We start from the raw sequence: 121,896 nt of genomic DNA, 5'->3' as shown, positions 1-121,896 counted from the left end.
TTTTCATCAGAGTCTTCGCTGTCTTCTTCCATATTAATTTTAAGAGGTTCAATTGTGGTTTCGATGATGGGATCTTTTTCCCAATACTCAAGCATTACATTCTCGACGTGCTCTATTGCCTTACGCCAATTCTCTGGTGTCACACGTTCAATGGCCCTCAATGTTGCATCTTTGACTGTCGAGAGTTAGAAACCAGGATTCTGCTTCGCAACGTCGCACTTGTGCCCATATTAGTTCAATCGGGTTAAACTGGTGGAATCATCACTACCGTGTGACCTCTACTTTTAGCAACCTCGTCAATTTTGTACTTCAGGGTTCAGGACTTGTGACGCTTTATTATTTCATTAAGTTCACGTCGAGAATATAATGCATGAGTATTGGGAAAATGATTCCATCATCGAAACCACAATTGAACCTCTTAAAATTAATATGCAAGAAGACAGCGAAGACTCTGATGAAGACGTGGACTGAAGACGCTTTGATGCTGAACTACTTAGACTTATGGACAAGTACTTTAACTTATGTCATTAAAATATATTGCAATACTAGTTCAACAAAGATAAAACTGGTGTCTTGTCGTTAATTTTGTTTTATGTTCTTTAATACTCGATGATCGTAAAAAATAATGAAACATATACATATTAAATATATATTGCAAAATGTATTGGTTCTATTGCGATTAAGCCTATCTGTTTATAGCAGACTATATTACAGACGACTATTGACAAAACAAAACAAGTTGATAAAGTACAATGGGGTCGATGGTGGCGACATCAATTTGGACAAATTTCTCAGGGCTCTTCTTTCGTTTGACAGACTTAAGGGTTACGAGAAACGTCTAGCCTCCCAATGGCGGGGTCTTCCTCCAAAGGTTCACGCATTGCGCTGTTCTTACCTGTGGCTGCGATTCGAAACCTTTATACAGTATACAACCATGAGTTAATATAATTATAAGTTACTCAGGCAATTCATTTTCATACTCCAGCGTTTTCTCTCGCGCCGCCTGTTTCCCAATTATACGCGACGCTCTGCGGCCGCCAGGTGAACGAAAATCTTATTTACTCTTCTTTCCGGTTTTTCCCCGGAAGCGCGTGTAGTGGAAGCTAGCCAATGATATCGCTCATTAGCCTCGGTTAAGAAAACAGTTAAGCGATCAGTGGATTCGATTTAGCTCCGTTGTGTAATTTCCTGGTTTCAAGTCACAATAACAACTCTTATCTTTAGCATTCTTTATCAATATAGGGAAATTTCATTGAGTTCCTGCATTTTTTTGTCTCATTACTGACACAAGCGCCATAATTTAATGTTAAATTGTTAAAATATAAACATTCACGACTAAAACACTCCCTCGGTGAAAAAGCAGCCGACGACTCGAGGTCGAGGTGCCGTACGAGCGGGATTTTATTTTCGACAAGAGAGAGCGCAACATTCGCTTTTTCCCGCGCGTGCCAAATTTGAAGAAATCGTTGGATACATTACGCCAATGGAGCCTGAGTAACTTATAGGGAGCTAACCTATTATTAACTCATGATACTACCTATTTGTGTAAGGCGAAGCAACAGGGGTATGCTTCATTTCAAACGTAAATATTAGTCAAGTCTCTCAAGAATGATTAATTGTTCTTTTTTAAAACGATGTAACGCTCAATAAGACGAATAACTAACGAAGAAAATGTTTAAAATTAATAATATTTATTTAAGTATTTAAGATAATATTTTTTTTTTCAACTCAAAATTAATACGAAAAGGGTTAAGAAGCAGTTTATGTGATTTTCTGTGTGGGTCCGTCCGTTGTTACACTCGTGCGCCCCGTTAGCAGTTCGCCTTGTGTTGTTGTGTAAAGAAATCCTACAGAACCTTAATATTCCCTTTATCCTTAATATAAAGTGAATATGTGGAAATATTTTTCGTAATTACGATGCCTTTAGTAGTTTCGTAGCTTTAAAGCTCTGTTTCATTTTGATATTCCAAGGACATTTTATAATAATATTATTTGAAATGGCTGTTTATATATTAATTAAGCTATACTACATCTGTATATAGAGTAATCCTTTCTACAGTTATTAGGGACCGTCCATAAACTACGTCACGCGAAAAAAAGCATTTTCTGACCCCCCCGTCCCCCCAGATCACGCTTCGTCACGCTTTTCTCAGACCCCTCCCCTAAAAACCACGTCACATTTCTTTAACCCCCCTCCGCACTATGATTTGTCTTAATTTACAAATTTAATTTGATTAATTTCTTGAGTGATATGCCGCCCTCAGAAATATTTTGCTCGGCTGAAAGTTCAAGTTCTCTTCCGTTTTAAGGTTTTCCCTCTGATTGACCTTTAGAATTTTAATGTCTGGATGTGCTTTTTATAAGATTCAAAAAAGTTCCATAAAGTTTAGTTAAAGGGGCACTTTTTTTAGGTTTCGACACTGTCACCGAAAACAGACTAATCAAGCTTGAGATTTAGAAAATTTGCCAAAGAATCGAAACCATTTCAATCGGTAGGGGGATTTGATTCATCCTCACAAATAATAGGGGCGAATAAACAGAGACATAAGAGAGTTTACGCTGTTTATTTTAAATGCGCTATTTAAATTGGCTATATTAAGGTGTAAATAGTAGATAATTGCTTAAATTTTCTACTATTTATGTGATGATGGAATAACAATTTTGGTAAATTATTGTAACGGTGGACTATGGAATGTTGTCTTTCTTCTTGTATAACATAACGATTAAATTTTTTTGATTAAGTTGTCTTGCATTAGAGTAAGTAAGGGGTTAGTAATAAAATAAGAAAAATATAATACAGTAAGAACTTGTCCTATTAGTAGATATGGGTCTTCGACGGGGGAGGCTCCAATTCAAGTTAACAACAAAATCAATGCTAAATGTGACGTCACGCATCGAAGAACCCCTCCCTCCCCCTTGTCACGGACCGTCACAAATTTAGAAACCCCCTCCCCCACATAAGAGTGTGACGTAGTTTATGGACGGTCCCTAATACAAGCCTTGTAATACAAGGAGAAATCGAAGGCCTAGTCTCCGGCGGGTGAATCAAATATTATCCGTAATAGGCTTAGTGAACCAAAGAGGAAATAATTGAGACCCGAGATTTAATAAATTATGGGTATTGATTTTCTTGTCTGTAATGAAGAGACATTAACGGTTCAGAGTGAGCCGAAAGTTGAGTACACGTTTAAATAATAAGGTCTAGATTTTATAAAAGACTAGCCGTTACCCGCGGCGTCGCTCGCGTGTAATAAGAACTTCCATCAAAATGATGCAAAGAATGGGTAGATTTTACTGATGACTAATATTTTTGTAGCACCCTAGAAGCGAAGGCACTCGGCGTTGCCCGTCAGCCCGTCTGGACATTTTTTATTACTTTTCACGCGGGCATTATTCCATAAAGAAGGGATTTTAGTTTTTGGCCGCCATTTAAAAAGATGGCAGCAAATCGAACCCAAAAGACCATTCAGCCCGTCAATAGGTTAAAGGAAACCCGTGTACTAAATATCTGTGAAATCGGTTGAAACGCGCGAACTTAGTTGCATAGAGAAGAGTTTTTACATTTCTGGGCGCCATTTTTAAGATGGCCGCGTATTGGAAAAATCTTTCTTAGAACGCACCTACTACTTATGAGTAACGTTCCTGCAAATTTTCAGCCTTCTAGGGCAAGCGGTTTGGGCAGGGCGTTGATTATCAGTCAGTCTGTCAGTCAGTCAGTCAGTCAGGACTTTGATTTATATAGATGTAGATGTAAGCACCATAGTGGCAATTAGATCAGTGGAAATTAGATAATGGAAAACGGGTAGTAGCTACGGAGTTTTCATTCTTTTTATGATGCGCATTGACTATCAGTGCGTCTAGGCACAAGTCAGCTTTGGTGATATATAACGTTAACACTCATGTTGGCAAACTAAGAATATCGTTGAGGTGAAACGAGACAATAGTGTTTATACTGCAAACCAGTTGTGGATGTAGCTATGAGAATAGAGGGTTAACAGTTGAGGCGTAGACAATTGGGCCTTTTCAAACACATAAAGGTTATATCTCTCTCCTAAAGTTATACGCTTCATTTCCTGTTGTTTTTCCAATTGACTATTTTCCATGTGTCCAAGACATATCTTTATTGGGTGTAAAATGTGTTCTGCTCTACTGTATATTCGCTATACTTGGAATACTGCTTTAATAATTCGTCAATTTTACTTCATAAAAAGAGAAATAATTCTACATCAAGGTTAATAAGTTTGTGGTAGTAGTCCTCCTCTGGACTCGGAGAGGTAATATTTTGGTTTTCCAACTTGTGATTTTAGTAAAAGGATTAAGTGTTATCCTACTATTACACTAACCTACATACATTAACATTAATAAATTGACTTAACTCTTATCACTTATCCATGTGAAACCAAAAGAAATAATTAATAGATATTAAATTTTAGTTCAATATTGAAACCGTGCAATTTTCATAACCAAACAAATGATGATGGGGGAGGATGCGTAATCTGAGGGAAACTGTGGAACGACTCAGGTCCGATGGGACGCTAGAAATAGGTGAGGAATATTCGGAAAAATGGCCGCCGGTCTTCGTCAGACGAATCAGGAAGACTGCCCGCCAATTTGCCTTGTATTCGTCCCCCATTTTCTAGAGTCCCACCGGACCTGAGCTGTTCCACAGTTAGCAGGCCAATTTCTCTGATATTACGACTCATCCTAGCAGGGCCATCATCAACCTTGCTTATATGATTGCAATTTCCGTGATCTACTACTAGAGCAGTAGAAATCCCTTAATGACTTCATAGCTTAAAACTAACACCGCCGGAATAAGACTGACTGAAAATATGATTACTAAGAGACGCGTTTGGTCGTCACTGTCGTTGAATTCTTCATCTTCAAAGTTTGTTTCCGAAGTGACGCATCTAGAGTCCGCCCACCAATAATGTAGTTCTAAAGCTTTATCGCACAAGCAAGCTGACGCCGCAAATCGAATTCTGCAAAAGTTATTTAATTTTTCATCATTCTGAATTTGTTCTGCTTCAGGTTCAGCAGCATATTTGATTAATATTTGGGAAATCAAGAATTTCTTTTTTATAAGATAATTGAAACTTACACATAATTGTGCCACAATGAAGACTAATTTTCGAATTAATTTTTATATTCGAAACTATGCAAACAGCACCTTTTACTCTCAATCAAAGTAATTATTAGAGTGTTTTTATGACATTCACAAAAGTTTATAAAACATCATACTTTTATAAGATATGTTCCATAGTTATAACACTACCTAAACTTACTGAGAGCTAATTCGAGAACGATGAATGAATTGAGTACACTCGGCTTTGCAGTCCATCTTTCTATTTAGTCTGTATAAAGCCTTTGACAGCGCCTCACCAGACGTCGCTTTGCGAGAATGTATGACGTTTCACCTACGTCACTTCATGACAAGCTGTGAGTAACCAGTGACAAACTTGTGGATCATATCTTATGAACTTATGGACTTATGGTAAATGGTAATGCAAGGAAGATATGTTCCCTTAAAACTAGACTGTTCGCATAGCCTTTGATTTGTGTTAATTTAAATTTAGTTTGGGGACGAATTTTTAACACCATACGCCTCTTCCACCTACTACATCATCCTTTTCAGATATAATTAAAAGCAAATCTCTAATTACAGATCAAATATGGCTGAGAAATAAGGCAATGGCCTTGAACAAATGTCCACTTTAAAAATTAGTTGAGCCTGCTTAAAAATTAAATGTTTGGGGATCTACAGGCCTTCTGGCCAGGCTTGTGTTCAGTACATTTATTTAAAGTGTTTGGGCTCTACTGGTCACATGTCCAGTTTAGAACAAATCCTTATCTCTCAACCTGTTACTCAATATTTATGGCACCGACTAAAGGGCTGCATGTTAGGGAAAAGAAGAATACAATTTTGCGAGCTCTTACATTCTATTAATGTTCTCCAACATGTCCTTGTTGATGGAATTATTTCTCTTGATTTGAAACGCCGCAGAAACCGTTGTTAAGGGAAATGGCGACTTGTAAAACAATGGCCGGGCATCTTCTTTCGTGAGAGTTTCCTTGCAGTAGTCTTCCACATCATCGATTTCATCGTTCCAGACCACATAAACTCTCTTTCCTGTCGACACATTAGCCATAAAATCTCTCATATCGGGTTTTTCGTCTATACGTCTACTGTCAATTTCCTTGCCTTCAGTTCCAGGTATTGACTTTATTGAAAAAGATGTCAAAGATATATTTTTGACCATCCGCAGATTGCAAAATTTAAAAAAAGGGTAGAAAGTGAAGTAACTGATCACTGATCACTGAGAACTTGCCATGAAGTGACGTAGATGAAACGTCATAGATTTAATCCTCTAGAGGCTCACTGAGTGCAGGGATAGATTTAATTTTAGAAGTAGGAAAGGAGAACGGTTATACTTCAGTCCGACTCATAACCCAGTCGAGCCCCTCCTTCCAACACGCAACGAAAAGTTTAAATTATCTTACTGGCTCACTTAAACTACGTTTTGATGACGTTGCTGACGGGAACGGCGAAAAATACGTAATTCATTTTTACCTCTGTCGTTATGACCCGCCTCTTTTTTTTACCCCCCCCCTCCCGTGGAAGGGAGTCCGGGACTTTGACGCGCGACCAGATTACTCTGTTCTCAATTCCTACTTCAAAAATCAAAGCTATCCCTGCTGAAAACTTCTTCTACAACGACGCGAGGATTGACTACAATCGGTTTTTAGTCCATCTTGCTATTTAGATTGTACTAAGCCTTTGACAGCGCCTCATCAGGCGTCGCTTTACGAGAATCTATGACCTACGTCACTTCATGACAAGCTCTCAGTAACCAGTGACAAACTTATGGAACATATCTAATCAACTTATGATATACGGGATTTACGAGAGGTATTACTGTGGACGCTGCCCTTTACTGTAGTCCAACGCGCTCCCTAGCCTTGACAGTACCTCTCCGAAAAGGGGGCGGTAACCTCATAAGTTTCGTGTAGATGATGACACTGGCATTATTTCAAACTGACTCGATGTACAAAACATTGGCTCTGGGCACAATTGCTCAAAAACATTTCTTACTTTTAAGAAGTCAAGCATAGGATCGGAATAGACAGATGCGTAGAATTTAAGGTCTTTTACTCGCAATATGTCTTTCAAATTGTTAATGATAGTTTTCTGGCCGATTAAAACGTCAGCGGTGATGAATGACAACAGAGCACTGTTCGTCACGATTAAAGTAACAAACCAAACATTCAGTAAATGCTTGGATATTCCACGATTCAGTTTTACAACCCAACCTGCGGAAGTTAAGAAAACAGTTGGAAGAGGGAATTGAAGCGAATTCTTTGTTTAAAACTTGCTTGTTTGTAACAGAGGAGCGAAGTACATCCAAAGGAATGATCCAAATTGATTCGACTTTTCAAACCATTTCGTCAAAGCGGCGAGAATCAAAATCGTCATGAATAACAATCCAAGAAACTGAAAAACAATGTATGAAATTAGAGGTTTTTAGTCACCAATATTCGATCTTGAACAGCTTCACTAGACAATTTAACGAAAATATCATTTATCACCGCTAATCATTATAGTTAAGTAATGTAAAGAACACAGAGATGTGGAAAATTTAAGTTATTGCTGTATGGGAATTCGAGTTGAATTGTTATCTCTCAGAGTGACGATGACGTGATGGAGAGATATAGCACTGGACGTGTCTGTGTGTCTATCACCGCATTTGTCTGTGTGCATATCACCGCATTTGTCTGTGTGTCTATTACCGCATTCGCAGTTAGCAAATCGGAGCAAAGGTGTTCGCAGTTCAGAGAAAGCAATATTGACCTCTACTCCATTATCATCGTTAGGGTTAAGATGTACGCCGCGATCGGCTAGGGTTACGAGAAACGTTTAGTCCCCAAAGGCAGGGTTTACACCAAAGGTTCACGCAATTGCGGCTTTGTTATCATTGACTGTTAATCAATCGTCTTATGCATATATCGGAGCCTCCTAAATGAACTAGGCCCATGCATGTCAAATTTTATGTGGGGAAATATCCAGTTTGTTAAGGAAAATATTTTCACCATAGATGGCGCTAATTTTACCGTTGTGACAGGGGTCTTCCTTAAATTATCGTTGATATTTTAGGGGTCAGTCATAAAATTTTTATGATAGAGCAAAGTTTCATTCTAAAATTAACGTAATTGTTTTTGGAGCTATTCACTTTTTATTGAATCTTTCGGTTAGATTGTATTGATGACAACAAAATAAATTATTTCAATTAAAATAATTCAGTAAGAGTAATAAAAACGTATACTTACAATCCGCGACCTTGGCCCAAATACTTAAGCACTCGACAGGTTCACGGGTTGAACTTTGTTTATTTTACGGCCGTGTAAGCGCCCCCAAGCGGGAAAACACGGCGAACTAAATAAGTTAATAAAATATTCTCGCTTCGCCACACGCATGGGCCTAGTTCATTTCGGAGGCTCCGCATATATATACCCTAACTTTACAAAAATTGTGAAAAAGGTGTACGCTAGAAGTCAAACTTTAACAATAGCTATGTTTAAAATGATTTTAGGAATACCGTTTTTTAAAACTACTGACGATTACAAGTTGGGAAAACCAAAATATTACCTCTCCGAGTCAAGAGGTCTACTACTACAAACTTATTTACCCAGATATGGAGTTATTTCACTTTTTTGAAGTAAAAATTTACGAAATATTGAAGTAGTATTCCAAACATAGCAAACAGTAAAGTAGACGACATTTTACATCCAATAAGGATAAATCTTGGACACATGGAAATCAGTCAATGGGGAAAAGAACAGGAAATGAAGTCTACGCTTCAGCTGTTTACCCTATATTCTGGTAGCTACATTCACAACTGGTTTTCAGTGTAAACACAATCGTCTCGTCTCACCTCAACAATATTCTTAGTTTGCCAACACGAATGTTAACGTTAAATAACACCAAAGCTAAATTATACCCAGACGCACTAATAGTCATAGCGCACCGTAAAGAGAATAAAAAGTCTGTAGCTACTCGTTTACCACTAGCCCTTTTACTAATCTAATTGCCACCATGATCTTTTCTTCTATTATAAAATCTTTACCTGATTATTTAAGAGTGTATTTAACTTTCGGCTCACTCTGAACCGTTAATGTCTCTTCATTTCAGACACGAAAATCAAAGCCAAAAGTTTACTTCACTTCAGGCCTCAATAATTTACACTTTGTTTCACTAAGCCTATTGCGGATAATACTTGTTTTACCCGCCGGAGTCTAGGTCTTAGGTTTCTTCATGAAGTCACTAAACCAAGGATTATTCTATATACAGATGTCGTATAGCTTAAGTAATATATAAACAGCCATTTCAAATAACAATATTAAAAAAAATCTTTGGAATATCAAAATGAAACAGAGCTTTAAAGCTACAAAACTACTAAATGCATCATAATTACGAAAAATACTTCCACATATTCACTTTATATTATGTAAAAAGGGAATATTAAGGTTCTGTATGATTTCTTAACACATCAACACAAGGCTAACTGCTAACGCGACGCACTAGTGTAACAACGGACGGACACACACAGACAAAAAAATAAGCTGCTTTTTAACTCTTTCCGTATTAATTTTGAGATGAGAAACAAGATTATCTTAAATATTAAAATAAATATAATTAATATTAAATATTTTCTTCGTCAGTTGTTTGCCTTATTGAACGTTACATCGTTTTGATATAGAACAATTAAACATTCTAGAGAGACTTGACTAATATTGGCGTTTGAAATGAAGCATACGCCGGTTGCTTCGACTTACTCAAATAGGTAGTATATAAGGGATTCGAATCGCGGCTGTAGATAAGAACATCGCAATTGCGTGAACCTTGGAGGAAGACCCCTCCATTGGAAGGCTAGACGTTTCTCGTAACCCTAGCCGATCGCCGCGTATGTCTTAACCTTAAGGATGTTGGTGGTGTTAGAAGCCAGGTGTACAGACTGGTGTCCATGTGGGATGGACAAAAACAAAGACCAGAAGATGGTTGTGTTAGAAACCAGGTGTACAGACTGGTGTCCATGTGGGATGGACAAAAACAAAGACCAGAAGATAGTGGTGTTAGAAGCCAGGTGTACAGACTGGTGTCCATGTGGAATGGGCGAAAGACTAGAAGATGGTGGTGTTTAGAAGCTAGAAAGTTCAGACTGGTGTCCATGTGGGGTGGACAAATGAACAGTTGTTAGACAGACAATGGAGTTATAGCCTGTAAGTGGAATACAATTTCCGGGACTGTAAATGCGGTCTGGAAATTGAATACACGTTTGCTCCGATCTGCAAACTGCGAACGCGGTCACGTGGGTATAACAACGGACAGACAGACAGACAGACAGACAGACAGACAGACAGACAGACAGACAGACAGACAGACAGACAGACAGACAGACAGACAGACACGTCGAATTTAGAACCTCTCCGTGACATACGTCACTCGGAGAGGTAAAAATCATTAATATCAAGTACAAAAAACCTCTTAATTGGGTTGCTAGCCCTCGTCTCGACTCGGAGAGGTTTAGTTTGGTTTCCAAACTTGATGTCTTTAGTTTTGGAGTTTGGCCTAGTTTAAAAGAAGTAAATTGAATGTTTTCTCACCCATGAAGGTATGATGAAAATATTTGTGAGGAAACTTCCTCGCTTCGTGGGAGATAGTTGAGAATACATTATGGCTTTGGTGTAATACAGCTCTGCCGTAGATTCATATGTCTTTGACCGGTCGTACGATATAACGTTGGGGAATGCATTCAATTCCCACAACTTATGGGACTGTAATTTTTTACAACCACATAAAATTATTAATATGGAACAAATGAAACTAAAAATAGAAGAGCACTAATGCGCTATCAGTAAGTGAAAGGTTCATTTTAGCAACGACTGGCTTGGAAAGGTAACAAATTCATTCCGTTTAAGTATCTTTGTTGAATTCAGGTTGTTACACGAATAATATTTATCTGTGGCGGTTTTCTACTCGTTCTACAAGATGATATCGTTTAAAAAGATATGCTATCCAGAGCTGTGCTAATTAATTAGTTAGTTTAATTGTCATTCTAATCAATTGGCATCTTTTACTAATTGAAAATGGTAATTAAATTTTAAATACCTTACTGCTTATTGGAAAGTAATTCTAATTAATTTGTATGCATCGGAAAGGCACTTATCTAATTAAATTTATCAGCCACTCAAAACGAGAGATAATACTAGTACTCTCTCTTCAGAAATGAAATTCCCCATCAGTGAAATCAAAAGTCAAAGACTCTTTTCTCAATCGTAAATGCCCCATTTCGAAATTTCGACTATTTTTCCCTTCTCAAGTTAAAAGCAGTGCCCATGGATTTACTACTCAGGAGTCCATTATAGGAACAGTGGCAAGAAAATGAAGAAATAAGGCAAAACTAGTTTAACATGATGGAACTTAATTAGACAAGTAACTAGTTTCAAAAATAAATGTCTAATTTTTTATTGAATTTAATTAGTTTCTATGTTTAATTGCTAATTGGCTAATTAATTATTCATAAATATTTATCTAATTGGTTATTGGCTAATTAATTATTCATAAATATTTATCTAATTGGTAATTGGCTAATTAATTATTCATAAATATTTATCTTATTGCTAATTGGCTAATTAATTATTCATAAATATTTATCTAATTGCTAATTATAATTTAATTAGTTGCCACCTAATTAGAACAGCTCTGATTCTATCGCTCAAACGTTACGTTTTGCTTATATTGATTCTGTGAAATGGGTTAATTAAAGGGATAAATTACTTACATTTTCAAATGTAACACTGCAAAAATGTTTTCAAAGAGTACACAATTAGAAAACCCACTTTTGAAAACTACTTGGTTGGCTTATCAGCAAGTTTCTATAGAAGATAATTGAATTTCAAAGAAAATAGCCTCATCTTAAAACGTTACATCATAAGTTTTACCCACGAGGAAAAACCAAAACCTCTCTTGAATTTTTGGCACTAGATCTCTCGGAATGGTGCTGACGTAAATGAAAGGGGAAGAGACCTTTCACCAAATAGCCACAGATGGTATACTTAAAGAGAATGATTGGCTTATGGTACAACTCGCGAAAGTTTTAGTGGGAAACCAATATAATTCAAAAATAGTTTTCGAACCCAATTAGGATGAAAGATACGATTGTAACACGACATGTTTTTGAAAATCAGGCCTATTTAGTTTATTCAAGTTTGATGTAAGTGCAAATTGTTAATCGTAAATGTTAAAAATTTGATCTATGATAAAATATTTTATTGAAACCTTGTTTATAAAAAAGAACTGCTACTTCTAATTAGATACAGTAACGGCAGAGGAAGGACCACGGTCCAAAAGCTTCCGACATATTAAATTAACTTTAAAATATCTAGAGTAAAATATAAAATCCATGAAGTAGCGAATTTTTAATTTAAAGTTATCCTGACACAAAAATTAGAACATCTTTCAGGAATAGAGCAAGCTATTTCAAAAATATAGATTTTGCATGTGATTAATAAGTAGGAAAACTTATAACGCGAGTTTGGAAAACCTCTGCCAAAACTCTGCGGAAACTGTGTTTGTGCTTAATAGTGAAGTTATTAATATTAAGATTAAGATTCTTCAGCGTCATATTAACAGGAAAATATTTCTTCACAGAATGTTTAAGTAAGTCATACTTACTTTAAATGCTTTTCGATAGACTTAAGTATATCCGCGATAGAACCATCGAAGTCGCCAAGACGATCCCTATCTCCATTCGGTTTCAGGTAGAATAATGGAAAGAACTGAGAATTGATATCAAACAAATAGGTAGTTTATTTTTAGAGAACGTTTAACAACCTATATTTTTTATTAAAAAAAGACTCAAATAAATATGCCACCGTTAATGGAAACATCTGAAACATTTAAACTGATATTACGCCAATCTCCTCGTAAAACCAGAAGTTTATGACTTCTTATCCTGGGAAGTATTGGACTCTAACCATATCAGGAACCATCTTTGTTAGCCAACTTCTTATTTGGTCCGATCACCGCGCCACCAACGGCGCTTCACTCATTTTGAGCTGGCAGGCTGATTTGCGCGAAATTCCGGTCAAACTAGTGTGGGGTCCTAGGCCCACGGATTGTAATGGATTTTCATAGAGTTCTAGACAGACGGCTTTTCAACGATTGACGCTGAGGAAGCTTTGAACACGCCCCGCAGTTTGAGTGCCACAGCCTCTCGGCGTGGGATTTTTTTTCTGTAGATTATATCGTTTTCCTAGTGGGGAGGAAACTTTCGACCCTCTTTTACGATTGCCATAGGCAATTTTGACTAGCAGGGATGGATACTATATAAAGCCTTAGTGTCCAATACTTCCCAGGATAAGAAGTCATTAACTTCTGGTAAAACCAGGGGTGGAGGTGGGATTTTGTTAGAAATTGAAGATAACAACATGACCCAAGGGCTGGGCTATAATGTCACATCGTTATCTTCTTAATTTGCACATACATAAAAAGAAAATAAATTCTTAACAAAATGCGTTTCGTACTTTTTCATACTAACTTCCGACCCCGCAAATTAAAGGGGCTGTTCAAACCGTGGGACAAACGACGATCTTCCTAATAGAGCTTAGCATTGCGGGTGGGTAGAAAAGGAGTGGGGGTCGGTCAGCCCCTTTAAGGACTCGACCCCACAAAAACAGAAGTATCCGAACCCTTAGATATGTAGTACAAGATAAATAGTAGTTTCATCCCTTGTTAGCTTTTCATAAGCCCTAATACTGGCAGAGGCAGGCTATATTTGTATCTTAGGGGCCGGATTCTTCTGTATTTATATCTGTGGGGTAATAGTATACTTCTATATTTGTAACTGTGGGGTAATAGGATACTTCTATATTTGTAGCTGTGGGGTAATAGGATACTTCTGTATTTGTAACTGTGGGGTAATAGGATACTTCTGTATTTGTAACTCTGGGGTAATCGGATACTTCTGTATTTGTAACTGTGGGGTAATCGGATACTTCTGTATTTGTAACTGTGCGGTTATAGGATACTTCTGTATTTGTAACTGTGCGGTAATAGGATACTTCTGTATTTGTAACTGTGGGATCATGGGACACTTCTGTATTTGTAACTGTGGAGTAATCGGATACTTCTGTATTTGTAACTGTGGGGTAATAGAATACTTCTTTATTTGCGCGGCGGTGCATCTATCTTGGCAAGGAGGATGTGTAAGAGAGGAGACTCGATCTGGAAAGTTGGGGGGAGGTAAAAAAACCAGGCGCGCAACTTCAACGCGCAAGCCGTTGGTGAAGGCGCGCTTCACGTGATAGTTGTTGTAAACGAGGGATATTCAAAATTATAAACATGCTCATGAGACTAGAGCTGCAAGGAGACTTAAACGCATGCGCGAGAATGGAAGCTCTCACCGTGAGGGGGCACCGGTGACCATGATAACAGCATTTTGCCTGACTCCGAGTCTCCCTTCATATACAATCTCCTTTATCTTAGCTTTAGGAAAGTCTTTGCTCCCAAATTGGGACTAAATGTACTTATCGCATTTTGTTAAATATTTCTTTCCTTTTCATGCATGTGCTAATTAAGTAAATAAAGATGTGGCCCAGCCCTTGCCCATCTTGTTGGTTCGTTCCCTTGAAGTTGGTAATCTGGGCTTCAAATTTTCTTATTTAGAATTCAGTATGGTTGTACTTATACTCACATCCTGATACAAGAATATCCGAATTACCGTATTCTTATGCATTTTATATAATTTATTTTCTGGGTTAAAAAGAGAAAGAAAATAAATATTTAGTATTAATACAAATTTTCTACATTTTATATCTAAATCAATCCATAAAGGAAAAGATCAGGTAACGTAACATTACACCTTAAAATAACGGCCTTTTCTAAATATAAAAGGAAAAATATTATATTAGTCTTAAAAACGAGGACTACTGCGCCGCCATTGGTTTAGTGGAGTTAGAGATGTGAAATTACCGTAATTTTTAAAAACGGTATTTTACCGGGTAAATTACCGATAAATTACCGGGTAAATTACCGATAAATTACCGGGTAAATTACCGATAAATTACCGGGTAAATTACCGATAAATTACCGGTAAATTACCGATTGAAATTTTTGGAAAACCAAAATTACCGTTCAGTCTGTAATTTTTGGTAATTTATATTTTCCTCTGCTTACAATCCATTGCTTAAAACAACGTTTAATTGTGAGCACTATTTGACTGCTTTACGCGTATTTGTGGCTTTTTCTACCAAGACGGCAACTGTGGCCTTTCTAATCTGATTTATAATTAAAGATTTATTAAAAGGCTAATTTCTAGCGCAACTTTGTAAGTACTGGTTTGCAAATAGCGTCTGGTGAGTCATTTTGGAAGTAAACAAAGGAATAATTGATCATTTAAGTGTAAAATGAACATTTAATGCGTAATAAAAATGTTTGGTAATTTACCGCAGTAATTTACTGGTAAATTACCATTGTAAAATTACAGTAAATTATAAAACGATAATTTACGCGGTATTTCGTAAATTACCGGTAATTTACGGACGGTAAATTACCGACTCACATCTCTAAGTGGAGTATACTAAATCGAGCCACTTACCCCTAACGAGATTGGTTGAATCCTCACAAGCTATGAGAGGTAAGGGTTCGATTTAGCAGACGCCAATAAGCCAATGGCAGCGCAGTACCCCTCATTTTTTAAGACTAATTATATGTTAATTATTTTGCAATAATAGATATTTTTTTTATATTTTTCCTTTTATAATTGGAAAAAGGCCGTTCTTTTAAGGTATAATCAAGAAGTGATATCTAGTTTACTAGGAAGAAGTTATAAATTCGCCACATTTCTAACTTATCTCCAGTCCAAATGTAGGTCCACCTCTAAATTACAACCAACATCTCATTGGTTTTTGAAAACTGACGTCAGCGCGACGCGAATGACCAAAATTACGTATTTTCGGACTGAGGAGAGGCGAAATAGCCCGGTCTCCTTTTACGTTCCCCTTGTATTTTGAAAGGGAGACTGAGACTGTGGCGCGCGAATATCATATACCTTCTCCCTAGTTAACAAGATGTCGCTTCTTGGTATAATATTATGTTACCTGAACTTTTTCTAGTAATGTAATTTGCTTCTAATTAAAAATGAAGTTGGCCTCTATATTTTTTTTCATACGTTAATCATTTCAATGGACTATTTTGTACACTCAGGGATATATTTCATTTTAGAAGTAGGAATGGAGAACAGAGTAATGTGGGCTCGCGTCAAAGTCCCAGACCCCCTTCCCTTGGACCGAGGGGGGGGGGGGTGGTATGAAAGAAGAGGCGGGTCATAGCGACAGAGCGTATTTTTCGACGTCCCCGTAACGTAGTTTAAGTGGGCCAATAAGATAATTTAAACTTATCGTTACGTGTTGGAGGGAGAGGCTCTATACTGGACTATAAGTCGGACTGAAGCAAATACTAACCGTTCTCCATTCCTACTTCTAAAATTAAATCCATCCCTTGTACACTCTATTAGGTTCTGTGCATACATCTTGTACTGCAAACCTAATTTTAACTCTTTCTTCTGTTAAAATTTACATTTATCATTAAAATTGTTTGTTATGTTGAACTTACGTATGTTATAGAGATTGAGTGGTTTTTCTTTGTTGAATAAAGCGGTGTTTCGCGTCACCGATCAATCTTACGCTGCATATTAAATCACGGAGATTTAAAAAAAATAAAGAACCAGAAGCTAATTTTCTTACTTTTTCTATATTTTACAAATTATTCGTTATTATACATTAAAACGAAAGTATTCATTATTTCATATAACTATTTTAGGAATAAGGTTTGAGTTTGAATTCTTGTTTTCATAAACATACGTCTTCCTTCGCTATGGCTAAGTGTATGGAAACGGGTTTTAGTTGTAGCACTTAATGTATCTTTTCTTCTACCTAAGACCATTAAACACATGGACTGAAATAATAAGATAAAAGCCCGGGTTCTTCTAGCTGCTTCGCCTGGCAGCACCTCTAGCGGGAGAGTCCCGAAACTTTGCAACTCATAGATATGGCTAGGGCTTGAACCGAAAAACTTTCAATATTGGTCACAGCGTGGCGCTAGAGAGACGCTGCCTTAAATGAACCACGTGCCGTATACAGGGTGGGAAATAAGGATTTTTTTAAATTGGACATTTAGCCAGCAACCCCCCTGGCCTGGAATATATAAACTGGTCCATGACCATTGACCCGGGGCGCATCGTCTGTTAAACTAGAGAAGAGGATAGTTATAATATTTGAGATAATATCTGGACTCTGGTTACCTATGAATTTTCTTAGTGGTCCCATGAACCACGGACCCATCTCCGATTTAATTTTTAAACTGGTCATTTGCCCTGTGCCACCGCTTTATTTCCCACGCTGGCCGTATCCCCATTCCAGTCCATTTGTGCTTAATGGTCTTCTTCTAAACAAATGCATTGCAATAACGATTGTTTTAGAAACACAATTTCGCAAAATATTAACCCGTTTGTTTAATGCATGATTGTATCAAGAAAGCGAACAATAGGATATATTTCTCGCCCCCTCCCACCCTCACACACAAGACTAGTTTTGTTTCTCGAGCAAAGCTATATAAACTCCAATTTCTCCAATATTTTATAGGCGTAACTCTCAATTCATTTTTTCAAATATTTTCATAAAACAAACTGGGCTACTTTTAGTGACGTACATATTCCACTCAGGGGTACCGATCATTATTTTTCATAAGGGGGGGGGGGAGGAGCTACCGCCCAAGGCAGCACGCAAAGAAGGGAGAGTCATGGGCAATGACGAACAATTTGGCGTGGACTCCTAGCTTTTTGATAGGTCTCAAAATTCAATTTTCTATTTTCCACCCCAATATTCAAGTTCAGTTTTGTTTTTACCAAAATGCATTTATAGCCAGGCCATCAGCCCTTACCCTTATTATTCCATCCCCTCATTTTCTCTTTTATTGTTCTTAACTTTTAAACAGTGCACGTGCATGTCATATAATACCCTGAATCTTTGAAAGTCCTATCCAAGCTAACAAATTTTATTACATTTTTTTCAAGCGAACCGATCCCATCCTTCGGTCAAAGATTCTATTTCAAGCAGTTAAACTTATTTTTCTTACACAAAATATCCGACTAATATACTGTTTTTTCTAGGAACAATAATAATCCAAAGTTTACAAAAATATATAAATCACAAATGAATACAAAACAAAAAACTTGAATATTTTTGAGCGCGCCTGAGTTAGGCCTAATTCTTAATTAAAAAACACTCATACAAAAATACACATTGATTCAAATCCGATACACTTATTTTCAGCATAGGATACGTGCGTATTCCACTCAGGGGTACCGATCATTGTTTTTCATAGGGGGTAGGGCTAGGCTAGGGCCCAAGGCAACACGTACAAAGTACGTTGTTTTCTCCAGAAAAATTTGGTCCCTCCGAGAATCATTTTTGTAGTCACTGATTGGCTTTTCTAAACGATTCCAAGTGGTTTCCAACTTCAAGAAATTGGTATCCCAGAACCAGTCTGAAAACATTGAGCACCTCCGTTCTGAAAATAGTCGCGCTAGTTCCAAGTAGAAAATGTTTATTGGGATATAAGAGCATAAATTTATGACTATGTCGATGTAAATACAGAGCGTGAATAATGAATGTAATTAACTCAATTATTACAAAGGGAAAAGGCCATTATTATTTTCTTTAGCGTCAAAAGAAGGAGTGTGGGGGCGGAGCCTCCGAAATGAACTAGGCCCATGCGTGTGGCGAAGCGAGAATATTTTTTTAACTAATTTAGTTCGCTGTGTTTTCTCGCTTGGGGACGCTGACACGACCGTACAATAAACAAAGTTCAACCCCGTGACCCTGTCGACTGCTTAAGTATTTGGGCCAAGGTCGCGGATTGTAAGTATACGGTTTTATTACTCTTACTGAATTATTTTAATTGAAATAATTTAACATCTAATTTTATTTAAAGAATCTAACCAAATGATTCAATAAAAAGTGAAGAGATCCAAAAACATTTACGTTAATTTTAGGATGAAACTTTTCTCTATCATAAAATTTTATGAGTGACCCCTAAAATATCAACGATAATTTAAGGAAGACCCCTGTCACAACGGTAATGTGAGCGCCATCTCGTACACATATATGGTGAAAATATTTTCCTTAACAAACTGGATATTTCCCCACATAAAATTTGACATGCATGGGCCTAGTTCATTTCGGAGGCTCCGGTGGGGGCCCTGGACCAGTTCCGGGAGACTCACAGTGGTCCCCAAATAAAAATTCGGCCTCCTCACACCCCCTCTGATTTTCCCCGGATTGGGCCCAGGCCCCTACTTCCCTCACATGATCAACGTCCCTGATACAACCGATAACGTTTTAAAAAGTATAATTTGTATTTGCATTTAAAAGTCTGGGCTGTGTTTTATTCCTAAGATTAGAAGTTTATAAGAAATGTTCCATAACTATGACACTGCCTATACTTCGTAATGCTGGAGACTTCCTGAGAGCTGGTTCGAGAAAGACAAGCGAGAATTGATTAGCTACACTCGGTTTTGAGGGTCCTATTTAGTTTGTACATGTACTTAGCCTTTACAGCGCCTCACCAGGCGTCGCTTTACAAGAACTATGTCGCTTCACCTAAGTTACTTCATGGCAAGCTCTCAGTAACCAATGACAAACTTATGGAACATATTTTATGAACCTGTGATATGATTTTTCAAAACTTCAATATGAACTGACAGTCGTCTTTGTTTGTTCTGAAAGGACGCTTTCAGGCCTATAGTTTGACATCCTTGTTTCACAATGAACTGCTTGTACATGTAGTTTCACGGGGACTAGGAGGCAAACTTCTTTTTGTATAATTGTATTTAGTATGTAATGCAGGAAAACATCATTATCGGGTTTCGAATCAATTATTTATTCATGGGATTTTGAGGGAAAAAATACATCTGACCACGTTTTTTTTCCATTTCACGCTATTCAGAGGTAAGCCAATTGTTAATTTTAATTTGAGTACTTTTTTTCTTGCCTTTTAGTTTTTGGACTTGCTTACTCCAATATCATTTCACGTTACTGTATACATTTTAAGAACAAAGGAAAGCCACAGGTGTGTATGGAATTGGTTGAAAATTATTAATAGGGCTCTGAAGGTAAGGAACATTAATGCTAAACAAATTTCAACGGAACTAACTAGATTAACCGGAAATATATATAAATGCCTGTCCATTCATAATAAACTGAAATGAGCTTCAACTAATTTTAACTTGAAAAGACACTCATTTTAGCTAGTCGATCGCTTTTCGATTTTTCAAGCGGGAAGCCATTTAGAGGAATTGTAAATTCAGTACACCCCGAGGGGCTAGTCATTCGCCAAAATTTTGTACACCTGATTACTGGTTTCTGAATTTTTATGTGAATTACGATGATTACTGAACGAATTCCTTGATTTCTGTGATTACGATTATTTTCGGTGAATTGCATAATCTTTACATTGATTTCCCGTTATTTCCGCAAATTACTTGTGATTTCTGTTTGAATTTAAATAAATTCCGGTGATTTTTATGGTGAATGCCGTAATTACCACTGGATTCTTCGTAAATTTCGATGAATGCAGTGATTATTTCTATTTCAACTGACCATCATTTTCATTTTGGATTTTCGAATTTCTCGATTGATTACGTGTGATTATTTCACGAAAGGTGTGATTACCGAGGTGATTACAAAAGATTATGTTCGATTTCCTCAAGATTTCATGTGATTTGCTACGGTTATCGGAGATTTCTGATTACTGATGATTTTCTAAGAATGATTTTGATTACTGATGATTTTCTAAGAATGATTTTGATTACTGATGATTTTCTAAGAATGATTTTGATTACTGATGATTTTCTAAGAATGATTTTGATTGCTGATGATTTTCTAAGAATGATTTTGATTACTGATGATTTTCTAAGAATGATTTTGATTACTGATGATTTTCTAAGAATGATTTTGATTACTGATGATTTTCTAAGAATGGTTTTGATTACTGAAGATTTTCTAAGAATGATTTTGATTACTGATGATTTTCTAAGAATGATTTTGATTACTGATGATTTTCTAAGAATGATTTTGATTACTGATGATTTTCTAAGAATGATTTTGATTACTGATGATTTTCTAAGAATGATTTTGATTACTGATGATTTTCTAAGAATGATTTTGATTACTGATGATTTTCTAAGAATGATTTTGATCACTGATGATATTCTAAGAATGGTTTTGATCATTGATGATATTCTAAGAATGGTTTTGATCATTGATGATTTTCTAAGAATGATTTTAATTACTGATAAGTAATCGATTTCTGCGGTTTTGTACACCTGATTATTCAAGTGACTAACCCCTCGGTACAGCCTGATTCTTCAAGGGGAACTGTGTATACAAAAGAAGCACGCAACTTCGTGTTGGGCGTGAAGCTTTGACGAGCGTGTTTAAGAAGTTTAAACTAACCGATCCGAGTTTATTGATTTGAAGACAGCAGTAGGCAATAGGACTTCGCTAAGAAATGAATAAAACTATTACATATAATGACACCGTCAGTGACGTATGTACCAAAACCAGACGTGTACAATGATGGCACGGTTATAAATGTGCACATTTGGGGAGTTTCAAGACTAGGTCTTACGAATCAATTTTTCTTTTCTTCATTCTTTTTTTATCCAAGGCCAGAAATTTCGTGAATCCAATGACTTATCTTATTTTATCGAGGCTAAGACTCAGAGTTAACCTACATATGTTTGAAAACATTACCTCCTTTATAGCCACCAAAGGTAAGCTCCGGACTTGAATTTTTTATTTTAATCTTTTTTTAATTCGAAATACCGTGTAAATAGTGATGGGTACTATAAATTTAAAACGTGTGTCCATCTATAGAATTATAGAAGAAAAGAGAAATAAAGTTGACCTCTACAAGTTAGGCTTCTCCCCAAAGAGAACGCCAGACAATCCCTATTGGAAGTCAGACGTCTAGTACTTACTGACAGTTTCCCCCAAGTCGGTTGAGCTATCGCTGTGGACGACCCCACAGGCGTGCGCACGGGTCGGGCAGGGTGGGCCCTGGCCCGACATGAAATGTTTCAAGGGGGCGCAAAAGTCGGAAAAATAAGGGCGCAAAATTTGGGTATTAGATCTGCAGACTGCAGGAACATCAGCGAAACGCCGAAAGGGAACGGAAATGTGAATAACAGAGCCACTATGAGAAATGCGATGGTCAGACGGGGGACGGGAAAATTTTGTTCTCTCTCGTATAGTCTCGGGTGTTGTTGATACCAAAGAAGAGGGAAATTGGTGACGTAGTAGCCCGAAAGAGGAGAACCAATAACGTCAACTGTGCGCGAATAAGTTGCGCGTTAAGAGCCGCCGCGTATCACACATTTTCCTCTCTTCTCAACCGTAGGGGTTTAGTCTGCTTTTGAGTAATAAAATTGTGATTCTACTGATAAGCTGAATAATATTAAAATTGAAAATGTCGAAACGTAAGTCTGGAGCCGAGTATAGAAAGGAACGATTGAAAAAGCTTCATGAGGAAAATAAACTACTGGATCAAACGCATAAGTTGGATTCTTGGCTAAAGAAGTCAAAAAATGAAGGTTGGGCCTAGTCAAACATGTTTAATTAATCATTATAATTATTAAGGAAAAATGTCCATTATGTTGTACTTTTGTTGATAAAATTCTTAGTTTAATGATTTTTTTAAACGAAATTTGTACCTAATATTGTTTTTGAAAAGTGAAAACAGTTTTATGGAAGTATAACGATTAACGTTCACAAACACAGGAAACGAAAATTGTTTAAGAGAGAATAAATGCATTGAAGAAACTGATCATACTGTCACTAGAGAAGCGCCAGGGCTGAACTTAAACTTGAATGAAACCATCGAAATAGGACTAGGAGAAGGAGATAACTTGCGTCAATCTACAGATGACAATTTGCAAAAATTGCTTGAATATAGGCCTAGTAGTGCATCTATAGTGACCGTGAACGCTGAATCCAGTACTCAAGAACCACGTGGTGATTTAGACATTGAAAATTTTAGGAAAAATCTGGCATCAACCTCAAATGACGACGTTTCAAATGAGAAGTTTGAACTGTCTGACTCTGACCATTGTCAGGAAACATGTAAGAGTACCTCAGCAAACTCGTCGGTTGCAAATGACCCATCCAATCCATTACCAACATTACTTCTCGAACGTGAAATTATACTAAAAAATGGGCCATATCAACCTAGACTAATTGAATTCCCAAGGAAACAAATCGGATCTCATACACGAAACTTTCAGTCTTCGTGGTATGGGCGCTTTCCTTGGCTAGAGTACAGCCCATCTAAAGATGCTGCTTTCTGTTTCGTCTGCCGCTGTTTTCCATCAGCCCATTCAGACTCAATTCATGTGACTTTCACAAAAACTGGGTTCAAAAACTGGAAGAACGCTGTATGTTCTTTTGTTTCACACCAAACCAGTGCGCACCATATTCATAGCAACAATTCCCATATAACATACAAAAAGGGCAATCCTTTGGAATCTCAACTAAATGATCAGAATGCAAAGGCACTCAGTATTAGGGAGGCAAAAAGGGTTCGAAATCGTGAATTAATGTGTCGCCTAATTGATATAACACTTTTATTGGCTAAAAGTGGTAAACCCTTTAGAGGACACTTGGAATCCAAACAAAGCCCAGATCGCGGTCTCTTCGTAGAGATAGTTGAATTGTTAGGTAAATATGATCCTCTGCTGAAGTCACATTTGCAAAATGGTCCGAAGAACAGTACGTACACAAGCAATCGCATCCAAAATGACTTAATTTCATCTCTTCACAAAGTGATGCTAGACAATATCAAAGAATCTCTCGTAGGGAAAAAAGTCTCAATTATGTGTGACGAAACTAGCGACTGTGGACACCATGAGCAAATGGCTTTTGTGGTTCGTTATTATAATAATCGTGATAACAGACCTGTAGAAATCTTTGTCGCAATGGAAAGGCTTTTGTCTACGAACGCGGAATCCATCTTCGGTGTAATTGATGAGCTAGTCCAAAAATTGGGAATAATCTGGGAAAATGTTATGTCTGTTTGTTTTGACGGAGCTTCAACAATGGCTGGAGAAATAAGTGGCGTTCAGGCGCGGTGTAAGGAGAAGAACTCAAAAATTATTTATGTACATTGCTACGCGCATTGCCTTAATTTAGTTTTAGTGTCTGCATGTATATCTCGAACGGAGAACAGCGTTCTTTTCGATTTTTTTGGGACGCTGCAAATGCTTCATAACTTCATTGAATCTAGCCCTCTACGCCATGGTGTTTTAGAAGCGATTAGAAATGAAATGGAAATGAAGATGAAAAGCATTAAATCCTTATCTACAACAAGATGGGCATATCGCGCTGAAGCTGTCGCCGTGGCTAGAGAACAATACCCAGCAATCGTGAAAGCTGTGGAAGAGATTCTGTCGTCCACTAAAGACCCCGAAACAAAAGCTAAAGGGAAAGGAATACTGTCTCAAATAAAGAGTTTTAATTTCGTTTGCTGCTTAGAAGTGGTTCATCCTGTTCTACAGTTAATAGTTAAAGTGAGCAGAACTTTACAAGATCCAGCGATTAATATTCAGTTTGCTTGGAATGAAGTACAAAATCTAAAGTTGGCCCTCGAAACAATGAGAAGTGAGCCTAAAGGTTTTAGTGATTCCTTTAAGAAAGTGTCTGAAAAATGTCAAGCCCATGGTATTGAAATACCAGAGCCTAGGAAAAGAAAAGTTTCAAGACGGCTGGATGATAAATACAAAAACCAATATCATGCTCAATCGAAAGAAGAAGAATTGAGATGTAACTTATACTATCCGATGTTGGACAGTATGGTTGCGGGTATCACAGAAAGATTTGACCAAGAAAGCTGCCAGGTTATTAATGCCACTTCTGCTTTGTTCTCATTACAACCAACGACACTGGACATTCAATATTTAGCAGACTATTTTTCTATATCGGCGGATGGGCTTGAAGCCGAAAATAAGTTGTTAAGGGCTAGGCTTGGTACTGAATTTCTAAAAGAGGTTGGAAAAATGGGCTGTTACACATGGCTAGACTGGCTCCGTGAAAACAACTTAGATTGCATTTATAGCGAGTTCCACAAAGCAACTTCTTTATTTTCCGTAATACCTGTTACCAGCTGTTCCTGTGAAAGGGCGTTTTCAAAACTAACGCATGTAAAATCAAAGCTTAGAGTCACCATGAAACAAGAAAGACTTAACAATTTGATGTTGCCATACATAGAACAGGAACTGGCGGTAAAAGTGGACTTTGATAAAGTCATTGATAACTTTAAGAGTAATGTTCCACACGCACGTAGATTTGAGTTGTAACATATTAAATAAAGCATCTTTGTGATAGTACTTTTAAGTTTCATATTGACACACAATAAAGGGAGATGGGGGGGCACGGGGTAGGGGCGCAAAATTAACTAGGCGGCCCGACCTTACTGAAAACCCTGCGCACGCCTGTGGACGACCCTGTTAAAATCGCTCGCGCAGGGTATTTCACCAATAGCCAACACCAAAACCTTACACTATCACAATTAACAATTATCCGGTTAATACGCATGTAATGGGACCTTTAAAATAAGTTGCTCACTGCGGAAAGGCATTTTGAATTGTGGTAGTCAAGTCGAAGATTTCTATAAGGCTAATATACGAATTCTAGGAAAATGTCCGCAATGGCTGGGGTAAAGCGAACGAGAGGGTTTAATAGGTCGTGGACATCTTGTTTCCGTGTTCCTAGTTGTAAATTCGAATGCTTAAGGTCCTGTAATTAACAGTGTTTCTTTTTAACGCTGTTTTTGCACGATTTAGATTACCTTACTTTCATTTCCATAATGTTTATCGATCTATCCTGGATAGGTTTAGAATATACATGGCTGTTTACCTCGCTGCTTAATGTTTCGTTATCGTATAAAGCAGAAGTCCATTAAATTAGCCTAGGAAGTAACCAAAAGCGGGGTTTGGGACTCCCCTCTCTTGTGTAGCAATACTGAAGAAGGGCGACACATTCGCCACCTCGCGATAACTTTTCTCAAATCTCCGGTTTAGGTGCGACTCGTACGCCAAAATTTGCCCTATCGAGAGAGAAAAAACTATTGGCTGAAAATGAAGGCTGGATCTCTAAAGGGACCGGAAAACGCCCCCTTCCACTGTTAAACCGAGCCCTCTTTAGCATTGAATCAGTGGAAGGGATGGGGCGGGGTGTGAATTTTGGAACACTCAAGGTCACTCAGTTTTTTATGACTCTTCATAAACCTATTGATAAAAAACTATTTAACGACCGTGGCCGTTAAATTTTTTTTTATAAAGCAAACAATCCACCCATTAGAGATCCAGCGTTGATGGGCTGAAAAAGTCACGCCCCGCTCACGTCAGAAAGACTTCCTAGAGAGGAACTCGAGATTTCTAACAGGGTTAGAAAAGGGGGAAAAAATTAACCCCCATCCATGGAGATAAAAGGAGTTTTTGCCCCAGCAGAGACGTATGCTATACCAGCTATTGTAATTGTTTACTTCCTAGGCTAATTTAATGGACTTCTGTATAAAGTTATTAATAAAACAATGGCAAAGACTATTAAGTTGTACCGAAACCATATTTTCACCCAAAATGTGTACTAGATGGCGCTCTTATTACAGTTGCGTAGGGGGTCTTCCATAAATTTTAGCTGATATTTTAGGGGCCAATTATAAAAATTTTATGAAAGAGAAAGGTTTCACCCTTAAATTAACGTGAACTTATTTTTATTTTACGATTCTAAAAGCGCCCTCAAGCGAGGAAACACGGCGAACTAAATTAGTTAAAAAAATATTCTCGCTTCGCGATAAGCACGGGCCTAGATATCTCGGAGGCTCCGGTTGGACGAAGACTAGAAGCGAACTATAAAATGTTTAGTTTCTCATCAAGAACTGCACGTGAAACTTGTATCTATAATAGCCAATAACCTTTCAAAATGAAACTGCTAAAAAATATAATAAGATCAGTTTGAAAATACGTGTACAATTATAGAACATATTCCAAATGCTAAATAATTGCATGCCTCTTTGGGGTAAATTCACATCGGGATGGATAAGTTTTGATTCTTCTCGACTGAAAATTGTTTAACCTATTATAACAAACTTTTTGTCCTGTTACGCTAGAAATTAGAGATACATTTATGTGGAGATTAAGATCAAGAGAATTAGATTTTATTAACTTTCTCTCAATGAAGATTTCTATATAATTAACTGTCATCCACGCGTGTAACTAAATGTTCTTTGGTTAACTGTTATGTTTCCTTATTCAGGTACGACAAATTAACAGAAACCTCGAAAAGAACCAATCTGGATTTTAATAATTAAACGAATTTACAAGGAAACTTGTGCATAAAATTTATTTTTGTAGCGACATAGCGTTCAAAAGGTTTTCGGGAAAAATAAGCTTTGTTCTCCTACCGAGGCTTAAGAAGATGGAAGAATCTAAGACGGTTTGGCTATACATGGAAAATACTGTAAGTAATCTTTTAAGAATCTTTTAATAATCGAACATGAAGTCAAAAATGTTAAAATGGTGAACGAATGAAAAACTATATTTTTGGTTAAACATTGAGGGAGGAAAATAAAACTTCCGAATATTTAATCAAGTCAAATCCCTGATTTATGTATGCCTAGTACATTAACACCTTGAAATGCCAACAAGTAGAGACTATGTATACAAAATCTTGGAGTTTAGGGTAAATTAATTAAATCGATGTTGACGGATATACGACATTTTGTCTGGACTGTTTGTCGAGTATGACATGTTATCGTATACTACATTGTCGAAGCATCTGTTAGTCGTATAGTTTCAGGTGTCTTACGTTAGCAGCACCAAAGTTATTGAAAGATTTGTAAAAAGTATTCACAGTTACCAGTACCAATCTCTAGATTTTATCAATTTAAAAGTCACTAAAATAAGTTATATAACATTCAAATGTTAATTTGATTTCATATTATTTTTATGTGTGCCAAGTATTATCCCTTAATTGGTCTTAAAAAAGGAAAGGCTTGGTTAAATTCTGTTATTGATGACTACGAAGGAATTATAGCTCATATCATGATCGCTGCGCGGAAAAATATGAAGTGAGTATTTACTTAATTATTAATTAATTAATTAAAAATAAAATGTTTAATTTAATTGGATGACCTATGAATAAAAAGGAATTTCAGGGCTGATAATCACTCATACGCTCAATTTTAGTTGAATAAGTAACTAATTATTAGTAAGTAAAAAGTGGCTCAATAGCTGCAAAAAGAGCCACTAGAAATGAAATGTTCTATATCTATATTTGGGTTCGATTTGTTGCCATCTTTTTAAATGGCAGCCGTAAACGTAAAAACCCTCCTTTATGAAATAATGTCCGCGTGAAAAGTAATAAAAAATGTCCCGACGGGCTGACGGGCAACGCCGAGTGCCTTCGCTCCTAGGGTGCTACAAAAATATTAGTCATCAGTAAAATCTACCCATTCTTTATATCATTTTGATGGAGATTCTTATTACACGCGTGCGACGCCGCGGGTAAGAAAAGTGTTTTCTTAATTATTTTCTATAATTAAAGAAATTTTAAATTTCGGTGTCGTAATTAAGCCCAATCTATGGGCTTAGATAGTTTCAATCAAAGGAAAGGTCACTCCATAAAAAGTCTACGGCGAAATTATATTAAACCATTTTGGAGCACAGCTCAGAATGCAAAGTAATCGATGTCGTTTTAAATCAATACCAAAAACCTTCATTTGAATTGGATTGATTTTAAATATTAAGTTACACATTTGCTAAGCTCTACGATTTTGGGGTTTGATCAACTGTCATCTCGCTATTGTTGCGTTAAATCCGTCATACAGCTAGACGATTGAAATATATTACTATTAAGTATCCATGAATTGTTAAACGTTGTGGTCAAGATAAATAACACCGAAAGACTCAAAAATCCAAAAAAAAAGTGACATATAGTAACTAATTTTTGGAAAAGTAACTTTTAGCCACCGAATCTGAAAAAAGGGGCTTTTAGTGAAAAAAGTATCAGCCCTGGAATTTGGTTCCACTAAAATTTTAGTAAATGATAATAATGGAGAATTTCATCACACGATTTGATTTTAGGAATATTTCTTAAAAATTTTTTTTCTTTGTTATAGCCTCACGTTTAAATATTCCTATTCGGTAAGTTAAGATTCACAAAATAAGCCTTGTCAAAACCTTTTCAATACATCTGCACGTAATAATAGCAGATAGTTTTGCTTGGCTTATGCCTGGGTTTTTGTAAAGTATATTGTAATGCGGTTGCTTTCATTTTAAAATAAAGTAATTAACAAACGGTTAGATTTGTATTGATTTGGTTAAATATAATTCTGATTATTTTTTTATTGAAAAAAAAAACGTCAATAAAAGCAAGTTGAAAATATAGGAATCGAACGTTAAATGTTTACAGTTTATTTGAAAAAGGCAATTACTAAAATTTGACTTAGAAATTATTGCTAAGTGATAAGGTCGTAGACCAAATGTTTTTTATATAAATTAATAGACTTTCATAACTGTAATACTTTTTTATGACATGGTACATATACGTACCCGAGTGTAAATATCGCCAGACGTTGCGCGGACGCGCATGATAAAACTCAATAAAGATTTACCCCATTATTAACTTGAGTCTCGTGTTTGCTTATTGCTAGGCCTTAACATTGGCGACGGAACGAGGCGAGATCTCACGCGGGCATAGCAGATAACAACAATATTAATAAAAAAAAAACACTACAGTCACTGTCATCAACATTGGACAATCACAGACTTCTACCGACCAGCATGGCTCGCTCTTCCTTTGGGCAATTACCGCCTTTTGACGCTAATTCCGATAAATGGACGATATATACTGAACGATTGGATTTGTTCTTCACCGCCAACGGGATTCAAGAAAACCCCGAGGAAACTGCTGCAGCCAACCTGGCAGTGGCCGATCAAAAACGCGCCATCTTATTAACCGTCTTGGGCACCTCAACCTATACGTTACTGCGTACCCTCATCGCTCCTGTCAAGCCATGCCAAAAAACCTACAGCGAGATTATAGACATCCTAACCAAGCACTTCGAACCAGTACCGACGGAAATAGTAGAGAGGTGCAAATTCTATAAGCGAGACCGAAAATTCGGAGAATCCGTTGCCACTTACGTCGCGGCCTTGAGAAAAGGAGCTGAATTCTGCAACTTTGGCGCTACCCTAGACGTAATGCTGCGTGATAGACTGATTTGCGGAATCAACAACGATCATGTCCAGAAACAGTTGTTAGCCGTCAAGAACATAGACCTCCAACTCGCCATCAGCACTGCCCAAGCTCACGAAACAGCAGAACAGGACGCTAGAGAGCTGAAAAACCACAATCATACTGACGATGTGATCAACAGAATATCCACCAATCAGTACCAATCAAGCAGAAACAACAGGGGACGTACGGTCAATACACAACGACAGCAGCCCTACACCAGATATGTCGACACAGCAAGGAAACCATGCATCCGTTGCACATCCACAACTCATCCAGAATGGGAGTGCCCATATTCAGCTTATGCATGTCGAGGCTGCGGAACAAAAGGTCACCTGGAAAAAGCCTGTCGTCGGCGAGCAAGAACAGAGAGTCGAAACTGGCGACAACCACGACCGTCCGGGCAAGACACACAAACTGACCCGAACCACATTCAAGATAGTGACAACGACCAGGAATCCAACGCACAACAGGATCCATACGAACCTAACGCGCCCCAGTACCTACCGGAATATGACATATTCAACATAGAAGATCAGCATCAATCACAACGTCACCAGACAACCCGTCGGGTGAAACCCTCCCCACCGTTGATCGTATCACTTCTAATCAACGATACACCGATGTCATTTCAAATCGACACGGGCTCAGGATACACCATTATATCAGAAACACGTTATTCCGAATTACAAATATCAGAGCCTCTCCACCAAGGGCCCAAGCATCTATCAGCCTACACCGGACATCCTCTAGACATCAAGGGTGAAGTTACCGTTGACGTAAAGTACAAACAACTTACGCTTAAATTACCGCTAGTCGTAGTAGCCGGGAACGCCAAAAGCATCATGGGACGAGACTGGATTTTTTCCGACCTGCAAATGCTTCCATTGCCAGATCAAATGGTCAACCACGTCGAGGTACCACCGCATGAATTGACGAACTTGCTCGACAAATATGAAGCCATCTTCTCACCGGGAATGGGCTGTCTCAAGAACGTGAAAGTGACGCTACACATCCGGGAGGACGCACCAACACCGAAATTTCACAAAGCCAGATCTATACCATACCATTTAAAAGAGAAAGTGGAGGATGAAATACGGAGACTAGAAACGGAAGGAATCATAACACCTGTGCCATATGCGGAATTCGCCACACCGGTGGTCCCAATCTCGAAGAAAAACAACACCATAAGAATCTGCGGAGATTACAAAATCACGACCAACAGGATCATCGACACGGAAAGATACCCTCTACCGAAAGTCGACGACATATTCGCGCAGTTAGCGGGCAGCACGTTGTTCGCGCGGATCGATTTGCGTAATGCCTATAATCAATTGGAATTAGACGAGAAATCCAGGAACTACGTCGTTATAAACACTTCTAAGGGACTATACCGGTACAATCGACTTCCATTTGGCGTTTCATCATCGGCAGCAATATTCCAAAGGCACATGGAAACGCTTCTTCAGGATCACCATGGCACAGCACCATTCCAAGATGACGTTATCATTGGAGGCAAAAATGCAAAGGATCTGTTACGCAAATTAGACCGGCTGTTCGCAACGTTCACCAATGCCGGACTCAAATTGAACAGAGAAAAATGTCAATTCTTGAAAACATCAGTTGATTTTCTTGGGTATCGCCTCGATTCGCAAGGACTGCATCCGCAAGTGCAAAAATTATCAGCCATTCGAGATGCTCCAGAACCACAAAACATAGATGAGCTGCGTTCCTTTCTCGGGTTAATAAACTATTACACCCGTTTTATTAAGGACTCGGCGACTTTGCTGTCACCGCTATACGACCTTTTGAAGAAGTCAACACCATGGAAATGGACCGAAGCTCATCAAGAAGCCTTCAACGCAGCCAAGAATGCAATACAATCCTCGGACATGCTGGTGCTCTTCGATCCCAAGAAGGAAGTCATCCTAGCATGTGATGCCTCTCCCGTGGGCGTGGGGGCCATAATTTCACACATCGTCGAGGGAATAGAAAGACCAATAGCCTTTGCTTCACGCACCTTAACCACCGCCGAAAGAAATTACGCACAAATCGAACGTGAAGCGTTATCACTAATATTTGGAATTACGCGATTCAGAGATTACCTTCTTGGGAAACAATTCACACTCATTACTGATCACAAACCTCTAATAGCCATCTTCGCTGAAAATAGACCAGTACCGCCGACAGCCGCAGCAAGACTTCAAAGATGGGCATTGATGTTATCGGCTTATAATTATAAGATAGTCCACAAGAAAGGATCTCTACACTGCAACGCAGACGCTCTCAGCCGCTTACCACTAAAAATGCCGGACACGGAACCACCAATTCCTACGGAAATAGTACTATTAATCGGAACTAAATCGAACACACCAATAAACGTGCCAGAGATGTCTCGACATACACTAAAGGATCCCATCCTATCGGAAGTCCTTAAATATATCAAGTCTGGTTGGCCTAGAAATCAACACTTGCTTCCATCTCACCTGAGGACATATCACCGACGATCTTTGGAACTTTCCACGGCTAAAGACGTACTTCTAATCGGAAACAAAGTAGTAGTTCCCGAATCATTACGCCACAAGATCATGCAAGAGCTACACGCCACGCATCAGGGTCTTCGTTCAATGAAGGAACTAGCTAGATCAAAAGTATGGTGGCCTGGTATCGATAACGACCTTCAAACGCTCTCTCAGTCCTGCACGACATGTCGCATGCACGCTTCAATGCCAGCACAACGGTTCTCATCATGGCCGCAAGAGACCACTCCATGGACAAGGGTGCACGTCGATTTTGCCGGGCCGATCGAGAATCAATACTTACTTGTGACGGTAGACGCCTTTTCAAAATGGATGGAAGTTGACATCACTAAATCCACTTCATCAGCATCCGTGATACGATGCCTAAATCAACACATCGCCCGTTTCGGAATCATGTCGACATTAGTTTCAGACAACGCAACATGCTTTACGAGCGAAGAGTTCAAAGCATTTACCCGTGAAAACGATATTGAACATTTAACGTCGGCACCTTATCATCCATCCTCAAACGGCCAAGCAGAGAGATCAGTTCGAACAATTAAAACATCTTTAAGGAAGCTCTCAGGCGATTCCACACCGCATATCGACGTTATTGGAACGGGTCTCGACGATCATCGCGAAGGCTCTCTGGAGACACGAATAACAAAAATTCTGATGAATTATAGAAGAACACCGGTAAATGGCGGACATTCACCAGCAGAAAGCATGCTGAACAGACCAATAATCACTCGATTGGACGTCTGCAACCCGAAGAGAAAACCAGCAACAACCCACCCTACCATCGAAACAAACGACCACGAGGAACCAATGGTATATGCAAAAAATTTCGGACGAGGAGAACCATGGATCTTGGGTCGTGTAACACAAAAACTTGGACAAATGATGTACAAAATCGACACATCTCTAGGCTTGGTGCGGCGACACAGAAATCAAATCCGTTTCATCAAAAACCACAGTGAAACAAAAGCCATGACATCACCTCAAAGCCAACGGAAACCAACTCATTACGCATCACAGTTCCCTCTGGATTTGCAAAGTCACTTCGAGAAAAAACCACGCGCCCCATTAAACTCAGCCAATCAACCAACACATGAATCACCGCCGCACAGCAGAACGTATCATCAAAACAAAAACAGCGTGCCAAACCACCCCAACTTGGAGATAACACCGCAGGAGGAAAATGTTAATGCCCAAACCAGACGCTCAACACGCCACAGAAGACCAACCGAGTTCTTCGGATGTTAAAAAAAAAAAAAAAAAAAAAAAAAAAAAAGGGGAAATGTAATGATAAGGTCGTAGACCAAATGTTTTTTATATAAATTAATAGACTTTCATAACTGTAATACTTTTTTATGACATGGTACATATACGTACCCGAGTGTAAATATCGCCAGACGTTGCGCGGACGCGCATGATAAAACTCAATAAAGATTTACCCCATTATTAACTTGAGTCTCGTGTTTGCTTATTGCTAGGCCTTAACACTAAGTATTAGATATAAAATTATAATGACACCATAATTTAAATTTTCAGAGTAATGACAAGTGGGACATAGAAACCTACCCTCATTCCATTACGTACGATATTTTGCAAAAACATAAAGTTTCAGCTGAATTATACTACTCCAAGATAGTCATGTTTTCTCAACTAACATCGACTCAACGTGGGAGCTTTTTAATCAACCTTATAAATATACCGTTATGGGTATGAATTTTCCAGACAAAAGATCAACTATTTTGTAATTTTCTATTAACCAAAACTATGTTTTTGTGACATTATAGTTCTTGGGACTGCTGTTTGTGACTATATTCGTTCTATCAGCTCTGTCAAAGGGTTTTGAAAAATCAAGCATATTCGGATCTTTAGTATGGATGTACTTCGCTCCAATATTGCAAAAAAGTAATGTAGCGATACGTTTATAGATGAGTTTAATTTCGTGAGAGTAAAAGTTGTCACTGGTTATTGAGAGCTTTTCATGAAGTGACGTAGGTGAAACGTCATAGATTTCTCGCCTGAAAGATTTGGCCCGTGCAGGTCTCTGTTGAACTCAACCCTACCTCTGTTTATTGTTCTTGGCCAGATCTTTCTGTCTTAAGAACTTTCTTGACAATTAACCCGATGCATGGTCATATTAGTCTGAGATAACTGTAACCTTATTTACATAATGCAGTGAGCGGCATGGCTATTTTCCACTCTGCAGGCAGAGCTTTCGTAATAGTTTTGAGACTAGCGCAAACAACTTGACTCGTTTCAGGTTTCCCTTTACGAATCGTACACTCCGTTCCGGCTCACTTGTTAAACATATGGGTCTTGACATCAATAGTACTGAATATCGTCGTCACATGTTACATCACGGCTGACGTTTTCATTGGACAAAGGACAATTATAAATCATCTAGAAGACATTCTTAAAGTTAAAAATCTAAGATACCATGCCCCTGATCATATTTTTAACGTAAGTTTCTACTTATTTAGATAGGTCTGTAAAATTAAAATTTTGCATAGAAGAATATTTGCTTTTTGTTTGTTTCAAAGTGTCGATAAGATTCCCAAAGGTGAGGGTTTATGGTGGGTTGTTGCATGGCTGCTAATCACAGCTAGTTGACAACGTTCTACAAACTTTAATGAACTTGAATCCCTATTGAACATTACTTTCGCAACAAATAGGTGGTTTGAAGAATTAAATGTAGTTGATGATATGAAAGGAGGGCTGGTTTTGCATGAAATGATGTAGCTGGCTTTTAATATGTCACAATAAATTTACACCCCGAGAGGAGATTTCTACTCTTTTAATCGTTTGACACAAACCACAGTTACGGAGCTTAATAGGAAATAGCTTTTGTGTGTAAATATAAATAGCCTATGGAAAATCTAATGTACGTTGGAACTAAATGTCTGAGTAATATTTACAGGCATATCCTTAGATTTTTTGGTGTTACAATGTTTGGTTAGCAACGGCATTAGAATATCTTGGAGTTTGGAATCAGTCTTATTAATAAAGACATTTTAACTTTAGAGCATATTAATTCTTTCTCACTCTAACACAGTACATAATGTGCTCAGAACCAGATATAAAATTCTCTTATCTATGTAAAGGGATACCCTGGGAAAATTGGTGAAAGAATACGAAGCCGATATTTCGATTGGTCTGGAGTGTCTTGGGACAATTATTTGTCAAGAGTGCTCTCTGGCGAAATGGTGTTTATCACATGGTATGAAGAAATCAAAAATATCGATGACTATTGTAAAAGAGTGCCGAGCAGTACTATTCGACCACGGTTTTACATGTCGCCTTTCATCGTTAAGTCTGATCTTATTGGATTTTATGTCAACAAAAATCACTCCTTTGATAATGACGTCATGGCTGGATTTAACAGATTGTAAGCCATGTTTTACCTTATTCCAAGAAACGAAATTTTAAATTATGGTCTTCTAATTTACTAATAAGGCTATTATAGAGAATGTATTGTCAATTTTGGCACGGAATTCGTGAACTATCTGCACTCAAATTCCAAAATGGCGGTCTCTCATACTGTCAATAATCGTATCCCTGTTAACCAACGTTCTCTCAGCAGCTAGATATTACAATTTCTGTTTTCAAGTTATGTAATGCTGCACTTTTTCCCGAAACAGCGGTTGTCCAAACAACGGTTTAGCAGTACAATGTTTCATAATCATTAGTCATACCTGGTTTGAGCAGCAGTTCTCGAAACATCTAATTTGAAAAAGAAAAAGCTGTCCCTAGACAACTTTTTCTAAATCGCGCATTTCCAATGAACACGCGTTACATTGTAAAAATTTCTAATTTATAAACCTTTTCTTGTTGATTTTAGGACCCGGTACGCTGCTTCTTCTTGTCTTGGTGAAGAGGCAATAAACAGAGCTACCTGGAAGGTGGGATGCGTCACGTCAGAAAATGTGAAAGACAGGCATATAGACGACGAAGAAGAATGTAGAATCATGATGACCTTTTTCGTTACGATCCAAATTCCATCAATCGCGATTTTAACCTACGAGATAATCCGCAAACTATGCTGTCATAAGAAATGAGTTGAGAAAATTACTAGAGTAACCTTTGCACTAACCTGCCTATTGGGGTACGTGGGACACTTTTGAAAACACCGGGACGGACGGACAGCTACCAAGTTTATCACTCGATGGCGTCGCCATCTCGAAGCCTTGATAAGAAATGTACAAATACATGTATTCTTGAAATCAGTCAAATTTCTCGCCTTTTTTTAGTTCCCTTGGTTGCACCGGGATGGCGCTAAAAGCGCTTGATAAAGTTAATTAGGTCTTATATCCTATAGCGGATGAAAGGCCACTCTAGTGGTACTTTTCTCAACTCAATGGTTATAAGTGAGTAGTTTGACGGGAAGGAATATGTTTTATGCTTTCCTTTCACTAAATGGAACTTGCTGTTACCTTAGGTAGCACCTTGTCAATTTTAAAGACACTTCGAATAAAGGCCACGTAGCTGTTGTTTGATAGACTCCATACCTTAAACTCGTTGTTTGAATATTTATGTGTTCAATAGTTTAGCAGGGATTAAGCGGCTTTATTTTTATGTACTTTATACATTAACATATATGTTTTCTTTAAAATCGTGTAATCTTATAATCAATTTCACTACAATTACATATGAGAGCTGGTGTTCTTTTAGTGACATTGTTTACAATAATTTATTTCTGAAATATCTTTAACGAATGTTGATCGCATCATTTTCTTCGTAATTCTAAAACCATTTTATTATAGCATTCATGGAGTTTAAAGGGTATGGGAATTTACAGTTTCATATCATATTTTACCACGAAAGTGGTATTATATTACACTTTTAAGTCTCTAAATATCAAGTTTTTAATATAATTGAATAAAATTTTCTATTTTTAAAATCCATTGGAAAATCACGAAAACTCAGCTTCGATATATAAACAATGTTGTCTTGTCGAGCTTGTTCCCCAGTTTTATGACATCACTATGGCGTGAGGAAAAAAAACGCGGGAATCCTTTACGCGCGAGGTATACGCGTCTCGAGCTTTTTCCATGTTTCTCCCCTGTCTAAACTCTGAGTCTGATGATAGCGCAGCGCGTGGCACCATCTCGCGTGTGTGACGTCAAAAACAGAAAAACGTTTTAGCCTTTCTTAAAAAGTGGATTTCAAATAATTTCATATGAACCATTTTCAAATGCATATTGCCAAATAACCAGAAATCGGAGAATTAAGAGCTTGATATTTTTGAATTCACAGTAATTAATTCTGTCTTTTGTTATATAAATCGGAGGTTTTCCAAACGAAGCATCTCATACCCTTTAAATATGAATTTTTTAGTTCTAATATACTACGGATAAAAATTACTCAATTTTTAATTTGATAAAATAAATATTGTGACATTATTGATAAAGTTGTGCGTGATTGGGAGACATCCAAATAGTGAACGGTAAACAACTTATTCTGTGACCACTGTCTCCTCTAATATACATATAATTATATCATAAAAATATGATATGTAAAGAATATGGTGTGGAGAAAGTTCACAGATGACCAGTTTGAACATTTGATCGCACATACAACGTATAGGATATGGATTTATAATGTTATCGTAGTAAAAATAATGAATTCTTGATAAAACAATATTTTAGTAATTTTTTTCAATTCAAATAAATTGATTAAAATAGCGTAAAAATTCTACGTGTATAATCGAAACTTATAGACGCAAAACGTTAGATATTTAGAAGTACTAATGGATCTGAACCTAATCCTATTAAAAGATAGATCTAAGCAACGTTCAAAATTTGATTTTGACCAATTTTAGATAAAATTTCCATTGAAATTTATCAACTAGAATAATTTAAGAGCATTTAAAAGGAATAGTAACTGCTATATTTCTCTTTTATCATCTATAAAATCTCATGCAAATTGTGATCAAATATTTCCGTACCTATTTGATATCAGTCATGCAACAACTTCGCAGCTGACAGAACTACTTCCAAGATGAAAGCCAATGCAGCCACAATAATTCCGACAATCCAGACTAGAAATACGGTAGAGAGATAGAACAAGCTCAATGGTTCCTCCGATATGAAACTGTCAGTATCGACCATATATTCTCGACTAACAAAATTTGTTCGAATCCAGTGTGTAGAAAGAACACTAGTTTCAAATATTCTTAAGCACCTTTAGAAAGAACAGATGCAAACTTTAACGAATCTTAAATAGTGCTAATAATGACTTTGTGCATGTGCCTGTTTTTATCCTCCAGTTTTTTCGATCAAATCAATTGCCTGATTTAGTTTCAGAAAATTGATTTTAATCCTAATTTTATCTTCGAGCAAATTACCGGCTTTTACTTCTGTAATATTTCTGACACTGTTTTTAGTTTAAGGGAAAGGTCAAATAGAACGGCCTTTTTCTAAATACAAAAGCAAAAATATTTTAATGATCTCTTATTGCTAAATAATTAGCTTTAAATTAATCTTAAAAACGAGGGCTACTGTGCCAGCATTGGTTAAGTGGCGTCTGCTAGCCCGAACCTCTTACGTGCTGAAACGGAATTAAGCTTCACAAAACAACAATTTCTAACATTTATAATCAAAGGGAATTTTCTGACTATTTTTTCTAAATTAAAATTGAATGGCCCTCTCTTATTTTTATCGTTTTGATCTCGACAAGATTAATTTTCTCAAATACTGGTTCTAGTGAAGCTCTAATTTAATATCGAGATTGGAAAATTGATGTAATTTTTCTAGCATCTTATCTGAAAGTTCTTTCATACACGTTTTTGTACGCGGTTTCTGCATGGTCAATTTACTTACTAGGAAAACGATAATAGTTTAGTATTTTCAGGTATGAAAATTGCTTACAAGTAGTCGACATTTTCCAAGATTGTTCGAGGAATTCTTTTGTTGAAAAACGTATGTAAAAAACTAGGTTCGTATTTTTTCTTTCCAACATAAATCCGCCTTTTGTTCTCCCACAAATGGTTCCAAAGATTAATCAAATGATCGTTTTGCGGATCCCAAAACTCTCGTGTCTGATGTATGATAACTGATTTGCCATTCGCCAACAGTTCCGTTACATTTGGATCATTAAGGCGGACAAACAGCCTTCCTCTTACTTTCCACAAATCTGAATAAGTAACATCCCCGTTCTGAATATGAAAAACAGAACCGCAATTATTCTGAGAGCGGGCTAAACTGTCTTCTTTTCTCCTAAGGCTCAAAACACTATTTTTTTTAAATTAATTTATATTAAGAATGAAGTTATATATATTTATAAATCCTGCCTTTGTAGACAAAGACAAGAAAAATAAAAGACAAGTGTACAAAATTAATTGCCTGGAGTGACCGATATTCAAAATTTTCAGTTTTAAAGTCATGATTAAAAATCATCATTTCTTTGAAAAAATTCTTATCTTATTTTTTTTTCACCAAAAGTCCATTTGCTGAAAATATTTTTGATCATTATTTTCACAAGTATTGTGCTCTCAATAGCAATTCTAGGTAAAAACGGCATCTTTAGGAATATTTTAAGGGATAATAGCAAGAGAAAATAAAAGAGAATATAATTATTGGGTCAAAATTTTACTTTGACCCTGGTTTCTACCCCCCTAGAAAATCAAAATTTAACTATGCCGTCGATAAAAAAAATTAAATAACAGAGCAACTTTTTTTGAAAGCTTAGCAAAAGATATAAAGGAACATTATGGTCGAACCGAAAATATTTGGGCTGACACTACCACAATCGGTGTGAAATAATTTAAATGCATTTGAGGGCCACAATTTTAAGAATGCCAAAGCCAAGGACTTTGGCCTTGTAGCTCACTTTTAACTCCATTTTGCGGGTACTATTTTTTCTCTCTAAAAGGTGTGAGGAGGCTATCCCGGGTAGAAATCTAACCCCTCAAACATGGCCCAGCGCGGAGGGGGGCAGAAGTATTACACTCCTCTTTTTTCTCTTCGTATAATTTATCGTTAGAGTCACGAATTACTACGCGATTTTCCAACCACTTAAAAAAACTTTCACATACCCTCATTAATTCGAATATTTTACCATTATGGTACATCTGAGGCAAAACTTTTGGATTTGCAACCAAATCTTCGATGGTATCAATTGTCGATGAATGTGAAGTTATAAGTTTGCCAGTCAAATTTCCCGACCACGCCCACGACAACACCATCGTCCCAAAAATCCAAAAGGATCGCTGCCATTTCTTCACTCCACGTTTCTCCAAAGTAGTTACCGCTAAATAGCATTGAATAGAAGTCATTAAATTAATATAAAATAGTGATTTCTCAAACTAATTATCTTGGCACACGGAGTGGTTAGACACTTATATTATCGTCCTATCTAATTATTTCCCAAACCACGCACTTGTCATCATCAGCTAAATTTGTATCAGTTAAAATAGATAAATAACTTAGCGTTTTCTAGGAGAGCGATCGCTCTCTTAGACAAGACTTGATACTGCCTCTAATCTACTGATGGCTTAATTGATATTATTTGCTCGCCAAATTATAAGCCCTAGAGACGGGTCATAATTATTTGATACTCAAAAAGGAACCTTAAAAAATTTTCTATTGCTTTTCATTCTATTGAAAAGTGTACTTTGTTAAACCAGGGATAGGTGTAGTTTTAGAAGCAGGAATGGAGAACGGTTACTAACCACCGTCGGTTAGTATTTACTTCAGTCCGACTCATAGCCCAGTATAAAGACCCTCCCTCCAACACGCAACGAAACGTTTAAATTAACTTTTTGGCTCACTAAAAATACGTTTTTATGACGTTGCTGATGTGGACGGCGAAAAATACGTCATTCCTTCTTACCTCTGTTGCTATGACCCGCCTCTTCTTTCATAAGGGGGATTACTCTGTTCTCCATTCCTGCTTCTAAAATTACATCTATCCCTGGTAAAACTTCAGAAATGAAAATTATAATTAAGAATATAAAGTAATTTAAGTTGAAAATTTAAAATCAAGTATGGTTGAAGTTATCTGGGTAACTAAATAATCTAAGGTCAGATTTAGTTAGGTTAGGTTTGATTTGGGATATATTAACTTTGATTGTGTGATTTTAAATTAACCCAATCTAACTTAAAACTAAATGAAGGAAGCCCTAACCTAACCTAAACCAAACTAACCTTTTGCTACTCCAATTTTAAAATGTTCCCTAACAGACTGTACATTTCAATTTAACGTTGGGAAGATACGTTGCATGCATCTTGAACGTGTAATCGTAAAACCAACCCACTTAATATTAAAAGAATTGGAGTTTTGATAGCGCTGACATTTCTTGCGGAAGTAGTGCTTATTAAACTATTCATTTTCCCCCTCCGAAAATCCTCATTAACAAATTTTGAAGTTTGCGAACTATCTTTCGCAAACTTTGGCAAGGCATTACATAGATTTCAGCGGTTATTTAAGGAAAGGTTCAGGTAATATAATATAATACCTTAAACAAACGGCCTATATTTCCAAATATTTAAAAAAAAAAAATGATCTCTTATTACAAAATAATTAGCATTTAACTTGTCTTATAAACGAGGACTACTGCGAAGCCATTGCCTTAGTGGCGTCTGCTAAATCGAACCTCTCACGCGTGTGATGAAGTGGTATGCCTAACTTACCCTTACGTCTCTCAGCCTGTGAGAATTCAACCAATCCCTTTAAGGGCAAGAGATTCGGGCTAGCAGACGCCACGAAACCAATGGTGGCGCAGTAGTCCTCGTCATGTTTAAGATAAATTTAATGCTAAATGTTATGATATTTGACCTTTCCCTTAAATAAAATAAAACTTAAAAACAGTTAATGGTTCGTACGATTTCGTAGAAAATCTGCAATGTAGATCCAGATGAACTCCGTAAAAACTCCTAAATTGGACTTCCACATTCTCATTCCTTTACCAGCTGCCACCAAAGATACTAAAGAAACTATTAGCAGAGAGAAGAGGTTGAAGATCCAAACTGTGTCCTCGAGTCCCTTGATGTAAAGACTCTCTTGTGCACGCTCGTTCTTCATGGGCATGCTCGAAAATATTGAATGCGTATCGTAGGAACTCATTGGAGCTACATGATGTATCACTGCATCGTTGGGAAATGGGTAGTAGTGGACGATAACTGTATCTAGAATCTTAACAAGTTGGGGAAACCAGAATATTACCTCTCCGAGTCATGAGGAGGACTACTTACAAACTTATTTACCTAGATATGGAATTATTTCTCTTTTTTTATGAACAATTACAGAAGTTAAAATTTATGAAATTTTAAAGCAGTATTCAAAGCATAGCGAATATACAGTAAAGCAGACGAAATTTTATATCCAATAAGGATATGTCTTATATACATGAAAATATCCAATGGGGGAAAAACAGGAAATAAAGAGTATAGATTTTGGAGAGATATTACCTTTATGTGTTTGTTAAGGCCCAATTGTCTAGGCATCAACTGTATTCCCTCTATGACTAAAGCTAAATTCACAACTGGGATACCGTGTACGGAACAGGACATTTGGGCCCCGACACTTAGGTACCGCGACAATTTGGCACCAAGACATTTAGGCGCCACGACAATTAGGCGCCGCGACATTGCAGTATAATTTTCGTGAATGATTTGAGATATTTAATAAAGGAACAGAAAAAGTACTTTTATGCTTATATTCTTTTTATTCAACTGACATCAGAATTCAACCATATTGTTGTTTATCTTCATTGACTTCCAATTATAATATTCCTTTTCCAAAATAATGTTGTTTATCTTCATTGACTTCCCAAAATAATATGCCTTTTCCAAAATATTGTTGTTTATCTTCGTTGACTTCCCAAAATAATATGCCTTTTTCCAAATTATTGTTGTTTATCTTCTTTGACTTCTCAAAATAATATGCCTTTTCCAGAATATTGTTGTTTATCTTCACTGACTACCCAAAATAATATGCCCTTTCCAAAATATTGTTGTTTATCTTCATTGAATTCCCAAAATAATATGCCTTTTCAAAATATTGTTGTTTATCTTCATTGACTTCCCAAAGTAATATGCCTTTTCAAAATATTGTTGTTAATCTTCAGTGACTTCCCAAAATAATATGCCTTTTCCAAAATATTGTTGTTTATCTTCATTGACTTCCAATTATAATATTCCTTTTCCAAAATAATGTTGTTTATCTTCATTGACTTCCCAAAATAATATGCCTTTTCCAAAATATTGTTGTTTATCTTCGTTGACTTCCCAAAATAATATGCCTTTTCCAAAATATTGTTTTTTATTTTTATTGACTTCCCAAAATAATATGCCTTTTCCAAAATATTGTTGTTTATCTTCATTGACTTCCCAAAATAATATGCCTTTTCCAAAATATTGTCGTTCATGTTCGTTGACTTCCCAAAATAATATGCCTTTTCCAAAATATTGTCGTTCATGTTCGTTGACTTCCCAAAATATTAATAATATGCCTTTTCCTAGAGCTCGGCATTATCTATCGATTATCCACGTCATTTTATCTATTTAGCTATTGTCTTCAAGGGGACAAATATGAATCCCGCAATTTATTTGCACCTAAATCGCCCTCCAAATCTTCTCTTTAAAGCGGCTATAATGATTTCTTCAAAAATGATGCAAAAATAATATATACCAGGGTTGTTTGATTTAAATCACTGATTTAAATCAAGCGATTTTTTAAAATAAATCATTTGATTAAAATCAAGTAATTATTTTAATTTTTTAAAAAGATGTTTTCTATGATTCCAAGAAATAATTTAAGAAACTTAACTAAAAAAGGCCTATAATTAAAAGTAATCTTAGTTTTGGCATATTTCAGTGTAAGTTTTTCCCAGAACCCCAGTTTGTCTTGCCACTCGTGGTCAATTTTAACTGGAGTAAGATTCGAAATAGGCCTGGAAATGAAATAGTGGTCAAGCTTGTCTTTTTGTACTAGCATTTCAATGTTACAATAAGAATAACTTTGTAGAAAATATCCAATAGCTGCTTAAATGTCATGATTATTTTGCATTTGGTTTATTTTGACTCAAAAGTTTTCATGTTGGTAATTTACTAAAAATCAAAAAAATTAAATAAATCAATAAAAATAAAGAAAAATCCGATTTGAATAAAAAAAATCAACAACTCTGATATATACTAGGGCTAATGTGTCTCAATTTCGTGATATGTAATGTATATTTTGAATAATTAACGACAACGTTTTATTTTGATGTTAATTAATTATAAGAATTCGTTATTTAAATGAGAGTATTCAACTGGCATTTCATCATACACTTACACCATTTTTAATAGCGAGGCTATGTTTTGCGGAATTTGACCTCCACCTCGTAATATTAATCTCCCTCAAACGATTTTCCACGTCTTTATTGCTCATAAATACAAGTCTGAAAAATAGAAGCGAAATGTTCAAAATGAACAAGAAAATATCAAAATGCATGCGTACTTCACATTTTTTAGGCTCAAAAGTACGTAACGAGAGTATTCTAAAGGAATGTTATTGAACGGATGATAAGGCAACGTGAAGAAGGAATTGGCATATTGATCCAGCTCCTAAATAACATATTTGCAAACGTTAAACTCTCGTTCTCTGAAGTATCGAATGATCTAGATATGTGCAACACTTTTGTGTGTTGTCAACATTCAACGTGAAATTTAAGCTTTCTTGTAGTAAACTTAAGATTTGACCTGTTAAATCTAAACCATCTTATTATTAAGAAGATATTACCATTTGGCGTTGAGCACTCTTTCTGAGATAAACATAATATTTTCAGTCGCAATTATTCTGATCTTTTACATTTTAAGAATTTTTAATGAAACGAAGTAAAGCTTCGTAGTCATGTTTCTAAATTTTGTTAATAATTTGAGAATAATTGGAAACGCGATGGTTAGTTTTAGGAACGCTTATACACAAATTTTAACAATTTTTGTTAAAGATATGTTCTTTATGGTCCGTTTTGAAAGCGGAAGGAGAACACATTTTCTTAAAAACACCTGTAGTAACGTTGAAAGCTGGTCTTTTAGACGAATACAAGAGGGATCGGACGTTTTTCAAAATTCCTTAGAAATCTCTTTAATTTCACGAGATCACAAAATCTCACTTCAAAATCTAAAAATCCCGAAATCTATCCTCAAGATCTATAACTCAGAAAATTTCATTCAAAATCTAAAAATGCCGAAATCTCACCTCAAAATCTAAAAATGCCGAGATCTCACTTCAGAATGTAGAAATACTAAAATCTCACCTCAAAATATAAGAATCCCGAAATCTCACCTCAAAATCTAAAAATGCCGAAATATCACCTCAAAATCTAAAAATGCCGAAATATCACCTCAAAATCTAAAAATGCCGAAATATCACCTCAAAATCTAAAAATGCCGAAATATCACCTCAAAATCTAAAAATGCCGAAATCTCACATCAAAATCTAAAAATGCCGAAATCTCACCTCTAAATGTAAGAATCCAGAAATATCACATCATAATGTAAAAATCCCGAAATATCTCCTCAAAAATTTAAAAATCCCGAAATGTCTCCTCAAAATTAAAAAATCCCAAATGTCTCCTCAAATTTTAAAAATCAACAAATCTCTCCTCAAATTTTAAAAATCAACAAATCTCTCCTCAAATTTTAGAAATCCCCAAATCTCTCTTCAAATTTTAGAAATCCCCAAATCTCTCCTCAAATTTTAAAAATCCCCAAACCTCTCCTCAAATTTTAAAAATTCCCAAATCTCACCTCAAAATCTAAGAATTCAGAAATCTGACCTCAAAATGTCAAAATCCCGAAATATCTCCTCAAAATTTAAAGGTCCCGAAATATCTCCTCAAAAATTTAAAAATTCCGAAATATCTCCTCAAAAATTTAAAAATTCCGAAATTTCTCCTCAAAAATTTAAAAATTCCGAAATTTCTCCTCAAAAATTTAAAAATTCCGAAATTTCTCCTCAAATTTTAAAAATCCCCAAATCTCACCTCTATTGTTAAAAAACGCCAAATCTCTCTTCAAATTTTTATAATTCCCAAATCTCTCCTCAAATTTTAAAAATCCCCAAACCTCTCCTCAAATTTTAAAAAACCCAAATCTCACCTCAAAATCTAAGAATCCAGAAATCTCACCTCAAAATGTAAAAATCCCGAAATATCTCCTCAAAACTTAAAAATCCCGAAATTTCTCCTCAAAATTTAAAAATCCCCAAATGTCTCCTCAAATTTTAAAAATCAACAAATCTCTTCAAATTTGAAAAATTCCCAAATCTCTCCTCTAATTTTAAAAATCCCTAAATCTCACCTCAAAATTTAAAAATCCCCAAATGTCTCCTCAAATTTTAAAAAGCGCCAAATCTCTCCTCAAAATTTAAGAAATCCCAAATCTCTCCTCAAATTTTAAACATCATAAAATCTCAACCTTAAAATATGAAAAATCCCGAACGTCCTACCCCTCGGAGGCATGTTATTTTTTAAGTTACCTTATCAAAAAATATATATGTTAAATGGGGGTGCAAAAATTTTCAAGTGACGATGTAAATTATATCCAAAAATAAATGCAGAAAATGGGACAGTTTAATAGTGATTATTGTTATAATAAATATATGAAATAATGAGACTTAATCATAAATATTAAATAAATTTGAAGGGTTGATAAATACAATTGGTTGGGGGGGGGTTTAATCTTAAAAAATAGGGGACGTATCACTGTCTATATATAAAAAACATGTATGTAAAAAAACCGAAGAAGTAGCAGATCTCATTTTAATTTTAATTTATAAATAAATGAGGCTTAATGTAATGGGAAAAAATTAGAAAACAAAACATCGGAGAAAAAACACCTAAAAGATGATCGCAAATATATAGTGCAATAATATACAGTTTGGAAACTGGTAAAAGTAAATTTTGAACTGAACGCTATTTTTTAATAAAGATAAAGAATTTTTACCTGCTCTGCATGTGCGACAGTTAAGATGTAAGGCATGCTGGAATTGTACAGTTCTTCCATCTTCTGGTTTAGGAAACTCGAAACTGATTCCTGTAGAAAACGTACCCTCGAGACAAAACCGTTTGAAATGTATCAATATAGCCGAAACAGATAAATTACTATCACCAAGTATCTTTGATGTGAAATCAAATGCAGCGCTCAAACACTTCACCGCTTCAGAATCACAAAGCTTCTTTTGAACTAGAAAACTGTCAAGTGTTACTTTTCGCAGCGACTCAATGCGGGAACAATTTCGGTTTCATAACATTCATATTTGGTTCATGGAAATGAGTTGAAAAATACGGTGATATATCAGATTCAAAAGTGGGGTTTTTAGCATGCTAACCAATCTTCTACACACCAAGTTTACGATGAGAAAAGCAGGAACCAATCAGAAAAAAGGGTACGGGGGAAGTAATTTTCGCAGGAACACCAAGGGAGCCGCCCTTTGAGATCGAAAGTAAAGGGGGTGGCCAACTCTCTGTGGGGCCATGAAAAGCAGCTTGAAATTATATACATCTAAGAAGACAACTCACAGTAAGATTTTACTTGAAACCAAATTTAGTTAATTATAGTGGTTCAGGGCTACGAAAATTAAACACTAAGATTAAAAAACTAAGGTCACGTTTGTATTTAACAATCTGTAAACTACTTATTGATTTAATTCTTATGGTTGGAGTGAGTAGGATTGAATTCAAATTTATGTCATCTGGGCGAAGCATATCGAGCCATTATCATACCTGAAGGCATCATTTTCTCCTATTCTAAAATTCATGTATTTCTCAAAATTTCGCATATATCCGACACAAATGGAAGAAACATTAAGAAGTAATGGACTTTTGGAAGTCATTATCGCACTTCATTATAGTTTCGACACTCCACTTGTATCTTCATATTTTAAATGGGTATTTTCAGTTGTTATACGGATCATTATGGGAAACTCTTTCAACTCGTAAAACTTAAATACTATCTAATAGAGTTTTGTAAAAGTAACAGCAGGGACGGTAATAAAAAGTCTGTCTTTCATTGGAATCGGCTTCTTCAAACCGCGTGATACTGATTTTTATAATACAAAAAAAAATACACTTATCTAATTTTACTAAATTGACAAATCCTGAAAACCCATCACAAACGTTGAGAGAACTTGAAGTCGTACACTCTAAAGCCGCGTTTACACGAGACACTTTGGAACCGTTTTCAACCGTTTTGGAAAGGCCTAACACTTTTTAAAAAATAATATTTGCATTTTCTCGTGAAAGATCTCTTGTTTTATCAACTTAATATTCTTTATTGTACATTCCAAAACGGTTTAAAACGGTTTCAAAGTGTCTCGTGTAAACGCGGCTTAAGAAATTGGGGTGTGCTTTAACACCTTTAAAAGTAGTTTATATGGGTCCAAATTTGACACCGTTACAGGTGTTCATTTACACCCCTGAAAGTGTTTAATAACACTTATTTGAGCAATTGGTGGAAAAGAGAAGAATCAAATGGTGCAACAGAAGTGTAGTTTAACACCTTTTTAACTCTTATATCGCACTGAAAGTGAATTTTTACTCTTATATTAGTGTTGTGCAACTCCTTAAAGGGTGCGGCATGGCACCTTTCAGAGTGTCGCTTCGCACCTTTAAGAGTGTCGCGTAACACATTTAAGAGTTGGAGATTTATTGGTAGGATAATAGTAGAAATTCTAGTACTTTTCCTAGACTTAAGAGCAAAACCGATGACGTAAAAAACACTATAGCTACATTTTGACCACTCATGAGGCATAACTCAAATATCGAGTATGGTTTTCCTGTTTAATTAAATTTTGATTATCCGCCATTCCGCAGTATTATTAGCAATTAGTGCTATATTCATAGCAGGGTCCCATCTTTAGAGAACTTCATCACCTATAGGGAGGAAAGTTCTCACATGCAGAACTATAGCTCTTTAAGCGAGGGTTGTTGCATATAAAGTCATTTTTACGGGTTTATAAACTTCTGAAAAAGGCAGAAAGTTTTTAATTTGTACAAATGCATAGGGTATTAAATTAGTTTTGGAGGCTATAATATTCAAGCAGTAGATATAGACGTTCTTGTTAAATTTAATAATCTCTTTTCACTAAGAGTTTTTCGAGCACCAGAAACGCGTTTAATCTAATTTGCACTACAGATTTTACAAAAAAAAACCATTTTGTACTCGAATTTTTCTCAAAATAATGATAAAACATGTCACAAAAGCAAGTTCCCCACTTTGGCTTCTCAAGCAGGCCCTACTGTGAGGCCAGTACCAAACCTAGTCTCGTTTTTTAAGAGTATCGCTTAACACCTGTAAGAGTGTCGCCCAACACGTTTAGCATAGTTTTATGAAAGTACAACACCGCCAGATTACCAATTTCTTTGTTAATTTTATTTAAAGGATAAAACTGTTTTCTTTCATGAATATCATCTTTAAAAAAGATTTAACAATTACGTTTTTCAATAATTTTTTACTGTTTGTATTGACTTTAATATTAGAACATTAATGAAAAATAAATGAAAGACCTTATTTAAGAAACCCGCAGTATTATAATTTTTCAGGTTTAATTTCGAACGGTGTTTTAATAGTGTTATTTTACACCGAATTTACACTTTAAATTGACTCCTAAAAAGTCAAGGTAATAAAACTCTCTTGTGGGTGTTTTTACGGTGTTTACACCGTTTTAACACGTTTTTAACACTTCCATTTCTTAGAGTGTAGAGCTTCTCTGTCGCGTCTTAGCGCACATTTTTTCCAAGGTTTTGAAATATCCGAAGTGGAAGCGCAAACTAGGTTATTGTGGCGAAAACCCTTGATTTTTTCAGTTAAAAATCAATATTTTGTGTTTCAATTTCAAATGGTTCACGAAATTCGACTAATCGTTCTAATCAAAAGTACGAAATTTGATCGAGATTGTATTCGGCATCTACTTCACATTTTTGACGTATGACGTCACATCGGCCATATTTCAAGTAAATTTTTTATATTCATGGAAAAGTCATGTAGCTTGAAAAAAAAACTAAATTTTTGCGAGCCTGCTACCTTAAAATGCATCCACCTTAACGTTAAGGATGTAATAAATTGTCATACTTACGCTACGACATAAACTGGGGACAACACTTTGTTCGCAAGATAATAGAGTTTTCGAAATTATAACAGCCTCATAACCCCATAACTCTCTCGATAAACACATGTGTGCCGTTATGGCGTATAGTAACGTCACAATTCAGATTTGAGGCAAGATCTACTGTAATATTCTTATTTTTTGGAATGTATAGAGATAATAGAGGTTGCCTTTTTTTCTGGCAAATCGGAAACCAGGAGACTCAACCTGACGCCGTGTAGGCTTTCATAAAGCAAATGTGCTTGTAGCTTGAAGGACAAACTGGGATTGAGTAGAAATATTGGTGGGCCATAAGCGGCAATGAACGCCTTCCTGAATACCTTGCGCACACCCCAGTCTTAGGTAGGGTATAACAAGGTCTGCCAGGCACTATTTACCATTATATTTTGGTGAGACGTTTCGGTACCGTAGATGCCGAGGATGCAGTTGATGATGTTACGGAATCTACGTCATCGGTTTAGAGATTTCGACTCTCTCTCCCCAAGCTCGTAGAAAATACCCTTTCGACGTAAACTTATAAAGATTTTTAAGGGGTTATTTGCACTCAAGTATCTTTAGTACCATATTTGAAATTAAACGTTTCCAACTTTTATAATGACTATTTTGAATGTTATTCGACATGAATTAGAAACTTTCCGCGCTCTCCGGTGCAGTTGCACTAAGAGGTCAAGATAAAATTTAACCATCAATGTCAATTTTAAAGTGTAAGGCATATGTGATAGCAGGTTAACAATATTTTACTTTTGCACTCTCCAATATAGTCAATAACAATCTCCTATAAAATCCAGTGGTCACAAAATACTAGCACATATGCATTCAAGAGGTGTAAATTGCATTGTTTTGGTGAATCTCCACACCCGTACAACTACTTTACAATTAAACATGGACATAATTTTTATTATCTGACTGGAAGCGTTATAGCCGAAACTCTAGATCTTTAAAGGTGATAAATCTTTTAGGTCAAAATGAGGTTCGTAAAAGACGTGTGCAGTTTTCGAGCAAATCGGAATAACTTCATTTTGACCCCATCGACGATGTATTTCTTTTTCGGAATGCGAAGCCTTTGATGTCTAAAGATTACAGATTACGGTCACTTTTTCATTCGATAAGTAGAAGTTTTTCTAGGTTTTCTACTTTGGTTTAAATAAATGTTATTAATTTGTTATGTTTTTAATATATATAAATGCATTGATTATCACAGCGTATCCCGTATGCGAAAGTAGAAATGCTAGCAAATTCGATCCCAGATTCGCGTTACCTGACATACTCAGCAACTTGTTATTATTGGATTCTTCTCTACGATCTACGGTTCGGGCTACCTAACGAAATGAAATCTTATACCATCGATGGGGATTTCTGTGCAAGGAGCTCAAGGCCTGTAATAAGAAAAGATTATAAAATAAATATGGAAAAATTAGAAGCAATAGAAATTAGATATACATTTAAATTAAAGCGAGGCAAATCATAATTAAAAAATATTTAAATATATCTCGAACTTGAGCAAATCATTACCGACAGTTTTCAAGTCAAGATAGTAATTTTTCATCATACCATTATCATCTCTTTTCACCGAGCAGATTCGCTTTTTCTAATATCTCTTTATGGCTGCAATTTTGTCATTTCAATGGAAACTTACGATCCCAGAATTTTATAACAAGTTTACTTTCTTTGTGTACCAATTATTTACTTCCAATTAAAGATCACTATGTATTGGCATCTGAATTATAAGCAGGTTGAATATAATTTATATTGCAATTGTATGATTGACGACACTTACTTGCTCATTTGTTCTATCAGAAGTGAGATGAGACTAGACTAGAAGTACTGAGCTAACCAAATTCTTCACTCGGCGAAAGTGAATATTCTTGATAACACACCAACGGTTGGCCCTCTGGTGGCGGTTTCAGAATTTTCCCTCCAAAACGTGAGACGCTCGCGGTGGTAGACGGCCGAACTAGATTCAAGCACCAGCGTCCGTGTTCCGCGGCTTTAGTTTGAGGGGGAAGGGGTAAGAAATTTTTTTGGGTCCAATTTTTCTCTCTCAAGTGTAGGCGTGATTGAAGCGGCATAAAACCCTCAAATTTGTTCACTAGTGCCAGGATCTACTACCAATGCTAGAGCCCTTCACTTCTAGCCTCATCTCACTTCTGGTTCTATGTTCATTTCTTTAAATTGTCTCTTGCGTCTTAAATTGTGACCATTTGGATCCGCTTTCATTTCAATACTGATTTTTCATATTTAACAAAAAATTAGATTTTTTAACATTTTGAGACTAAAGTTTTTATAATTGACCTTCAACCTCTTCGTATAAAAATGGAGCAAATTCTATTATTTTTTTATAAAATACCTTAAATAACGCGGATAGATAATAAAACCACCAACAGGATTTTTAAAACATAATCTAATAGCTTTTAAATTCATTCGAAATTTAACTTAATTATAATAGGTCTTTTTAAAGATAGGATTTTTGCTAGAAACTAGATGGACAAGTTTTAGGCCGTATTACTTCTTGGAGGTTATACCAATTTGGATTTGCCTCACCATGGGTCATATCAAGAAAATATTTGAAGAAAAACAAATTTTTTGTAGGAGATTACGTTTTATTCTAAACCATACCAACATTAACTTATTTCATTGGCCGGGAGTGTGTCGCACTCCTGTAAGCCAAGCTTCTAGGCGGCAAAGTTTGAGGGAATACGACACATGTCGGCGATCCTATCCTATAGGTGCCGACTGCCCCGTGTCCGCCGGTGATGACTTGACCCCTACACCCCTTCCGTCACCTCACAAGTAAACCTCATTTCCTTCCCTGCTTACACACATACTGAAACCAGATTAATCGCATCCTTGCTGCGGACCTATGTACCCAATTTGTATTGAAACCCCACAAAAAAAAGGAAAAATAAAATATTTCATTGAGAGCGTTAATTAATGGCGTTTTTCATTAACTGCTAGCAATCCATGAAGTAGTATTCAAGAAGACATAGCTGCGATGTAAGACTTTTTAAGGAAAACCTTTATTCTCACTACCATAAAATTACTCCATGCCAAGAAAAAACGGTATAAAATGGGAAACGTAATGAAATTGAATTTTCCGAATTTCTTTTACCTTCCAACACTTTCCAGAAATTGTAAACATCTTTACTCCTATTTGCCAACTGCTAAGGCGGTAACAGACACACAGACACGTCCAGGGTAATACCTCTCCTTGATGGGTAATATCAGGACGCTAAGAATATATTTAGGATTGAAGTTTAAATTTCACATTAATAGTTTCACGTAAACCGTATTGAAATAAAAACAAGTAAATGAATTCAGTGTTTAATTTCTATGCAACTCTATACTTTATTAAATTTAATTAATATTTTCAATTATAAAATGAATATATGATCATTTTTATATTTGATAACGAGTTTAATTTTAAAGGGAGTAGCATATAAAGAATAAGCATTGTATTAAAATATATTTTCAAAAACCCTTGATGTATATACGTATTATACTTTTACAAAAAATTGCGCTTTAAAAATCTTTGACACTGTTATGACGTCAACTTGTGCTTAGGCAGGGCATCGCACGTGACACTTTCCATGCAGCCTTGAACTAATAATAGAAACCAAGGCATCTATTATTAGTAAAAGCAGAAGTGAATCATATTACAGCTCCCTAGAAGTGCAGGACGATATAACATCACTGTGCATCAGCATTGTCTCCCAGCACTGAAGGGGAGAGGGTAAATGCGAAACGCAGCGGCGAATTTGTGAACTGAACCAGAGGAATGATTTTGGCGCGAAAGAAATTTTTAAAAAGTGGGGAAGCAAACGGAAGTAAGTGGTAGCCAATGAAAAATGGTTTGAGAGAGAAGAGCGCTGAAGGAAACAAGTTGTTCGATACATAGTGTTGGGTTGTGAATATAATAGTAGAAGTCCACTTTATGTTTCCGATTTTAAAAATAACTGGCCGGTCTATAGGTATTTCGCTCAATTTTAGAAATTTGTTTTCCTTTTTTAAGTCTGACAAAATTTTTTCAATGCTTTAACGTTTTCCGTTTGCGAAAGATGCTGATCAATATTTTTCAGTTTTACAAAACGTTTTAGTCGCTTACGGTTAAGTGCTTTTAATATCACATAAATCGTGTTCAATGTGTCTTTCATTTGGGCATTGTAATTAAATACATTGATCATAGGCTTTTTTCCTGATTAGCAAAAGAAAAATAAGCCATTCTAAATCAAAATTATAACGCGTTAACAAGTTTCACACTAATCACGAAACTGACAGCCATTCCCATCAACCGGAATTTTCGTAGGCTAACGTAACTCCAGATCCGGGTTAATGCGCAAACTAAGCTTGTGAAACTGAGCTATAGATGGCGGGCTTGGATGTCCTGGAAGAAAACGCTGTATATAAAAGCATAATCTACGTCCAGTACTTATAGGGAGCTGTAATATGATCCACTTATGTTATAATTAGATAAAAACACTGAGTTATAAACCAGTTGCCCCAATAGAAATAATGGATATTAGTTAAGACGTTGTAAATATATAAGAATGGTTAAGTATCAAGTAGAAAGAAAAGGGTCATTAAAAATAAAAAAGCAAGAATGATTAAGAAAGAAGCGCCTAATGGCGAGCCTAAGATCCGTCATATGACGAGATAATTTTCTATATATCAACAATTAGTTAAATTCAATTTATCCATTTACCAGAATTATTTTGGATACCCATACCATTATTATATCAAAAACACCTTTGAAACAATTCCTCATATTCCTCCTATTCATTATTTCTGTATTTTTAGTTTCAAATTTGTTCCAGGATTCATTCGAAGTTTTCAATATTTTAAGCTAAATGATTGTCTCTAGTCTAATTAGTACTAATGACAGGTGGTTTAGTGGTTCGAACGCAACGCCCCGATTGTTATTATCTGACTTGCATTGCGAATGTTGACTTGGCTCCCGAATTGCCGGTGGCGGTATTTAATTCCTGAAGTAAGGTGAGAGTTTGTGTCTTGGCGGGTTAAGTTGTACTTCCGGCGCTTGTGCCCATGAACTTTGTCGTAGTTGTCGTGTATGTCGCTGCAATTTCTCCGGATTGTCCCCTCTTAAGTCGTAGGGTCTTGTTCCCACCGAGAGTGACTGCCACGATTTCTTCTTCTTTAGCTTTTTCGTCCTCGGGAGTTGTTTGCCTCTGGATTTCCGACGTTACGTATTGCGGTAGGGGTAGAAATTGATGGAGTGGACCACGAAGAAGGCTATATTTCCATTTTCAGTTTTGATCTTGTAGGAGTTTGGCTTTGTGGCTTTATCCGTCTGACCCCTTTCATTGAACCTTGAACTTGACATTATCTATCCTCCATTGTCTTCAAATAAATGAATAATCGATTTTTTTAACAATCAAATATAATGGATACAAAACGATTTTACCAAATGATTTCTGGGTGGATAATTCTCGAGATTGTATAGAGATTATTTCGATTTGTTGCGGTTCCAATGATTCTGTGGTTGTTATGAGAGAGTAACCTCGATTCTTCGTCCCATCTGCATTTCCGCCGGTGACGGTAGTTGGCTTGAAGATTTCGCTCTATACTATATTATTACTTTTTTATGTCATGCCCGTCTTCACACGTCTTTCTTGCCAAGGATTGAACGATTCGCTCTGTCAAGCCATTCGATTGAGAGTTTTACCCGAGGTTGAATCACTTCAAGTGTATGTTCGGTACATTGTGTGTACGTTGGCGAGCTGCCTTTCTTGACATTACGATATGTCCGTTGTTATTTGGGACCAGTGTACATGTTGCTTGACCTTCTTCGCAGAAGTACGAGCCACATTTATTTGTCGAAAGGTATCGTTACTTATGGTTTCTGTAATACAAAGTCTTTCTCCCAAATAGATTAGTTCCTCACTTTGATGCACCTCGTTTTACATGGGCCAGAACGGCTCGATTGTTGCATTTTTCAGGCCTAACCAAATTACTGTCATAAAAGTTTTAAAATTAAGTCTCACCTCATTCAACAGTCGGCGACAGTGAAGCTGGTGCTTGTGACGTACTACTGAAATCTTTCCCATACACGAATTCCAATACCTCCTTTCGAGCGTAATTCTGTTAGGTTGGGCTCCCGATCTAAAACGGAAACGCCTCATAAGGAATTTTGCAAACAGATGATGTGATCCTTGGAAATGGCGAAGAAGTCTTATATAAAGGCGATTAACTTACCTAATGGCAATTGTTTGATAAACCTTGTTCAGTGTTCCTCCCTGAAATGATGATACGGTGGGCCCAATACATGCAGCAGAAATGTAGCGGTTTGTACCTCGAGCTAATGTCTTGATACATTCCCGATATTACTTCCAGGCCACGAATGGGTTGTTGTCGCCGGGTTGAATGGGCTTTGGGTTGGACAAGGTTGTAGTAGTTGTCATCTCCCTTGGTTTTGAAGCCGATAAGAAGTACCGTCACGCTGCTCGTTATCGAGCCCAGATAAAAATTAAGCAATTTGCGTTCTATGAGTCTATCCTTATTAGCGAGATCTTAGTTCTGGCTTATCGTTCTAACTGTTTGTAACACAAATTTTTTTCGCTACACCACCTTTACAGTTTATTCTTCCCACTGTTGTTCTTATCATGTTTTGGTTTAAGGTGTTTATGTTATATGACCCGAACACGCGCAGTTTCAACAGTGTCAAGACGTGCATTTAAAAAAAACTTTCAAATAATATTTTCATGTTTTCCAAAACAACACTTAAAATCAGAGTAAAGTTTAACTTCGATACACCTCTTAATTATTAAACCTAATTAAATTAACATTTTTTCCTGTAATAAAATTAATATCACGACACTTGAATTTAAAATTGTGATCAACCCAAATTCCCACTTAATATTTTCTAATAAACCTTATTTCATAACAGTAATTTAATCTAATTAAAATCAAATTTCAATCAATATCGTCTAAATTAAATTTAATTAATTTTTTCCCTCTTTGAAATAATGACATTTAATTTGAATTTGAGTCGCATTATTACTAGCAACGTTTATCTTAAAATCAATCATTCAATTTAGTATTGAAATGTATTTTTTTTCAACAAAGTTAAAAGGAAAGCCTTTGTTGTACTATATTTAGAAAAATACGTGTAATAAAAATTGTTTAAAAATCTTTGACACATCCTGATTAAAATGACACAGTTGTGACGTCACCTCGAGCTTAGATATGACAGCGCACGCGGCACTGTCAATGGAGCCCTGGACTAATAACAAAAAGGAAAACTTTCATGTTTAGTCCAAGTTTTAAAAACTATCAATAGCGTGCTGCCTATCTAAAAACCAACACATTTATGACGTCATCACCTTGTCATTTGCCCATTTCATTCTAAACTTTGGAAATATTTTCTATTTTAAAATAGCAAATTTAACTTCTTGTAAGGCCATAATTATCATAGTTTCAATTATTTTATTTATTAGTTTAGTTGAATATAACGGTTTTATCGTAGTAATAAAACAATTAAGATTTAAATTAAATTTAAAGGTCGTGCAGGACTCTAATTGCAAAAGTGTATGCAAGGTTAAAAAGTAGAAATTCCACTTTTATGAAAAACCAAGATTTCAATCAATTGTCCAAATTTTTATAATTTGAGTTTTTGGATTTGAAATTTTTAAGTTGGAAATAATTTTCCAAAATTTAGATAATAGTAAATTTAAAAAAATACAGATTATTAATTGGAACTCAGTTTCAAATTTATGACATTTGTTTTTTTGGGTTGGTAATACTAACCCGTTGTAGAGAAACAACGATAGTTAGGAATTTCCTCGCATTTGTCCGATATCCCATTTGGCATAACTCTAATGGTGAGATCCCATACAACCGAAACCCCGCACCTTGGGCGTTTACTAAAAGCGCAACACTTGATTTAAACAATTAAACCAGGGGACGCAATAATAGTATCATCATTCATTGAAGAGATTAAGGATTATATAACTTTCCGGGTAGAGTAAAATAAGCCGTACTTCGAAACAGTTTATTAGAAATTAGGCTTGCATGGTAATTAAAAGGGATAAAATACACTTATTTCTTAGCCTATAAATGTAATGAAGAAAACCGTTGAACTTTTCTCTAATTTTTGTTCAAAACCTTCATGCTAATACCTTCTATTTCCAAGCAATATCAAGCAAAGATATGGCCGAATACTTTTAACATTTTTCTGGTATTCTCTAAATTTAGTTGGTAGGCCTATATGCTAACTAAAGCTCCATATCATCAAAAACGGATTTATGTACTAAGACTAAGAACGTCGGATCGTAGCTTTTGCCTCTAGTACCATCCTCGCATACTTTATTGAGAAACTTCGTCTGCTTATACTTGGACTCCACCCACAAATTCTGTATATAGCGACTTCTAGAGATCGAAAATGTGGTTAAATTTTTTTTCCGAAATTGCGCCAGTGGTAAAAAAGCAAAGTGGACAGCAATGCGATATAACTCCCGATTTAGTGGAATGAAGTTTTAAAGTTAAGAATATACATAATTGATGTTTGTTTTTATATATCTAGTTTTTCTTTCTTTGTACTAGCCTAGCAAATTCACTACCCATCTACGACTACTTTGTATGTTTTGATGAGAGTGGCTCATAATTTAAAAACTCGCGCTCGCCATCTATCGGCCTTATTCTAATATTTTTGGGCTTTGAAAATAGATACTGCATAAGGCAAGTAAATAATAATAATAACTTATAATTGTAGTACAATAATAATTTTAGTACAAAGAAAGAAAAACTAGATACTTAAAAAAAGAAACATCAATTATTTAAATTCTTAACTTTAAAATTTAATTCCACTAAATCGGGAGTTTTATCGCATTGTTGTCCACTGGCGCAATTTCGGCAAAAAATATTTAACCACGAAAATAGAGATAAGAATGCCATTTTTGATCTCTAGAAGTCGCTATATTCAAAATTTGTGGGTGGAGTCAAAATATAAGCAGACGAAGTTTCTCAATAAAGTATGCAAGGATGGGTAGTGAATTTTCTACGTTCAACGTTCTATCCGTTTTTGATAAATCCCATTCGTTATATTGAATGGGATTTCTGTCCAATGGGAATTCGGATCAATGTGAGGATACCCAAATTATTCCAAAAATATAAAAGTAAAGATTTTTGTAGAATAGAGTGGAAGGATAATAGACAAACATACGGCATGTGAAAAGATAATTTACCAAAAATCAATAATTAATTTTAACTTAATTTATCACTTTCCCTATAACATGAAGACCCATTATATCAACGTAAGGGTTCGCAAAGGTAAAATCTGTGAAATTTATTGTACCTTTGATAAATCTGGAGGATAACTGTCGATTTTCAATAAAATCATGCACATTTTCAAGAAAGCATGAAACTTGGTATAAAGTTAGTTTGAAGTATATTAAGTCAATTAAAGATTGGAGGCATTCCGTATCTCTGTTGTGACAGCCGTCAAAGCGGCCGTGAAATTGTAAACTCACCTAACATCATTTTAGGTAGCACCCCTCGAGATACGCCGCCTTCTAGCTATGAGAAAATGTAGGGGTCGTGTCAGGAACCGATACCATAACTAGTTATGGTATCGGTTCCTGGTCGTGTATAAAGCGAAAATCTCTCCGATTCGTAGGAGCTCGGTAAGGAATGAAAGAAATTTTCAATAGAAAATCAAACCACGCGCTACAAAATGAATAAAATAATTAAATACTTAACTACTATTATTGAAATTTAAAATAACAATTTGGCAACATAATTAAAGGCATAATTTCGCATAAGCACAACTCCAAGTAACACCTGTTACTATTATCAAATGTGGATGAGAGGGAAAGTATGACAATGGCCATAGAGCCTGTGTTAAAAAACGCGGACATCAAAGTTTCGCCAATAACTATTTAGTGACCGATGGACTTGCAAACTCGCTACTGAAAGTAGTTCAGTCATTTATGCTCCTTGGTTTAACCATAGCCCACTCGATCACGCGCATCACGACGCAAGCTGCTCGCGCTATAGCTAAATTACCGAGATTTGTTTTAAACGTAATTAGTTTTATGCGCTCTTCTATTGCTTCTATAACCTTACTTAAATCCATATTATACCTTCAAATACCTTTTAAAATATTACCAGCTACTCTGTCCTGACTACAAACACAAATCGAGGAAGTTCTAACATACACAATAGCAGACGACGGTAACCGCGTAACCGCGGATTAATACAAGACCTACTTTAAGGGAGTGAACAGGCCCAGTATAGCTACGCCAATAAAACGGTCAACTAAGGCGAAACTCTGATGACTCGCGACTTTTGGCCAGTTTCATACTTTTCCACTCATCCACTTTTGCTATTATTAATAAAAATATTTAACCATAAATATTATTAGAGTTGTAAACAATTTTTTTAATCATTCATGTATAAAACCCTCTATGGTTTAAATGTATTCCATTTTCATAGCAGTAAACACAATAGGAAAAAAGTTACTTCCAATAAAAAAACACTCCTTATACATGAAAGCCAGTATGAAGTATTTTAAAGTAAACAATTTCGCAACATAATTAAAGTCACAATTTCGCAACATAATTAAAGTCACAATTTCGCAACATAATTAAAGTCACAATTTCGCAACATAATTAAAGTCACAATTTCGCAACAAAATTAAAGTCACAATTTCACAACATAATTAAAGTCACAATTTCACAACATAATTAAAGTCACAATTTTGCAACATAATTAAAGTCACAATTTCGCAACATAAATAGTCATAATTTCGCAACATAATTAGAGTCATAATTTCGCAACATAATTAGAGTCATAATTTCGCAACATAATTGAAGTCATAATTTCGCAACATAATTAAAGTCATAATTTCGCAACATAATTAAAGTCATAATTTCGCAACATTTAAGAATAAACAACTGTCAACATTTTTAAGTAATAATTTCACAACATAATTAAAGTCATAATTTCGCAACATTTAAGAATAAACAACTGTCAACATTTTTAAGTAATAATTTGAAAATATTTTAATTATTCTTGATATTTTAAAGATTGAAAAATATTTTTATGATACAGGCACTCCGTTTGAAATTCGGTATCCCAATACTGCTAATTCATGCTTGTTAAGTTGTAAAGATCTGAAAATTCAGGGTAAATTTTGGTATTATGGTGATAGAATGTTTTTCTGGTTTTTTAGGTTATTTACGGGGTTTTAGCAGCAGTTCATAATAACCACCCTTCGGGGGGAAGTATGAAACTGGCCATGGGGCTCTGCCCCATTGCACCGAATCGCATTCGGCCGAAACCAGTCCCAATCAACCGAAAAACCCACACTTTTGGCGGATTCGGTCTATTGGGACAAGAATGCATGCGCATATACACCCGATGGAACTAAAATGAATTTAATTCCCGGGAGCGCAAAGATGGCATCTTTGCAAGCAAACAATTTCTTTGATCTATAATAAAATAATGGTCAAAGAAATTGAGCATCATACGCGAACATTCTGTAAAATATTAAGCACCTATTTTAGTTTAGAAGAACCAAATACTTTCAGATCCCCGAAAATTTACTTTTTAAAGGGAATTGTAGTTTTTTTTATTATTTTAAGTCATATTTATCACGTTATCAGCTAATTATTAGGAGAATATTTTGGAAAAGGTGGCAGCTAATTAATTGGAGAATATTTTGGAAAAGGTGGCAGCTAATTAATTGGAGAATATTTTGGAAAAGGTGGAAGCTAATTATTAGCAGAATATTTTGGAAAAGGTGGTAGCTAATTAATAGGAGAATATTTTGGAAAAGGTGGCAGCTAACTAATAGGAGAATATTTTGGAAAAGGTGGCAGCTAATTAATAGGAAAATATTTTGGAAAAGGTGGCAACGAATTATTGGAACCATTGTTTTGGAAAAGGTGGCAGCTAACTATTACGAGAATATTTTGGAAAAGGTGGTAGCTAATTAATAGGAAAATAACCTAACCGAACCGAACCTAACCGAAACCATAATATTAAAATTTTGATTTAAAACTTAAAAATTGATGGAACTACCATTAAGATTATGCGTCATTTTAAGCACAATTTGTTTATTAATTCTAAATATCTCTTGCCTTGAAAGGAATGAAAGTGAGCGTTCTAATTAGTATCACGAAACATTTAATTTATATATTTTAAAACTACACCACCGAATCGCTGACGGCCTTGTGTGTTTCAAGTTATATTGATGTATTTTTAAGGGCATATTCGGACGATTGGGATTTCGGTCCATCGGGAATATAGCCAATTGGCTAGATCTTGAAATTCTAGCCAAACATTTTCTGTCGAATGCGATTCTGTCCATTGAGATTCGGTTGAATGGGAACCCCCCGGCCATGGAGCTAATGGTAAAAATCGCGAACAACAAGATTCTGTCGTTGCGCATAGAGAGGACTAGCCTGTTTATGGACATATAACCTTACAGTATATCGTTGTGGTATCTATGCTCCTTGGTTTTCGTTCCAAAACTTCCGTTGGCTGGGATCTCCGTCGAAAAGAAAAATGGCTATATGGTGGACGTAGAAACACGTTGCAATTCTTATATTAAAGATTCTGCGAATAAATTTGTCCAACCATTTTAATTTAACCACGGAATTCTCACTCACACATATCACAACAAAACATCATTGACGATCGTTTAAATGTTTTGTAGAAAAATAGAAACCCCGACTAAAAGCCAACTTCTTAGCCAAGGCTTAATTTACACCGTTCCGACAGAAGCAGACGTGAACCATTTTCGCTCCCAAAATCACAAGATAAAAATAGTGCTAAACCGGAAGTGTGTAAGTTAATGCGCGTGGGCGCTAAAATATGGCGTAACTATTTCTTTGGGAGTTAAGCGGTGTATGAATCCGCTGAGCTTTACGGCGAAACTTTGATGTTACGGACTTTTTAACCAGTTTCGTACTTCGGGTTATTATGAACTCCTGGTTTTAGTGATCTTTTGCATGACAAAAATATCAGGACTTCATATCAAAGTTGTTTAATGCAGAGCGTGGTTCACTATGAAGTTACCGGAATTTTTCTATTATAAAATTAGATTTTAGCTCCCGTAGTAGTTAAATCCAAGTTAAATTATACTTCGGCTTAATTATGAACAAGTTCGTGTTAGTGAAAGACGATTCTCCAAATTTAAAAGGAAACGAAGAAACCGAGATAAAATGGGAAATATGCTTCTTATGTCAAAGAAATACCACCAGAAGCGCATGCGCTTCTGATACCACTGAAAAACTGACTTGCCCTGGCAATTATGAAAATAGATTTAAAGCAGTTGGCTATAGAACAATTTCCGAAAACCATAGAGGGTTTTACACATGAATGATTAAAAAAAATGGTTTACAACTCTAATAATATTTATGGTTAAATATTTTTATTAATAATAGTAACAGGTGTTACTTGGAGTTGTGCTTATGCGAAATTATGCCTTTAATTATGTTGCCAAATTGTTATTCTAAATTTCAGTAATAGCAGTTAAGTATTAAATTATTTTATTCATTTTGTAGCGCGTGGTTTGATTTTCTATTGAAAATTTCTTTCATTCCTTACCGAGCTCCAACGAATCGGAGAGATTTTCGCTTTATACACGACCCCTACATTTTCTCTATAGCTCGAAGGCGGCGTATCTCGAGGGGTGCTACGTAAAATGATGTTAGGTGAGTTTACAATTTCACGGCCGCTTTGACGGCTTGTCACGGCTGTCACAACAGAGATACGGAATGCCTCCAATCTTTAATTGACTTAATATACTTCAAACCATAAGTGGATCATATTACAGCTCCCTATAAGTACTGGACGTAGATTATGCTTTTATATACAGCGTTTTCTTCCAGGACATCCAAGCCCGCCATCTATAGCTCAGTTTCACAAGCTTAGTTTGCGCATTAACCCGGATCTGGAGTTACGTTAGCCTACGAAAATTCCGGTTGATGGGAATGGCTGTCAGTTTCGTGATTAGTGTGAAACTTGTTAACGCGTTATAATTTTGATTTAGAATGGCTTATTTTTCTTTTGCTAATCAGGAAAAAAGCCTATGATCAATGTATTTAATTACAATGCCCAAATGAAAGACACATTGAACACGATTTATGTGATATTAAAAGCACTTAACCGTAAGCGACTAAAACGTTTTGTAAAACTGAAAAATATTGATCAGCATCTTTCGCAAACGGAAAACGTTAAAGCATTGAAAAAATTTTGTCAGACTTAAAAAAGGAAAACAAATTTCTAAAATTGAGCGAAATACCTATAGACCGGCCAGTTATTTTTAAAATCGGAAACATAAAGTGGACTTCTACTATTATATTCACAACCCAACACTATGTATCGAACAACTTGTTTCCTTCAGCGCTCTTCTCTCTCAAACCATTTTTCATTGGCTACCACTTACTTCCGTTTGCTTCCCCACTTTTTAAAAATTTCTTTCGCGCCAAAATCATTCCTCTGGTTCAGTTCACAAATTCGCCGCTGCGTTTCGCATTTACCCTCTCCCCTTCAGTGCTGGGAGACAATGCTGATGCACAGTGATGTTATATCGTCCTGCACTTCTAGGGAGCTGTAATATGATTCACTTCTGTTCAAACTAACTTTATACCAAGTTTCATGCTTTCTTGAAAAAGTGCATGATTATTGCAGCTATCCTCCAGACTACAAACAAAGCTCAAAGGAAAAGTTAAGGTTACATAACACTATACCTTAAATTTGAAAGAACGGCCTTTTTTTAAATATAAAAGGATAACTAATTAAAAAGAAAATAAATGATCTCTTATTACAAAATAATTAACATTTAATTAGTCTTAAAAACGTGGAACTACTGCTCCGCCATTGGTTTACTGGCGTCTGCAAAACCGACCCTCAGGCTCATACGGTATGCTATGCCACCGTTACCTCTCTTAGCCTGTGAAAATTAAACCAATCCCGTCATAAAATCAGTTCAAATGGGGTAAGGAAAGAGTTTTGCTATGTTTGTGAAATCTAATTCCGTTATTTAGGGGGTTTTTATGAACTCCAGACATTATCTATAGTAAAACCAATGTTCTAAAACGAAGCATTTTAAATTTCACGCCAAAGGATAGATTTTCCCGCCATCTAGGTGTTGCTGTTGGAAGTAAAACATCCAGTGGTTGACATGCTCGGGGATTTACCTTTCTCCACTCGGTCTATATCCCACACTAAGAATTATAGTGACGTGTACCAGGAACTATAACTTCAAGAGGTAGGGATACAAAGGTACCAGTGATTCGTCGCCGCATTACTGTGGTTTTCCGCTAAGTCGGGGACGTTTAAGAGAGCGAAAGAAATAACACGTTTCATAACAACGCGGAACTTCTACACTTTCTGTAGGTAGTAGCCTATTCACTTTTGGTTATTTCAAATGGTTTGAACTTTTAACTCCCCTAATATTTAAGTTGATCTTTTCACTTTCTAAAACATCAACACCATCAAAGCAATTCCACTGCACATCTATTTAAAAAAAATTCACTTTTGTCTAGGGCCATTTCACTATACTTATTCTTGAACACGCTATTAGGCCAGATCGGGCAACGTCAATGAGGAGGAAAGGTCCAATGGCGTATCGTCATACTCATTTTTTAACTCGTAACTAGCGCCGCGATCTATTAACAATTTCACAACTTCATTGTGGCCGTTCATAGTGGCAAGATGCATTGGTGTATCGTCATTCTTATTTTTTATCTCGTGATTAGCGCCGCGTTCTATTAACAATTTTATAACTTCAGTGTAGCCTCCTTTAGCGGCAAGGTGCGTTGGCGTATTGTCATACTCATCCTTTAACTCGTAATTAGAACCGTGTTTTAGTAACAACTTCACGACTTCATTGTGGCCGTTCATAGCGGCAAGGTGCATTGGTGTATCGTCATTCTTATTTTTTATCTCGTGATTAGCGCCGCGTTCTATTAACAATTTCACAACTTCATTGTGGCCGTTCATAGTGGCAAGGTGCATTGGTGTATCGTCATTCTTATTTTTTATCTCGTGATTAGCGCCGCGTTCTATTAATAATTTCACGACTTCTCTGTGGCCCTTCCAGGCGGCAAGGTGCATTGGTGTATTGTTATACTCATCTTTTATCTCGTGATTAGCGCCGCGATCTATTAACAATTTCACAACTTCATTGTGGCCGTTCACAGCGGCAAGGTGCATTGGTGAATAGTCATACTTATTTTTTAACTCGTGATTAGCGCCGCGATCTATTAACAAATTCACGACTTCGCTGTGGCCCTTCCAGGCGGCAAGGTGCATTGGTGTATTGTTATACTCCTCTTTTAACTCGTGATTAGCGCCACGTTCTATTAACAATTTCACAACTTCATTGTGGCCGTTCATAGCGGCAAGGTGCATTGGTGTATTGTTATACTCATTTTTTATCTCGTGATTAGCGCCGCGTTCTATTAACAATTTCACAACTTCGCTGTGGCCCTTCCAGGCGGCAAGGTGCATTGGTGTATCGTCATTCTTATTTTTTATCTCGTGATTAGCGTCGCGTGGTATTAACAATTTCACAACTTCATTGTGGCCGTTCGCAGCGGCAAGGTGCATTGGTGTATTGTTATACTCATTTTTTATCTCGTGATTAGCGCCGCGTTCTATTAACAATTTCACAACTTCGCTGTGGCCCTTCCAGGCGGCAAGGTGCATTGGTGTATCGTCATTCTTATTTTTTATCTCGTGATTAGCGTCGCGTTCTATTAACAATTTCACAACTTCAGTGTAGCCTTCTTTAGCGGCAAGGTGCATTGGCGTATTGTCATACTCATTTTTTAACTCGTGATTAGCGCCGCGTTCTATTAACAATTTCAAAACTTCGCTGTGGCCGTTCCAGGCGGCAAGGTGCAATGGCGTATCGTCATAAATATTTTTTAACTCGTGATAAGCGCCGCGTTCTATTAACAATTTCACAACTTCGCTGTGGCCGTTCCAGGCGGCAAGGTGCATTGGTGTATCGTCATTCTTAGTTTTTGTCTCGTAATTAGCTCCGCGATCTATTAACAATTTCACAACTTCATTGTGGCCGTTCATAGCGGCAAGGTGCATTGGTGTATCGTCACAAATATTTTTTAACTCGTGATTAGCGCCGCGTTCTATTAACAATTTCACAACTTCGCTGTGGCCGTTCATAGCGGCAAGGTGCATTGGTGTATTGTTATACTCATTTTTTATCTCGTGATTAGCGCCACGTTCTATTAACAATTTCACAACTTCATTAAGGCCGTTCATAGCGGCAAGGTGCAATGGCGTATCGTCATACTTATTTATTATCTCGTGATTAGCGCCGCGTTCTATTAACAATTTCACAACTTCGCTGTGGCCGTTCATAGCGGCAAGGTGCATTGGTGTATTGTTATATTCAGTTTTTATCTCGTGATTAGCGCCGCGTTCTATTAACAATTTCACAACTTCGCTGTGGCCGTTCATAGCGGCAAGGTGCATTGGTGTATTGTTATATTCAGTTTTTATCTCGTGATTAGCGCCGCGTTCTATTAACAATTTCACAACTTCGCTGTGGCCGTTCATAGCGGCAAGGTGCATTGGTGTATTGTTATACTCATTTTTTATCTCGTGATTAGCGCCACGTTCTATTAACAATTTCACAACTTCATTAAGGCCGTTCATAGCGGCAAGGTGCATTGGTGTATTGTTATACTCATTTTTTATCTCGTGATTAGCGCCACGTTCTATTAACAATTTCACAACTTCGCTGTGGCCCTTCCAGGCGGCAAGGTGCATTGGTGTATCGTCATTCTTATTTTTTATCTCGTGATTAGCGTCGCGTTCTATTAACAATTTCACAACTTCAGTGTAGCCTTCTTTAGCGGCAAGGTGCATTGGCGTATTGTCATTCTTATTTTTTAACTCGTGATTAGCGCCGCGATCTATTAACAAATTCACGACTTCGCTGTGGCCCTTCCAGGCGGCAAGGTGCAATGGCGTATCGTCATTTTTATTTATTATCTCGTGATTAGCGCCGCGTTCTATTAACAATTTCACAACTTCATTGTGGCCGTTCATAGCGGCAAGGTGCAATGGCGTATCGTCACAAATATTTTTTAACTCGTGATAAGCGCCGCGTTCTATTAACAATTTCACAACTTCGCTGTGGCCGTTCCAGGCGGCAAGGTGCATTGGTGTATCGTCATTCTTAGTTTTTGTCTCGTAATTAGCGTCGCGTTCTATTAACAATTTCACAACTTCAGTGTAGCCTTCTTTAGCGGCAAAGTGCATTGGCGTATTGTCATTCTTATTTTTTATCTCGTGATTAGCGCCGCGTTCTATTAACAATTTCACAACTTCGCTGTGGCCCTTCCAGGCGGCAAGGTGCATTGGTGTATCGTCATTCTTATTTTTTATCTCGTGATTAGCGTCGCGTTCTATTAACAATTTCACAACTTCGCTGTGGCCCTTCCAGGCGGCAAGGTGCATTGGTGTATCGTCATTCTTATTTTTTATCTCGTGATTAGCGTCGCGTTCTATTAACAATTTCACAACTTCAGTGTAGCCTTCTTTAGCGGCAAGGTGCATTGGCGTATTGTCATTCTTATTTTTTAACTCGTGATTAGCGCCGCGATCTATTAACAAATTCACGACTTCGCTGTGGCCCTTCCAGGCGGCAAGGTGCAATGGCGTATCGTCATTTTTATTTATTATCTCGTGATTAGCGCCGCGTTCTATTAACAATTTCACAACTTCATTGTGGCCGTTCATAGCGGCAAGGTGCAATGGCGTATCGTCACAAATATTTTTTAACTCGTGATAAGCGCCGCGTTCTATTAACAATTTCAGAACTTCGCTGTGGCCGTTCCAGGCGGCAAGGTGCATTGGTGTATCGTCATTATTAGTTTTTGTCTCGTAATTAGCTCCGCGTTCTATTAACAATTTCGCGACTTCAGTTTGGCCTTTAGCAGCGGCGTGGTGCAAAGGCGTATTATCATCATTGCCCTTTAGCTCGTGATTAGCGGAGTAATTTAGAAACTTCACAATTTCAGTGTTTCCTTGTTTATCGTCACGGTCCATTGGCATAGCGTCATCCTCATCCTTTAACTCGTACTTAGCGCCGCGCTCTAGTAACAATTTCACAGCTTCCATGTAGCCTTTAGCAGCGGCGAGTTGCAATGGCGTACAGTCATTCTCATCCTTTAACTCGTAATTAGAACCGTGTTTTAGTAACAACTTCACGACTTCAGTGTGGCCTTTTTCAGCGGCGAGGTGCAATGGCGTTTGGTCATACTCATCCTTTAACTCGTAATTAGCCCCGCGTTCTAGTAACAATTTCACGATTTCTGTGTGGCCTTTTTCAGCGGTGAGGTGCATTGGTGTATGGTCATTTTTATTTTTTATCTCGTGATTAGCGCCGCGATCTATTAACAATTTCACGACTGCAATTTCTCCATACAAAGCGGCATAGTGCATTGGTGTATAGTCATTCTTATTTTTTATCTCTTGATTAGCGTCGCGTTCTATTAACAATTTCACAACTTCAGTGTAGCCTTCTTTAGCTGCAAGGTGCATTGGCGTATTGTCATACTCATTTTTTATCTCTTGATTAGCGCCGCGATCTATTAACAATTTCACGACTTCGCTGTGGCCGTTCATAGCGGCGAGGTGAATTGGTGTATTGTTATAATCATCTTTTAACTCGTGATTAGCGCCGCGTTCTAGTAACAATTTCACAACTTCAGTGTGGCCCCTTTTATTGGCGAGGTGCAATGGTGTTTCACAATGACTTGAAGGGGGGTCATAATCGGCACCATTATCCAATAACAATCTGGCGATCTCCAAATTGCCTCTTTTGCACGCGAAATGCAATGGAGTAAAGTTGTTATGGTTTAAGGCATTGACGAGAGCTCGACTTTCAATTAAAAGAGTTGCGACATTAAGGTGGCCTTTCTCGGAGACCAGGTGTAACGGCGTTCTATCTTCCTTCGATCCACAGCAGTTAACATCTGCACCAGCATTGATTAAAAGTTTTACTATTTCAGCGGTTTGTTTTGTGGAGGCTATTTTCATTGAAGTGCAACCTGGTTAAAAATTATTATTACTAAAATTAGAAATTGTGTACTCAACTGTTAATTGCATTGTCAAAAGCACTTCATGGAGAGGATTGCGAGACATTCACCGTTACAAAACACGAGGAATTTCTTCTCACTTCAAGGAAAAATAGAACTGACACTGAAAATCTTTCACCAAAAGTCCATTACTTTATACCATAAAGTAATGAACTTTGCTTTCACTCACCGTCACCGGCGCGTAAAAATGGTGAAGACTGTAAAGCTCACAAATCACAATGCTTAGCCTTATTGATTGATTCTTCTAAAGCCACGTTCACAATGACATGGAATACCGGTTCGAAGGGATTCAAATCGCTCAAAAAGTTAATTGTGAACAAAACTAACACTCGATAAGCTAATTACTAACGCGGTTTCTTGAAGTTGCTTCTCGTTCGCAAACCAACTTGAAGCATCTTTGGATTTTGGAAGCTAGTTTCTAGTTTTCAGGGGTATTTCACATGGGATGAGAGTAGTATTAAGGGAATTTTCTCCAGCTTTAGCAGACAACACCAACGAAAAGATGAGCTGACCAATGGAGGTGACAGTACTAGGCAGAACCGAAGCTCTTGAAATTGCTTTGACCAATGTCACGTGGTTTTTAAGATCTAAAAAATTATGCATGACGTCAACGGTGACGGTTTCTACACCTCCTCCCCTTTCAGTCAAGCGCATAAAATGGCCTCTTAAAGATTCCAAGTAAATCTATTTATTCCTGATTTCTGACATTTTAGTTCGCCTTCAATCTCCGCTAGGTGCGCTCTTTGCTATCCCTTAAGTGTCGCCACGCCACGCTTCGATCTGATTTTTTTTTAGCTTATCATTCTAGTCCATCTGTGTTTAATGGTCTTAGGTAGAACAGCTTGAAAAGAAGTTTTTGGGGGTTTTTTGAAAAAGACGTTTCGGTAGGCGTTCTTTTCTTACAAGGTTATACTTTTGTTCTCGCAATGTCTATGGTTCTCGATTCGGAATTTCAGCTTTTAGTATTAAATTACCTTATATTTATTAACAAAATACTAAAAAAATTAAGTAATATAATTTTTAAAATCCTTATTGAACCAAAGCAAATTAAACATTTATGAATGATCCCTTTATAGAAGGATAGCAAAGAGCGCCATCACGCGACGAAATATATATTTTCGAGATAAGGTAAAGTCTCCCACCCTAAGCCAAGCTTGAATTGGCCTTAATACTTATTACGTAGGCAACACCTTAAGTATCGTAGCGACACCATAAAGATTCCCTGTGTCGCTTCTATGAAATTCGCAATTTGTGTAACCAAAGGGCTGAAAATATAGTTTACTTTAAACCCTATCAAAGGATAGAATTTCGGTATTATGAATTGGAAAAAAAATTAAAATTAGATATTTTTTACTTAATTTTTCAAATTTAAGAAATTGAGAGAAATCGTATTGGAACGAAAACTTATGAGAGCCTAACAGTTATGCTAGTGAAAAATCGCCCTTGTTTTTCAAATTTGATTTTATAATTGGTTTGAGTTCTTGAGTAATTTAAACTGAACTAAATTAAAATCCAAAACAACTAGAGCGATACACCTTTTGGTTTTTGTGCGGGTTTTTTCCCCTAATTTCTTATTATCGGTCCTCTTTTACAATGCATCTCAACGAAAGCAGAAACAAACTAAAAAAATAAACCCACCGGTTTCAGAACTTGTTTCATCCTCGTTAATTTCCGTTGGACTGTAGTAGCACGCTGCGTATAATGGACTCCACCCGTCAGACTGTAGTGCATTGGCGTCACTTCCGGCTTTTAAGAGCTTTTGGACGATCTTAGTATACCCAAATCGGCAAGCCAAGTACAACGGCGAAAATAATCCAGCGGAGCCGTCCGAAGACCATCGACTAACTTCTTCGTTAAGTCTTTCTCGATACTGAACTAAAGACAGTAACAATCTTTGTTTATTTTTGCCTTGACTTGGTTCGGATTTCGATAATATGTCCATCAAGTCGCTGAGTAAGTGAAGTTTCTTTTCGCGGAGTAATACGTGTAACACGGTTTCTTTCGAGGTGTTGTTGCACGCTGACTTATTTTCGGGATAGTTCGTAGCTAAGAATTCGACGTAACTTTGTAAAATCTTCTCGGTTTCATTGGAGTTTCGGCCATTTCGAATGAGCACGTCGAGGAAAGTTCGAATTACCGAAAACTCTTCTTTTAACATAATTTCTCGAGTCAAAATTGAGAATTTTTTCCCTATTTCTTTTCTGATTTTTAGCAAGATGTAATAGATAGTCCAGTAAGAAGTATTCTGCGAAGGTTCGATGTATGAACGTCATGTTTTCTCCGATTTTATAAACTAATCCCACCTTTAAAGGTAAAATATCAAATTCACTTTCTTCGTCCTCCAGTTCGGGGTAATTCAATTCTTCCATTATGCTTTTTGACAATAAAAGTTCGAGAGCGTATTGCCTGTGTTTTTTTAGTATTTCACTTTCAATAAGTTTTTTCGCAAGGATTGTATTGACGTTACCGTCCTGAGGGCAGCATTTTTCGCGAAAGTAAATTTCTATTTTACCTTCGACGAAATCTTGATAAAAATCCAGTAGAGGCAGCTTGCCAATTATGTCGTATTGCCCTTTGGAAATTCTACGGATCAAATATGACGCTAACAATCTGCATTGCAATGGGACGCCCATAAGTTGCCTTTCGTTATCGTTTATAGAGTTGGATAAAGCTTCGATTGATTTTACGGCATATTCCTTCAAACCTCCGTTCGTTTCAGGTATTGAAATTTTCAAAGCATTAATTTCTTTGTGCAGAAAGTTAACTATAAAGTTTTCTTGATCTTGTTTGGAAAATGGCACCATTTTACAGGCCCAACTGCTCGAACAATTTTCCAACAGTTCTTTGGTATATGGTCTAGTTGACATTATGATTTTCTCAACACGTGTTGTTGTCAACGCCTCCAGCATTGTTAAAACTGTGTATTCGTAACTCGGGCTAATTTCGTCAAATCCGTCGAAAATTAACACCAATCCTCCGCAATTGGTTAACGAGTATTCAAAACACTTTTCTTCGAATGGAGTTTTCAAACTGGTGTTTTCGCTGCAAGCTAAGATATATTTTAGCATGAAATTCGATAACTCTTTCGGACTTTCGATGGACACTCTGTTAATTTGTGCCGATTCTAAAGCCTTTGTGCACGCGTTTAAGTTGACTCTAATTACCCAATAAGAACGATATTTAGATTTGATTTTTTGGCTTAAAACGGAAAGCACGGTGGTTTTTCCCATACCGGGAGTGTCGAAAATGATCAATGTTTGGTTAAATTCATCTAATAAGGTATCTTCAGAGACTTCACAACAGCTACTTTTCTCAAGGTACTGACGTAAATAACCCAGTTTACCACGTGATTTGTACCAAAATAATTTAGAATTTGCATCATACTTTAGCCAATGAATGTTTTTAGTTGGATTTTCTTGCCATAAACGTCGGAAATCATCCTCATTCGTTATATGAACCGTGTTTGGTTTATTTGGATCGCTCACAGCTATTAAGTCTTCAGAGGATACGTTTTCTAATATTTTCTCATTAATAAAAGTTTTTATTTCGAAGCTTCGTGAAACGTAATAATCCATGACGTCACCTAAACTCTCCAACTCTTTTCCGACAGTGATGACTTCATTTTTCATTAATTTAACTATGGTTGATGTATCCACAACTTCAAGTTGACTTACGTCGTCTTGTTGAAAAAAATGTTCTAAATTCAATTTTTCTTTCCCTTGCAACTCGATTACGTTTTTCTTGAATAGACATTCTTGAGCTTCATTGGTCAACTCGCGCCACGTGATTCCGTCATGTTTAATAACGTGGTCTATATTTAACTCGTGGTTATTTCCATCCGTTATTACAACTAATTTGATATTAACTTTAGGTTTGATTTCGTCACGCAAATCTCGTAGAAATTTCAGACGTTCGGGATTAGCGCTCAATTCTCCAGCGCATTCGATAAATATTATGGTTTCTTCCAATTTTTCTTGTTTTAAAAATTCCTTCAAATTGAAGAAAATTTCCGTTGTTAAAATATTTTGCAATTCAAAGGTCAAAATTAAACAATCTCCTTGCGAATTTGGAATCGTTGTCAGGGCCTTCGCCATAGCAATATCGGTTCCGTACTCAGCCTCAATTTGGCACACTTGGTTTGATTCACTTTGGAAAAATTCCGTCAAATCACTCCAAGAAACTTCAGAATCTTCACCCAACAATAACGTTAAATTCTTGACTTGGTCCCGGTATTTTCGGGTTATGTCTTGGTAAATTTGTTTCCTAATTTCAAAATCGGTTAAGGCTTCTTCGGCTTGTTTATTTAAACCAGGGAAAAGGCTAAGCAAGCATTTAACGTATGGCGCAAGTTGACGGATATCCGAATCGGCATTGCAAGTAACGATATCATCTTGAAGGTGCAATGTTTGCAATTTACGAATTATCTTCTTTTGAAATTCAGCTGAAATTTCACTCTTGTCAAAAATTCTATTCGGGATTATTTTCAATTGCTGGAAACGCTGCAAAAACTTCAATTCCAAATCAGTGAAAACGCTGATAAGGCATTCATTTCTTGTAACGGGTTTCGTTTGATAGCGAACTTTTATTGGTTTTTGTTCTGAATTAGTTCCATTTGTATCTGGTATATTTATCGTCATATCTTCTGGATTTGCAACAAATACATTGAATTTTTTGGCCCAATCCATAAAATTCTTGTATTCTTTACCCAAAACTGACTTGCTTTTCCACAAATTAATTTTAATTTTGGGCCAATCAACTACTTCCTTTTTTTCAACCAATGATGGATTTTTCAACTTTTTTAAAATCCCTTTAAGGCTGTGAGAACTTTTGGTGTACGTCAAAACATTTTCGGTTTTAATTTCTGGAAAAATTCGGTACAATTTTCCCACGTGCAAATTGCAACAATTGATGCAATTTGGTGACGAGAGATACGTTGTTATGTCCAAGTGATCCGATTCGGTTGTTTTCCCAGAATATCGCACGTCAAAATCGCTGGCCATTTTGAGCAACATATCACTGCAACCTGGGCTATCAAAAACTTCAGTGTGCGCGTGGCAACCTTCGTAACTTGAGCCTTGGTGAATTTTGATGAAACCTTCGTCATGGATCATCAAATACTTGAGGGAAAATGTCGTGATTTGGGCTAACCATCCACCCAAGGAATGTCCCGTGAAATAAATTTGAAATTTGACGTTGCATTCTTTCTCGACTAGACGGACAGCATCGTAAACTTTGTGCGTAAATGTGCAAGCGGCGTTCATCTGTTTGACATATTTATTCCCAACGATTCCCTTTATATCGGCTCTCAGCGCGTCCAAGTTTTTGAATTTGGTTCCTCTATGGGCTATGACAATTCTGCGTTCCGCTGGATTCCAAAATGCAGCGCCGCAATATCCCCACGTTATTCCGAAGAACTTTTTGTGTCTTGCCGTTGTAAGAAGTTCCCAACCTTGAAGTAGTTGCAAACGATTCTCGTATTCTTCTTCAGTTTCTTTTTCCTTTTTTTCATGAGGAAATTCGTCTTTGTAAGCGCTCCTTGCGAATTGCGCGAGAATGTAAGTATCCAGAAAAGCCGGTACGCTGTCCAACTGTTCTTCGATAGTCCTAGTTTCTTTACTCGTTCCAGATTCGAGGGTATTAAGAAAATCATTGTTGCTTAGTTCTAAACTCGCGTCGAACGTTAATTTGTCGCAGTACGGTGATATGGGAACTCCCGCGTCTAAATCCGAAGTGTATGAAAAACCCGGATTTTATACTCTATATTTTTAAAATTATACCATGGTCTTAAATGGCCATGAGCTAAAGCCAACTTGGGAAGGGGGGAGGGGTTGTTCATATGCCTTTAGTTTCTGCTCATTTCCAAGCAAGTGTTTCAATTAAAAAATTTCAAGACTTTACAAACCGAAAGACAGCATTTCAAAGATTACAACAAAATTGTGAAAAACTTTTATTTTTGAAATTACATTAAGTTAAATGACATTAAATTTAAAGTTACTAATTCCAATATATCTTGTCTTTCCGTCGTTTAAATTGCATAAAATTTTGCATACACGCGCATTTACACCTACGCTAGTGGTTAATCGAGACAGTTTTGGAAAATGTCAATTATTTAACTAATTAAGTCACTAATTAAATTAATTTATTCGCTTAATTAGTTACATAATTGACATTTTGCAAAAGTGTCTCGATTAACCACTAGCGTAGGTGTAAATGCGCGTGTATGCAAAATTTTATGCAATTTAAACGACGGAAAGACAAGATATATTGGAATTAGTAACTTTAAATTTAATGTCATTTAACTTAATGTAATTTCAAAAATAAAAACTTTTCACAATTTTGTTGTAATCTTTGAAATGTTGTCTTTCGGTTTGTAAAGTCTTGAAATTTTTTATTTGAAACACTTGCTTGGAAATGAGCAGAAACTAAAGGCATATGAAAAACCCCTCCCCCTTCCCAAGTTGGCTTTAGCTCGACCTTAATCTAGATGGTCATAGCAAAGAGAATCTACATAAGAAACCCTGTTGAAACCCAAAAATGGATGTAGTTATCCAGCCTCTGTAAAAAAAACTATAGGCCTATCATACCTTAACTATTTACGACGCGAAATTTTTCGAGGAACGCTCGATAATCGCCCAGTGAAAACAAAACAAAACGCTGCTTCACGCGGGAAACCTTTAATTTCCGTGCACGGTTCTGGGTAATAATAGATAGGCCGCCATTGCATTTTTTTAATAAAAGAGTGAAACTTTGTACGTAGAAGCGATTGGAGGCAAATGATAATTCATTGTGTATCATTATTATCGAAGGTAGTGTGAAAAGGAAAATCAAGTGATTTTTTGTCGATTCTTGTACTAATTATAAGACCCGTCTGCACAGTGAAACATTCAGGAAATATCTCTGAATGATTTTAATTAGGTTCAGGTTTTAAGGATAATTCGAAATAAGCCCTTGAGACTAAACGCATAAAGCCCCGTTTTCATGAGAGCGATTTGCGAGGAAAAAACCTGTAAAAAATCGCGCGATAATTTTTTCGCCTGTTTTCATGTTTGCGAGAACTTTGAGACAATAGCGAGAAAGAGCCTGCGAGATCGATTTTAGCGATATCGCAATCGTCTGTCTGGTTTTGATTTCTTCGCTCTCGCTTCAGCGATTTTTACAACATTCCGCTACGTCACAACTTGGCTAAAGTTAATCAGCCAATAAAACTGAATAAAAATTGTCACGCGCTTTTTGTTAAATTATTACCAACATTAGGCCTAATTTTTAATACTGCACGAAAGAACGTTTTTCTCTTTGACCGCGTGCAGGAGAGAGACGGTTATTAACATTAGGCTTAAGTTTTCAGAAACCATTTAGATATTTCTTTATTTTCTGATTACATTCCTAAATCTGTCGAAAATACCTACGAAAAATACCTACGAATTATGAATATTTCAAGCCTTTTATCGAAACTTTGAACAGTATAATTAAACAAATGTAAACCTGGGAATGGCGCTAATGTCAAATTTTTATCTGTGTTGAAGCTTTAGATACTACTAACCAACGTTTCATAATGTCCCTCGGATTTTCTGGTTCGCCACACTGGGCGAGCCCAACGTCTCCTTTTTGAGTACATACGCTTTTAATTTCTGTTTAAACTAAACAAAATTTGCTGAAGCAAAAGCTTCTTTCTCAGAAGTAGATCCTTGAATTTATGTCGAACCGCCATTTCATGTCGGCTTAATATGTTCAAAAATCGCGCGTGAAATCACATGCTTATAAAAAATGGCTCTTCATGAAAACGAAAAAGTACAAGCTAGAACTTGAATTAAATCTCGCTAAAATCTTGAAGCGATACCGCTGTTTGGAAACTCGTGCTCACTCTCGCAAATCGCTTCGAATGTCGCTCTCATGAAAACGGGGCTTTATTCCTTTTAACAAAATTCCCGTTGCACGTTCGGCATCTCGCGCCACGGTTATCAAATCGCGCGCAATTTTTATCAAATCTTGCGATAAATTTAATTCAGCACGGAGCGTGTCACGAAAGTTTTATTAACAAGAAGACAGGGCCTTATGCGATTGGTCAGAGGTGCCCATTTCATATTATGCATAAACTTCCAACCTAATTTGAGCTTTAAAAATTATTCGGAGATATTTCCAGAATGTTTCACTCTGGTCTTATAATTTTGAAGAAGAATCCATAAAAAACACTTGATTATCCACTTCACCCTCCCTTTAATGGGTAATTAATCATGCCTAAAGTGAAGTAAACACCTCCTTTATAAACATGTAAAGCGAAGTATGTCCAAAGAGGAGGGAAATAGGGAGAGATAATCGCATAGGCAGCCGTGATCCATCCGTATTGAGAAGAGAGGAAAATGTGTGAGACGCGGCGGCTCTTAACGCGCCACTTATTCGCGCACAGTTGACGTTATTGGTTCTCCTCTTTCGGAATACTACGTCATCAAAATTGCTCGGAAAGGTTTAAACGTTGTTAAAACGTACGCTTTAAAAATAAAAAGCCGAGGCTTAAGTGAAATGTTCAGCCAAGTGGGCTTTTTTAAGCAAAGAGTTATTAATTTATCAGAGGTAATTTAGATAGATAGTATAAGATTAGAGCCGTGTAATGTTTCAGGAAAATATTCAAAATATCTTACTTGTAAACATATAACACCAAATCCTGCTAATGGATCACTATCACCATTAGAAAAATGGCTTGAGCACACGAACCCACGAAATGATGTTTTTTAATTACACATTGTTGATGTTTGGTTATAGGTTTTCGAAATGGTTTAAAAGTTATACCGTTCATTTTTGGATTACTTGAATACCGCGTATTGCTACTACAATTCAAGTAGCAGCATTTTTTGTGGTAAACCATTTTAAATTACCTCTGATAAATAAATAACTCTTTGCTTAAAAAAGCCCACTTGGCTGATCATTTCACTTAAGCCTCGGCTTTTTATTTTTAAAGCGTACGTTTTAACGTTTAAACCTTTCCGAGCAATTTTGGTGACGTAGTAGCCAGACAGAGGAGAACCAATAACGTCAACTGTGCGCGAATAAGGTGCGCGTTAAGAGCCGCCGCGTATCACAAATTTTCCCCTCTAGATGGATCACGGCTGCCTATGCGATTATCTCTCCCTATTTCCCTCCTCTTTGGTATGTCCCTTTACGATTACCAGGGTAGAGTCACCAAGGAGGGTATATAAGATGGGATACTTGTTCTGGCAAGCCGTTGGTAAAGGCGCACGTCACGTGATCGTTGCTGAAATCCAGCGTTCATGATTCGAAATTATAAAGAACCTTGAGAGGCTACAGCAAGGAAGCTTGAACGCATGCACGAGAATGTACGCTCTCTTGACGTGAAGGTGTAGCGGTAAACATGTTAACCGGGGAACGGCACAGTACCGTTTTAGGAACGGAGGACTACTTTGCGCATTTTGTCTTACTCCGAGCCTCCCCTCTTATACAATTTCATTGCTGTCACTAAAGTCAATTTCTAGTTAAACTAGGCCGGATTTTCTGCCAGAGGGTTCTCCTTGTACAAAAAATGACTCGTGAACAAGTAACAACAGAGAAGCGAGTCATCTAAAAAAAACGGTGCTCCTGCATGGTACAGAAAATAGAGATAAACATTTTACCCCCATTTTTGCCCTAAACTCTGGCACTCAATATTTCCGAGTGTGCGGTTCTCTGGTTAATGAAGCCCAAGCGATAAACATACTTACACTTTACATTTTGCGAGACCACTTCGCGTAGAACAACAAAATTACGTGGAAAATTTACCCGTGTCGAAGGTCAAAGTACGGAAAACCAGTAGGGTGGTACTAGGAATATTGTCACACCCTCTTATCTCTCACCTTGGTTCTGGCAACCATATTGGCAATGCAATTAAAAACCCGAAATAATGACGTCACGTCACATGGTTTTTCTGTCGAGCAGTAGCTCACTATTATCTCCGTTCATTACAAAAGAGGCTCTTCTTACGGTGAAATGTTGTCGAGGTAAAAATGGAGGGTGCTAGTAATGGACTGAAACAGTACCCGTACCGCCAGCGGCGGATGAAAGCTATAAGGCAAGGTCGCTAATGGGTTTCTACAATTGTTCGTAGCTACTCAGACCACCTAACCCATGGACAGGCAATTGAATAGGGAACAACGCCTGACACTAGTGCTGTGGCGGCGGATGTTGGAACTTTGGAAGCTTTTATTTACTTCCCCTATTTATTTATTTTACCCTCTCTCTCTCAATAAAGGTTCATAAATGATCTATCAAGTTAGTTTTCGTAAATATCACTCTGGTATTGTTTATAAAGCCTAGGCTAAAAGAGGAATTTTTCTTTACGGATTACGGGGCATTTGGCGATAAATTGTGGTCGGTAGACGCGTGAGGGCGCGTGCTACGCATTGCTATTTGTTAACGCGGGTTTAACATGGCTTGCCTGTCCATGGGTTAGGTGCTCTGAGGGAGCGGGGACCCTAGATTGTTTTAACACGGTTTTGGCAACCATATTGATGTAAATTATTTCAGAAAATCTCAGCTCCTTCATCAAACGAAAGCTCTCCATAGATATATTCTTAAAATTTACAACATTGGTTTCACTGCTTCTTTGAACTGGACATTTTTGGACTGTAGATTTTAACAGAAATGAAACCGCGTGACGTGAAGAAGTTTTATTGTTTTTCTATGCTTGGGACTAAAGAGGTGAATTTCAATTTTACTAATACAACCCCTCCTCTCTCCCCACGGGTTGGAGAGTTTATACAGACACCAGAAAATGTGTTCACCCCTAAACAGTCACATAATGGAGTTTTTCTTTGTAATGCCCCAAAGTTCTTAGGAACTATAGAGCTCTCTGGAGCCTGAAGGAGATTTTTAACAGTAAAGCGCGATGTTTTACCCAAATTTTGTCACGGCTTTTTAACGATAGGAGTTCAAAATATTTCCGTAGTGCTCCATAGTTTCATTAGTAACTGTTTTGTATAAGAATGTGTTTCTGGAAATAACGAATTGAAAGTTGCTAAGAAAAAGCAAGGGAAACATGATTTATCGGATAGTTCGCAAAAGAACTTCGTGTACGAATGTGCAAGTTCGGATGTTACTAAAACACTTTATTTTAAAACTGAGATGGAAAAAGATGATTTTGAAAGAAAATACTCCGCTGATTAATTATATTATTATTCTTTTTTTTATTAAAATATAATTTGTAGAATAAATTTCTTTTCACTCGTGTAAGCAAAAATTCTTAAATTTAACACATGGGCTGCATGTTCCTACAATTCTTTTAAAATTTTTCACAACATAGTAAATTAGCCCTAGCCCTTACTCGTTGGTTTTCAGATTTTCAAAGACTAGTTTATTATATTGAATACAGATTCTCTACCTCATTAGTGCACTATGAAAATTATTAAAGTTTTGTAACGCGTTGGCTAACTGTTGGCGAGACTAGCCAGCATAGTGGTCAACAAAACCGCTTTGTGGTTCAGAAGATTGTTAAATTACCTATTGCTCGAGCTTCAACGCTATAGTTTACTTTTGCTGTATGTTTATGGCTCGGGCTTCTGTACCACGAGAACCTTACTTTCGGAAATATTGGGCGCCGAAGATAAGGGTAAAAATGAGGGTAAACATTTTATCTCTATTTTCTGTACCGAGAGAACCCCCTAACAGTCGATCTTGTGTACCATGCAAGAGAACCGTATTTTTTAGACGACTCGCTTCTCTATTGTTATTTGTTCACGAGTAATTTTCTGTACCAGGAGAACCCTCTAGCAAGAATAAGGTTTCCAAAGATTTCAAATTTGAAAATGTTTAAATAAATGTTTATAAAGTAAACGCAAAAAGTAAAATTCATTATACAATAATAATTAACCAATTCTAGGTTAGATGTAAAATTAAATTATTAGTGAAGAAAACTTTCAACTCCTGCCATTGTGTCTAACACTCTTTGCAATACGACCATCAAGGTTGAAGGACCACGGTAATACTATCTGATCATAGTAAAAAATATCCTACCTGCCATCGGAGATATTTAGTTTTTACCAAAAACTCGAATACTTAGTAGAACGAGCATAAGTAATAACAGAAGGGAATTATTAAGAGAAGGTTGCCACTAGTTGAGATTATTGTAACGTCATTCTTCCCAACATCAGAAAACGCGGGAAAATTAGAGCAGGGTTACAAAACCTATTCACGCTTGTAAAATAGACCCCTTGATATCGCTCCGCAATCCCCGGGCATTTTTCAAGGGAAAGCTGTCTGCTTACTGAACCGAGGCTTACGCGGAGGGCAGACTGGCAGTGAAGATTTTAGTTATACCTGCCTTTAAGGTACGTATTAATCTTTCTGATTCATTTTAATATTGGTTTACAAATTATAAGTCTCGTTAGAAAAGAAATATCACTACTAAAAGGTGTTAATAATTATCTCACCTAGGGTTAACGAAGAATTAATAATGGAAACTGTTCAGAAGTGCACCGAAATTATTCTGAAAAACTGTACAGGTGAAAAGTTCATTAACTCAATAAACGTAGAGGGAACAAATATCTTGATATGCCACGAAGCTTTATTACAGGAAACTACCAAGTTTCAGTCACTAATTAAGTATATGCTTGACCTTTTCCGCTTAACTTACGATAAAATTTGTATGCCAGCTGTGAACCCAACAAAAAAAAAGTTTAAAAGCAAAACTAGTTCAGAAAAGTCAACAATTATGATTATAAGTTGGTATGACACCATAGCTCAACACTTTTGGGTGCTAGATAAGTTTCTAAATCCATTATCGGATATTGAATGTACAGACTCCAATAAACTTGCGTTGTTTCATGCCTATGGCTACGAAGTGTTCACCGTGGCAAAAACAGTACTCCTTCATAGAGAATTACGCAGCAATAATAGCAATAGTGATAATTTGGAATCTCCGATCAACGATTCCAGTGATAATATTGAGTATTCTAGCCAAAGAGAGTGTGATGATCCTTCACTTACTGAAGCCCAAAAATTGACAACAAACAAGGAAGATTTAATAGACAAATACGACAGAAGCTACGTGTCTTTCGGTGGTGGGTGCTTATCAGACATAAGAAGAGTTTTCAAAGCCAGAGTGATGTATGGAAAGTCAAAATCCTTAACAAATGACCAAATCAATGAAGCTCGAATGATGTATGAACTGAGCTGGGCCTTTAGCATGGATAAGGAAGATAAATCCAATTTAGACTATTCAGGAATGATAATGAGAGACGAAGGAGGCATGCAGTTTCCTCGACCAGAACTAAAACCCTTTTTAAAAGAACTAAATACCAAAGTGAGAACCTACCTTAATAGCGATGGCATTTGTAAACACGGGAGTAACATTATAAAGGTGCTAACTGAAGATGTTTTTCAAGATGAAAACTTATTCTTGTTATTTATGGAAATTGCCCTAACCATCACAGAGAAACCGGAGAAAGTGTTGCGACCCTTTTACAAGGAATGGACAAGAAAAATTGTGCATGCGACATTCAATGATTGGCTTGAAGCAAACGAAGCTAAAATAAGTGAAAACAGAAAGGAAATGTCCAAGGGTTGCGCATCACTAAGGGATGAACTATACGTCATGTCAAAATCGACTGGGTTTAGTGCTGCTACTAATATGTCTAATCAACCTGTCACTAGTAAACAAGTTGATAAAAATATTACCCGAAAAAGACCATCTGCTAGTCAAGAAAGTAAAGGAAACCCAAATCACGACGCAAGAAATTGTGAAACACCTAAGAGAAAGTCAACTGCAAACCGCAGAAAATTGAAACTTTTAAAAACTGAAACTAAATCACACATCACTACCACAGCGAAGACATCTTGCGTTTTGAGAGAGGCTCAGTCACCTACTAGTTCTCTCCGAAAAACCCAGTCATTAAAAGAAATCACCAACTCTCCCCAAAAGTGCCAAGCATCCAAGAAAGTCACCACCACCTTACCTAATGAAAAAAAGTCCGACTTAAAACTTACAAAGGGTGAAATCTGTAAACAAAGTCAATCTAGTTTCTCGTGCAAAAAGCCTCTGCCAGTTAAAGAACCGGCTAGTTTCAGAAAAAATTGTAAACCAAAAAGCACAGAATCATCATTAAAACCTCAATCATCTAATGATCTCAACACCACCTCCTCTAAAGAAGATCTCAACAGCACATCATCTAATAACAAAAGGTCGTCAAGAAGGACAATAAAAAAGCCAAAGTTCCTACAAGATTATAAAATGTGATATTTTAATTTGCAATATCTTTGTAATTAATAAAGATAGATTCGATCAACATTGTATCTTCTTATTTTTTTTAAGACAATATTGTATAGCTTTTTTCTTTATCACTCGTCCTTGATTGAATTTTGAGAAGTTTTGACTGACGTATAATCGTTCAGTTCTATAACCCTTGCTTGAATGGTGGTGTCCGTGTACCTCAGTTTTTGTTTGTCTGTTTTTTCTAGCGTATGCGAAATTTGTTCCAGATAATTTTCCATTGGCGTTGAACTTGTATTGTGCAAATAGGGTTTCAACCGCACTCCCGTTTAATCGAAGTGGGAGAAGATAGTAGCTTGGGTACTTTTTGGAAAAGTCCGCTACAAGGCCTTTCATCCCAAAGACCATCACCCTAAGCAAATCCCATGTCTAAACCAATAACGATAATGCCCTTTTAGTTTCGTAAGTGTGCTGGTTTAAAAACCTCCTATTTACCTGCCACGAAAGAAATTCCTTTGATGGGTACATAAGGTTGAATTTCTCATCACGTTCTAGATTAGTAGAAGAAATGATAAAAAAATCACTTTGTTACCTCTTTACCCTCCCTTAGAGTGTGCCCATAATACCTTTAGGAGCAAAAAAGTGCCCAAGTGGTGGTAGAGCAGACACACTAAATGGGTAATGGCATAAGCTTACCTTTTAAGTTCATTAGCCAATTTTTAAAATAGTTAAAACCGTTCTCTATATTTATCATTGGCGAGTCTTCTGTGCTTCTAATTTTCACCTTTGCGAGCGAACCCTTTTCGAAAAGCAAATTGCAAGCCTTGAGATAGTTAAATGTGGCCATTGTTTCTGCGCTATCAACTGGCTTATTGCCATTCTTAGGATTTGCATATTCAAATAGTTCTGCCAACACATCATTTTGCTACAGTTGAGTTCAATTGACAAAATTTACTTCTCATATCCATATTCTTATTTACACTTTCGAAAACCTATTTCGTACCTGCATTATACGAGCTGGCTTAACGTTTAGTTTGGTCCACGCATCTCTATCAATATAACTTTGAAGAAGAGCTGGCACTAATCTCGGAATGTCTTGTTCCCTCCTCTTATCTTCCCGTTTTTTCAAAGATATAATTTGGTCCCATCCAAATTTTACACCTTGATTGGTAAATTTACGGGTTCCTCCTTCTTTTGAAGAAAAGAGCGCGTTGATCAAACTTTTCATCTGAAATTATAATATTAATGACCTATACAAATAATTGACTTTGTAATTACAAATTTCTCACCTGGTGTGAAGGACAAATTATCCAATGAATATATTCATTTAGAACAAAAGGATTTCTGAAGGAGGGTTTAATTTCAACATTGATACCGTTTGAGATTTTGACACCGAATGCTCCCTGATAGTTCTGCGTTAGCTTTATGAGAGTCAAATTGGACGATGCTCCATCACACATCAAAGCTGATACTTTAAATTCATGCAGTTGAAAGGCCCTTAAAACTTCAAAAAGACAAGCCGCAATGAAATGAGAGTCTGTGGTGTTTTCTGACGCAAAGTAAGGCCCAACAATATCGTAATCCGAAGTTAAATCTCTCCAAAGGAATTGCAACATATAGTTTGCTTTTGGCAAGTAATCGGTGGATTTAAGATCATCGTAAATATCGTCCAAACTAGAAAGTTGTTCGTGGGTCATAGCAAGCCCAACCAACTTGTGGTTTTTGCAGTTCCAAATGACTTTAGCTGTAACTTTGACTTCGTCGAAAATAAGTAGTCCATCACGTTTGGGTTCCAATTTCCCATTAGCCACTTCTTCTTTGATGAAATCCTCGTAACAACTTTTCTGCTCTTTCAAGTAATCAAAATTGATACCAGGTCCATCCAGATGTTTTGACATTTTTCTTTGCACGCTTCTCCAACTAGGTAATTGAATAATTCCAAAACTTTGTATAGCCTCGTAGGCTGCATGGCTCCTACAAGCTATGGCAAGGGCTAGAAAATATTTTGGCAATTATTACCTAGTGTCACTCATGTTGTTTGCCATGAACATTGCTTTAGGTGAAAGCTCCCATCGGGAAGTTATAAAATTATTCAGAGCATAAGATAAATTTCTCAAATTTTAACTTTCCTACTATCCACACGTGCGTCTCTCGCAGAGCCCCGCCCCACTGGCTTCTCGCCTCAACGCGACGTGAATTACGAAATAATTTTTATAACTTCCTAGCCCTAGCCCCACTGCAGGTCAAATGTGCCTCAATAACCAACAACAGTCAACGTGGCTATTTACCTATGCGGTATGTTATGGTGCTCCACTTGTTTCCTTTTAATCCCTTTCCTTAGTAAATAGTATAAAAAACAATTAAAGAAATGTAATTTTGTAGTGCTGTAAGATTAAGGATGGCTTACTATTCCTCAGTTGATCTTCTTGAAATTGCTGTTTATCTTGCTCTATATGTCTAGCACAATCTTTCTCCCAAATGTCTTTTAATGTTCCACTTCTTTCTGGATTTTGATTGAATAGTTCATTCAACTCGTTTGAAAAATCTTTGTTTATTATGTTCGTCACATTTGATAATTCCTTGCTTTGACTTGAGGATAGAGTAAGTTCATATTCATTGCATTTAGCTTTCAGTTTTTTATTGGATTCAAAAAGCCTGTGCCTTCGGACTCTTAGGTGAGATTGACGCTTGCTTTTACTCCTCGGAGATAAGAATTTAAAGGGACACTTCGATGATGGTGAAGCATAAACACGATTTCCTAGAGTCTTGATGTGTTTTGAAAGGTTTCGACATGGATTACAATGATTTTTAGAATCCTTATATTTATCCGGAGTAAATTTAGAAGGTTTAAACCAAACTGAACAAAGCTGTGACGATATTCTTGGTGCGGGAGAATCATATTTCACAATGTGTTTTGGAGTAAACTTTATCTCGGATATCTTTTGTAGAGCTTCATTCGTAACACCAGGACAGAGTACGTAACCTTCACCAAAAACTCCCTTAAGAAATGCAAATGCTTTTTCGTCCAAAAATAAATCCTCATCAAAGATACGTTCCCTTGAACATACACCTCGAAAGGCTACAATCATTGAGGCTTCTCCCTTCTCGTCAATTAGGAACTTTATGGGCTTATCACCAAGGTTAAGAACGAAAATATCCGACCTTGTTATTTCCAAGTAATGCTGCAGCGAAATATTATTTTAAATCTTTAGTAAAGTTCTCTACATACGATATTAATTATGTCTTACATCATTAGAATTAAGAGCTACTATCTCATTGTACGTAACAAACTGGCTTATTTTTCCAGCCTTTTTCAAACCTTTTAGCCAGTCAATTACTTTAGTCAGTTTTGATGCTTGTTGTATCGGTATGGAAGTCTCCTATTTAGATTAAAGATGAGATATTAAGCAATCAAATTATCAACTTATAAGCACACGGCTTTAAAAACCACAAGCGAACAAGGTTAAGAGTTGAGAAGCTAGCCAAGGCTTACCAAATCATCAAGTTTTCTCTTCTTATTAGTGCTTTCATCACTTTCGTCAATATTATTTTCTTTTGTTGAACAACTGGCTTTACGATCATTAAATTTAACTTGGCACGATTTATTACTTAACAATTTCGCGTAAAAATTACATTGTGTTTCTTTGTCGCTCTTCAACTTAAACATCGTCATTGACTCCATTTTAAGTAAGCAACAAACCAGAGGAAGTTTCCCCCCTCCCCGGACACCTCGTGATCTTGTACTATTTTTTTTCGAGATTACGTCATGCTTTACGTCAGTACTAAGTCAACCAATCAGATGCGGGATGGGGAGAGCGGGGTAGGGTAGCCTGGTAAGAATGACGTTACATACATAATGCATTACGGGTATATACTGTGGCAACCTTCTCTTAATAATTCCCTTCTGGTAATAATTTTACACTACAAAAATTATGTAAATTCATTGGACACAAAACTCAAAGTAAAATGGATGCATCAACTTTAAAAGAATTCAAACTACTAACGTTACATGGCACTTTTCAATCCAAATTCTTCATCCTTCATTAGTGGGGTGGTTTCCTATTGGATAAGATCGCGGTATCACCAGAACGTCATTAAATTATAGACAATGTTACAAAAATCTTAAGGAAAAAACACTTTTGATATAAAAAAATGTGCCTAAGCCTTGGCACGAAATATCTCCAGAACGTTGAAAATCGCGAGCTCAAATAAGATTAAACGCACTAAATAACAGTTTCTATCTTTACACGGTCCCGACTAAACGATCTATAACTACACAATTTTTAATCCAATTAAACTAATTTTAACCAGTTTAACCAAAATTTCTTTGTGCCGAACTAATTGTATGATCTTAACGTGACTGAACAAATCTAATCTTTAAGTGCCTTATCTTCCAGGAACATTTCTTTGAATTGTGCAATAATCTCACCTGTGGTTTAGTAAAAAATACTCCAAAATTAGATAATTTTTTTTTAAATCTTTGATTAAACTACCGAGGGGTTAGTCACTTGAATAATCAGGTGTACAAAACCGCAGAAATCGATTACTTGATTTCTAGAATTCTTTGAAAATCATCAGTAATTAAAATCCATTTTTTTGGGTAATCAAAGGTAATCAGAAATCTCCGATAATCACTGGCAATCACGTAAAATCTTGAGAAAATCAGAAATAATCAGGTGATTTACCAGTAATCTTTTGTAATCACCTCGGTAATCACACATTTCGTGAAATAATCACGCATAATCTATCGAGGAATTCGAAAATCCAAAATAAAAAATATAGTCATTTGAAATAGAAATATTCACCGCATTTATCGTAATTCACGAAGAATCCAGTGGTAATCACGGCATTCACCAAAAAATCAGCGGAATTCATTGGAATTAAAACAGAATTCAAAAGTAATCTGCGGCAATAACTGGAAATCAGTGTAAAGATTATGGAAATCACCCAAAATAATCGTAACCACAGAAATCAAGGAATTCAGAAATCAGTAATCAGGTGTTCAATCTTTGGCGAATGACTAGCCCCTCGCTTATTATCGTCAGATAAATTTCAAAGGCATAACCGAGGGGTCGGTCATTCATGAAATCCCGTACGCTACCCGCGAAATCCAACTTAAGAAATCCGAAATCAATGCTGATTTCGAAATCCCATAAAATATCCGAAATTAGTAACGAAATAACAAAATCAAAAAAAAAAATCATAAAATCGGTAAAGAAATCACAAAATCAACAAAGAAATCACAAAATCAACAAAGAAATCACAAAATCAGTAAAGAAATCGCGAAATCCATTACAAAATTCACGAAATCCAAAATCGAAAGAAATCACGGGGACATTTGCAAGATCCGCCAACATCCGTTGGATTTTATCTAATTGTGAAAGAAATCAAATTGAATTTCGAAATCCCGTACACTTTTTCAAAAACGTCCGACCCCTCGGGCATAACCCAATTAAAAAGAATTTTGATAGAAAATTAATTGTTACCAAGGGAAGATAAAAGAATTGCATTATGTCTTAATGTGTTTAGAGATTCAATTTGCCGGAAATGTCCGAGAATAGCAAAGAACCGCAAACACGAGTGTCGTATTTGGTGTTTGTGGTTATGTTTCTTCTATAACATAAATTGATAATCTATCATTAAGTTTCTATGTCTTAATTGTATCTATCCCATTAGACTTAACCTGTCTTACTCTGGTAATAAATTATACGAGACGCAACCACCGTGAAGGCCTTCCCTTTAGTGCACTCTCAGTATATGACACGCAAGAGGTTATAATATTCATGACTTAAAGGGTCTGTAAAAACGTCGGCGAACCGTTTAATTTTTTATTTATTAAGATTAGAGTGGGATACTATTGTTAAGAGCGGAAGAAGGAAGGCGGAGTCCGGGGGTGTGTAAATTCGAAACGTCACTTCCTCTTGTCTCGTGATTGGCTATTAGAGCTACGCAAAACGCGTCAAAGCTAGGAGGGTAACACCCAAACCAAATCGACATGATAGAAGGGGCATATGATAGAGCTGTATATTCGTAGTTATATAGATTCATGATATTACACAGACTTACCGAAATTATCCGAAATACACCTTAAGCCTTGGCCGTAATGAAAGTCGAAAAATTACTTCAAACGATATTAAAACCTCTATTAACTGTAATTATTTACCTGAGTTACCTTTTTAGACGAAAATTGGACGTGATTATTAAGGGCGTTATAGTTCATTAGAAAATCCAAATAAAGGTATTCAAGCTCAAATGAAATATCACGCCTTACCTTACTGTCGTCTGCTATGAAATAAACTTTCTTACTGTCGTCTGCTATGAAATAAACTTTCTTACTGTCGTCTGCTATGAAATAAACTTTCTTACTGTCGTCTGCTATGAAATAAACTTTCTTACTGTCGTCTGCTATGAAATAAACTTTCTTACTGTCGTCTGCTATGAAATAAACTTTCTTACTGTCGTCTGCTATGAAATAAACTTTCTTACTGTCGTCTGCTATGAAATAAACTTTCTTACTGTCGTCTGCTATGAAATAAACTTTCTTACTGTCGTCTGCTATGAAATAAACTTTCTTACTGTCGTCTGCTATGAAATAAACTTTCTTACTGTCGTCTGCTATGAAATAGGGAATTCAAGGCATAATTGATTAGTTAAATTACAAAAATTAGACTTCATTTATTTAAAAACTAAACTGGTAAGTTTCTCATTTAGTAAATGCTTGTTAATTTGAAAGTATTCCGAAAACTAACTTCGCTGTAGTTTTTCCGTATCGCATATGACAATATCCCTAAAATGTAATGCTTTTTCTATGGGACGCTAACCCTAAAAAGGTGATTTTTTCGTTTAGCATTACAAACGGGTATCAAGTCATATCTACAAGGGCCTACCGGCCCTGTAGAATTCAATAATTCTCCATATTGAAACCGATCCTTTTTTAAGCGCGCCCAAGAAAAAAAAAATAAAGAAAGAAGTTAGAGACAACTGAACAATTGAAAATAATCATTTTCATTTTACATTTTGAGTAATTAGCACGTCGAAATATTTAAAACCAGGTGTTATAAATGCTTTTATTTTCTTCCGCAGTTGTTTGAAGGGGGTGGGTTTTTAATTTCATTTGGTTCCATTAGTCATCGGAGTGCTCGCAGAAGTAAACTACTTCAAAACATTTTACGAGAGTACAAAAAGCACATTTCATAGAAAGTTTACCATTGCTTTAAACTTTTCAAATTCGAGATGATTTTGCGGAATTTTGCGCCCTTGTTTGGTTTGGTGATTATTTTAGATACGGTGGTCGAATTTCGTGATTTTGTTGCAGACGCTAAAATAATTTTTTCAAGTTTGAGGTTTACTCTAAATTCGGTTTGGTTACTGTTTTTTTTTGTTCAACTATTTATTGAATTAAGATCTTTTTAATTACAGAAACGTGATAGAAGAAATCTTCGTCAAGCTAGGTAAGTGAATTATTCGTGAAAATATTAGGTAACTAATTTCGACGTTTAGTATTATTTTTACTGAAGTATCTCAACACTCGTACCGTGACTCTGAAGAGTACGGTTCTGGAAGTCATCATCTTGTACCATTAACTCGGGAGGACATGGTTCCCCAACCGGAGTTCTCTCCTGGTGAAGATAATGTAGAAGATATGTTAGATAGAGTTCTGGTTAATGCTACATCAATTGAACCTACAGATTTTGGTAAGATACTATTGTTTAAACTCTGATATACTTAGATTTTTGCTTACGTTTATTTGATTAGGGTTACGCGGAATGTGTTACTTCAAGATAAAAATCAATATTATCGGAACCCTAAGGTAATTAGGGGTTAGAAATCAACTGCGCAATCATGAAGCGTCTGTTACTAACAAACCCATACTTCCGAAGTTAGTTAATCCAAAGTGACAGTCGTTGATGTTTAACGCGGAATTCTGGGTAAATGGGCGCGAAAAATAATATTCGTATGGTTCATTTCATGATGGAGAAGTTGCTAAGCCTAAATTGAACTCTTTCAAATAAAGGGTGCAGTAGCTTGGCCTAAATTGAACATTTTCAAATTTAGGGTAACAGTTGCTAAGCCTAAATTGAATTTTTTCAAATTTAGGGTAACAGTTGCTAAGCCTAAATTGAACTTTTTCAAATTTAGGGTAACAGTTGCTAAGCCTAAATTGAACTTTTTCAAATTTAGGGTAACAGTTGCTAAGCCTAAATTGAACTTTTTCAAATAAAGTTCAAAGTTCAGCTAGCTACTTGGACCAAGTCATCTTGCGACTTATTGCCACTTATCTAACGCCTTTACAATGCATAGAGGGGTGGTGGCTAGCCCCTATGCCACAGCTAACCTACAGCGCCCTATACTAACTATTACCGTTAACCTCTGCAAGTTTTGATGGAAAGGAGAAACCGGGTTAGACCGCGGAGGAAAACTCCTTTAACAAGCGGGGAGAGAACTTGCAAACTCTACGCAGAAGGATTTCTTCCCAGATTTTTCACCCGGTGCCACAGTCCGGGATCGAACCCGGGATCCTTTTGCTGCGAGGCGAAAGCGCTAACCGCTACGCCACCCCACCGCTTTTAGGGTAACAGTTGCTAAGCCTAAATTGAACTTTTTCAAATTTAAGGTAACAGTTGCTAAGCCTAAATTGAACTTTTTCAAATTTAAGGTAACAGTTGCTAAGCCTAAATTGAACTTTTTCAAATTTAAGGTAACAGTTGCTAAGCCTAAATTGAACTTTTTCAAATTTAAGGTAACAGTTGCTAAGCCTAAATTGAACTTTTTCAAATTTAAGGTAACAGTTGCTAAGCCAAAATTGAACTTTTTCAAATTTAAGGTAACAGTTGCTAAGCCTAAATTGAACTTTTTCAAATTTAAGGTAACAGTTGCTAAGCCTAAATTGAACTTTTTCAAATTTAAGGTAACAGTTGCTAAGCCAAAATTGAACTTTTTCAAAAGAGAAACGGGTCTTAAGCCAAAATTGAACCGTTTCAGATTAACTTCGTTTTAATTAACTACTATCGCGGTGCAATCAAAATTATGATTTTAGGCTTATCTAAATTGGCTATGGGTTGGTTGTACAAGGTATTAGCTCGGGATTGGATGAGCACTTTTAACACTGGACTCCTAAATCGTCGTGCGTGAAACTGTAGATTGCTTTGACAGTTGGTTTGAAAAGTTCGTAAAGCGCGAACTTATTTTTAGGGGAGAGAATGTTTTTCGATATCGAAATTCATATCGCGCTGTTTTATTGATGACCATCAAATGCTAGGAAAATTTCAAAATTTACAACGTAACGGAGTACGAGACGAGCTTTTAACACCAGGTAATTATTATATTCTCGTTAAACTTGGAAATAGCGTAGATAAATTTTCAATAACCGAGTGCCATCTTTTAAAAGAATAATTAAGAAAGTGCCGCGATAAATGGGAAGAAATGGCACCATTCTGGTACCTTCCTAATGTTGTCTTGTTTTCGCTATTGTTTTTCAATTGTGGTCATTCAGGTAATTGTTCGAAATCTTGGTTCTCGTCGTTTTTAACTTCTCTGTACTACTAACGAACCTTTTGCGCGTTGTATCTTTTAGATGTTGTTAAACAGAAATTAAAGTTAACGTGTAAGAATTAATAATTAGTTATTTTTTAAATTAAACAACGGGGAGCCTATTCCGACTGGATCTTAATTTGTCTAAAAGTGTTCCATTTTTGGTGTATATAGTTCTCTCCGAACCTCAAACGTGGTCAGACGCGAGGGAGACATGTAAAAATCGAAATGGAGATTTAGCTTGCCTGACTAAAACTGATACGAATAGAATAGTGTCGGATACCAAAGGACTTTTTGCAGAGGACGAAAACATTAAAGTTTGGTCATTGGGCTTGCATTGCAAAAACGAGTAACGTGTACCCTTATTTTAAAGCTGAAATTTTTTTTTATGAATTTATAACAACAGGACTCTTGAACTGAGTGCTGGAGTTATAATACAAAGTGATAGTGGAACACTTCAATTCTTCCGTACAACCTTCGACAACTACCACTTATTGCCGTTTTACTGCCATTTGGATAATACAGGTCAGTTTTAGAATTATTAGACAACTTAGGTTGAAATACGTTTCCACTGATTTATTATTACCAAAAGACGAAACAACCACTATTAACGTTTCAACCGATACCACCACGGACATTGAATCAGTTGTCAAAACTACTGAAATGTTTAATAAAACCACTGCGTTTGAAACTACGATACCTGTTCAGGACACCACAACGCTCACTGCAGCGATAGATCTCACAACAACGGCACCCGTATGTTGCGAAACCATTTATGTTCGTGGCTTAACTTGGAACGCTACTTGCGATAATGGAATTTCAGAGCACCACTATGGCTGCTAGCACCACAATGGCTGCTGGCACCACAATTGCTGATAAAACCACGAAAATTGTATGTTGCAACGAAACAAAATCACGTGGTCTGACTTGGAAATATAATTGCGATGGTAAAGTGGTGCAAAAGTGTCCAGGAGATGATATAGGAAACGCTGTGTGGTTTTGCGACAGTACCAATGGTAAATGGATTCCAAGGACACCGGATTTGAGCGGCTGCCGATCTAAATCCGTTGACAAGTTACTTAACTCGGTATGAGAAAGAAAAACCAAAGCTTAAAAAACCATCGAAATATATTTCATTTTTATAACTAAGCTAAATACGTCGGATGTAACTGGAATGTACAGTACATTCTTAAACGCTGCGTCTCAAGCTAACACTGGCGGGGACATCATCTCAATTACAGACGTCATGAAAAATGTAACATCCTTATTGATCAAAGATGGTAACTTAACTTCGAACGAATGGTTGGATGTAGTTGAAAATGTGACGGATTCGGTAACTGATACCATGAATACATTCTTAAACTCAACGGAAAAGTGGACTGATTTACAAGAGGTATTTTCACGGACCTATATACCTTATTGATATATTCAGATCTTATTCTTTTTATTAGAAAGACAGAGTGACAACCGCGGAATCTTTACTGAAAACCTTCAATTCCGTTGGATTTGCATTAATACACGCTATGAATGACTCAGCAGAATCTACTCGTACAGTCATCAAGGGTAAAGTTTTGTTGCAAGCCATCAAACACGAAAAGGGTTGGTATGAAGACCAAGACCTGGTGCTACCTTTGGACGTAACCACGAACCGAGAATCGACTCTAACCTTAAAATCCGGGTTTGAGAATGATATACCAAGAATGGATGGTTCGAATTCCACTTTTGTATTGTTCACTAGTTTACAAAATATGCACGAGGTTTTAGTAGCACGTCATGGAAGGTAAGTTATGGTTAGGGCTTTTGGAATATTGGTAATGTGCAAAGGCGTATGCTTGTTATAGTTCATTGCCGAATCAGACTGACCGGACAAAGGTCAACAGTGCTGTTTTAAACATCAACTTGGTGGAAAATGAAACCATCTCGATACAATTATCGAAAAACGTCATATTCATAGTGACCCACAAAAATCTATCATCCGAAAATCCCGTTTGCGCATTCTGGAATTTTCGTATTAAAAACTGGGACATTGAAGGGTGCTCGATTGTGGACAGTAACTTGACCCACACTACTTGCGCTTGCGACCACTTGACCAATTTTGCCGTCTTGATGGACGTACACGGGGTTTTGGGCGGGATGTCCGAATCAAACAAAATGAACCTAAAGGTCATCACGTTTGTTGGCTCCGTCGTGTCCATTGTTGCCTTGACCATTTGCATTCTGTTGACCACTTTCTTTAAGCAGTTATGGTGCATTCGCAACATGATACATCGTAACCTGTCAATATGTCTACTGGTATCAGAAATTATACTGTTGGTTGGATTGGATCGTACACAAAACATAGTAGGTCCTAAATCCCGATTAATTTACGAATACTGAAGCGTAAATGTTTTATTTGCGGCGTAGGTTTTATGTTCAATTATCGCTGGTTTGATGCACTATTTTTTCTTGGCCGCGTTCTTCTGGATGTTCCTCGAGTCTGTTTATATTTATATTCTATTGTGTGTTGTTTTTCAACCACGTAGACCCTTTACCGAAAGGTATTACTTGTGCGGATATGGTAAGTTTATTGTTTATATAAACTTCGTTTCCGGAAGTTGACTTCATGGGTTGATTTCTCAGGTATGCCTTTAGTTATTGTCGGTATTAGTGCTGCTATCAGCCCTAAGAGTTATGGTACCAAAAAACAGTATGTTTTTTTTAATTATTAAGAATTAGGCCTAATCTCTGACCCTTGACCTAAAGACATGATATTTCGCAGTTGTTGGTTATCAGTCGATAATGGTATGATATGGAGTTTCACTGGTCCTGTTTTAGTGATAATCACGGTATGGTTCGCGGTTTTTGCTAAAAATTATCAATCCTTAATAATTCAAATTTATTGTAGATTAACTTCATAGCCTTATTTTATACCTTATGGACGGCTGTTGTGGTTTCTAAGAAAACCACTGACAATAAGAAAGCCGCTAGGTATTTACACGGAGCTTCTATTAACAGGGAGAGGAAACTTCCTTCCCCTCAAGTACTGTAAAGGCCCTTAGGAAACGTAGACACTATTTGTCCATAAAAAGGGGCACATTTTTAATCCCCCCCTCGGTTTTCACTGGTAAAAAATTGGAGCCTATGTAAACAACAAAGATGGCCGCCTTCACTCGTTCGTAGAAAGACATAAGCCTCGGACTTTTTAATGTTTAATTGCTATAATAATTGGTACAATTTTAAAAATTAAAATGGATTGCGATTACAATCAGTTAGTTTGTAAAAAGGGGAAGAAGAAGAAATGTGTTTACGGAAGCTGGAGAAGCGATTCACGATATAAATCGTCCTTTTATGGCCAGGAATTAAAGTTTGTAGTCCGTACCTTTTTAGTCTTAGCAGGGAGAGAGGCTTTTGTCTCCATTTGTATAGTCACAAAACCTTTATTTTCAACATAATCACGGAGCTTAATATAATCTGGATTTGTTCAGAGCACAACGGAGCTACACGACCACGTTCAACGTTTTCAAACTTTCAACGGCGGTCGCGTAAGCCTTGTCTACAAGCAGGCGTCGCGTTCCTCCAACTTCCTTACGACAAGAAAATGACGTCAGACTTTGTTTACTTCGGCTCAGGGTGCGCGCGAGGAATGAAAACGGTGCGCAGAACTGAGGTACGCTAAGAGCGAGGGGGAAGAGACCGAGTTTCCTCTCCCTGTAATAGAAGCTCCGTGGTATTTATAAGTTTTCATTCAAGGCTATTTAGAGGTCATGATGGCAATTTAATATATATAAATGTAGAAAATGGATTTATGCCGCGTTAACTCTAATTCCTTTGCTGGGATTAACATGGAGTTTCGGGTTTCTTTTCTGGAAGGATTCCTGTTTGACTGGAGCTTACGTATTTACGATTCTGAATTCACTTCAGGTAAGTGTAACCATAAACTTATAAGATATGTTCCATAAGCATGACATTACCTATACTGCGTAATGCTAGAGAGTAGAGACTTACTGAGAGCTAATTTGAACTACTGACTACACTTAGTTTTTTTCTTATAACTATTTTACAGGGATTAGCTATCTTTGTGGTTCAAGTGGCCATGAACAAAAAAAATTGTCGATCTAATTCAATGGACCATACTGAGCCTTTGTAAACGAATAAAACTGAAACCAAAACCGAGATCAGTAAGTCAAGTAAGTTGTTATTGGTGGCGGGTTCCCCAAAATGAAGCAATCTGATTGAATCCTGATTTGTTCAGAGTACTTCTAATACCCGTACCACCCCAACATCATACATTGGTACAAGTAGGCGCGCTAGCATCCAAACCACAAGTACTTTCTGCGCGGAAACCCCGATTTTGATTCTAAGGGGTATCGGAACAACCATTAACAAAAGCTTGTCTCGATGCCGATCTTGTGAGCTCAACAAGGAGAGTCGCGGATCCCAGCAGAGTGTCGGGTCTAACGGTATGGGTTTCGTTAACAAACCAGATGTACTTAGACGTAATGATAACGAGACAACTGATTCTAGTGTGGTATAATCAATTCCAATAGTGTCATTGTCTGCATAAGATATGTTCCATAAGTATGACACTACCTAGACCTACGTCTCTTCGTGACAAACTTATGGAACATATCTTATGAACTTATGTTGTCTCTTATATATTCTTAAACCGAATTTTCGTTTTGAAAATTACTATTTCCAAGAATTAATAAAGTAATACAACATAAAAGTGTTTAATTTTGAATCAAGACAAATGTTGGGTGTTTCAATCTCGTACCTTGTACCGGAAATAGGTAAGTAAAGAAGGAACAAAAATTGTAGCGCGACATAAGATAAATTAATAAAAAATGTCTTCGTGGCAAAGACTAGAAAAAGTAAATGATAAGAGAACAAAATGGAATGACCGAAGTAACAGATATTAAATTTTTTCAGTTTAAAGACATGATTATAAAACATCAATTATTTAAAAAAAAATACTTATCTTCGTTTTTTTCACCAAAATTACATTTGCATTGTTTACGAAAGACAGGTTATTCATTCTATATATCATTTTTGGTATTAACAGTTTTCGAATGTAAAGGATTAGAATAAATGTCCGAGTATGGATATGGTTTATTTTTAAAGGTTCCTCTTTTCGAACTTAAGAGAAAACGTTGTTTAAAACGACTAAATGCTACCGAAGTTAGAAATTTTATCTTTCATCATGATTGACATTTTAAACGCCACTTTAGGGTTGGTTTTGCGGGGTGTGACCCAAAATCCCCCCAGACAAAATCCCCCCGGACAAAATCCCCCCAAACCATAAGTAACGGACAAAATCCCCCCAAAACTCCTACTAGATGGACAAAATCCCCCCAAAATTCCTACTTGATGGACAAAATCCCCCCAAAATCATATTTAATGGACAAAATCCCCCCAAATCATATTTAATCGACAAAATCATTCCAAATTATATTTAACGGTTAGGTTTGGTTAGGTTTGGTTAGGTTAGGTTAGGTTAGGTTTGGTTTGGTTTGGTTTGGGATTTTGTCCTACATTGGGGGATTTTGTCGCATTGGGTTAAATGGGGGGATTTTGGCCGGGGGGATTTTGGCTGGGGGGATTTTGGTATACAATCGGTTTTGCGCCTGCATTTATACTACCACGATTCGATTCGGTCCCATTTTTTGGGTCGACGATTTAAAATGTTTTATAAATCAATCATTAAAATTTGGATAAAAGATATTATTAACAAAAAAACGTTTGGTATATTATTGAGTGCGTGAGAGCTGTTTTAAAAGTTGTGATTGAATTAGTTTGGTATGACTTCGACTTGCTATTTATGAGCAAACGTATAACACGAAACACGTAACTGGACACCGACAAATGGTGGGCTGTTTTTATTTCACTATTGGGCATAGTTTCCAGTATTAAAACGTATTGTAGTTCAAATTAAAAGCTGCAATCCATTTAAATATCACTAACGAGGAAATGTTTCTATCATGGCCTACACTGGAAATCTAGCTTTAAATATAAACGATGTCGCATGTATCTGTTGTATAGTAAAGATTTGACACGAACCATTTTGAAAAGAATGGAAAATTCATGATTCAAAATTTTTGGGCAAATGTAATTTTGGTGAAAAAAAAGAAGATAAGTATTTTTTTTTAAATAATTGATGTTTTATAATCATGTCTTTAAACTGAAAAATTTTAATATCTGTTACTTCGGTCATTCCATTTTGTTCTCTTATCATTTACTTTTTCTAGTCTTTGTCCACGAAGACATTTTTTATTAATATCTGTTCCTTCAGTCTTCATTTTAATTAAGATTGTTAAGAAACTGTTGCATTTTTAAAATTTGCACTAAGCACAAACATAAATATAGGGGAGCTTAAGCATAAGGGACCTAATATTGCTAGTTAGTGACTAATGCTTTCAGGTACCAGTTAATCAGTTATCACCAGTGAGATTAATTTATCACTGAAAACATCAAATTTTCATAATAAAATTAGTTTGGCCTTTCTTTATCCCCTGGCTTTGAGTATTAAAATATTTAAAATAACTCTGAGAATTATCTAGAATCATTTCTACTGATATTTCAAATTCAGAAGAATCAGAGTCATCGTTTTGAGTCTTTCAGATGATGGCTTGGACTAATGTTACTGGTTTTCGGTTTTCGTTGTAGCAGTCTAACTGATACAAAGTTTCTGCCTGACAGCATAGCCCACTCGATCCGCGCTCATGGACGCAAGCTGCTCGCGCTATAGAGAGCTTTCAGTTGGAGAAGGAGATGAGCCTCGTGACATCATTTACGCTGCCATATTGGTGGCTTTAAAGCAGTAATGAAGCTGAGACCACCCAATATGGCTACCAGAACAGCGGTAAGACTTGGGAGGGTGTGACGTACTACAATCCCATCTGAAGGCTCTCTATTTAATAATAATTGACCAGGTCACGTCGTCTGCTAAACTTAGGGATTGGACAATTATACTTTTTGAGTTAATGTCTGGACTCTGGTTACCCTTGAATTTTCTTAGTGGTCCCGTGGTTTAATTTTTAAACTGGTCATTTGCCCTGTGCCACCTCCTTATTTCCCCCACTGGACAAGGAAGCATTTCTCATAAAGGATAATGGCCATCATTGTTGTGTAAGAGACAGCCTGGCAGCCCCGTATTTGTTTACCCTGTCCATAGCCCACTCGATCACGCGTAACACGACGCAAGATGCAGAGGGCAAAGCAGCGTCCGTGAGCATGGATCGAGTGGGCTATGCCCTGCCTGGCCAAGTCAGCTGACTTAGGTGAAATATTCATTACTTCTATGCGACTTAATTCTAGACATTCTTGAACGAATCATCTTGTAAACATTTTATAAGACAGGCTTCTGCCGCTGGGTTTTTTTCTGAGCCAAATTTGCTTCTTAAATTTAAAAAAATTAATTTCAACCTTTTTTCCTCTCTTCAGAAATTTAATAATGATAGTGTGTTACATATTTATCCAAAATTTATATTAATTAATTAATACACTGTACATCGCCTTAATTTGTAATTTCCCGCTTGGAAGAGGCTGAATTAAAAATATTGATTTGGAGACAGGGATTAGTGATAGTGTGATTGAATCTATCATTCATTTTACCAGCAAAAAACGTATCTTCGTAGCGGTAACCGTTGGCTGCTGGCACCAGTCTAGAAACCAGGGAATGACCCCTTCTGCGTAGTTTGAATTAATCTACTTTAAACATCAAAAATGTATCTAATTTAAACAAAAAGGTTTATTCTAAATAGCGGTTATAAATAGTAATTAAAAACGCAACTGTTACCTAATAAAAATGATTGCAAGAGCCGGGATAAAAAACATTGGTTGGTTTGTTGACAGGGTTTAGTGATCGTGTGATTTAATTATTCAATTATATTACCATTAATTTAAACCAATAAAATGATCTACATAGTGGTTATCGGTGGCACCAAATATAATCTGCACAGTTATCGTTGGAAAAATGGCCATTGTTTACTGTTTTGAGGTTATGTTAGAATAAGCACTAAATAATTAAAATTTAAATTGTTAACCTATAAGAATTATTCGAAAAGCGTCATTTAAAAATATTGTATGATTTGGTGACAGGGTTTAGTGACAGTGTGATTGAATCTATCATTTATTTTACCAGTAAAAAACGTATCTTCGTAGCGGTAACTGTTGGCTGGTGGCAACAGTCGAGAAACCAGGGAACGAACCCTTGTGCGTCTTTTGCATTAATCTACTTTAAACAACAAAAATTGATTTAATTTAAACAAATTACCTAATTAGCGGCTATCGTTGGCCGATGGCACCAGGTGAAACACCTTAAAACGTCTCTCTCTACATACAATCAGCTGTATTTAAATTTTGACCGAGGCTTAGTGAAATCAGTGAATTTAAAAATTATCGGCTAAATCCTAAATTTAAATTCTTTTGAATTAAATTATAATAAGGTTTAACTTACGAAATTAAAATAAAATGAGGACGAATTAACCCCTTCTTTTATGTGAAAAGTTAAAAAATTCGCCTTAAGCTCGTGTTATAACCACACGCGTTGTCTAAACAAAAATCTTTGCTCAGTCGCTCTATTAGCGGTAAAACAGCGTAAGTCCAACAGTACGTTTCTCTATGATTTTAGCTAGGATTAAACCACGTAAGTCCAACAGAATAAAAGGTCGTAAGTTTAAGTACGTGCTTAAAAGTACAAAAAGTAATACTTAATATTAATTGTTTTCAATAAAACTTCGAAAGGCACCAGTTTAATGTTCAACCTTTCATTTAAAACCATTTTCAGACCTATCGAATAAATACTCTTCAAAAAATGGTCGAGACCATTTGGCTATCACAGCAAACATTTCCCATGTTATTCCTATGGGAAAATTTCCCTTTTTTTTGCCAAAATGTCTTAATTTTTTTATGGAAATGAAAACCACCCTTAGCAACTTTATTTTCTATGAAAAAACTAATGGAGGGATCTCTTTGAAATTTTAACCACATATTAAGGGTCCGAATTTTAGTTCAGTGGAATTTTTTCAAAACAATTAATACAATACAAAAAAAAACTACATCCAAACAAAAAACCCTCCTTATGCATTAAGAGCAGTATGAGGTCTTATCTAAGAGAGCGACCGCTCTCTCAGAATATTTGAAACAACCGTAACGGATATGTTGTACCTCTGCTTCTCTCATATCTTAATTGGAACGTCGTATGAACTCACCTTTAAGATAAGATTGAGCTAGGCCCTAGAGCAATTTTTATTGATAAGCTTTATTGAATATAATCTTCAAGAGTCGGGAAAGCGTTTTTTTCTGGGGGCCCGATGAGCGCCAACTGAAATTAACTTGGGAAAAGTACTCGTTTAAATTTACCCGAATAAAAATTAATTATGGTATTTGTTAAACCTAATTGGATTTGTTCGGTATTATTGATATGAGTTCAGGTAAGTTTTAGATAAACAAGTTTTCGAATTAAAGTTAAGTCGAATTAATTTTTATGAGTTCGTATTTAGTTAATTCTGCCGCGTTTCCTGATGGCTATCAATGAAAGGGCCAAGGTATATTTCGGAAATAGCGAACAACGTAACCCTCTGGTTCCCAAGTGGTCACGTAAACATGCGCTGATGTAAACATGGAAATTAATTTACTAATTAAATTACATAACGACACTGTCCTCCTGGATTAACCAGCACCACTGTTTCTCATATTTATGGATTAAACAATCCACTGTTGGTAACGAATATTTTATAAATTTATAACGTAACAAAACATACTGACTGGTTTAATAGGATAAAAATCGTTTTAACGAATGATGTTGTCCTCTACGTTCGTTGAATTTCAGGAACTATATCACACACTTTCACATTTAGTGAGATTAAAAAATAATGAAACCCTATATACCTCATATGGAAATGTTGAATTAACTGCGCTTACGTAAACACCACTGTCTTAACTGCCAAAGCGAAAACACATTAAACTTTTTCTCATCTTTGCAGTAGTATTTTAAAGTTCCCGAACTTTTTTTTTTTTTTTTTTTCCACCGACTAGCACTAGTGCTTAGCCGTTAGGCCTTGAGCACCAGGAAGAATTGAGCGGGAGACCCTACGCGGCCCAGCACTGACGGGGGCCGCTAGGTCGTATGTGTGTAAGCAGGGAAGGAAATGAGGTTTACTTGGGAGGCGACGGAAGGTGGCATTGGGGTAAGTCACCTCCGGCGGACACGGGACAGGCGGCACCTATAGGGTAGGAACGCCGACATGTGTCGTATTCCCTCAAACTTTGCCGCCCAGAAGCTTGGCTTACAGGAGCGCGCCACACTCCCGGCTTCCCGAACTTTTCACAAGGTGAAACACGATCTTTGATGTTACTTATGGTTTCTTTTTACCCTTGGAACCAGTTTAGAAACCAGGTAACAAACCCTTGTGCGTAGAGTTTGCATTAATCTATCTTAAACAAAAAAAAATTATCTAATTTGAAGAAAAAATTATTCTAATTAGCGGTTATTGTTGGTCGATGGCACTAATATATAATAAAAATTTAAATGTTACCTAATAAAAATTATTGGAAGAGCCGGAATAAAAAATATTGGTTGGTTTGTTGACAGGGTTTAGTGATCGTGTGATTTAATCTATCAATTATTTGACCACTAATTTAAACAAACAAAATGATCAGATATAATCTCTGTAGATTTTATCGTTGGCAAACTGGCCATTGTTTATTGTTTTCCTTGGTAACGTTAGAATGGGCGCAAAATAATTGTTACCTAGTACAAATGATTGGAAGGTCATGAATTAAAAATATTGGTTGATTTGGTGACAGGGTTTAGTGATAGTGGGATTGATCTATCATTTATAATACAAGCAATTTAAACAAAAAACTTATCTTCATAGCATTTATCGTTGGCTGGTGGCTCCAGTCGAGAAACCAGAGAACGAACCCTTGTGAGTAGTTTGCATTAATCTACTTTAAACAACAAAAATTGGGTAGAATTTTACTTTATCTAACTAACCCAACCAACACTTGATTCTGATTAAATAGACCACGGGGAGTTCGAAAAAAATAGTGAAAAAATTCTAAACCCGCCGCTAGTTGGTCAAACATTTTTTTGAAAATTTGAAAATTGCATGTACTTACCGCCATTAAGACCGCTACGCGCCTAAACGCCTTCTGCCCTCAATCTTGAAAAACTACTCGGGGGGTAAATGTAATATCAAGGACTCGCGACGGAAAAATAGCTATGAAATTTTAAACACCCGCTGAAACATTTACAATTCTCATATCAGGGTAGAAAAATATTTGAAGCAAGCTAAAATTTTAAAAATAAACAACGATATTTTGCTAAATTGCGGAGATTATTTCGGAAGTAAATGAAGATGCACAACAAATTATGGAAAAGGCGTAACAATATTTGGGAAATAAATGAAGATAAACCACAATATTTTGGAAAAGGCATAATATTATTTGGGAAGTAAAAGAAGATAAACAATAATATTTTGGAAAAGGCGTAACATTATTTGGGAAGTATATGAAGATAAACCACAATATTTTGGAAAAGGCGTAATATTATTTGGGAAGTAAATGAAGATAAACAATAATATTTTGGAAAAGGTGTATGTTGTTTATCATCCCAAATAATGTTACGCCTTTTCCAAAATATTGTTGTTTATCTTCGTTTACTTCCTAAATGCCTTTTCCAAAATATTATTGTTCATCTTCATTTACTTCCCAAATAATATTACGCCTTTTCCAAAATATCGTGGTTTATTTTCATTTACTTCCCAAATAATGTTACGCCTTTTCCATAATTTGTTGTTTATCTTCATTTACTTCCGAAATAATCTACGCAATTTAGCAAAATATCGTTGTTTATTTTTAAAATAAAACAAATACTTTCAACCCTGGTATGAGAATTGTAAATGTTTCAGCGGGTGTTTAAAATTTCATAGCTACATTTCCGTCGCGAGTCCTTGTTATTATATTTACCCCCCCCCCCCCGAGTAGTTTTTCAAGATTGAGGGCAGAAGGCGTTTAGGCGCGTAGCGGTCTTAATGGCGGTAAGTACATGCAATTTTCAAATTTTCAAAAAAATACGTTTTATATGGTCCCTTTTCTTTTGTTTTCGAATTAATAAAAATGAAATAATTAATTTATTCGCATGAGCTAAACGCTTCACTCTACTGCAATTTCCCGCCATTACTTCGATCTATTCACAGAACTTATCCCACGTGACAAAGAAAAGGTCGTGGATTGGTTGTGCGTCGCCTACGCTGGCGAGATCGACGCAAAAAGTTCAACATTTTCAACTTCGTTCTCTCTCTCGCCAGCTTCGTCGAGTACGCTGAGCGCGGAAAATTTCGAAGTGCGAACAGCTGGTTTTCTCGGCGTGATTGGCGAGCGTAGCGAACGCAGCGAACTTAGCGCAATTTTTGGCCTAGTGCGGACATACCTTTAAGCTCGAGCATAGGCAGAGCGGACGACACATTGTCTAAACAAAAAACCATAGACATTAGAATGCTATAATAAGCCTAGACACACTTATCGGAAGAGAAACACGCGCTTTTTGGATACCGAATTTACGCTATTAACCCATTTTATATGCTATGGGGAAAAACAAGACGTTGGCCACCTAGCGGCGGACGGAGAAACTAAAAATCAAAATAATTCCAAAAAGGCGGTAAATTTATGTTGCATTTTCTGTATTTTTAAAAGAGATGGCATAAAAATAGACAAATTATGTTAAGAAAGTTTGATTTTATTAAGATATAAAAGCATTTGCTATTTATTTATGTTGCATTTTCCGTATTTTTAAAAGAGAAGGCATAAAAATAGACAAATTATATTAAGAAAATTAGGTTTTACTAAGATATAAATGCGTTTGCTATTTATTTATGTAAATTTCAATTAAATAAAAGCCAGAATTTGGCACATATACAGACAGGTGAAGTAGAATCACAAATAATTACACTTTGCGAGCATGAGGTTTCTTAATGTGTGGTGATAAACATAAAATAATTATATAATTTATTTATTTCGACTCTTACTTACAAGCCTGAGGGCTAATTTCATGTCACACAGGTATCGATATTTTACTCTTATTACTACTTTTATAGAATGGACTATACTGTAAATGACTCGCTACCATAAAGCGGTGAACTTAGTACCTAGTAAGTGGTGTTCATATTGGATTTGTGTCATTTTTACTTGGAACAATAACTATGTGAGGCCTACCATAAACCACAGAGGCAAGCCTGCTTGTGGTTTTTTACTTGTTTTGCATTGGCACAGAAAGTCTACTTGAGACTTGTGTAGACCGAATAGTAAAAGTGAATAATACGAGAGTTAATTTAACGGCTTGCAATAAAACAGACACACACCAAAGCTTATATACGTATGTAAAATTAGTATGATAAAATAAATTGAATGATGAATTTTCATTGGCCAAATGTTAAAGGAACAATATAAAAACTTGACACAAATGTTTAGATAGAAACTAATATTGAGTACCTTTATCATCTATACTAGTATACTCTAACAATTTTTACCAATCCAGACAATTACCAAGTGGTAGTATAAACACTAGATAAAAACACTTATTTTAATAAATACTCGGATAATATATGTTAAATGACTAGCTGTCATGCTGCTTCGGACAAGAACCTTTGGACTCAGTCATTTAATCACAAAGAATATTCTGACAGAGTAGTGCTCATCGAGAATAATCAACTAATACTCTTAAAACAACTTTGGTAGGCCTAAATACTCTTAACTCATTCCTATAATAGGTTTATTAAAATGTAGATATTCGGTAAACAAATCAATAAGAAAACACAAAACTACTAGTACTACTTAAAAAGAACAAACTTTGAAGAATGTCACAATCTGGAAAACTAAGACCAGTTTATCAAGGCTAGCGATAGTTAATGATGACACAATAACTTTGTTTTTTTAATTAAAAGATTTAATGAATCCAGTTGAAAAGTGTACATAACGATTGAATAAAGAGTTTAACAATTTAACACAGAGACACATTACATTGCAATCACGACCCAAGATCTCCCAAAAACGTCTTTATAAATCCCAGATAATTGTCTTCCTTTAACCACGAAATTGTTGTTGCCAAGAAGTAAATACCTTTAAGATATATTTAACAAGATGGTCTAGCCCATAATTAAGCCACATCGTTTACGTACTCTCGCTATCCCTACTACAATAAATATACTTCTAGTGAAATATCCCCTAATATACCAGTCAGAGGGAATAATTTTTCAATGGCTGCTTGGCAAAGAGAATCAAATATCGCCAACGCCCGTTACTAAATTACTAATACTACCACTACTACTCAGGTAAAACTATTAATCCCATCGATACCTTGTAGCTAAGAAGAAACTAAAAAGATTTCTAAAGCGCGCTTCTAGAATTCTTGCCCGTTCGGACTTTCTTTTAAAATTCTTCTCGATTTGAGGAGAAATACACGTAAATTCTAATAAAAAACACCATTCTACACATAACGTCGGTATTTACTTGCTTTTGCTTCTTAAAAATCCCCCTCCATTTCTTTGAATTTTGAAATCGGGGATCGGGGTGATTGATGGCGTGAAACCCTTATTGTCCACGGGTGAGCGGAATTTTAAAGGGAGTATTAAACCTTCCATTTAAATTAAGGCAATACCATAGTCCTCTCTCTCGCTTTAAATATATCGAGCAAACGTAAAACACAATTCTCAATGTTTAACTTTGCTAGTACAAATAAATCCAATGCTTAAACTAACAATTATAATACCCTTCCTTTTAAAATACACGAACGAAATATATCACCTCACCCCAATTCTCTCCCATTCACTCTCCCTTCAATGACGACCGAAAAATTTTATACTGTCTAAGGCAGTTCACTTTCACGACGCCCCCACCACCACCACCATACTTATGATACCGAATGTAAACTTATACCATATACTGCTCCATATACTTTTGGTACCGAAGAACTGGTTTCTCTCCATTTCTTCACCCATTTCTTCTCTTGACGAAAAAATCTCGGATTTCACATGAAAGCTTCTTGGCTATTTGGATAGCATGCTTGCATTGTGTGCGGTTGGGCCGGGGTTCAAATCCCGACCCGGCCTCGAAAAAATTTCTTCATTAAATTAAATTTAGAAGTCCACCTGGGGATTGAATAGTCGACTATAAGGAAGAAAATCTTTTCTAGCGTCGTTCAAAAATGACGAACGATACTGCCAAAGGTGGGACTGTGGCACTACTACTACTACTACGGCCCCAGTGAAACTAATAGCCACATCGTTTATATACGATGTGGCTAAAAAGACCAGCTTTGTTATAGTCTGTCAAACGAAAGAAGAGCCCTGAGAAATTTGTCCAAATTGGTGTCGCCACCATCGACCCCATAGTACTTTATCAACTTGTTTTGTTTTGTCAATAGTCGTCTGTAATATAGTCTGCTATAAACAGATAGGCTTAATCGCAATAGAACCAATACATTTTGCAATATATATTTAATATGTTTATGTGTCATGGTTTTTAACGATCATCGAGTATTAAAGAATATAAAACAAAATTAACGACAAGACACCAGTTTTATCTTTGTTGAACTAGCATTGCAATATATTTTAATGACATAATAGCAGACTATATTACAGACGACAATTGACAAAACAAAACAAGTTGATAAAGTACTATGGGGTCGATGGTGGCGACACCAATTTGGACAAATTTCTCAGGGCTCTTCTTTCGTTTGACAGACTATAATATTATTTGAAAAGGGAATTCTGAGGGTATCAGTATACACTGATACCCTCAGAATTGGAGTAGCTCATTGATACTGATTTAGCGATGCTGCCATCGTTTACCAAGCATATGGTTGATGATATGTAACTAGGCTTCCAGCATGATAGTATCATCTCAACGCTTTGATAAAACGAATTGATACGATTTATTTTACTTTTCGTCAACACAAAAACCACTAAAAACATTTACAACGAAATTAATAGAGAAACTCTAACGAAAAACCTACCTTCCCCCTAAGTAGTTAAGCCTTTCACAAGGGCAGTAGCCCTAACTTGAAAAGAGATGATTTTGCTTTATAATAAATTATATATTTCTCTCTTTAAGGAGAAAAACTACTAAAGTTGCTTACCATTTATTTTCTTTTATCTTGAACATTAATAATTTAATTCACTTGAAAAAGTAAATAATAATGCCCAACAGTATAATTAAACTGTATTTTTTATACACTCGGCATTTTTCGTTCGTGACGCTGGTGCGCATGACTTAAAATAAGTTAACCAATCATATTCCAGCATTAAATTAAAAAAATATATTTTAGTTACCGCCGCCGCCGCATAGTGTCGCGTGGCCTTTTTTCCCCATAATGACATAAAATACATAAATGCTGTGACGTCAGCAACAATCGGCCTCAATTGCGGGAACTCAACAGTGACTCTATGCAAAAAAACTTCGCTCTATTAGCGGTAAGTCCAACAGTACGTTTCTCTATGATTTTAGCCAGGATTAAACCACGTAAGTCCAACAGAATAAAAGGTCGTAAGTTTAAGAATGTGCTTAAAAGTACAAAAAGTATTACTTAATATTAATTGTTTTCAATAAAACTTCGGAAGGCACCAGTTTAATGTTCAACCTTTCATTTAAAACCGTTTTCAGACCTATCGAATACATAGTCTTCAAAAAATGGTCGAGAAACTTTGGCCATGACAGCAAACATTTCCCATGTTATTCCTATGGGAAAATTTCCCTTTTTTTGCCAAAATGACTGAATAATTTTATGGAAATGAAAACCACCCTTAGCAACTTTATTTTCTATAAAAAAAAACTAATGGAGGGATGTCTTTGAAATTTTAACCACACATTAAGGGTTCGAATTGTAGTTCTGTGGAATATGTTTTCAAAGCAATAACCATAATAGGAAAAAAGTTACATCCAATCAAAAAACCACCCTTATACATTAAACGCAGTATGAAGTCTTATCTAAGAGAGCAACCGCTCTCTCAGAATTGTCATACTTACGCAAGGTAATAGAGTTTTCGAAATTATAAGAGCCTCATAACCCGATAACTCTCTCCATAAATACGTGTATGTTGATATGGCGTATAGTATAGGCATAAATCAGATTTGGGGCGAGATCTACTATGATATTCTTCTTTTTTGGAATAACAGAGGTTGCCTTTTTTTCTGACGCCGTGTAGGCTTTCATAAAGCAAATAAGCTAGTACTTCTACATCATCGGTTTAGAGATTTCAACTCTCTTTCCACAAGCTCGTAGAAAATACCCTGTCGACGTAAACTTATAAAGATTATTAAGGATTTATTTGCGCTCAAGTATCTTTAGTACCATATTTCAAATTAAACGTTTCCAACTTTTATGACTTTTTTGAATGTCTATTCTACATAAATTAGAAACTTTCCACGCTCTCCGGTGCAGTTGCACTAAGAGGTCCAGATAAAAATTAGCCATTAATGTCAATTTTAAAGTGTAAAGCGTATGCGATAGCAGTTTAACAATATTTTTTTTTTTATTTTACACTCTCCAATATAGTCAATAATATCCCATAAAAACCAGTGGTCACAAAATACTAGCACATCTCCATACAAGAGGTATTGCACTGTAAATTGCATTGTTTTGGTGAATTTCCACACCCGTACAACGACTTCACAATTAAACATGGACATATCTGACTGGAAGCGTTATAGCCGAAAATTTGAACTCTGGATCTTTAAGGTGATAAATCTTTTAAATCAAAATGAGAAAAAACATAAGAAATAGAAAAAAACATTTTGTCTCAAGAAATCCGCTTCAAAGTTACGGGTGTACATACCTTGTTTGTAATAGTAGTTTTGGTGTGTTAGTATGGTTCACGGGTAGTTGAGCGGTTTTCAAAAGAGCGTTTTGGAATAAAGCGGTTCCTAAAACAGCGGTTTGCAAAACCGCGTACAAGCAAAACCGCGGTTGCTGTTTCCGCGTTTCTCAATACAGCGCTATTTCCCAAAACAGCGGTTGCTGTTTCCGCCCAAACTGTGATTGATAGGGAGGGAAATATCTATTATAGGACAAAGAACAATATTATGCAAAAAGGAGTAATGTTATATCGGAAGTAAATATAAAATATAATTTTTTGGAAAAGGCATATTATTTTGGGAAGTTAATGAAGATAAACAACAATATTTTGGAAAAGGCGTACTTTCGTACGCTCAAGATATAAACGCTGTAATCAAAATGCGTTAAAACGAGAAATGGCTATAATGGCAAACGCGTTTATGAAAAAGCCGTTTTGGACAATGCTGTTTTGATAACACGCCCAATCGATAACATACCGTTAGTATTATCAGAAGCTAATAGAAAACAAGCTTCTGGTATGATATTCTACGGTTCGGGCTACCTAAATAAATGAGAAATATTATACCATAAAGGACTTAGACCATCGATGGGGATTTCTGGGCAAGGAGTTCAAGGCCTATACTAAGAAAAGATTATAAAATAAATATGGAAAAATTAGAAGCAAATCAAATTAGATAAATATTTTGTCATTTCAACGGAAACTTACAATCCCAGAATTTTATAACAAGTTTACTATAACAAAGATCACTATGTATTAGCAAAACAGTTTTTCAAAATAAAGATCAATTAAATGTTAAAATAAAATACGTGCAATGTATTTAAACGGTTTTGTTTATTTAGTTAATATTAAATCAAAGTTACAAATCAATTGCTATTTCCTGATTTTTGTTTCGTCTTCGAGACTTTATAAATCTTCGCCTAATTAATTTATGTATCGCAGACAACCAGATTTACGTAAAACAATTGATTATTATATCCGTGACAAGAGTATCCATTAATTTCGACGTTGTTTTCTAATCTGCCATAGGGCATGTCCAGGCACCTGTTAGCCCCTTTCCCTTGGATTAGTACAGCTGGACCACTGGGTACTCTTTCTTTTATAACCCATTCTTGATTATCAGAGTTTGCAAAATCATTGAACGACAGGTCAAGTGAATCTCTGTCCCCTGGAAAATTATCGAATACGCATTGAATATAAATCCGCTCACAGAATTTAAAGGAACAATCAAGTAACAAAACATTATAGCTTAAAAAGAACGGCCTTTTTTAAATATGAAAGGAAAAATGTTAAAAAATAAGATCTCTTATTACAAATTAATTAGAATTTAATTAGTCTTAAAAACGAGGACCTCTGCGTCACCATTGGTTTAGTGGCGTCTACCAAATCGAACCACTTACCCCTACCATACTATCCGCCGGTGAGAATTCAACCAATCTAGTTGAGGTAAGAGGTTAGGTTTTGCAGGCGCCTCTAAACCAATGGCTGCGCAGCAGTCCACGTCTTTAAGACTAATTAGGCCTAAATGTTAATTATTTTGTATTAAGAGATAATTTTTTTGTTATTATTTTTCTTTTTATATTTAGAAGGCCGAAAACGTTTCGTTTAAGTGAAACGACCTTCATGAAATGAAAATCTAACGCGTTGAATCTCGAATTTAAATTCTGATTTATTCCTATCAATTTGCATTTGAATGTTGGCGTTTAAAATATCTTAGTGGACTTTCGCTTTGTTAGCAAAGGCTTTCAGTTATTTTACGAAGGTGGTACTTACAAGATAAGAATTGATCTTTGTCGATGTTCTGAATATTATAGGTGTTTTCGGCTACTTTTAAAAAGCGGAATTTTTGTACAGGTATCCCTAAGTAGTCAAACTGAACTAATTTCGTCAAATCGCTCGCTCGAGTCAGGGCTCTCGAGCTATCTTTACTTATAATGGCATAGCATTTCTCCTGGGTCTCTTTGGCATGAATCGTACTTGCGAGCGTCAAAATCAAAGTCATAATCAACATCATCTGCAAATTATTAAATCCAAACGTTCAATGTCTGAAATTGCCATTCTTAAACCGAGTTATTGTTACTCCATTAATTCATATCAAAAGAATGTTTCGCAAATCTCCGGGAATAAAAACTACGACATCACAGTTTAAAAATTTTTTTTGGAAGTTTCTTTTTATGCTAAACCAAAATAATCAGGCCCGGAAATAAGCACAGTACACTGAGCATTGTCCAATGACAATTTAAAACGTCCCATAATTTTTTTTATGTCTAAGGGGGTCAGTGGGCATTTTGACCAATAACCTTTTCCAAAGTTTTGATAGCTTGACTATGAAGATGCAACATTATTTTTGCACGCTCCAGTGGACAAAGACCTATAAATTTTCCAGTCACTGGACACTTGTCATATTGGAAAGTTTTCTTATTTCCGGCCCTGAGCCAAATTCCACTCTATCTTTTATGTATTTGAACAGGGAGTTGAAAAGGAGAAGAATTGTGGAGCGAACTTGTGGGACGAATGGTATTCTACACCTCGAGTCTAGATTCCCAGGGTTTTTCCCACAGTGGGATAATGAGGGTCGAATGGTGTTAAATTAGTTCCGTCTTATCACGTGTGTTAGTGTTTTTATATTGAGCTTTTCAAAAAGTCTCGTGTTGATTTGCAAAAGCATAGCCGACGGATGTTTTGTCTCCTTATCAAGACTCGTTTTAGGAGACTCTGATGCCGCTTTCCACGAGATAAGCGAAAATTAACTACACTCGGTCAATTTTGCAGTCCATCTTCCTATTTCGGTATGAGACAATTTGGTCTCGCCGTTATGGTCTCGCCGATTTGGTCTCGCCGTTTTGGTCTCGCCGTTTTGGTCTCGCCGTTTTGGTCTCGCCGTTATGGTCTCGCCGATTTGGTCTCGCCGTTTTGGTCTCGCCGATTTGGTCTCGCCGATTTGGTCTCGGAACAAATGGGTCTTGGGACAATTGGGTCTCGGGACAAATGGGTCTCGGGACAAATGGGTCTCGGGACAATTGGGTCTCGGTACAATTGGGTCTCGGTACAATTGGGTCTCGGGACATATGGGTCTCGGGACATATGGGTCTCGGGACAATTGGGTCTCGGGACAAATGGGTCTCGGGACAATTGGGTCTCGGGAAAAATGGGTCTCGGGACAATTGGGTCTCGGGACAATTGGGTCTCGAGAGAAATGGGTCTCGGAACCTAACCCAACCCAACCTTGTTTGGAGGTAAGAATATTATTTATATGAGTATTAAAAGCCCGCCTCTTAATACGAACAATTTATTAGCAATAATAGAAATATTTGGGAAAAGGTGTCAGATAATTAATATGATAATATTTTGGAAAAGGTGGCAGATAATTAATTGGAGAATATTTTGGGAAAGGTGGCAGCTAACTATTAGGAGAATATTTTGGAAAAGGTGGCAGCTAACTATTAGGAGAATATTTTGGAAAAGGTGGCAACTAATTAGCAGGAGAATGTTTTGGAAAAGGTGGCAGCTAATTAGTAGGAGAATGTTTTGGAAAAGGTCGCAGCTAATTAGTAGGAGAATGTTTTGGAAAAGGTGGCAGCTAATTAGTAGGAGAATGTTTTGGAAAAGGTGGCAGCTAATAAATAGGAGAATATTTTGGAAAAGGTGGCAGCTAATTAATTGGAGAATATTTTGGAAAAGGTGGCAGCTAACTATTAGGAGAATATTTTGGAAAAGGTGCAGCTAATTATTAGTCGAATGTTTTGGAAAAGGTGGCAGCTAATAAATAGGAGAATATTTTGGAAAAGGTGGCAGCTAATTAGTAGGAGAATGTTTTGGAAAAGGTGGCAGCTAATAAATAGGAGAATATTTTGGAAAAGGTGGCAGCTAATTAATAGCAGAATATTTTGGAAAAGGTGGCAGCTAATTAATAGCAGAATATTTTGGAAAAGGTGGCAGCTAACTATTAGGAGAATATTTTGGAAAAGGTGGCAGCTAATTAGTAGGAGAATGTATTGGAAAATGTGGCAGCTAATAAATAGGAGAATATTTTGGAAAAGGTGGCAGCTAATTAATAGCAGAATATTTTGGAAAAGGTGGCAGCTAATTAGTAGGAGAATGTTTTGGAAAAGGTGGCAGCTAATAAATAGGAGAATATTTTGGAAAAGGTAGCAGCTAATTAATAGCAGAATATTTTGGAAAAGGTGGCAGCTAATAAATAGGAGAATATTTTGGAAAAGGTAGCAGCTAATTAATAGCAGAATATTTTGGAAAAGGTAGCAGCTAATTAATAGAAGAATATTTTGGAAAAGGTGGCAGCTAATTAATAGGAGAATATTTAGGAAAAGGTGGCAACTAATTATTAGGAGAATATTTTAGAAAAGTTGGTAACGAATTATTGGGACCATTGCTTTTGAAAAGAAGGCAACTAATTAGGTAAGCAAATAATCACGATACCAAATAGTCACGAGACCAAATAATCACCATACCAAATAGTCCCGAGACCAAATAATCACGAAACCAAATAGTCCCGAGACCAAATAATCACGGTACCAAATAGTCCCGAGACCAAATAATCACGGTACCAAATAGTCCCGAGACCAAAAAATGACGAGACCAAATAGTCCCGAGACCAAAAAATCACGAGACCAAATAGTACCGAGACCAAATCGGTGAGACCAATTAGTCCCGCGACCAAATCGGCGAGACCAAAATGGCGAGACCAATTCGGCGAGACCAAATTTTCCTGTTCCGTCCTATTTAGTCAGTACTAAGCGTTTGACAGCGCCTCACCACTGGCGTCGCTTTACCTCGAATCTATGACCTATGTCACTTCATGACAAGCTCTCAGTAATCACTGACAAACTTAGGGAACATATCTAATGAACTTATGATATAACCTAATTGCTTGCACTATGAAATCCTACAAAACAAAATAAATATCCCATTTTTCAATAAGAAATATATTTCTGGTTAGGCTCCCTGTTGTGCGCCGAAGATACGAAAGAACTCCATAATGTACATACCATTTCTTTGGTTTGCTGCATCTTCCTTGTTCTTTTACTTGGATGGATACAGTTCTGACGCTCACCTATTTCATTACATTCCTTTTGTACTATCCGAAATTGCCACTTTTCAATGATTAAAAGCTGATAAATTGAAGGTGACACTTTATCTGTCTGACATATTTTTGAATTTTGTGCAACGATATGCTAATTTTTTAGACAGATGTATATTTTCTCGAGACATCATAGTTTATAGGAACTGATATGAACAATAAATTAATTTGATAATATTTAATTTATTTATCGCAGATTAGAGAGACCTTTCTATTTACTGGTTCCTTGTTCAGGTTACCTACCCTAATCTAAAGGCCCATTCACACAAGACTAAAATCTTACGTTGACGTCGGTGAAGTTGCTTTCCTCGCTTAACACGTCTCAAAGACTAGCTTAGATTGAAAATTTTCAGTCAGTGATCGGGTGAGCGCTGCTTTACCAGACGATTTAAAAAACGTTTTAGGATTCTTGGCGGTATTTTCAACTTTTTTCTCGCCTATTTTAGCATTCAAAAGTCTTTGTTCAAAAATCACCATATTCGCTTTGGTCACAGCGCTTCATTGAATTTTCACTGAACGTTGGAATCACTTTCACATGCACTTGCGAGCAATCTCTCGTAATTTTTGGTGCCCAATCTCATGGAAGTCCTGACGTTAAGGAAAGGAGGCGTTCCACCAAAGACCTACAGATTGGAACTTAAAGAGGATGGTTTGATTATGATTGTTCCTAGAATTGAAAGAGAAATTACAATACTAGAAACAGTTTTAAAATTATTTTTGAGATTATATGGACTGTCACTTTTATCTAGCAAAGTAGGCTGTGAAATTTGGATTTATAATACAACGTTTTCCACTCAAATACCCCGTTTCATTTATACGATATTTTAAATTTCAATTTGAACTGACAGTCTTCTTTGTTTGTTCCGAAAGGACGCTTTTAGGCCTATAGTTCGGCCAAGAAGTGATATCTAGTTTATTAGGGAGAAGGTATAAGATGCCTATGTATTCGCGCGCCATAGCCCCAGTCCCCCTTTAAAAATACAAGGGAGGGACGTAAAAGGAGGTCGCGCTATTTTGCTTCTCCTCGCGTCGGAAAATACGTAATTTTCGTCATTCGTGTCGCGCTGACGTGAGTTTTCAAGAACCAATGAGACGCTGGTTGTAATATAGAGGCGGGGATTAACTCCGGATCTACGTTTCGACTGGAGATGTGGCGAATTTATAGCTTCTCCCTAATAAACTAGATATCACTTCTTGGTTCGAAAGAGAGTCCTTGTTTCACATTGGATTGTTTATAAAAGCTATACGAGGTAAACATGTTTTGTGTAAATGTACTTAGCATGTAATGCAGAGAAACATTATTTTCTGGGTCTCCAATCAATTACTTATTCGTGGAATTATAGGGAAAAAAACACTTCAGACCATGTTTTCTTTCTTTCACGCTATTAAGCGGTAGGCCAATATTACATTTCATTCCCCCCTTTTAGCTTTTGGACTTGTTTACCCCATTATCATTTCACCTGACTGTATACATTCTAAGAACAAAGGAAAGCAACAGGTGCTGTGTGTGGAATCGGTCGGATATCATTAATACGGTTCTGAACGTAAGGAACATTAATGCCAAAACTGTTTTCAACGGAACTAGATTTACCGGTAATATATAGAAATGCCTGTCCATTTATCAGAAAAACTAAAACTAAAACGGTTAAGTTTAACTTGAACAGGGAGCCCAGTCAGGAATTTAAATTCCTTATATAGGAAAAATTGGAACTTTTTTCCGAAATTATAGGGTTTTATAGGAGAAAAAATGTGTTTTTATAGGAAAATATGGGACTAAAATGCGAGGGGCTAGTCACTTACGAAATATGGTGTACAAGCCTTAAGAAATATATTTCAATATTTCGAGAAATATCATAATATAATTCCTCTAAAGCAAATAAGCTAGTACTTCTACATCATCGGTTTAGAGATTTCAACTCTCTTTCCACAAGCTCGTAGAAAATACCCTGTCGACGTAAACTTATAAAGATTATTAAGGATTTATTTGCGCTCAGGTATCTTTAGTACCATATTTCAAATTAAACGTTTCCAACTTTTATGACTTTTTTGAATGTTTATTCTACATAAATTAGAAACTTTCCACGCTCTCCGGTGCAGTTGCACTAAGAGGTCCAGATAAAAATTAGCCATTAATGTCAATTTTAAAGTGTAAAGCGTATGCGATAGCAGTTTAACAATATTTTTTTTTTATTTTACACTCTCCAATATAGTCAATAATATCCCATAAAAACCAGTGGTCACAAAATACTAGCACATCTCCATACAAGAGGTATTGCACTGTAAATTGCATTGTTTTGGTGAATTTCCACACCCGTACAACGACTTCACAATTAAACATGGACATATCTGACTGGAAGCGTTATAGCCGAAAATTTGAACTCTGGATCTTTAAGGTGATAAATCTTTTAAATCAAAATGAGAAAAAACATAAGAAATAGAAAAAAACATTTTGTCTCAAGAAATCCGCTTCAAAGTTACGGGTGTACATACCTTGTTTGTAATAGTAGTTTTGGTGTGTTAGTATGGTTCACGGGTAGTTGAGCGGTTTTCAAAAGAGCGTTTTGGAATAAAGCGGTTCCTAAAACAGCGGTTTGCAAAACCGCGTACAAGCAAAACCGCGGTTGCTGTTTCCGCGTTTCTCAATACAGCGCTATTTCCCAAAACAGCGGTTGCTGTTTCCGCCCAAACTGTGATTGATAGGGAGGGAAATATCTATTATAGGACAAAGAACAATATTATGCAAAAAGGAGTAATGTTATATCGGAAGTAAATATAAAATATAATTTTTTGGAAAAGGCATATTATTTTGGGAAGTTAATGAAGATAAGTAGTAGGGACTACCTAGATATGCAGACATCCAAGATGGCCGCCACCCCAAGATGGCCGCCCTCTCCCCATCCACCAGACTCAAACCAAACTTTTCAGACAAGTCTAGACTAGCCCGAGCTGTTAGTTTCATCCCTCCCATGACATCATCTTCTTAACTTAAACTAAAACTAAAACTATAGTCAACCTTGACGTCATCCCTGGCTTGCTAACATTGGGTGTTACCCTTTTTTCTCTGTAAGCCTAAAGTTAATAAAAACACAGATTTTAAGACATCAAATATTTACTTTTTATAAGATGTACAGATATGGGTGATAAATAAATACAGAATATATATTACAAAATAATCAACAACCAACAAGGATAAACAAACATGTTTTAAAGAGTTCATTTTTCACGTTGACCCTGTATCGTTATTTGACTCGGAAGTGCAATCGGCGGAGGGACGTTTGGGCTTATTTTCTAATTGTTTTCTGTTTCGCCGTTCAATTTCGTAAAGAGTTAACAAAACGTTGACTATTAACCCGTAAACAAAAAAGAAAATGAGGCACAACATATTGCGAGGGCTATGATAGCAAATGATATTTAAATTGCTAGTACGTGCTATATGTAACAAACTAGAGAGGTAAGAGGCAGTTTTAATTGGATCCTATTTGTCACATTAGGCGGAGCGTAAGTAAAGAGATAATATCATTGGATAGGTTAATTAAGGTGGAGTTAGAAAATAAGCCTATAATTATAAGTCTGACAAGAATAACAAATATAGAAATAAAGATTTTTTAATAACAAACAATATAATATATACAATAACAAATATTTATATGAAAAACCCACCACCATTTAAAAAGATTAAACACCGGTCGACCCAAACCCCCCACTGCCGCGTGCCGTCGGGGTCAAAGTCTAGAAACAACATAAAAATGTGTTACGTGCTGAAACCTAAATTAAAAACTTGAAAATATTTACCGCCGTTTCCACCGGTCTTAGCAATATAACCGGGGTCACTATCAATTGGGCAAGCCTATTGCCCCGCCGAATATTGTAGGCGGTGTCCCCGACGTTGGCTATGACGACTTTTATGGGTCCCCGATAGTCGGCGTCTATTATTGTTAAGAATTATTATACTTTTAAGCACTATAAAATAACTAATAAACATACCTATCGTCCCCTCGGCGACAAACAGCCCTTGGGCTGTTAAGCTGCTACGGCCAACAAGGCGGCCGTAGCTGTTCTCGGGCAGCATCACGCCTAACCCAGTCGACACGATTTTGATACCGTGAGGGTCGATTACGGTATC

The 121,896-nt window shown here is 36.4% G+C and overlaps 7 protein-coding genes and 2 long non-coding RNA genes across 16 annotated transcripts; 4 read left to right on the top strand and 5 right to left on the bottom strand.

Moving 5' to 3' along the window:
• Positions 1 to 4,172: 4,172 nt before the first annotated feature.
• LOC149647114 (uncharacterized) lies at positions 4,173 to 13,114 on the bottom strand. Its single transcript, XM_089849974.1, has 6 exons — positions 12,731 to 13,114; positions 10,660 to 10,830; positions 7,375 to 7,492; positions 7,094 to 7,311; positions 5,938 to 6,221; positions 4,173 to 4,982 (listed from the first exon to the last, which is right to left on the bottom strand). Exons 2-6 carry the CDS (start codon positions 10,726 to 10,728, stop codon positions 4,760 to 4,762), a joined length of 912 nt encoding a protein of 303 aa, XP_089706100.1. The 5' UTR covers positions 10,729 to 10,830; positions 12,731 to 13,114; the 3' UTR covers positions 4,173 to 4,759.
• Positions 13,115 to 22,585: 9,471 nt separating this feature from the next.
• LOC149647113 (zinc finger MYM-type protein 1-like) lies at positions 22,586 to 25,466 on the top strand. Its single transcript, XM_089849597.1, has 3 exons — positions 22,586 to 22,709; positions 22,897 to 25,157; positions 25,323 to 25,466. The coding sequence occupies exons 1-3, from the start codon at positions 22,586 to 22,588 to the stop codon at positions 25,464 to 25,466; spliced, it is 2,529 nt and encodes an 842-aa protein (XP_089705723.1).
• Positions 25,467 to 26,759: 1,293 nt separating this feature from the next.
• LOC149647112 (uncharacterized) lies at positions 26,760 to 36,994 on the top strand. Its single transcript, XM_089849596.1, has 8 exons — positions 26,760 to 27,423; positions 27,522 to 27,627; positions 28,128 to 28,237; positions 34,479 to 34,649; positions 34,727 to 34,844; positions 35,200 to 35,399; positions 36,041 to 36,324; positions 36,778 to 36,994. Exons 4-8 carry the CDS (start codon positions 34,581 to 34,583, stop codon positions 36,992 to 36,994), a joined length of 888 nt encoding a protein of 295 aa, XP_089705722.1. The 5' UTR covers positions 26,760 to 27,423; positions 27,522 to 27,627; positions 28,128 to 28,237; positions 34,479 to 34,580.
• Positions 36,995 to 39,644: 2,650 nt separating this feature from the next.
• LOC149647111 (uncharacterized) lies at positions 39,645 to 41,248 on the bottom strand. Its single transcript, XM_089849704.1, has 2 exons — positions 40,972 to 41,248; positions 39,645 to 40,092 (listed from the first exon to the last, which is right to left on the bottom strand). The coding sequence occupies exons 1-2, from the start codon at positions 41,209 to 41,211 to the stop codon at positions 39,802 to 39,804; spliced, it is 531 nt and encodes a 176-aa protein (XP_089705830.1). The 5' UTR covers positions 41,212 to 41,248; the 3' UTR covers positions 39,645 to 39,801.
• Positions 41,249 to 44,867: 3,619 nt separating this feature from the next.
• LOC149647110 (uncharacterized) lies at positions 44,868 to 47,970 on the bottom strand. 2 transcript variants are annotated; one of them, XR_016371792.1, is made up of 4 exons: positions 47,867 to 47,970; positions 45,378 to 45,484; positions 45,213 to 45,318; positions 44,868 to 44,986 (listed from the first exon to the last, which is right to left on the bottom strand). It is a non-coding gene; the product is annotated as an uncharacterized LOC149647110 (long non-coding RNA). The 2 variants fall into 2 exon arrangements; XR_016371791.1 differs by lacking the exon at positions 44,868 to 44,986 and having other exon boundaries at positions 45,112 to 45,318.
• A 35,225-nt stretch (positions 47,971 to 83,195) lies between these two features.
• LOC149647108 (uncharacterized) lies at positions 83,196 to 89,235 on the top strand. Its single transcript, XM_089849973.1, has 2 exons — positions 83,196 to 83,436; positions 83,543 to 89,235. The coding sequence occupies exon 2, from the start codon at positions 83,562 to 83,564 to the stop codon at positions 85,341 to 85,343; it is 1,782 nt and encodes a 593-aa protein (XP_089706099.1). The 5' UTR covers positions 83,196 to 83,436; positions 83,543 to 83,561; the 3' UTR covers positions 85,344 to 89,235.
• Positions 85,320 to 88,998, bottom strand: LOC149647109 (uncharacterized). The gene is made up of 9 exons (XM_089849972.1): positions 88,810 to 88,998; positions 88,565 to 88,696; positions 87,724 to 88,498; positions 87,605 to 87,652; positions 86,606 to 87,309; positions 86,320 to 86,544; positions 86,013 to 86,241; positions 85,812 to 85,867; positions 85,320 to 85,745 (listed from the first exon to the last, which is right to left on the bottom strand). Exons 1-9 carry the CDS (start codon positions 88,996 to 88,998, stop codon positions 85,389 to 85,391), a joined length of 2,715 nt encoding a protein of 904 aa, XP_089706098.1. The 3' UTR covers positions 85,320 to 85,388.
• A 5,142-nt stretch (positions 89,236 to 94,377) lies between the features above and the next one.
• Positions 94,378 to 97,875, top strand: LOC149647107 (adhesion G protein-coupled receptor L2-like). Its single transcript, XM_089849595.1, has 13 exons — positions 94,378 to 94,809; positions 94,891 to 94,920; positions 95,022 to 95,196; positions 95,254 to 95,372; positions 95,440 to 95,603; positions 95,671 to 95,934; positions 95,998 to 96,240; positions 96,299 to 96,627; positions 96,689 to 97,187; positions 97,251 to 97,404; positions 97,467 to 97,533; positions 97,606 to 97,672; positions 97,732 to 97,875. Exons 1-13 carry the CDS (start codon positions 94,740 to 94,742, stop codon positions 97,873 to 97,875), a joined length of 2,325 nt encoding a protein of 774 aa, XP_089705721.1. The 5' UTR covers positions 94,378 to 94,739.
• A 4,374-nt stretch (positions 97,876 to 102,249) lies between these two features.
• LOC149647106 (uncharacterized) lies at positions 102,250 to 103,387 on the bottom strand. Of its 7 annotated transcripts, XR_016371787.1 has the most exons (5): positions 103,282 to 103,356; positions 102,964 to 103,171; positions 102,622 to 102,868; positions 102,438 to 102,554; positions 102,250 to 102,368 (listed from the first exon to the last, which is right to left on the bottom strand). It is a non-coding gene; the product is annotated as an uncharacterized LOC149647106 (long non-coding RNA). The 7 variants fall into 7 exon arrangements; XR_016371785.1 differs by having other exon boundaries at positions 102,256 to 102,554; positions 102,964 to 103,056; positions 103,282 to 103,387; XR_016371788.1 differs by having other exon boundaries at positions 102,256 to 102,554; positions 102,622 to 102,840; positions 102,964 to 103,056; positions 103,282 to 103,387.
• Between the last annotated feature and the right edge of the window lie 18,509 nt (positions 103,388 to 121,896).

This window comes from Phalangium opilio, unplaced genomic scaffold (assembly GCF_054372755.1).
Source record: "Phalangium opilio isolate 3A_F unplaced genomic scaffold, DU_Popi_V2 ptg000089l_1, whole genome shotgun sequence".
Classification (NCBI taxonomy): Eukaryota; Metazoa; Arthropoda; class Arachnida; order Opiliones; family Phalangiidae; genus Phalangium; species Phalangium opilio.
The sequence above is the reverse complement of the archived record's forward strand: the minus strand, read 5'-3'. Positions and strand labels throughout refer to the sequence as shown.

What these genes read in the sequence shown, in the direction of transcription:
- LOC149647108 (XM_089849973.1), top strand. Translation starts at nt 83,562, where the DNA reads ATGGAAACTGTTCAGAAGTGCACCGAAATTATTCTGAAAAACTGTACA.
- LOC149647112 (XM_089849596.1), top strand. Translation starts at nt 34,581, where the DNA reads ATGTTTTCTCAACTAACATCGACTCAACGTGGGAGCTTTTTAATCAAC. An exon ending in TTATAAATATACCGTTATGG is followed by an intron (nt 34,650 to 34,726) that starts GTATGAATTTTC and finishes GTGACATTATAG; the next exon opens with TTCTTGGGACTGCTGTTTGT. An exon ending in ATGGCTGGATTTAACAGATT is followed by an intron (nt 36,325 to 36,777) that starts GTAAGCCATGTT and finishes TGTTGATTTTAG; the next exon opens with GACCCGGTACGCTGCTTCTT.
- LOC149647111 (XM_089849704.1), bottom strand. Translation starts at nt 41,211, where the DNA reads ATGACTTCTATTCAATGCTATTTAGCGGTAACTACTTTGGAGAAACGT. An exon ending in AAATATTCGAATTAATGAGG is followed by an intron (nt 40,093 to 40,971) that starts GTATGTGAAAGT and finishes TTTCATATTCAG; the next exon opens with AACGGGGATGTTACTTATTC.
- LOC149647113 (XM_089849597.1), top strand. Translation starts at nt 22,586, where the DNA reads ATGTCGAAACGTAAGTCTGGAGCCGAGTATAGAAAGGAACGATTGAAA. An exon ending in AAAGAAGTCAAAAAATGAAG is followed by an intron (nt 22,710 to 22,896) that starts GTTGGGCCTAGT and finishes TCACAAACACAG; the next exon opens with GAAACGAAAATTGTTTAAGA. An exon ending in GTACTGAATTTCTAAAAGAG is followed by an intron (nt 25,158 to 25,322) that starts GTTGGAAAAATG and finishes GTAAAATCAAAG; the next exon opens with CTTAGAGTCACCATGAAACA.
- LOC149647109 (XM_089849972.1), bottom strand. Translation starts at nt 88,998, where the DNA reads ATGGAGTCAATGACGATGTTTAAGTTGAAGAGCGACAAAGAAACACAA. An exon ending in AGAGAAAACTTGATGATTTG is followed by an intron (nt 88,697 to 88,809) that starts GTAAGCCTTGGC and finishes TAATCTAAATAG; the next exon opens with GAGACTTCCATACCGATACA. An exon ending in CACCATAACATACCGCATAG is followed by an intron (nt 87,310 to 87,604) that starts GTAAATAGCCAC and finishes AATATTTTCTAG; the next exon opens with CCCTTGCCATAGCTTGTAGG.
- LOC149647107 (XM_089849595.1), top strand. Translation starts at nt 94,740, where the DNA reads ATGGCACCATTCTGGTACCTTCCTAATGTTGTCTTGTTTTCGCTATTG. An exon ending in TTTCAATTGTGGTCATTCAG is followed by an intron (nt 94,810 to 94,890) that starts GTAATTGTTCGA and finishes TGTATCTTTTAG; the next exon opens with ATGTTGTTAAACAGAAATTA. An exon ending in ATCTCACAACAACGGCACCC is followed by an intron (nt 95,604 to 95,670) that starts GTATGTTGCGAA and finishes ATGGAATTTCAG; the next exon opens with AGCACCACTATGGCTGCTAG.
- LOC149647114 (XM_089849974.1), bottom strand. Translation starts at nt 10,728, where the DNA reads ATGTATTCTCAACTATCTCCCACGAAGCGAGGAAGTTTCCTCACAAAT. An exon ending in TTTTCATCATACCTTCATGG is followed by an intron (nt 7,493 to 10,659) that starts GTGAGAAAACAT and finishes ATTGTTTTTCAG; the next exon opens with TTTCTTGGATTGTTATTCAT. An exon ending in TTGGAGAACATTAATAGAAT is followed by an intron (nt 4,983 to 5,937) that starts GTAAGAGCTCGC and finishes TAACTTTTGCAG; the next exon opens with AATTCGATTTGCGGCGTCAG.